At 44.7% G+C, this 142704-nt stretch overlaps 4 protein-coding genes across 4 annotated transcripts; 3 read left to right on the top strand and 1 right to left on the bottom strand.

Annotated features, from left to right (window-relative positions):
* The first annotated feature begins 17338 nt into the window (after window positions 1-17338).
* LOC130252488 (octopamine receptor-like) lies at window positions 17339-24384 on the top strand. Its single transcript, XM_056490067.1, has 3 exons — window positions 17339-17606; window positions 21270-21446; window positions 22624-24384. Exons 1-3 carry the CDS (start codon window positions 17350-17352, stop codon window positions 23294-23296), a joined length of 1107 nt encoding a protein of 368 aa, XP_056346042.1. The 5' UTR covers window positions 17339-17349; the 3' UTR covers window positions 23297-24384.
* Window positions 24385-25712: 1328 nt separating this feature from the next.
* On the bottom strand, window positions 25713-67878 carry EIF2AK3 (eukaryotic translation initiation factor 2 alpha kinase 3). Its single transcript, XM_056490068.1, has 17 exons — window positions 67486-67878; window positions 60794-60923; window positions 46128-46322; window positions 44404-44534; window positions 42491-42725; window positions 42079-42241; window positions 41079-41216; window positions 40415-40537; window positions 39649-39869; window positions 39204-39316; window positions 38094-38216; window positions 36738-36887; window positions 34932-35700; window positions 30846-31013; window positions 30185-30286; window positions 27975-28037; window positions 25713-26922 (listed from the first exon to the last, which is right to left on the bottom strand). The coding sequence occupies exons 1-17, from the start codon at window positions 67746-67748 to the stop codon at window positions 26746-26748; spliced, it is 3264 nt and encodes a 1087-aa protein (XP_056346043.1). The 5' UTR covers window positions 67749-67878; the 3' UTR covers window positions 25713-26745.
* Window positions 67879-74479: 6601 nt separating this feature from the next.
* Window positions 74480-92236, top strand: RPIA (ribose 5-phosphate isomerase A). The gene is made up of 9 exons (XM_056489806.1): window positions 74480-74686; window positions 80245-80305; window positions 82340-82395; window positions 86125-86184; window positions 87021-87085; window positions 87419-87487; window positions 87982-88123; window positions 88585-88684; window positions 91046-92236. The coding sequence occupies exons 1-9, from the start codon at window positions 74504-74506 to the stop codon at window positions 91141-91143; spliced, it is 834 nt and encodes a 277-aa protein (XP_056345781.1). The 5' UTR covers window positions 74480-74503; the 3' UTR covers window positions 91144-92236.
* A 17557-nt stretch (window positions 92237-109793) lies between these two features.
* On the top strand, window positions 109794-124975 carry SUCLG1 (succinate-CoA ligase GDP/ADP-forming subunit alpha). Its single transcript, XM_056490957.1, has 9 exons — window positions 109794-109994; window positions 117365-117468; window positions 118306-118422; window positions 119520-119732; window positions 119821-119878; window positions 122227-122310; window positions 122931-123082; window positions 123584-123772; window positions 124721-124975. The coding sequence occupies exons 1-9, from the start codon at window positions 109868-109870 to the stop codon at window positions 124745-124747; spliced, it is 1071 nt and encodes a 356-aa protein (XP_056346932.1). The 5' UTR covers window positions 109794-109867; the 3' UTR covers window positions 124748-124975.
* Window positions 124976-142704: the final 17729 nt, after the last annotated feature.

Raw genomic sequence — 142704 nt, forward strand, 5'->3', positions numbered from 1 at the left:
TTTACCAACCTCTCAACAGGCTTTTCTTTTCCTTTCTTCCATGATTTTAGGATTTTATTAGGAATAACTTTAGCAAATTTTGGTCCATTTCCCTGCACTTCTTGTCATCCCGTTCACTTTTAGACTTTTCACTCGGTTTCGGAATTTTCCTTGGATTTTATTTTTAGCCATTTCATTTTTTTACCAACCTCTCAACAGGCTTTATTTATTTACTCCTTTATTTATTTATTTATTTATTTATTTATTTATTCATTCATTCATTCATTCATTCCTTTCTTCCATGATTTCAGGATTTTATTAGGAATAACTTTAGCAAGTTTTGGTCCATTTCACTGCACTCCTGGCATCTCAGGCCATTTCATCGTGGTCACCCCATTTCTAAATTCCTGGGGTTTTTTGCATGGCATTGCACTTAATAATATCTCCTTTCCAGAGGGTTTGTTAGACTTTGTCCTCTGATTTCAGGATTTGATTTGGAGTAATTTTAGCAAGTTTTGATCCATTTCCCTGCACTATTTGTCATCCCATTAAGGTTTAGTGTTTCCACTCAGTTTTGGAATTTTCCCGTTATTTGTCTAAGCATTTCATTTTTGTACCAACCTCTCAGCAGGCTCTATGTATTCCTTTTTTTCCATAATTTCAGGATGCTATTTGGTGTAATTTTAGCAAATTTTTGTCCATTTCCCTGCGCTGAAGCCCCCACCCCCCAGGATGTGCTGCCCCTTGTGGACACAACCAGGAACTGCAGCCCCGCCCCGGGCAGTGCTGCCCCTTGTGGACACAACCAGGAACTGCAGCCCCCTTCCAGCAGTGCTGCCCCTTGTGGACACAACCAGGAACTGCAGCCCCGCTTCGGGCAGTGCTGCCCCTTGTGGACACAACCAGGAACTGCAGCCCTGCCCCGGGCAGTGCTGCCCCTTGTGGACACAACCAGGAACTGCAGCCCCCTTCCAGCCGTGCTGCCCCTTGTGGACACAACCAGGAGCTGCAGCCCCCTTCCAGCAGTGCTGCCCCTTGTGGGCAAACACCAGTACTGCAGCCTCTCCCCCCCCACCACAGCACTCTTGAACATCAGATTTTGGCAAAAATTGCTTATTTGAGGAAGAATGGACATACACGGGGATTGCAGAATCTGCTTGGCAACACCTCTTTTCCACAGGGGCTGTGCAAGTGATTATTTAATATTCCAATACTTCCACTTGGAGGCGCACCTGCTGTTTCAAGGAACTTTCATTTGCAGCTGGAAGGCAACTGTCATTTAATTGCTACCTCTTAACCTGGAATTGTTTTTATTTCTGCCCTCTGTACTGCCTTGTCCCTAACCATTTTCCTAGGCAGGATTATAAACTGTACTTGGAAATAGCACACTTGCTCCAACCTGAGGAGCTTCAATCAGCACCTTGGCCTTTACTTTCTGAATTCACATCCCAGTAACATGGCTTTGGACAGTCTAAAGTTTTACAATTTGATTTTCTCCATGCAATTTCTAGGCAACACGTTCTGCACATTTCTTTCCTCCCAGTTTCTTTGTTAACTGCATAAGACAAAGGCAGCTGAGGTAAGTCACAGATTCCAAGTAAAAACCAACAACTACTACAGGAGGACAACGAACTGTGCACAGATTTATTCCATTTACATCTCTACAGTCTGAGCTCTAACCCTGAGCACAACTCAGCCAGAAAGGACCTGGCAGATGGCTGCTCTGCCCTGGTGGGGCTGGGCTGGACCCAAACTGCATCCCTGGGCAGGCCACAAGCCCAGCCCTGCGTGGCTGTAACACACAGCATCTCACTGAGCACTTCTCAGTTCCCTGGCAAACAGAAAGCACAGGAAAACACACCATCATTTATTCCAACTGCAAAACCACTGAGATGCCTTTCAGGACCTGACAGTGTTCAGTCAGTTCTTACTCTGCCCTTCTTGAGGTATTTCAGTGATAAATTCCTTGTCATTGCTAAGAGCTGAGCAGCTCCTAAGTGGGAGGGTTTCCAGTTATATTTTTCTAAGAGTAGCTCAAAGCTTAAGCAGCTTCAGCATCCACCAGCCTGAAGGCAGTGGATTTCAGGCATCTTGCATGGATTTTTTATAACTTAAATGAAAATTCCACCTGCAATCTTAAATACATAAATATCTTCTGCCACTTGGCTCTATGGAAAAGCTTTCTGCTAATATAATACAATATTTCTCTAACAGAGGAAAAACCTTTGTTATTTTATAATTATTTATATTATATTATATTTATATGTATTATATGTTATTATATTTTCTATCAGCACATCCAGTAACAGATCTACGGCTGCTGAAGCCTCTCAGTGCTCTTGGACTCAGAGGGTCACAAATATTGGAGCCTCCCTGGCTTGTACCTGTGGGACATTCTGAGCTACTCCAGGGGGATTTATCCTGTCATGCACCCCAAGTTCTAAAGGGACAACTGGAACTGATGTGGCTTAAATGCTACAGAACTGAAATAGTACCGTGTGTGTACTGCATTTATTCTTTTATAAGGGGATCCACAGCAGCAAGTACAAACTGAGCAAGTCAAAGGCTCGGAAAGCAAACAGCAAACAAAATAAAGAGAAGTCACACTAAGGGTCCAAATTTTCTGAAGACACCACTCTGTGTGTAATCAATATTAATTCTGGAAGCTTTAAGAGCATGTTGGGTTGATGTGGCCAGAAATGTGAATTCTGTCCCCATCTGTTGGAGTCCTGTGGGGCAGTGACCCTGATCTCCTGGCACATATTATCTGCTCATGGGCCATCTTTAAACCAGCTGGGCAATCATCTTTATCTTTCCCACAGCCCATCCTCCCTCCAAGAGATATCTCCTGTTAATGGCCACTGAGTCCCAGGGCATGACTGATAAAATTCCATCATCCCATGGGAGATGCTCCAGCCAGGGGAGGAGCCAAGCCTTTCCTACCCAGATAAAAACTGACATTTGGGACACCAAGGTACCTTCTTTCCACTGGATTCCAGAGGAAAGCCAGACCTTTCCACATCATCCCTGGAGCTTCAGAGGAAACTGCACCTTCTCCAGGAGCACTGCTCCAGCTGAACCACATCTGCCACTGCAGGAGGATGCAGCCACCATTGAATGGGACTGTGCCAACACCCTGACTGACTGACGGGTGTCAGCTTGGATTCTGACTCTGGCAGGGTTTGGGATTGTTCTTTGTAATACTGTATTTCTATTTTAATTTTCTTAGTAAAGAACTGTTATTCCTAATTCCCATATCTTTGCCTGAGTGCCCCTTAATTTCAAAATTATAATAATAATTTGGAGGGAGGGGGTTTACATTCTGCATTTCAAAGAGAAGCTTCTGCCTTTATTGGCAGACACCTGTCCTTCAAGCCAGGACAAAGAGCAACAGGATAAGGAAAGGATTGTAAACCCTCCCAATCCCTTCAGCCTTCCCATCACAGTGTTCTACCTGCACTCTGCATATCCATATATTCTTCTCGTGAGCCAGGCTACAGTTGTACAGATTGCCCTGGACTCTGTGACACCTCATTTTATGTCTGTTTACCTTGACATTTTCTGTTCAATCTCCTGCTTCCCCTCCTCATTTATTCTGTGCAGAATCGACTCCAAAAAGGGAAGATAAAATGAAATGCACTGAGCAACCTAACAAGGAGAAGACAAGAAAGGCACTACCAGCTGTGGGCATTGAGAAAAATTCCATGAACTCTAAGAAGTGAGAATATACATGCATCACTGCTGACCTCTTCCACATCCCCATCCATGAGAAAGAACTTGGCAATCTTCTCAGAGGGGCCCTGCAGCAGCCTGTGCAGCAAGGGAACATCTCCACTCCTCAGCTGCTTCTTTTCTGGCATTTATAAGCAATGTCACAGAACATGGAACCCTCCACAGGGGCTCTGTCTAGCACCTGCAGTACTGAGCCTTTTTTCCTGACACAGATCCCTTACTGACTCAAGTGTAATTACTCATACCTTGCAGGTCCTTAGTATTGTGCCATTTAAAGTGCCTTCTCCTCAGTTGCCTCCCATTCTCTCAGATGCTCCCATTAATAAAGATCAAATCTCCCTTTTCCTGAAAAAGTAATAGTAAACTGCTATGGAAGTAAACTTCTTCCACTGAAGAATGAGTACTTTGAGCTCAGCATATGCAATCCAAAGCTGTCAGCTGAAAGGGCCCACAATACAATTATTCAGCTTTTCCTCTGCAGAGGAGAGATCTCTGAAGGGTCCCTGAGAAGGCCACACCACACACACACAGTGCACAAACAAGACAGAGGCCTGGGATGAATCCTGCTACTCCAAGGGACACATTCCCCACACACAGAATGATTACAGATTAGGTGATCAGGCAGCAGTGGCTGGCTTACCTCCAGACACATGGATAACAAAGTGCAAATTCATGGGAGCTGTTTTCTATCTGTGGGGAAAAAAAAAAAAAAGAAAATCCATTCAGACTCATTCAGATCTTCCCAGCACACTTTCCCCCTGTGTCTTAGCTCAGAGATTTGGATCCAAGTCTGAGACAGAGATCCTGGCTGTAGAAGAGTTAAATAGAATGGATCTGGATGAGACAGAAAGCTGTTCACTGTCCCTGTGCCAGGCCTAACCCCTGCATTCCCATGCTGCCCAAATCAGTAACACTCTGTAACCCCAGATCTTTGCTGCCTGGTTCCCTTGCAGCATCCTTAACTGCTCCACATTATCCACTTATCACATGTAGGTCTGCTGTTTGTGCTGTCACCAGGGCAAACCTGTGACCTACCCTGGTGTCTGACAGCCACGTTCAGAAAACAGCAGAGCATTCAAACTCTTCCTTTGCAATTTATTCCCTACAACTTTACACCCTGCTCTGAAATCCCCTTCTGTATTACTCCTAGAAGTTAAGCTTTCCTTCTGTTAGACTTTGTCCTCTGATATCAGGATTTCATTCCCATTCCTGAAAGCAAGAATTTCTTGCCATTTCATTGAGCATGATTTGGGCAAGCTTGGGTCCATATCCCTGCACTTCATGTCATCCCCTTCACTTTTAGTGTTTTCTCTTGGTTTTGGAATTTTCTCTTTATTTTTCTAACCATTTCATTTTTTTAGTAACCTCTCAACTGGCTTTATTTTTCCCTTTCTTCAGTCATTTCAGGATTTTATTTGGAGTAATTTTAGCAAGGTTTAGTCCATTTCCCTGCACTTCTTGTCATCTGAGGTCATTTAATCGTGATCACACCATTTCCAAATTTCTGGGTTTTTTTTCATCTCATTTTATTTCATCATATCTCCTTTCTAGAGGGTTTGTTAGACTTTGTACTCTGATTTCAGGATTTCATTCCCTTTACTGAAAGGAGAAATGAGACTGGCTCTTGCTGGGACAGCTCCATGCCATGGAATTCGAGGAAGAGCATTTAAGAATCCCTGTGTTTCAAAAATACCCTGGCTGTCTCACCTTGAAAGGATGAGTTTCTCCAGGGTTTCAGAAGTAACTTTGTTTTCTAAGAAAGTTATCTACTTATTAAAGCCTGTCTATTGCAGATCCATCCTGTCTGATGTTCTGAGACTGAGACTTTTATGATCTCATCTTCTGCTCAGCCCAGGGCACTCTGTGGCTCTGTTCTGCCCTGACGGAACCATAAAATGGTTTGGGTTGAAAGGGACCTTAAAGATCAGCCAGTTTCAACCCCCTGCCATGGGCTGGGACACCTTCCACTAAACCAGGTTACTCAGAGCATCATCCTGCCTGGTCTTGAGCACTTCCAGGGTTGGGACAACTTCTGGCACAACCTCTCCAGGGATTCCAGGCACCAGCGTTGCTCCTGCACAGGAGGTGGCCATGGAGAAGTATTCCAGAGAGGGACCTCTTTTATTTTTTTTTTCTTTAAAACAGGAGGCCCAAATGATAAATGGATAACACGTTCCACAGCCCTTTATTTAAAATAAAGTCTCTGTTTCTTCTTTATTCTGGGCTGTACGAATAAACTCAACCTGCAACAGGGATTGCCATTGGAGGCACTGGATTGTTTTTAGTGATTTGTCTCCTGCCATGCTTCCAGCACACAGTAATCCCAGATGTCCAGTGAAATCTTCCTCCCATCTTCTCCCAATTACTCAGCCCAATCCTGGCCAGCCTGTAATCAAGCCAGGCAGCCTTGAGAGGCACTAATGTGTTCTGTGACTGTGGTTTGCTTGCCAGCATTTATGACATTTGCAAAGAGTGGTGAGTCATGCGAGACAAATGGTTAGTGCTGTCTCTTTTTTTATGTATGTATATAATTAGATTTTGCAGCACAAGAGAAAAGAGCCCCTGTCCAGCTTGTCAGGAGAACAATAAAAAGGAAAAAGAAAATTTTCTTTGGCAACTTATTTCAGCCTGACAAGTGGTTTCGATGATAAGTTTCTCTTCTTTTTTTTCTCAGAGTTATACAATAATTTCAGCACTATTGCTAGAAATACACAACAGAGCCAAGAAACAGGATTGTTGGAAACAATTAAAATATGGCAGCTATTCAAATAGATTCTGTGCCCTGACACAGCATGTAGGATATCCTGAGTTTTTTCCTCCAGTGGTTTTTTCTGTGTGTTCAGTGCTCTCCTCTCTCTCAGGACACTGTTTTGTGTATCAATGGTGTCTTTTCTTCCAAGATCAACAAAGGCCTTTGCAACTCCCCTTGGTGGTCTCTGCAGCAGATCTCTGGTGTCTTCTCAGTGGGATTTCTGACTACATTTGTAATTTTCTCCATCCCTCACATCCGACACGGTCTAATAGATAACACACAGAACCAGAGGTTTTGCTTCAGACCAAGACATTGAGTCATTGTGCAGCTTTTGGCAGGCAGTGAAGGCTTAAAAAATGTCCACTCATTTCTGATGACTCAGCTTGAGTGTTTTCATACCTCTTGGGCCTGAATTTTCTGATGTTCTTCGAGAACTCAAAGCACACACCAAGCTCAGTTGTACAACCCTGCTGCAAGCCCAGCCCAATCTGGATGCTTAGGAATGGAGCAGCCCATAATTAGAGAGTACCTTAGGGAATGTTACTCACTGGGTTTCAGTGTAAGTTAAAAACACCAAGGTTCCTTCTGGACAAAGGGTTTCTGTTTGCACAACATGGCAATCCTCAGGTGAAAGTGCCACGGTGTAAACATGGCAAGGAGTGTGACCACAGTGAAACCCTGACCGTCTGATAACTGGGACATGCCCTGTGCAGGAAAAACATTTTGCTTAGAAGTGCCATCAAATTTCTGGGGGGATCTCCCACACAAATACAAGTCATCTTCCCAGCAGCTACAGGGAGATAAACAAGCCACTTCAGAGACGTGAGGAAGCAATTCCATGAGAATATGGAGCAGATGTGTGCACACTCCAGTGCAAGCTCTCCAGACTCCCAGAGAGTCTCCTGATGCCTGACAGCTGTTCCTGCTGTAAAAATCGTTCTTGCTTTCAAGTGAACTCAGGGACAGCTCCCTGCCAGCCTTGGACAGCTCTGTCTGAATTACAGGATGTCTCTCTGTTGGGTTATCAGCCGTGTGAGAGGACAGGGGTCTGGCAGAACCAGACCTGTTATCCCTCTGTGGGATGAGATGTCCAAGGTCTCCCCAGGCAGGAGGAAGGCTCAGCTGGAATTCATCACTCCAGTGTGGAGTGACACCAGACTGTGGCTGAAGGGAAGCTGAAGAACTCAAGAACTCAAACATTTGAGAGCACTCAGGAGCTGTTGCTGTTGCAAGTCACAAGGCAGAGCTGGGCCATTTCTATGCCTGAATGTGCTTCTAGAGCTCAAGAGCCTCAAGCTCTTCTCTAGCTCAAGGGAAAATCCATGACAGGCAAAATTTGGACACAAAACTTCACATCCTAATTAACTCAGTTCAGCATCTACAGCCTGCAGTTAAGGGGCTGTCAGCAGAGTCCTGGGACAGTGACCAGAGGTCCCTCTGGCCAGCACAGAGGCTGGTTTGTACCAATGGGAAACTCATGGAGAATGACAGAAAAGAGATTTTGGAATTCATTTTCATCATCAGGCAGCTTCAAAGGAGTCAGAGGTGTTCCTCAGCAGTGCCCTGGTCTGTCACAGCTGGGCACTGCTCTGTGCCACGGGTCACATCTGCATCCTGAACACCAGGAAAGACTGGGCTGAACCCACACCTGGCTGGGAGATGCCAACAGCATTTTAGGGTTTGGGTTTTGCAGATTTAGATCTTCTTCCTCTCCAAGTGGGATTGACTCAATGACCCACAATTTCCCTTAAGACCAGAACCATTGAGCATATCCATACAAAATTCCTGTTACGTACAAACACCAGCTCTCACGAGCCAGTTTAAATTTTGAGGATTATTTTTCTTTTATTTTTTTATATAATTCTATAACTATATATCAATCTTATATCAATCTTACTGCCTTGAATTATTGACTATGATGATAATAAATGTCTAATAACCTACCTCAGGCTCCAGTAATTCCCATGGATTTCACCAAGAATGTATTGGGTCTCTCTAGTTCCCTTGATGGTGGGGAGGATCCTGATTTTTCAGCAGTGTGACAGAGGCTGCAGTTCAGCTGGGGCACTCCCAGAGACAGGGAGGTATTTGCAGGCTTAAAAGTATATCAGCATAAATATTGCTGGAAGCCAGTGGGAATAGCTGTACTATTTATTTCCAGAATATAAACTGCACACTGTTCAGACAGGAAAAAATTAGGAATGTATACCCCCTACATATCCATTGCAAAGAAGAGAGACCAATTTTGGGGTCTGAGGGGCAAGTGGAAGCAGAACAGAACAGCTGAGCCTGCCACAGGCAATAGGAGCAATCCCTCATTTGAGAAGTGATTATGTCAAAGTAGAAAGATTACAAATACCACCTGAAAAAGAAAATATAAATATATGGGGCCTGATGAAGAAAGATGGACAGAGAAACCATCAGGTAGAATTCATCAAGCACGAGCAGTGCCACAGACACTGCAGCACACAAGATATTGGAAAAGAGGAGCACAGCAGGGATGGTGTGCTCAAGGAGCTGCTCTGCCTGGGCTGTGGCTGCAGCACTTCCACAGGGATCAAGTGCCAGAGCAGCCTGGCACAGAGCTGTGCTGGGTTAATGTGGCCAGAAATGTGAATTCTGTCCCCATCTGCTGCAGCCGGGTGGGGCAGTGACCCTGATCTCCTGGCACACATTATCTGCTCATGGGCCAGCTTTAAACCAGCTGGGCAATCATCTTTATCTTTCCACAGCCCATCCTCCCTCCAGGAGATATCTCCTGTTAATGGCCACTGAGTCCCAGGGCATGACTGATAAAATTCCATCATCCCACTGGGAGATGCTCCAGCCAGGGGAGGAGCCAAGCCTTTCCTACCCAGATCAAAACTGACATTTTGGACATCAAGGTACCTTCTTTCCCACTGGATTCCAGAGGAACACCTGACCTTTCCACATCATCCCTGGAGCTTCAGAGGAAACTGCACCTTCTCCAGGAGCACTGCTCCAGCTGAACCACATCTGCCCCTGCAGGAGGATGCAGCCACCATTGAATGGGACTGTGCCAACACCCTGACTGACTGACGGGTGTCAGCTTGGATTCTGACTCTGGCAGGGTTTGGGATTGTTCTTTGTAATACTGCATTTCTATTTTAATTTTCCTAGTAAAGAACTGTTATTCCTAATTCCCATGTCTTTGCCTGAGTGCCCCTTAATTTCAAAATTATAATAATAATCTGGAGGGAGGGGGTTTACATTCTCCATTTCAAAGAGAAGCTTCTGCCTTTATTTGCAGACACCTGTCCTTCCAACCAGGACAAGAGCACATCTCACACACAGCTGCCTCTGGGCCCTGGGCTGACACAGGAGAGCTCAGCAAGCACCTGCAGAGCTTCTGCTCAGAAAGCTTGTCAGCCAGCAGGCTTAGCAAAGAGTTGTTTAACAGTCCAGACAGCTGTTTGTGCAGTTTCACACCTGGCTAAACCAAGACAGACAGGAAAGCAAGTGCTCCTTTCTTCCTTCTTCTCGTGCTGCTGCCTAAAGGAGGGGCTGGAGAAAAGGCAGAGCTGTCAGGACAGGCTCCCCCTCCAGAGGCAAAGGAAAACACCAAAACTGCCACTCCTGTGGTCCTCCTTGCCCAATGCCATGTGATTTACAGGCCTTTTTCATCCATTATTCTCCGTGCAATTTGTAAATCTCTGTGCATGGTGGGGTTATCTGCCACTGCTGAACCATGAGGTCTAAAACCCACCAAATTTCCTTGTCTCCTTCTCCTTGGCACCACAAAACACATTGGTCTGAGCTCCTCCCCTCCTTCCCAAGGGATTTAACAATGCTTTCCAAGTGACTTCCAGGTGTAAAAGAAGCCTCAAACCATTCCTGAGTATTCCAGCCCCTGCACCACCTTGTTTGCCAGTTTTAGGAGCTGTACCTCAGTGTCTGCACAAACAGCTCTACTGCTTCTCAAGTTTTTTAAGATCAAGCTGCTTGTGATATGCAAAGGACTCTGAAATGAACATTTCCTATTACCCTCCTTGTTGTAAAGATCAGAAAGCTGAATAAACTCCATTTAGCCTCGTTCCCCCCTTTCCAGGTAGCATTGAAAATATAATGTAAAGCCAGAACCCCAGAGATGACATCCCAGGAATCTGTGCTTGACAATGTACTTGAATTTCCAGTATATGTTAAATTTTGTCATGGTTTTTCTTTTTTTTTTTTTTTTTTTTTTGTGGTTTGTGACATGCTGACAGGTGAATTGATCACAGATGGCATTAATTTGAGTGCCTGACACAGCATTTGCAGCACTCTGTCCAGATCACCTCTTCTTACTGTTATCTCCCTCCTTTGTCATTTCTTTTGAGATTGGTGCTTTGGAGGAGCTGCAGGCCTTTGCTATTATCCTCTACTCCATAAAAACTCAATTACTGGAGTCTGACAGCCTGCCTGGAATCCAGGAGGACAAAGAAGGGCCCAGCCAAAGGAAAGCCAGGACCCACCAGGACCCAGCTGTGCAACCCTCTGGTACCACAGACCCTCCCACCCCAGGAATGGGCAATTAACACTAATTAGGGAAAGGGGCAGCTTCCTTTGGGGGTTTTGGACTATTTTTGTAGAGGGAAATAGAGGAGAAGGGGGTTTTGGCAAGGCCAGGTGCTGGTTCTGAATCTGGGTGGATGCAACTCCATCATCAGTCCAGGCTGGGGGATGAACAGAGCAAGAGCAGCCCTGACAAAAAGGTTTTTTGGGGGGGGGGGTTCCCTGTCCATGGCAGGGGGATTGGAATTACCTGACCTTGAAAGATTCATTCTGAGATTCTATGAAAAGTATGCTTCAGGAAGGTTCTAGCAAAAAAAAACCCCACCATAAACTAGATATTATTAAAACCACAAGGTTTTTTTTCTTGTTTCTGCAATTTAATATATTTATTATGCTTTTACTATATTAATATGGTAAAAAATACTATTGATATAAAATGTGTATATAATATATATAATTTAATTCTATTTGTTGATGTTTGCTTGTCAGCAAATGGAAAAATAAAAAAGCTTGGTACAAGCTTTTAAATAAAACTTCTACCCCTTTGCTTATCTTCCCTGGTCAGATGCTCCTGTTTGGCTCAGTGGCATTAATGGATATCAGAAAAAAAGGAGCTCAGAAAGTGGCTTCAAGAGCTCAGCTTGCAAAGAGGCTGGTGAACCTTTTCTTCAGGTTTGAAAATTGTTCTTTTTGATCAGAAACAAAATATTTTGCTCAAATTTCAAGTTTTATCAAAACTTTTTAAAATTAAATGTAAATTAGAAGACAACTTTAAATGCAATAATTTAAAATATTTACAGCAAAGTTGTCAAGGCTGATTTTTTTAGAAGTGCATATGTTGACTAAAGTAATGGAATCAATCTAAATTCACAGAAAACTGAATTCCCATATACCTTATTTTTCCAGCTTTTTTTTTGTCTTCTTAAAGGAAAATACAGGGATGAGGTGGTGTTTGGGTGTGACATAATTCCTTTCTTTCTTTCTTTCTCTCTCCCTTTCTCTCTCTTTTTATATCTTTATTTCTTTTGATCTTTCTTTCTTCACTATCTTTTGGTCTTTCTTTCTCTCTCTCTTTCCTTCTTTTCCTAGAGTGGAAAATCCATAATTTAAAGTAGATTTTATTATGTTTAATAATAAATATTGTTTCTGAAGCAATAAATATGACACAAAACCATCCAAACATGCTCTTCCATCACCGTTTGCTTGTTAATATCAAAATCAAGCCTGAAACCTGAGAGGCCCATTGCCAGCCAGGAGCAGAGCTATTCCAGGGAGAGGACAGTAAATCTGAGTTTCTTTACTTTCCATCAACCCCGACCAAGAGATTTCCTCTCCACACTCATTGAAAAAATTCTCCAGCGTCATTTTTGGCGGTGGGTGAAGCCGGCGGTCAAAACCTTTGTAACAATCTTTGGCAAACAATGGGGAAAGGAGACCAAAGTGGTGATGGCAGCAATTCAGTGTGAAGGGCTGATGCCTTCGGGGGTGATCTGGGGGCTGTTTTAGGCCGAGGGTTACACATGCCCATCTGTGTGTGGCATTCACCCCAGCACTCCAAGAACCAGATTTTTTTCCCCTTTTCTTTCCGCGTTCATTTTCTGCCGGCTGAGCCGCACCCGAGAGGTGCCGGTCACACCCTGAGCCCGGAGCTGCAGCTGGGATTGGGATTTCTGCTTTCCAGGCACCCATTCAGCCAGGCTGTCCCACCCACCCGCCTAAAGAACCCACTGCCCGCTTTCCAAAATCCAGAACCACCACCCCAGCCCTGCCAGCCCGCCCAGACCCGGGGACAGGGCAGGTGACATCGCACCAACCTCCCTGCACTGCTCCTCTTCCAGCCGGGATTTTTCGGTTTAGTTTATGGACAAAACCCCCTGTTCGGCAGCAGGGGAGCCAAGCCCACGGCACGCCTCTTGTTTTTTATTGCTGTTTTCATGCACCAGGTGGCCGTGTGCCTGCAGCTGCCGAGGAGAGTGGGAAGGGCTGGTTTGGAAGCAGGAGGAAAGCGAGCATCGTCTGTACGGGGAGCCCCGCATCCTGGAGGGAAGGGGGGAAGGAAGGAAAGAAGGTTTCCCGGCTGGAGCGAGGCGGAGGAGAGAGGGGGCGGCTCCTCCGCCTGCCTCGGTAAGTGCTGCCGGAGGAATCCTCATCCTCATCCTCATCTTCATCCCCATCCCCGGGCACGGCTCCCACTGCTGCTCCCCGCCCCGGGTGGGATCCCCTCTATCGCAGGCTCCCCTGAACCCTCTGCCCCAAGGACACCCCCTTCAAACCCCGTCTCCCCCTCGGGAGGGGTTTCTCCCCCTCTTTTCCCCCTCTCGGCGGGCAGGACCCCCAGCCCCTCCCCGGGCTGATGCAGATGCGCTCCGCAGCATCCTCGGCGCTTTGCCCGACCTGGGGCTGGGCTTTTGCTGCCCTCGGGGCTCGGCGCTTTTGTCCCCAGAGGTTCGGTGGCTTTGACCGCAGGAAGGGTGGATTTGGCACCCCGGGGCTGTGGATTTGAGCCCCGGGGTAGTGTCTTTGTACTCAAGGGTTTGGTGCGTTTTTGCGCCCCAATGTTTGCGGTTTTTGCGCCCCAGGATTTGGGGGTTTTGCACCCCAGGGTTTGTGGTTTTTTGCACTGCAGGGGTTGGGAGTTTTGCTCCCCGGAGGGTGAGGGTTTTGCCTCCCCAGATTTTGGGTTTTGGCCCCCCGGCTCAGTTCCTAAAGCCAGTGAGCGCTGGCAGCGCGGGTCTAACTTCGCCTCGAGTTTCACGCTGAGATGTCGCTCGGGTCTCTCCTCTCTCCTCGCAGCAGGCAGCGGCTGCCGGACACTTTCTGTGGCTGCCGAGGAGCTGCCGGGGGCTGATCCCAACCCTCTGTGCCGGCGGATTCCGTGTCCTGCTTGGGGGCAGGACCCACCAGCTCCAGGCAGCCAGGCTGGGAGCGTCTCCGAGGGGAGGGATCCGCTCCCCCGGTACCCCCGGTACCCTGCAGCCGGAGAGCAGCAGCTCCGGGCTCGGAACACTGCCGAGCCGCTCCTGCCATCAGCTCCCAAGGTAAGATATTGTGTCTTACCGCGCTCCCAGAGAGGCTGTAGGAGCTGCTCTGTGCTGGTTTGGGGATGGGGAGAAGTCGCGCCCTGGGAAATGCTGTCCTTGCAACGGGAAAGTTGGATAGAGAGAGAAGGGAGGTCAGTGCAAGGCTCACTCTCTGCAGGACTCCTCGGATGCTGTGCTGGTGGAAGCATCCCCGGGCATTCTCCCCCTCCTTCATCACCACAATTCAGCAAACTGCTCACACTGTTCAGCAACCACTGAGCTGCTGCAGTTTCCTCATAGGGAGGAGAAGGGAAAGGTGTGTGAGGTCCTGGGACAGGTGTTGTTCCCTGCTGGTTTGTACCTGATTCAGCAGAGCAGCAGAGCCTGGCAGCAAAATGTATTCCCAGTAATATATTTCCAGTTTTCATCATTCCTCTAAGATTTTAAAGTGCAGTCAGCCTTGAAATTGCAGAGCTTTTTTTTCCCCCTCCCTTGCCATCAAAATATGCCTTTTACTGATGAAATTAACCTTTAGGTTGAGATTAGTCTGCTGAATAAATCAGTTCCAACTTACTGGATATTAAAGGGGAACACAGATGGTGGAGTTGCTTTGCTCAGGTAGCCTAAGAGTAGAATCCAACCCATCAGCTTTTTGAAAGGAATTAGAACTATAATATCCAAAAAAGAACAGTGCAAACCCTAAGGCATCTGAGATCCCCAAGAAATCTGGGAAGATCCCACTTCATGGTACAACTGGGCATTTATCCCTTTGGTTTAAGAGGGCTCTTACAGGAAAGACTGATGTTGTAGAAAGACTCTGGGCTGTCTGAGCAGTGTAACCACATGGGCTGCTGCAGCTCACAGGAGCATTTAGAAGTTCCAACTCCTCCCAGCTCCAGTGAGAAAGAGTTTTCCTTCTTTATTTTTGTTTTCCTAGACAGCTGGAGTCTTCTCTTAATTTTGTTTTTCAATTTTTTAACTTGAATGAAAGGAAACCACTAAATCCAGCAAATAAACAGAAGTCATGGGATGGAGCTGAGGACTTTGAAGGATGAGCAGGTGCATGAATACAGGATTACATCCAAGGACAAGGTCACTGTTACTTTCAGAAAATGCAGCCCAGCTTCACAGTTGTATAGGAATGCTTGGAAGAAATCAGCAGGTGGAAAAGAAACACCTTGGTGCTGTAGGCTGCTTGGAATTCTGAGAGGTTTTCAATATAGTCCCTCATGGAGGGGGCTTTCAAGGAAATGTTATGGTCCTGAGTTAAGAAGGAAGCTCCCTGTGTGAAAAAGTCTGAGAGGTGACATGCAGGAGGGGTAAGGGTGTGGTGAGTTACAGAGAGGTCAGTGATGCTCTTACAGGGATAGGGGTTGGGATTTATGGGATTCCAGAAATCTTCAGCTGGGAAAATGGTGCAACATGAAGCAGTGATATTTACAGGCAGAAGAAAGTTTAACCAGGGCATGGAGGATAATGTCTGACTTAATGAAGTGGAAAGAAGTTTTTATGAGACTCATTGAGCATTACAGTGGAAGAAGGAATTCAACTGTGAAGTGATGGGGTTTCAAAAAGATGGAGAGAACTTAATTTCCTAATTTCATGCTATTTTCCCATCTAAAGCAGTGGACTCTGAGCTCTGGAACAAGACCTTTGGATGGCCACAGCCCAGTGGAAAGCTCAGTGCCACTCAAATCAGCAAATCATGTCAGGGATGGTGGTGAAAGAGGAGCAGGACAGAACAGAGCCCTTAGGAAAATCCACAGAGCATTTACCTCTGGGAATAGTTTGGAGTTTTGGTCCTTCTCAGGGGCTCAGAAGAGCAGGAAGGGTAGGCAGAGGTTGAAGAGCCCAGCAGGGGCACTGAGGGAGTGGATGGGGATGGTTGTGTGATGGCTCTTCCAAGGCAAGGACCAGAGGCACTGAATGAATCTGGCTGGTGACAGGCTCAGAACCAGCGAAAAAAGGGGTTTCACTGCAGGGCACAGAGCTGAGCTGTGGAAGTTGTTGCTGTAGGAGGTCATGAATGTTAAAAGTTTGCTGGGCCAGAGGGGAAGCAGGAAAATTTAATGATTCAGAAATCATTGAAACCATCCTAAGAGGCAATTCTAAATCCAAGGCTGCAGGAAGGACAGAGAGATGTTTGGAACATTTTGCTGCCTTGTTCTTACACTCCTCCTCAGACAAAGTTTGGCCCCTGTGAGATGAGGCAAGTTGGGCTATAGGGACGTTGTCCAGGCCCTCACACTGCACTCAGCAGGATGCCCTGGGGATGTGGGACTGACCTGAGGGTGTTGTGGGAGCAGATCCCAGTCACTGGAGAAGTGATGATATTTAAATAGAACAATTTGTCATTGGGAAATATTTGTATAAGTCTCTTTTCCCCACAAGTTTTGTGTTCCCTCAGCTGCACCAGTGAGCTTTGAACTGCTGGAGTTTTTGCAGGGCATCGTTCCCACCTTCCCACCTGCCTGTGATACCACTGGGTCAAAGTCTGGGCACTGAGCTGTGGACACAAGCATGTGGATTTCCTCAGTGGGAAAATCCCAGTTAAGGTGTTGGGAGCATCACCTCCTATCTGGGCACAGAGGGAACACGAGTCTGGGGCCAGGGCTGCACCTGAGACACCTCAGTTTGGTGATCTTCCAACCCAAATCATTCTGTGATTCCACAGTTCTGCTCCCTGTGTAGCTGCTGGCAGCCCTGCTTGGCCATTCACACTGGAGGCTGGAGCTCTGGTAATAAAAACCTCTGAACTTCATTCAGAAAAAGCACCAGGACACCCCAGAGCCCAGCACGGACTGAACAGAGGGGTTATGGACACAGCCAGCCTGGGCAAGCAGCCCCAGCTGGTCTGGGGGGGGCAGAGCTGATAATGAGAATATAGAACCACAGAACGGTTGAGGTTGGAAAGCACCTTAAAGATCATCTAGTTCCAGCCCCCACATTCTGGGGACTTGGCATGCTGTTCAGTGGGATTTACCCAGCTGCTTTAATTTTTTATTTCATTTGTTTTCTTTTCCTCTCTCTCCTCTCAATACATTTCTATTTTTTTTTATTTCTGGTCCCATGCTTCATCTGATGATGCATTTTCATTCACAGGAGGGCTTTTAATTGCCGTGAAGGACTCCAGTCAATGCTGCACATTTATCCTCACCCTCAGGATTTCAGACACTTCTAATGGCTGCTAACCACGGGACAGTGCTGCACAGGCACAGCAGGGTGTGTGGATTTTTCCTGGAGCAAATGAAGCATAAATATCATTTCCATCCTCCCTTTCACACACCTACAAATCCTCATTACAGTAATTCTGGTTCTCCCCTTTTATCTCATCCAGATTTTAACAGTGGGAAGATGCTGATGGACAGGAACGAAACCTGGCTCTCTAATTTCTCCTCTGCTGCCTCCTCCTTTGCAAGGGGAGGGGCTGGGCTCCAGGAGGTGCTCACTGGGCTGGTCCTCACCCTCATTGACGTGGTCACCCTGCTGGGAAACACGGTGGTGTTCCTGTGCCCCGTGGTGGAGAGGAGGCTGCGCACGGTCACCTACATGTTCATCATGTCCTTGGCCATGGCAGACCTCCTGGTGGCCTGCCTGGTGATGCCCTTCAGGTGAGGAGTGTCCCTGGGCTGGGTTCACCTGCTGGGCTCTCCAAAGGGCTGGGCCATGCTGGTGCTCTGTGTGCTCCCCTGTCCCTGCTCTGTTATGGATCCCCTTATAATGCATGGAGACACATTTCCCCAGGGTGTTTTTCCTGCTGGCCACACAGGGACCCTGGCTGCTGATCTGAGCTTGATTTCCAGCTCTGCACGTGGAGCTGCAGTTATTGAGGCCCCTCTTCCAGGACTAGCCCTGTGTATGGAATGTAAGGAATTTATTCAGTGTAATTAAGCAGAGTAATTTAGGCTTCCCCTAGATTTCATGGAGGAAGATTCACTTCAGAGGGCAGGTGCCCCTGCATGAGGTTTGTATTTATGGGAGCTTCACCACCTGGCTAAAACAGTGAAACAAAACCAGAGAGCAGCTGGCTTGTGATCCTGGCTGTCTTGTCCTTCAAAGCAGCCATAAGTTTGTGTAAATCAGGGAACTGCATCCTATTTTGAGTTCATGGGGCAATATGAAGAAGCTGAACTGTTTTCATGTTCTGTGCTTCATTTCTCATGGAGCTGCCCATTCTTTTGAATTTGGCTCTGCAAAGTATTGTTCCAACAAGCAATTACAAACTGAGTTAAAAGTTCATGGTATCAGGTGGAAAAAAAGCAGTCAATGATGTTCTTTAAAAAAAAAAAAAAATATTACTGCTAATTTAAATTCTGCGCTTGATGAATTTTAAGTTCAGGTTCTGAAATTATCATAGAACCATAGACTGGTTTGGGTTGGCAGGGAGCTTTGGGGGTCATCCAGTCCAAGCACTGCCCTGAGCAGGGACACAGGCAACTGGAGCAGCTTGCTCAGAGCCCCATCCAACCTGGCTTTGAACACTTCCAGGGATGGGGCAGCCACAGCCTCTCTGGGCAACCTCACCATAAAAAAATTCTTCCTCCTGTCTATCTTGAATCTACTTTTAGTGATGCCTTACTTAAACAACAAAAACTACAAAGGGGAGCAGAGATCAGAGTGTGGTTGGTGCTTTGTGCCCTCCTGAGTGTCCTGGTGGGCCAAGTGCTGGGGAATGGACCCTGCTGGCTCCACCAGCCTTGTCCAGCCCTGCCAACAGTGGCTGCTGTTTCACTTTCCCACTGCTTTGGCTTCACATCTATGTTGCTCTTTCAGATTTCGCTTTGCCCCTCAGTTGGCAGGTTATTATGTGCCAAAAGGAAGGAAAATAAATGATCTTAGGAGGCATTTTGGCTCAGGAAAATGTGGCAGAAGGGAAAAACAAATTTGTCACTTGGTGTCTTAATTTCATAAGAGTAAGACTTCTGTTTTATTCCTGGCTTGGCTGGTTTGCAGGAGTGGTTCAGCTGAGCTTAGCTCGTTGTCTGTGCACTCCAGCCAGTCTGTCATTTCCAGGCTGGAAACATTTCCAGCTATTCTTTCCCTCTGCAAGCAAAAGGGCAAGGCAGGGGTGACTTCATTGTGTGTTTTCTTGGCTTGTACTACTCCTTCTTATCCAGCATCCTTTCCAAGCTGCAGAGACACTGTACCTCAGGGAAGAGGGGTCAGGTACCCGCTGCCCCAAGCTGCAGGGAGTGTCTGCAGGTCAGGTGCATCCACCAGATGTGTGCAGGTGAGAACTGGGCACTGCTCACCTGGGATCTGTGTGCAAGGGTGGCCCAAGAGCAGCACGTCCCCTTCTGGGAGGCCAGGGCACACCACAGGCTCTGCAGCATCTCTGGGGATAAGGAGGGCTCTGAGGACTGGCAAAACAGCACCCAAGTCCAGTTCTGAGCCGTGTTCCAATTCCAGTGCCTCATTTCCCTCTGTAAAAGAGCCATGAAACCTTTCCATGTGTGTGTTGTGGGATCCTCCACGCTGCCCATGGTGTAGGGACAGGCTCTGCTGTAATTTGCTTGGATTTTTTCATGGAATCCCAGATAACAAAGAGCTGCAGAGGGCTGGGACCCTTCAGCAGCACTGCACCCACCTACAGCAGTTGCTGTGCTCTGGAACAGCCTTCACAAGTCAATTTAGTGGTGAGGTGTAGATCAGGCATTGTTTTCTGACATCAGGTTGAATCTTTCTCCCTTGCTGGACACCTGCAGCTCAGCAGCCCTGATCTCACTGTATTTAACCAGCAAGCTGGGAAGTTACAGGATAATTAAAGCTCTGCAGGACTAGAGAGTTACTCATCAAATCCACTCACAATGGTGATTTCAGCAGCACCTTGGGAGTTGCAGAAAGCTGAAAAAAGGAGAAGCAAATTGCATCTCACTGAATGCTATAGAAACAGGCATCAGTCTTCCTACAGCTGCCATATGCTCCTTCCTTCACTGCTCACTTCTCACAAGCCCCTCTTGACTTTGTTAGAAATATTTTTGGTACTATATCTGCTTTTTGCTGGTGTATTTACCTTGCTGAGGCATTTATGTGTCACATAATGTACAAGATGCATGGGCTTCCTCCTAGGATATTGTTTTGTATTTTTTTTAATTAAGAGTAGAAATTCTTTCTAGTTTTGAAGCATTCAATTGGATGTGAAGTGAGTTTCTCTTGGAGATGTCAAATGCCATAGGAACTGGGGAGAAATCATAAAAGACTGTGTTGTGTCACTGGGAAAATGCTGTGATAAACAAAGCTGTGCAGATGTAAATTTGGGGAGCTTTGTGGGGCAAAGCACCTCTCTCAAGGCACTTAGGCTGCAAGAAGCATAGGTTTGCTCTTGTTCAGTCATGCTTCAGCTGTGGGGTGCTCCTATCTTGGGCTGTGCTTTGAGGATGAATCCCTGCTGTCTGAGCTGCATGCCCATCTTTAGTGCCTGAAGTGCACTTTTAGTGCTGAAATACAGCATTACCTCAGCACAGTCATAAAGAAATAGTCACAGAATGGTTTGGGTTGGAAGGAGCCTTAGAGATCCTCTTGTTCCAGCCCTGGGCAGGAACACCTTCCACTGGACCAGGCTGCTCAGAGCATCACCTGATAGCTACATCACCTTATTAGTGGCACCACATATCAGTGGCTGGCTTCTTTTTTCTTCTGCCTTCACTCAGAGTCAGGATTGAAACTTGAGGGATGGATTTTCTTGTTTGGACTTGGTTGTTTATTAATTCTTATCAAAAATACAGAGAGTTCTTCAGCACCTCTAGCTAACAAGCTAGAAGAGAGAAAATGGAGCTGTATCTAGTTAGTTACAAGGTCTTTTAAGGCTTAACTATCCAATTAAAAACTAACACCTATATTATTTATACTTTTGACCCAATAACCTGTGACCTCCATTGTGGTACCTTCTAATCAATTAAAGAAGTACCTCCTAAAACAAGAAGAAGAAAGAACAAGAAGGAAGAAGAGCCACTGCCCAAGAACCTCCATCTTGTCCCATTACCTATTACAGTATTCTGAAATCCCAAATTCCAAACCCTTCACCTTGTGAAATTACACACTTCTATTCAAACTACACACTAGTGATTCCAACTCCATCACTCAAATTTGGGAGCCTTCTCCAAGGCCTCAGGTCAAAAGTAGTGCCTTTTGAGTGTCAGTGCCAGAAAGCACAGAAAGCTCAAAACTCCCAGGAACTCTGAAGTTCCAACAGTCACCCAGCCTGGCCTTACACACCTCCAGGGACTGCACAAACAGCCCTTCCAGCTCTGATTGCCACCTGTTTCCTCTCCCAGCATCATCTACGAGGTGACAGGGATGTGGCTCTTTGGGAAGCTGTTCTGCAAGGTGTGGATCTCCTTCGATGTCATGTTCTGCACTGCCTCCATTGTCACGCTGTGCTTCATCAGCCTGGACAGGTACTGCTCCGTGGTCACCCCCTGCCACTACTCCAGAAGGATGTCCCGGGGCAGGTGAGTGCAGCTGCTCCTCATTTTGGGTCCCTCCAGGGTGTCACTTGGCCATGGCCTGTGTTGGTCTGAGGCTGAATGAGCTGTTGGCAGGTGCTGCCCAGAAGCAGAGATGTGGCAAAAGGAACTCTCACCATTTAAAACTGCAGAAAATGCCTAGTGTGGTGCAGGAGAGAACAAGGAGGGTGCAGCTGAGGGGGTTGGATGGTGCTCCTGGGAGAATATTTTTTGAGCTAAGGAAGGGTTGCAAAATGGGTAGAAACCAGTGATATGGGCTGAGTTGGACCTGCAGGTTTTTCCCTGTGCTGTCATTTCAGACATTTCACAGAATCACAATCACAGAAAGGCTTGGGTTGGAAGGGACCTTAAAGATGATCTTGTTCCATCCCCTGCTGTGAGCAGGGACACTTTCCAATAGACCAGGTTGCTCAAGCCTTGGCCTTAAACAATTTCAGAAATAGGGGAGGACTTTGAAGTACTTCTAAGGACTAAGTGAAAGGAGACCCAAAAGGATGCATGTAGCAGTAGTCTTCCCTCTCTTAAACTCACCATCTTTTCTGAAGTGATATTCAGGGAAAACAGGGAGAGTTTCTGAACTCCTCTACAAGTTTCATGTGAAAAGCTGAAATGAGGACTGCAGGTTGGGGAAAGTCATCTGAGGGTGGGCAGAGGGGACACTGCAGCAGTGGGGTGCTTTACAGGGTGGGTTTAGGCTCTTCCAGGCATGTTTTTCCCACTTGTGATTTGTGGATCACAGGCAAAGACTGTGTGGCCCCCCCGCCCTTGCAGATTCTGTCATCTGGTGTCCATCAGCTCTATCCCCATGAGGCCCCAGAGGGTGAGAAAATGGCCAGATACTAAAGCTGAAAGCAAAAAATCTATATGCTGTTTCAAATACTAACAAACATCTTCTGTAAAATCTTTCTCATCATTTCTCAGCTAGCTCTGAGCACTCCTTAAGCTGACCCCAATTGTGCCAACTACAGACCAATTACCCAATTGTTAGAGATATGCACGTCTGGACTTGCTATATTCCAGCTTTTTCCCTTCTCCACGCCCTGCTGGACTGCTCAGCAGCGCTATCCCACACAGGTTACCATGGGGATTGAATGGTACTGGATGTTCTCAGCTCAGAATTACTCAGACCCTCTCTCCCCTCCGCATCTCTTTCCTTCTGCAGATGCATCGTGATGACCTGCACGGTCTGGGTCTATTCCTCCCTCATTTCCTTCCTTCCTGTCATGCAAGGCTGGAATGAGATCCCCGGTGTGGACTTTGATGGGGGCACAGAATGCATCTTTGTCACCAACTGGGTTTTTGCCATCGTGGCTTCTGCCCTGGCGTTCTTCCTGCCCTTCGTGGTCATGTGCAGCATGTACTTCTTCATCTACCGCGCCTCCCGCCTCAAGGCCACGCGCATCATGGCCCAGACGCTGCAGATCCACTACCACCCCAACAGCAAGCGGCAGAAGCACCTGCAGCTGGAGAACAAGGCCACCAGGACCATCAGCATCATCATCTCAGTGTTTGTGCTCTGCTGGCTGCCCTACTTCGTGCTGAACGTCTGGCTGGCGGCCAGAGGCACCGACTCCGCCAGCACGGTGCTGCTCGGCACCTTCAAGATCATCACCTGGCTGGGCTACTGCAACTCCACCATCAACCCCCTGCTCTACGCCTTCCTCAACAGGGACTTCCAGCACGCCCTCAAGAAGCTGCTCCTTTGCAGGCGCAGGTCTCAGGTGGATGTTGGGGAAGACATGGTTTCCATAGCCACGTTTTCCAAGACTGCTCCCGACCTGGAGTACAGCGTGATGGTGCCCAGCGGTGCCCTGAAGGGCAAACCCAAGTCATAGGGATTCAGGATCGGTCACTGGAGGTGGTGATGCAGAAAGTGCTGGAGCACATACCAATGGAACACAAAGGGGAAGGAGGGGCTGGAATGTTACAGCTGGGGACAATACAACAAAGATGCATTTCTTCACCTTCCACAGTTTCAGTGTTGAGGAACTCGGATACTTTAGGGGCAATTTGTTATAGAAACGGAGCTAATTTATTCCTGGATAATTATTTTTCTAATGAGCATTTCCTAAGACAAATTCAACCTTCATGTTGGCTAAAAAAACCAAACCAGTATGGTATAAGGTGACCTTGCATTTGTGCACATCCTGGTGATCTGTGTCAAGTGAGAGTTTCTTGCCAAGCCACTGTAGCTTCTCATCTCGACGTTTCATTACAGATTTGACCAGCTTTAATAACTCCACGTGTGCCAGTCTGTGTATGGGAATTAGAGGAGGGATGTGGCCAAGGAGCAGAGCTCACTTCCTAAAGAGGCACCAATCTGCAGCCTGGGCTGTTGCTTGGGGTTCAGCTCACTGGCTTCTGCAACATCTGGATATTCAGAGCTTTCTGTGAATGATCTGTGGGTTTCCTTGTTAATTCTGGAAGGGGACATTCCATGTGGCAGCCCCAGGAGATGACAAAGACTTGCTGTAACACCAGGAGCACTGTGGTTTCAAAGCTACAAGTGGCTGACACCATCCAAAGATGGGATGTGAATAGGAATTATTACTTTTGTGTACACTGTGGTATCTGCCACAGAGACATAAAAAAATGATACATGGAAATGATTATTTTTTACTACTCCCAAATCTTGTCCAAGTCAGTGCCCCAAGCACTGGCTCCCTGCAGGAAAGCCACAAGTGTCTCAGTGAAGGGTTACTCTGAAAAGGGGACTGTCTTCAGAGGTACAAAATGCAGTAGGACCTGCCTGGAACAGCTGAGCTACTGAAGATGCCAGCACAAGGGTCAGGAGTTTTCTCTCAAGAGCCTGGTAGAAAAAACAGCCTTGACCTGGGCTTCAACAGTGGTTCTCCTGTGAAATGACTCCATGGAGAGGGTGAGGTGTCCCAGACCCTACAACTCCAGCAATGACATGCAAGTGGTAAGTAACTACACCTTATTCTGGGGGAAACGTCCTATGGGCACAAAGGTGCTGCTGCCACCCAGGCCATTTTGATAAAACAGGCCAAGGAATGGGGTTTAATTCCCAAGAGCTATGGGGGAGGAAGGGAGCTGAGGGATAGGCAAGATCCTGTGAAAGAACAGGACAGGACCCCAGTGCTGCACTGCAGAGCAGAACCCCAGGCCAAAGCCCCCTTTGAAGGGCTGTGAGCTCACAGCTACAGTTTGGGTGTTTTTCCACAGAACAGCTGGCAGGAAAGTTTCATCCAGAGGAAAACCTCTCAGAATAGAGAAGAGGCTTTCTCTGTCAAACCCTGGAGCAATGAAGGACAAAGAGAGGGACAACACACTCCAGTGCTTAGAGAAGCAAAGACTGACCAGGCAGTTCAGAGCTGAGCATGGCCAGATGCTTTTGTGGCTGGGCAGGGACCCCACAGGAGAGGACTTGTCCATGCTTTGGAGGGCAAGTGTAACATCCCAGAAGAAGCAGACACACCTGGTGTGAACACATATGCTAGTTCTGGTACTGAAATTCTCCAGAGCCCTTGGAATAGGCAGCACTCACATACAGATATACTGGAAGTAAAAATACCTTATTCCTCATTTCCTGTGCTCCACCTGTAATCTCTGAGCTGGCAGGGAAGGCAGAGGCTCCACATGTGGCCATCTCACTGAGCAGCTGCAGCTGATGCAAACAGGAACATCCAAGGGAAGAGGGCACACTTAACTCTCCTGCTTTAACCCTGCTAAACACAAATTCTGTTCCTGATTAGATATCACTGCAGCATTCTGGTTTCACCTGGACAAGCCAGTATCTAGGAGAGTTATCCAAGAGGACATGGAAGACAATCATTGTAATCTACTTATGCCTTATCATAAAGCTGCAGGGTGTCAGCTGGTTTAATTGCTGGTCACAGTGTCACACCACAGTAATCTCCAGAAGGATTTGAGTCCACTGTCTTTTTAGGAAACTGATCTCAGAGACTTTAACAAATTTAAGTTTGTAAAACAGAAAAATACAATTGCACAAGAACAGTTCTAACAGCATTAGAATTATCCCTTCTCCCCTCTCTGGTGAGTGATTTTCTCCATAATCCAGCCAGTTTAGAGCTCAGCTCCCTTCCTTCTCCAGCTCCTATCTCACTTCCAAGCAGCACATCCAGTTTTGCGTCATCACACACGCTGTGGCCAGTGTGAGACAGGGAAGCAAAGCAAGTTTCAGGAATGCAGAGCCCATCCTGCTCCCACTGCACAGGGCTGCCATCTGCAGCACACACGGATGCAGGCTTCCAACAGAAGCAACTACTATTTTGTCTTATAAATAAAAAAAGTTTATTAAATCATTTAGACTTGAAAGAAGTCACAATAATCAATGCACTCAACAATTACAGCAAGTGCATCCTGTACACCACCAACCCAAATGGATTGATTCTGTATTTTATAAATAAAAATTAACATATTTACAGTGAGAAATAAAAGCATGGCATTAGGCAGTTAAATTAGCAGATTACACAAATGCCTACCAGTTGATTTTTTTTTTTTAAAAAGTACAAATCTACAAGATTACATACGACAAGTATGACTTCATTAGGTTTAAATTTTCAGAGTCACAACAATTTTGTACATAATTTTGACTATGGCTCTTCCAACCACTGCCTGTAAAACCCCCCATTTAATGGCAAAAAGCTCCTTTTCCTTCTCTACAGCTTCATCCGCATAAGATACATTCCCTAAGATCTACTGTAGTGCAGAAATATGAAATGATTTCCTCTAATGGCAAGCATGAACAGTGACAATATGTACAACTGTGGTATTTTTTTTGCTTTAAAAATAGTGCAGATTCCCAATTCACCCACCAGGGAGAAAAACTGAGTCAAAGTTCATTTCAAAATCATCTTCATTTCACCAAAGAGCAAGTGACCCGGATAGACACTCACTAGGCTTAGAGACTGTAATTTGCTCTATAAAAATACAGTATTTTAATTCTATTTACATGTTACAGATCTCTCACTCACCCAGCAAGCTGACATTTACAAGCTTCAAAAAAACCCAAGAAACCCCCCAAAAAAGGATAATGGAGCACAACATTGGCAAGCACAGCAGCTGGACCCGTCCGCTTAGGAGAGCAAAGGTAAAGAAAATGGAATGTGAAAGGTTTTGGTTACTGGGCTTCCTTGGCTGTCAAAGTAAACCAAAATCTGTCCAATGTGTCTTATACCTTAAACATGGCAAAAAAAGCTGAAGTAAACTATTTCCAAGATAAACATTCTGCATCATAGGATCCTTCTGCTGAACAATCCCTGTGAAACCTGCTGAGTGGAAGAAGTGATCCTGAGGATAGTTATTTGCTTGGTTGTCTGGAATGTTTATTTCCTGATAGGCTCATTGTCCGTGACCTCTGCCTGAGCACAGGTTTGGGTGGGAGCTCCAAGTCTTCAAAGACAGGATTTTCTATGATTGCTGCAGCCTCTGGTCGCTCAGTGGGACTTGGAGAGAGCATGTCCTTCACCATGGTGTACTGAAAGAAAACACAACACATATTACATGAACCAATCCATAAACTCTTCCTCATTTCATGTCCTGGCTTCAGCTGTGGCTGTATGAACAAGTGGAAAATACCCTCAGCTGAGGTATTTGGGTGTTAGTGCTTTGGCTCAGTAGTTAGAAGTGTACTAAGTATTTTAAAATGTATCACTGTGCATTTCTTGAAGTGTCTTTACTGTCAAGGATTGACAATGATTCAGCAATCCAAACTGGACTCAAGGTTTAATAGAGTTATAAAAAACTTCATGTTATTTGCAATCAAAATTAAATATATGACACATAATTTGTAAGTATTTTTTAATTCATGTTTACATATTTAGCCACACTGAATCTTTCTCATGGCAAATTAGAATTTTTCCTTTAAATATACAAGTAGTTTGAATATTTGTTTCACATTTCATCAGAATTAGTGTCCTGTTCAGCTGAGCACAGCACAGCCCCTTCTCCCAGGCAGCCTTCAGATGTAAAGCAGGAAAGGCTGGCCTCATTTGGCCCCTGGTCTGAAGCTACCCTGAAAACACCTGAGAGAACCTCAGCTTTTTACTGGGGAGGTTTTGTACATCACCTCCCCTTTACCTGCAACCACATCACTTTACAGACCTGACTAATGAGAACACAGCACAATTTGCTCATGTGATTTCCCTCCTGGGAAGTCCAGTTCTGGAAGGGATTCCATGTAGTCATGATGCTGCCCTCTCCTTTACCTGTCTGAAACTCTGCACTTTCTCTTTGGGAGTATGGGTTTGTTGCAGGAAATCATGACAGGATGTATGTGAAATGAATGACTGCAAGTGACAAAGGGAAGTCGGGTAAAAATGTATTCCTGGAGGAAAACTGTGACAGGAGTGTCATTGTGCCCATTATTGCAATGTTATAGCTTTGAAATGTAGAAAATTACTGGGATAGAGAAATGCATGAAAGCAACCTGGTTTCTCCATTTTTACCTGCAAAGCAATTGGAAAGCAAAGGAAAAAAGCTACAATTATTAATGAAAAAGCTATGATTAATAGCAACAGCTGTACCTACCTCTTGTGCATATTTCTGAGTGAACAATGGTGGAAACTTCAAATTTCTAACATCACTTAAAGTCTGTAAAAACATGAAAAATTATATGTAGATTTTCCAAAATATAATTTTTCAGCAGTATTATTCTGTCCTTCAAAAATATGCAAATTACTCAAACAAATCAGCCTGCTGGAAAAATAACTTTGTTTTGAAGTGTTACTTTAGTGGTTAAGAATCACAACCTAGTTGAACAGGTGAGTTACTGTTTCTCTAGGTATTGAGCCTACAAGAAATATGCTACAAGAATTGTGATCTCTGCAATTTTATACATAACCTTTCTCACTTTAGCTGAACAAAATCAACAAATCTGTGCACCACCCATAACCCCCAAGATGGCCTATACCAGTATTAAAACACATGAAATTATTGTCTCTGCATTACCAATGTAAGCACCAGTCTTTGTTTAACATTTAGGAGGAATGAGAAAATTTATGTGTTTGGAAAGCAGTTGTCTTGGGTATTTGTTTCTTCCACATAAAGGCCACTGGCTCCATCTAGTGACAGTGTTTTTGCCATGTTCAGCCAGAAGCACAATATTTAGCACTTCAGTTTTTTGGAAGGATTTCCTTTTACAAAAGTTTGAGCACAAAATATAAGAATTCTGAAGTTAAATCAAAATTCATTTCACTATTACTCCATTGGAAGTATAAGATGGGCAACAGCCAAGCTCTTATTCAAGAAAACTGAGTTTGATGACATTAAAATGCTTCAGAAAACTTCTTCTTTTGTGTCAGTTCAGTCTGCATTTAGTGATCTGTTTCCCAGCATGTCATTTGGAAATAAATTGCTGTTACTGACTAACTGCTCGCAGCTTGAGACAGAGGCAGCTCTCACGCTCCACCTCTGGGGATTTTTCCAGCCAGCTGCCACAAATTCCTAGAATTTGCTGGGTTACTTGGTCAGGCAGAGCATGTTTTGCTTCAGTAAACAGTGCTAATGCTTGGCTGATGCCAATGAAAACCTCAGTGTAACAACTCAGAAATAACTACTGAAGTAGCCAAACTCCAGAACCTGGCAATGAAAGGGCAGGGTTTTCTTTTTAGCAAAAGGAGTGAAATCACAGTGAAAATCCTGGAAAGTCAGGGCACTCTTTTAACACTGTCTTGAAGTAAAACACTCGAATTAGATAGAATTTAGGTTTCATTACTTGCTTTGTTTCTGTTCTTAGGAGAGAAACTGAAAGGGCAAAGCCTGTAATCAGTACTGCAAGAGATCTGAGAATCCAGGATGGCTCTGTCCCAGGTATTTTGTTTCAGTAAAACTGATTTAGAGAAATTGAAACTGTTTTCACTGCAAGGGGTTCAAATTAACACCAATTCCTCCTTTAGACTATACTGCCAGAGCATTTTACTCAAGACAATGCAACAGATGAAGCACTTGGTCAGGCTGCTATTCAAGTTGTTTCTTACCTCTCAGCTAAACTCACTCCCATCTTCACCTGAGAATGTAACACCCCCCAAGCATATTTAACTGATAAATACAAGTTTTAATGACTCTTTCTTTCCTGCACAGGTCACTGGTTGTCAAAGAGGAGAGACCTTTCTGGCTGTAGCCCCTGTTCTCCACGAACTTGTTACTGAGCAAGATGGATCTCACATTTTAACAGCAAGAGCTGTAATGCACCATCAAACATCCCAAATTCACATCTGGTGCAATGAATGTCATCAGTTATGGGAAGATTGTGCTTGAAGCTGAGCAAGACTCACAGCTAAGATTTACTATAGGAAAAGAAACAGCCATTTTTCACCAAGTGCTCTGGGTGGAAGAGCACGGCAGATGAAAATGAAGGAAGAAATAATCAAAAATGCACAGCATGGTTCCAATTCTTGAATGAAAACAAGGCTGGTAGGCTTAAAGTCAAAAGCTGCTTCAACTGTATTTGTTGCTTGAGTTCTTGGATATTGTAGTTCAATAGTTTCTCTTATTGGCTTGACAACAGAGGAGCTTTGTTAAGAAATTAAAGCCTCAATTCAACTGCACACATTAGGAAGACTGCAGTTTATTTTCAGTGATTCAGGGGGTCTGTACAAGGCTGATAAAGAAGTTGTGCTCCTAGCTGCAAGGCTTTTCTCCAAGGAAAACAGGACAGAAACCTCTTGCCAGTGTTTCACCAAGCAAATAGCTGTTTTAAACAAATGCTCAAACTGAAGATAACCCAACACCACACATACCTTGACTCTCTCCATCTGTGTGCTGAAGGGGTAGAGCAGCTCAAAGAGAATCAGTCCCAGAGAAAAGATATCCACCTTGTGCGAATAGGTGTTGCCACAGATCTGAAAAGGAAAAATCAGGGTCAGGGCAATCAAGCTACTCAATTACCTACAAAGTAAACAACACCCTTGAAAGTCCACCTATGCAAGTCACCAGCCCTGTACACAGCTGAAAGCTGCTGCACAGGAATGTTGGCAAACTTCAGCAGTGAGCACCAGAGAGCAAGGTCCTGATCCTCAGCTCCTCTGTGCTGCAAAGCAAAATGCTTCACCTTACTTAAACCTCATGCACAACAGTGTCCTTCCTCAATTAAGTGGAATATTCTACAATTACCTTCCTATATACAATTACCTTCCTTGCATTAAAAGCAAGAAAAACGATTGCATCCAGTCTAAATAATTAGCCACCATTTTTTCTATAACAAATATATATATATATATACATATATCTGTAAAAAAATTCATTCTGGTATTCAGTTTAGCTCAAAACTCTATTTTGACAAGAAAGAATTTAAGTGACTTGATTACAATGGTTTCTAGGCATGCCTGATCTTAGAGCTCCCAAAAATTCAGGGCTTTTCTGGACACTGACAAATACAGCTTTGGTGAAGAAAGTACAAACCTGTTCTGGGCTCATGTAGAGTTTGGTCCCTACTTGTCCTGTGTGCCTGGCATAGGCTGGCATTGGGGTCAGAACTGATTCCTCCTCCTCATCTTGGTCCATAGCAGTCACCAGTCCAAAATCCCCAACCTTTACTATGTCATCCATTGTGAAAAATATATTGGAAGGCTGAGAAAACAAAAAAAAAAGAAAAAGTAAGTAACAAACAAGTGTCTCTGTTCCAGTGGTTACAACACTTGGTTCTAACTCAGAAGCTGTCAGGGTTAAAAACAGTCACTGAACTGCTGAAGGAAAGCAGTTAAGAATTTTAACTATTCAGGAAAAAGGAATTACTCCTCCTTTAACCACTGTCTCTTCCTAAAACTCAGACTACTCATTTCTCATCACTCAGCAGAGGTTTACCACAGCACACAGGTCTGCTGAGGAACATACACAGAGCCAACACTGCTGGGAACAGCACAGGGAAGTTATCCAGCATCCATCACATGACACTTTCACACCACATGCTGCAGTTCCATCTCCTGGCCTTTTGTATTTTAATCCCTAAGTGCTAAAGTCGTTTACTGCATTATTAACCAGTACACAGCACATCATCTTAGTATTAAATTATAGATACAATGGGAACAGGGTCTGCTTTTCAATGTAAGTGTGCAGGTTAAGGTGGGAACAGCTGTTTGCATAACAGAATTAAAAGTTCATTTTTGATAGAAGCTTAAGAACTTTGCTATTCATAAAGGCAGCAACAGTGATGATCTAGCTTAATTCTCCTTTAGCTTGTTTGCCACACACCACCATCCTTGGCTTAGCCTACTGATGAAAGAGATTGGAACAGAGATGTCCCTTGGCCAGCAGTGCACATCCCAGACAGGTTTTCCAGAAATTTGCTTCCAACTGATAGAACAGCACCCACCAAAAGAATCATTATTCCCTGAAATACAACCACTCCAGCTGGGTTACAAAAACAGACACAGAGTTTTGGGGGAAGAACAGACTGATCCTGCAAGGGGAAGGAAGCAGCAGGATGTACAGGGCCAAGCTGTGAAGAGGCAGGTGGTGCTGGGCAAGCTCCTCTCAGAGCTCCTGGACCCTCGAGGCTGGGAGAACATGGTCTTTGCTGACATAAACCCTGCAACAGGAGCAGGCAGGCAGATAGAAGGCAGGATTTTCCCACAAGATAAAGGACTACAAAGCTGACCTATTTCAAAGTCCATCTGACTTCCTCAGTTAAAGACAAACCCACTGTATGCATGAGAAACAAGACAGAGAAAAGGTTTTTTTTTTTTTATTTCTTTTTTTTTTAAGCAATGGCCAGCTCTGAAGGAAGCACTAGAGAAACAGTTCCACAGTGCCCACATCCTGCCTATGAAACTGCCTTCTGAGCTAGGTGTTATCTCCCACTGAATTTCCCTGTCATGAACATCCAGCTCTTTGGCATGAATCCACTGCCCTGTAAACCCACAGCATCTCCAGGCTCTGGCTGAACCATTTGCAGAGCACCCACTCCTCAGTGCACATCCACATGGTCAAAAGTCTTGATATCAGAATTTTAATGCTCTAGGAACAAACATCTCAATTAGGAGTTTGTATCCCATTGCCTTGATCTCCATTCTCTTCCAACAAGCATACAAGTCAAGATTTCTCTTGCTTCCTGGGGAAAAACTTGTCATAACAGAAAGTTTGTTTCAGTACTTCTCTGGCTGGACATAGACTGTCTCTGAACAGCCTGGCACATAGTTTCTACAAATAAGAGGAATGGACTCTGCTATTGCAATATACCAGCAAAAATAAACCATCAAGATCACATTTTGGAGAAGAAAAAGCCTTAGGCAGAAGCACACAGTTTTGATTTAAATCTTCAGAAGAGTACAATCAAATATAACCATCCTCTGTTTAGTTATCGTGCCACCTGCACAAAGAAATTTCTCTCCATATTTTTCTGTCAGAATTCTCATTTTTTCACAGACATGAATAAGCTTCTCACACATCTGGAATACTCTGTTTAATTCAATTAATGGTGCAAAACATATCCAAGACTGTTCTTGCAGTTCTGTGAAACTGATAATTTCTTTTGAGCTGCCAAGCATGACCAGCAGTTTATCCTAGGAATAACAGTAAACTCACTTGACAGACAGACTTTTGTTTCTGCCCTTCATTTTCTTCACAAGAATTTGAACTCTGACCTTTTTGCTTACCCACATAAATTCCTGCCATCTTGTCATTACAGTATCTGTGATTAGCAGGAGTCTAATTAGTGCATTTTTAATATGCACTGTTAATTTAAATATTTAGATTACTTCTTGGATCTTTTAATATACCCACATAGGAATTTATTTTCACACAGCTCTACCAGCTTTTGTTGGTGTCAATGTGAGCAAGAACTGGCCTCTGCTATCACTGAGCTCTGCTTGTAGCCAAGCCAGAGCAACTCTGCAGGTTATTCACTTGTTAGTGTTGGCACCAACTCAGGGCTGCATGACCAATCTCTTGGACAAATTACAAAATTAGATGAGATCCCTTCCTAGGAGCTTCTGAAAAGTATAGAAAATTATTAAATAAACTGGCTGTTGTTTTGACCAAATTAACACATAACAGACAAATAAACTTTGGGATCCAAGAACAACAGCTATACAAGCATAGAAAGTTTCCTGAAGGAGGAAGTTGTCCAGTGAGACTGTTTCCAAGTTGGTTATACCAAGTAAACAAAATTAAATCTCTTGTTCAAACTGCTGCCAGCACTGAACTTTTAAGATGTTCCAACAAAACACTCCACACCTGCTAATTAAGACTAATACAGTTTAAAGTGAAGATCTGTATAAGGTTTACTGAACGGTGAGCTCAGTGAAGACTGCAGAGGGCTACAACTGACAGCATTGTTAAGAAAGGTTATTAATTAACATGTCTAGCAACATATTAGTACAGGGATTTAATTACTTTCATGGTCAGTTTCTCAAGCACTAAAGATTTGTCAGATAACTGGTTCAAGGTAATTGCCTAATGCTGATGGGAAAAGAAAATACTTGGGAGGGCTCACGAGTCTAACTCTGACATACCCTTTGAGGATTATTGAATCTGAACCTGCTTTTACTAACACATCTGAGAGGGCATTTTTTAGCTTTTGCTTCTGCTGACACCAAATTACCATCTGAGAAGCCACAATTTCAGTAATTACTCCACTGAAGTAGGGTATTAATGTCTCCTCAAACAAGCAAAGAGAAATAGAACTGTCCACATTTGGCAAAAGGGATCCACTTCTCAGAGCTTGGCCTAATAAAACCAACTACAGCTGAGCTGTTCAATTAAATTTCTTTACTTGGTAACACATACTAACACTTCCAGTGCTTTAAGTTGCAGCAAAATTAGGTGCTAGCATAGGAAGCTGCTCATGAATAAAATGAAAGAAGAGGTACAAGTTACTCCTGACTTCAGTTACAGTGAACACCAGAAGTGCAAAACACCTTTCTCAGCCCTCCTTCTCTGGATGCTGGAGACATTAAAAATACTGTGAATCCTTCAGAAAGCTTCATTGTGATTGCTGGCATTGGCTCATAGTTCTGCTCTAGGACAGTTTGTTTCAATCCCAGAGCAGTAATACCTAATTTTTACTTTCTCTAATCAAGAGTAACACTGCTCCTTTTAGGCTGTATTGCTATAGAAAGAAGGAAAATACCAGAATTAGAATAACAGAATTATTTAGGTTGGAAAAGACTTTTAAGATCAAGTCCAACTGCAAGCTCCACACTGCCAATTATCTGCTTCACTTCAAATAGTAAAACAGAATCCAAAATAGCTTTGTCACACAGCTCAGCACTAAATAACCCTACAAAGAACATGAATTAAAAATACCATAGGACAAATGCCACTGATCTGTGCCAGGTACAAGAAGTCTTGCTGTAAGAAAGGCTTTAATTGCAGTGACAAGTGATGAATGTTTATTTCCTGGAGCACTGCACCTCCAGATTATTGTACAGACATTAATTCAGCTTTTTTAACACCCATGCTGAGGTCACTGAGAGGAGTCAGCTATTTTGGCAGGCTTTGTCTCCAGTGCCACATTCCTCCCACATACAGCAACCTATGGATACGAACCTTGAGATCCCTGTGCATTAATCCTTTGCTATGCAGAAAGTCAACAGCTTCAGCAATCTGCAGAAAGATCTGCAGACACTCTGTCCTTTCCCTCTCCTCTATGGTGCATCTTCTGCTCATCCAGTCTTTAAGGTTCTCTTTCCTGCAGAGCTGCATCTGGATGTACAGATACACCTTTGGAGAGGTGGGTTTGACTTTTTCTGCAGTGTTTTTAGAAAGGTCCAGGCTTAAACTTGTTGGCCTTGGAGGAGAAACAGAGAGGGGACTTCCTGAAGCAGATTTCTTGTTATCAGATTCCTTTGTACTCTTCCCTTTATCCTCAGGAGGACTCCCATTATGTGAAACATCAACTTTATCTTCCTTACTAGAGGCGTTTCCACAGCCAGAATCCTCAAACACAATAGAGGAGGAGGTCCCTTCCTTCAGATGTACAACAGGAACAGCTGAAGAACAGATTTCCAAGGAGTGTCCCAGCTCATTACTGTTGATAGTACTGTCTTCTACATCACAGCCTGTAAGAACACTGTCCTGAAGGTTTAACAGCGGATCTTCTGAGTGCTGCAAGTCCCTGTTGTCTGTGTCAGAAAATTCCAGAGGGGAAAACTGGCTTCCAGATGAATCTGACTGACCACAGGGTATCCCCACGGACCTCACCCTCTCTGCTGAAGTTGCAGTAATTTCAATGTGTTCCTTTGCTGAAAATGGCTCTGTTGTGATCTTAAATGATGGGACATCCATTGGGCTGGGAGAACTGAGTGGCCAATCAGTGCTGGAAGACAAAGGTGAGAGATCAATACTTGAGAAATTGTAGTAGATTTCTATCATCCCACTAGAAATGTGCTTCCAAAAGCCCAGATTTTAACAACTGCTATCCCTGACACCTGGGTCATAGTGCAACAAGGAATGACTACCAAGTGTAGGAATCACAAATAACCAGGATTTAGCATCTGTGTCTTAGCAAGGATAATATTTTCTCATTGAGGCAAAAGTGTTGATAAAGGAACATTTAACAAGCTCTACTGCCTGGATTCCTAATGTGCAATCAGGCTTATCTTCAGTTTGAAAAAATCCAGCCCTTTGGAACACACGCTGCAAGGACTATTTAAAGTGCCTTGGAAGAATTACAGCTGTGAAATGTAAATTTCATGCCTGAAATATAAAGGTTGCTATATTCTAAAAATTGTGAGGCATGTTAAGATGTCATTATCAAACCACCCAGTAGTCTTGTATTAGGCCTCATTCTATAAATGTCAACATACACCCACTTTTTCCTCTCTCTTCACATTCTCTAACTCCTTTATCTAATTTTCCATTTTTAACTTACTTCTACCAAGCTTCACAAATTGTCAGTCTGATTATCCCTCATGAATTTCTGCTGAAATAAATTCACTGAATTCTTGGAGTACTGTATCAGGTCCATCTAACTCAAGACAGTGAAGAGGAAGAAAGCAGTAGAAAGGAACAAAGAAGGTACAGATGCCAAACTGAATGATGAAACTGAATCACAGAGGCAATGCTCCAACCTTCCAATCACCACAAGATTCAGTTACACAAGTTCAGTTAAGAACCATGTGATATTTCCTAAGCTGAAAGAAGGACCTTAATACAAGAGAGGACCCATAAATCAAGAATTTTATGCAAAAGGGTGATATATTATTACCTGTTCCATTGAAAAGTCTGCAGGCTAAGTTAACAACCATCTCTCTCCTAGATAGTCTCTCCATCTTCCTGGATCCTCTACCAGTTCTCTAGCTCTCTTGACATACAATCTCCAATTCAATAGTTAAAAAGAGCCCCATGAGTTACCTTTCATCTTTTAACCACTGCTCATCCATCTTTTCCTGCCATCTCTCAGGGGGGGCTTCCAGCCAGGCGTTGAAATAGCGAACAATCCCTGGGTGCTCGAGCTTAGCCAAAGCTTTGACTTCCCTCATCACCTTCTCACGAGCCAGCTCCCTAAGGTTTGGGGTGAGCAGAAAAAGAGAAACACTCACAAAAAGCAACAGCACAGCACAAAAACTTGTGCAAAGGAATTTAATCAAAGCTGCCCCAGTATACACCAGGCCAGTAGCATTGCCTTTCACATCAAAACAAAAATACAGCTTAAATTCCCCAGAGTAACTCCTTTAGCTTAGTAGAATGTACTCATAATGGCTCAATATTTAGTCTTCACTTTTCACATAATTACAGACAGCAAAAACAAGAAGAAAAAAAGTTCATCTTCCTCTCAACTGTTCTCAAGGATAGAAAAAAAATATTTTGAACAGCAATATTCTACTGGGATATAGAAGACACTGACACAAAAGACATACAGCAATACCTTAGTATTAGTTTTTTAATTGGCAATAGGTAAGGTGGTTGCATAAGGACTATTTCTGTTCTGTGGACAGGAAAGAAGGCAACCTCCTGTCTTACTGAAGAAATTTATTTCTCTTCATGAGACTGTAACTGGATCAAATAAAATCTGATGGTTTTATTTAATAGCTTTGAATATGCTTGGAAAAGAAAAATTTAGGCTACCTTCAATCTCTGAACAAAACCTTTAATCTTAAACAGTCATGCTTATTTACCACATTAAAAAAAAAAAAGTAATTCTAGATTTCATAGCTTTACCCCCTCCCTCTTGCTGTTCTAACTTGAGATTTCCAGAAGCAGTGTCTCCCATCTCCCACTAAAAGGAAGTGCTGCAAGCTCTGGGTAGGATTATTCAGCAGCATGGCTTGACCACCTATGACTGAGAGAAAAGGTGGGGGTTGTGGGACCAGAAAATGAAACAAATGGGCAAATGGTGTCAAAAATTAGGTGAGGGAGAGAGAAATGAAAGAGGAGGTGGAGTAGGAAAGGTAAGGAGAGGAAGGAGAAAAGCACATTAACAGCACTACAATAACTGGTCCTGTTAGCAAAGGCTCCATTCATCAAGGAAATCCCCATGGAGCAGCAGCATCCTCACAAAGGGATCTGCTATGCAAGTGTTTTAGCCAAGCAGGTCACCTCTGCTGGGATTGCATATGCCAATTCTCTGTGCCAAAACTAAGACAGCCCCCGTTAAAAAGCATGTCATTCATCTTAATCTGGGAAATCAGTTCAGGAGCAGATGGTTCTGTGTAGGATGGGATCCCACCATTCATTCATTATTCTGTGTCCCACCAAACCATTCACTACCTGTTGGGCAATCGGATCCTCTTGATGGCATAGTTGCAGTCATCTACTTTATTTCTGGCTTCAAAAACCACTCCAAAACCTCCACGACCCAGACACTGAATTGGTTCAAAATCTGTCAGATATCTGGGAACAGAGGGGTGTGAGGAAGGGAGGGAGGATAGAGGATAAAAATGCATTAGTACAGATAGAAAAATTAAGTCATTTATGACCATGACTGAAGTAGTTCTGTATAGGCAAAACATGCTGAAAGACTTGCAGAATTTCTTATTTTTCCCTGCTCACCCACTGTGAACAATTCTCTATCTATGAAATGGACAGTTGCTAAGTATGTGTTTATGCAGCAGGATCCATTCTGCAAGCAATGGACAAAATGAAGAGGTTTTTCAGAATACAAGTTTGCATGCCTACTGGATCCTGAGTATATAGCCCACATTTCTATAGCAGACTATTTCCTAAACCATTACTTGCCTTTAACCCTACTCCAAACAATTGTTTCTGCAACTAGTCCTTCTAAACACTGCATCCAAAACATCACTGTTCTTATATATCATTACTTTTCTTATTCTTCCTCATTTTAAACACTCCAGGTTTTTATTTTGAGTTACAAATGCACAGGAAATGGTCACTTTTACCCTGGAGCATAATGACATGGCCCTATTCAGCCTTTTATCTTAACCAACTCCTTTGTAAAACCAATAAAGGTTTTATTTCAAGTATAGACTGCTTATTCTGCAGAGTATATAACATGTCATCTGCAACTGCCTTTCTCTGCCTTATACCATAAACACAGGAACAGATGGAGTAAACACTGATTAAGACCTACAAGGATCAATCTCCCATTTTGCATATCAGCCCAGAAGTAAGAGAGCAATACTTCTGATCATATGTAACCTGTTGACTCTCTGGAATTTCTGAGACTAATCATAACTGCAATGTCTTATGAGTAATGGGGTCACAGACTGCTTTGCTCCAGTTGCTGATTATGCTGCAAAGTCAGACCTGGGAGTTCCTAGGTAAGAACAGGTGAACACCTACTCTTTCTATCTCCAGATCATATTAGCAGCCACACTGATTAAACACCTTGTTTATGTTGTGTTGAACAGACCTCACCTTGACACATATCCGGAGTTCTTGGCATCACTCCAGCTGTTGTCTTTAATGTCTCCACAAGTGGGCTCATACTTACAATCAGTCTGACACTGTGTTTCAGACTCCTTCCGCAGCTAACAAGGATTTCCAAAACAAGAACAAAACAAACAAACAAACAAAATCAACTCCTTGAGTGCCTGAGACTGGTTTGCACCCTAGATATGGCATTAAATAAATATCTCCAGACACGTCAGCAGCAGTCTAATCTGCTTGCTGAAGCAGTTAAGCAAATTGTATGTGGCAGCTGGCAGCCTTCACACACAGATTAAACAATAAATTTAGGCTTTTCATTTTGTTATCTCATTAGTTATTAACTTATTAATATTACTCATTGCAAGTACAAACTGAGAGAAACAGCTAAAATAATTCCTTCTGTACTTGGGATTCAGAAAAAAAAAATACTTACTCTGCTGTAAGGGTGGGGATGGAAGAGCTTGCGCACAATAAAGGTTGTGGCCACAATACAAAACACAATGGTGCCAACAATTTCCTTCCACCAGTGAAGCAGGAGAACAGGATCCTTTTTGCGAATGTTCTTGTAATTTGTGTCATCAAAAAATCTAACCGTGATCTGGTTGCTACGTTTATTTCTCTCCCTCTTGTAGTAGGGTAAGTAATAACCATTATCTGTGTATAAAACACACAAGGAGAACACAGATATACTTGCAGGTGTAGCTCCAAAACAACTCTGGCTTCTCAACAGGTCTTGTTAATAGACATGGGGTGGTTTTATTTCCATGCCCCATGATTTTAAATGGCACATAAGCAAATTCAGTCAATTAAGGTTGTGGACAGCAACTAGGTCTCCCTATCTTTAAACCAGAATTTCTTCCATATGGAAAACCTGTGACAATCATCCTGAGTCTCCAGCACTGTTAATGAATTCTGAAAAAAGTAATTCCCAAGATTTTTCTACTCCAATCAACTCTCAGTGGCAACAGCAGCACACACAACAGCTCTTCAGTAGCAACTCCTGGCATTTTGTTGTGCTTTATGTGGCTCTGATTGTATCTACATCACAATCTGGAAATCCTAGTTTGGGCAATAATATCCTAGTTCATTAAATATTTTTTAAAATACACATATTTAAGGTGAAACAAATGGTCATTTATTGAAATTGACAGACAATAAATCCTAATTTGAAACACTTCAAAGTCTGGAACTTCACCTACCATATGGGTACTGCAGAACTGACAGTGCTCCATTGCTGTATTCCTCATGAGAATACTTGTCATTGCTGAGACACTTATCAAACTCATCAGAGCCCACCAACACTGGAGTCCTGGAAGGAGAATCTAAGCATAGAAAAGACAAGATTTACTGAGCTTTATTTCAAGTACAGACTGCTTATTCTGCAGAGTATATAAAATGTCAGTTGTTTGCAAAACTCAGTTCTCACATTAATTTAAGGAGAACTTCAATTGCATAATCTTACAAAATGCCTCTTGAATCAGGCCACCAGAATTAAATTTCATCAAAGGAAACATTAAGAAAGGTACTTTAAGGTAACAGTTACTTAATAATTCTCCCTTTTGACAAGTCAATTCACTCATATTCACACCACTGCAAAAAACTTCTTCCTCTTTTTGTTGAACAATTTGATTAAGAAGATCCAACATTTCATTGCTAACAAAGACCCTGTCAAATCCATAGTATAAGAAAACAGACCTTAAACATCTTATTGGAAAAAAATAAACACTTAATAAAGCACAGAGATATTCCTGAAGTATTTTACAGCTGGAATCATCAGACTAGTTTGAGACATACTGGAAATCAGAAAGATGTCCTGTCCTTCCTGAGCTAAGGTAATAACTGAAACTCTGAATTGTTACTTACGGATTAAAGGTTTCCATTTGATTTTGGGAAGAGGAATAATTGCATTATCATTCCTGGATTCCAGAGCCTTTGGGCTGCTTGGGAATTTCTTAGAAATTCTGACTGATGATTGAAGATACAACTGGCCCCTGAACATACCTAAGGAAGCAAGGAAGCATATTAGTCTTTAGATTTGGTTCTCTTCACTTCTGAAATAAAACTGCCTAGTCAAAATACATGGTTAAAAACATTTCTGAAAAGATTCCTTCATATTCTGAGAACCTGAGATACTGCCTCTGATTGCTAGGCTGGAAAAAAATCAAGTAATATCTTCCCTTTGTTCTAGGAAAGCAAGGGTTCAGGACACCTCATTTTTACTGTTGGAAAGCTGGTGCTGCAGGAAAGGGCCAGCAATTTTTAAGAGCTATAAAGGAATTTGGGATTTGCAGAAGTAAGACCTCAATCAAACTTCCTACCCTTGTTAATGCTGCACAATACAGCCATTACCAGGAAGGCTGGAACAATCTGGCTTCTTCCTAGTGTTATTTTTATCTGTTATTCAAACCACTAACTGAAAAGATACAAGGTGCAAAGACAGAGAAAAAGGCTAAGGCAAACCAAGTCTTAGAAAACTAAAGCACATTTACCTCCCAGAGACACACAGCTGAGGACTTCTATTTCAAATTGTCACAAACCACATCCAATGAATTCTGACAGCTGGATGACAACTAAGCCATGTAAAATTTTATCTGAATTTTTCTTCATAGTAAGTTACTGCAATCAGTGTACAAATTAATGGGCAATAAGGCTGCTTTGTTAGCTGTCAACCTGCCTTCTAAAGTTTCAAGACTTTTAGTCATCTCCAATGTACTGAAACTACAAAGCAATGAACATTTCAGAATCAAAATGGAAAAGATTCATGGGCTTCAAATCTACCAGTACAAAAAGATTTGCTTTAATACAACCTCAACAGAGAAATTAATAATGTTCACTACAGAAAATGCTGCAGCTGGTGTCTCACCCAAATAGACACTGGATTCTGTGGCCCCTCTGGCAGCTTCCACAAGATCTTCTTCATCTTCCAGTACCTCATTATTTGCTGTGTAACTCGTGTCATCAAACAGACTGATTGGAATTACTTTGCCATCCTTAAGCAGCCATGCAGAAGCAATTGGAGTGCAAAACTGAAGGAGAGAGAGATAATTGGAAAATTAATGTTGTATTAATGAGTTATTAAATAAGAATAATAAAAAAAGAAGTGTTTAAATTTCTTGTTTAAATTGTTAAACAGATGCAGCAGCTCAAAGTCAGAACTTCAGTTAAAAAATTACAAGCAGATGTGTGCTCCTTTACAAAGACAATGCCTGAAACCAAAGATGAAAGATATCTTCAAAACATCTACTTTTGTGATATTTAATATTCCTTCCCCCTACCTGGTATTCCCATTCCAGATGTCCTCCTCGTCTGTTAAAAGCCATCACCTTCCAGTCAGCCACAGAGACCTTTATCACTGTGTCTTTCATCATAGCTTCCTGCTCATCCACATCTGAAATAAGTTTTGTTTCTTCTTTGTTCATAGATGACTTAAAATTGCTCTCAATGTATCCTGCTCTGGTTTCAATATCTGGGACATAGCGCAGCTCAAAGTGACCAACACTGAAATTCCACCTCAAAGAAAAAGAGAAAACCTTTGTAGAAACAGCTTTTATATTCCAAGGAAGTCCCAAGTCCTCTTGGGAGAAGATTTCTAAACTGAATTACCTATACTTGGCCCATATTTTCACAGCAAACTCTCAGACTGTCAAATGAACAAAACTGTACCAGGAGGGGAGTGCTAATCCAGAACACAAATCAGACAAGCTGAGAAATGCTGTCCAACATGACGAGTGAACAGAGAAAAAAGCTGGTAAAGTAGGGCCAATGGCATTAAAGGTTTAGTGCATGAAATGGGAAAAAAAATACTACATCAAATACTACAGCTGGGTCTGCTTAGTAAGAAAACATCCTGTAGCTGATGAAAGCAGAAAGTACAAAGCTCTTAGGAAGCAGCACTCTACAAGCCGTTTTTCTCTTCACTGATTTAGTGGATTTAACTGGAGACATAAGATTTTTCAAACTGAGAAAGGGACAATGCTTTTTTGTTTAACCCCATATACCATCTAAACCAGACCCCTTGACAGGTACTTCATGAAACCAGGATTGCTCATGTGCCATAGGTTAACATCAAAAAAATAGACAAATGTGCAAGGAAATGTGTAAGGAGCACAGTTTTCTTGCACAGCAAAAAACTCTTCAATTCTTGTAAACCTACAAAGATACAGATGGGGAAAACATGGCATGTTTAGACAGCATGAAGGGGTAAATATTTCTTGAACGGGATATTTGGATACCTAAAGCTTCTTACTAGTCTGGAAACCACCAGGAGCCCAAACTGGCTCTTTAAAGAATTTGCATCCTTATAGTAAAAGTTTGGCATATTTTATACACCTGGTTGATTTATTAAAGATGTTTCTTTCTCTGAGTTAAAACCCCAGATGCTTCTTCCCATTCCCTGTCACCAGGAAAGCACTTCTGCTTCTCACCACAAAGACAGGAGGACTCTGGGACACAAGACTAAATACTATGGTTTTGACACACCTCTCCTGGCTAGTATGTGTCTCTAAGAAACACAAAAACCAAGATTTATCCTCTCAGACATCTGATCTGTTAATCTACTGAGCTCTCATTAGCCTCTCTCTGACAGGCTATAAATTCACATCCTGTCACATCCTGCTGCCAACAGAAGAGGGAGCAGGGGAACAGGGAATGACTGATTCTCCACTGTGTTGCTGGGCAGTTACTTGTATCTATGTACAGAAACCAGCTTTTGAAGTCTGTGTTTATGAAGTGGGTTTGGGTTTCTTTTTTTCCCAGAAAATACATGTCTATAATTTTACAGAAATCTTGATGAATTAAAACTTCAATGTGACAGTGTTAGAAAAAATCACAGATTAAGCCAGTTTCTACAGCTTAGAAAGAACAGACCACCTACATTACAGGATGAACAACATAAATCAAAGAATTATATAAACTACCAACTTAAGACATCATGTATAAACCCCTCCCCAGTGACAATTACCATTAGTAGGTGAAGAAATGAGTAGATTATAAGAACACTTTTAAACTGTCTCCTCTTGCACAAAAGCAACAGTTAGAACAAACATCATAGTGACATTTGCCTTGTGCAGCAGAGCAGTGACAAACTCTTCCGAGCTGAGCAAGGACAAGGGAAGTAGCTGTGATCTGATTCCTGTCTTTTCTGTCTCACCATCTCTATGGGAGTGCTCTGAACAGTTCTCAGACTCACTTTTCATTGCCACTGCGTGGCCCCACAGCCCGGACGGTTTTCTGGGTGCGGTGCAGCAGCAGCGTCTCCTCCTGCTCCGTCTCCTCGTCGTCCCAGCGGCGGCAGCCCACGGCTGAGCAGATGTACTTCACCTGAGGGACAAGGCAGGCTCACATGTGTGACTTCAAAATAAACACCATCAACAGCAGCATTCGAAGCTAACAATCCTTACAGCCTGTTCTTGGCTGGAATTCCATGACTTTAGATGTTTGACTGGGGGGATGTTGAAAAGCCTGGTTTAAGAGATAATGGCTTTTCAGAAATAAACTTTCAAAGGGTTCTAGAAAGTTTGCAGTCTGTGGTATTTTGACTACCATTTGACTATATTTTGCATGTACTTCTAACACAAAGAAATCTGAGCTCTCTCTTTTCCCACTATTTCTGTGGACATCAAAAGAACATTCTTGCAAGACCCACAGCATAATTCTGCTTTCATGTCATATTTGTTTCGGCATAACTCTATTGGCTTCAAATGAAGTACTACTGACTTATATAAAATACCACAAAGCCTCCTCCCTTTGCCTTGTCAGCTATTAAAAGGAAAAGAAACCCTTAATGAACTCTCACAGTCACACAGTTTCCAACAGTTCCAATCTCAAATAGAATTTGCATTATATGGGCAATGTCCAAACTCTTAGGAAGGAAGAGTCAGGAATTATTTCCCCTAAGAGGCAGCCTTGCTACTGTCAACATAAGCCAGGAATCAAAACAGAAATGGAAACTCTTCCTCTGAAGAGGAAGAGCGAGGAGGAGCCTGTTGGTGCACAGAGCCCTCTGCTATCAGTGAGGAAATCAAAAGGAATTAATGAACTCTGGTTTGGGTCTGTGCTCTTTATCATTAGTGATAATTCCACACCACACCATAAAAGTGTTCCACATTAAAATGTATCATGAAAATGAGAAAAAAACCCAAACAACCCACCCTGATTTTGTTGAAAACAAACACCAGGAGCTCTAAAATTTTTTAACTGAATCTATTTTTCATCTTGTTTTAAAATGCAATGTTTCTGAAACACCAAATGTCTGTTCTTCACTACACAAAGTAACTACAAGCACTTCAATGACATCTGACATTTAACTTAACTTTTAAATATGACTTTAAAATATAAGGAGAATTTCTTCTGATAGTAAACACACTGACAACAACTGAAAGTCCTCAAGTTTTATATATGCTGAATTTTTTCTCTTCTTATGAATTTTGAAAAATCTGAAATTAGCTGAAAAAAGGTGTCACCGAAAGCATTAATTGATACACAGTGAGCTGAAATGCGAAGTCTGTTTCACGAAGAGCAAGATGATAAAGCTGAACTCCTCCCACAGAAAAGGGTCATCCCTCTTATCCTCTCACTATGCTCTGGTAACAAACCTGCTGTCCCTTCCCTTGTGCTGGCTCTGGCACTCCCTGATACCCTGCTACAGCTAAGCCAGCACAAAACTAATCCAGTAAAAAGTGAACAGTGCTCTGCTGGGTTAGCAAATGGTGAGACAAGGGTTAAAGCCAGCACAGGAGGCAGAGCAGGCACTCCCAGGAAGGAGATTGCAGTGCCAGGCCACCTTTTGCAGCCCACAAAGCTCAGGTTCTGCCCTTTCGTGCCCTGAGCTGCACCACAGTTTAAACCTCAGGAGTTACCTGTTTGCAAGGCAGAGCTCAGACACACACACAAAACACCTTTTCAGGCTCTTACCTTCCCTGAATAGGAGCTCAGCCCATAGGTGGTCAAAGACTTTCCCCCAACTAAGACAACGTCCTCGCCAAATTTGTAGGACGACTCCAGAAGAGACTCGACGGTGAAAGGAACGGCTTCCATGCTCTCTCGATCCCGGTCCCACTGGAAGAGGTCCCCGTCCAAGGAAGGGATAATCATCTTGTTTCCAAACACCTAGAATAATTGAATTCAAGGTTAGCTATGGTTTAACCATCATTTTATTAAAACACACAGACCACAAATGCAACAGAAATGCTGTATAAGCAATGTATTAAAAAGCAGTGCATTATGCTCCAGTGTCCTAATGGTTTTGAATCTCAGAGTCCTATTTTTCAAAATTATACTGAAGATAGAAAACTTTCAGGCATTCAAATCAAATCCATATTTCACTATTCTTAGCTAAAAAACAGTTCAGTGTGTGACACTTCTTCAAAACATTTGAGAGCTCTATGAGTTGACAGGTTTCATCCAAAACTGCAGAAAATATGATGTGGGTTGAAGCATTCCCCAAGAGACAGGCACTGGTTAAAGTGCAAAGTTTTGCAGATTATTTGTGATCACTTCAAGATAGAGTAATTTTAAAAGTACAACTGAGGCTTTTCACGATTAATGCCTATTCCAGAATATCCAACCTTCTGTAAAGCAGAGAGAGAAATTATCACTGAGATCAGAGCTCACATTTCACCTTTGCCTCTCCAGACAGTTAAATCTGACTTCTCAAAATTTCTTATCTATAAGATACTGTTCCTTTAAAAATTGCCTGGCTTTTCCCTAAACACAGAAGTAAGAGGAGAAATCTTCACTGGGATACAATATTTCATCCATTACACAGAGATTTTCAAGGAGATCCTAGCTAGGAAGTATGAGTCATTGTCAGTGAGTACTAAGGGACTTATTAAGAAACTCATTATCAGCATGATGGACCATAACTAATGCTGTGGAGCCAGAGTGGCTGTGCCCACCAAGAACAGTGAGAACTGTAATCCACATAATCTTAGTTTCTGAGGATGTGGATTAACATGGGAGGTTTTAGTGCTTTTTCAGAACCTCTGTCCATTTGGGCAGTATCCTACAATATAATTGCATTAAATTCAGTTTCTTAACACATTAGAAATTGAAGACTGTTTCTGGTACATGTGTATTAGTCACTTGGAAAAAAATATTCCTGCTCAGACTCCAAGGCACAGATGTATATTACAAAGTGGTACAAAAGATGCAGAAGGTTCCTTGTTATCATTTCTGGAGCCACTGTGAGCATCTGAAACCACATCTTCTGCATGATTCTAACTTCATATAACATGGAACTTTGTATTCCTCTAACAACTGGGTCACAGTCGAGCAAACAGCATTAAGCAAAGCTGGGATTCACCTGAACAGGGAGGAAAGACAGATGTTGTAGATGTGTGCATGTCATGACTAATATCTCCTCTGCTCACTGTTCAACACACCTCATTTAAAGAGAAAATTCAGATGAGTTACCCCACACTGCTGGTATTTAAGATCCCCAAAGGATCCAACACTGATGCTTTCCAGCTTTGAAAAACCTCATGATGACAGACAACTAAAATAAAAACTCCTCTCAGGAGCACAATGTGTAATTGAAGAGATGATAAAAATAAACCCCTGAGATTAGCTGTGAAGCTCTTTACAAAGCAAAACTAGGTGTGTTTTTACCTCTCAGATATTTACATTATGGCAATAAAGGCCAAAGACACTGGAAAAAACATGGTATGTGATACACTAATGTTCCATTATGATCTACTATTGGGGAGGAAAGATAAACACACACAGCCCTACACACACACAGAGAAATAAACCAACAAAAAAGCAAATATTCTTGTGGGGAGTGGGGGGGTATCATTTGTAGAGATCACCAAAGCAAACAAATAAAGTTTACATAAACATTCATATTCAAGAGCACCCTTGTGGTCTTGAGAAATAAAAGACTGGAAAGATTTGGAAAACACCTTTTTAAAACCAAAATGCCAGTGCCAAAATTGCAGCTGTAAGCATGGTGGAAGTTAAAACATTCAACACAGAGGAGTAATACCACAAAATGTTTCAGTAATATATTCTTTCAGAAGCCCATAATAATTTTGATGACAACTTTTAGCCTTGCAGCTGTTACTTTGCATTAACAAATCCTCTGAATGGATCTGCACATGATCCATATGCACGCAAGCTGTCTGAAGGCCCTTGCCAGTATGAGATACTCTGCTCCAAGGGCTGGAGACTATTCCATGGCTTTTGAAGAATGGAGACAGTGGGGTAAAGTGCCCAGGAATTGCTGCTGAGCAAGGAAGAATCTCTGTGGGTAACTGCAAGCTCTGGGGACAGTGTGACACACATCACCTTAAGTGCCTCCCCTGTCCCAAAGTTCTTGCTCCAGGGCCCGAGCAGGAAATTTTCCACCAGCAAACAACACACACACACATTGGCCATTTCTAGGAACCACACCCGAATTTCCAAGATGCATGGAGCTGTCTCAGCAACACACATCTCCCAGTATAAGGATCAAAGCAGGTCATGGCTTTGAAGGTTCCGTGGCAGTGGCTCTCTGCCTGCCCTGTTAGAGCCTCGGTCCCCATAAACTGCAGAGGACAGGTGACACTGTTGGTCAGCTCTGCTGATCACCTGTCCGTGCTGCCAGCCTTGAGGGCATCCACAGGAGCAGCACAACCTGGGTGATATTGGGAGGGAAAAGCTGAGAAAAGACACAGCTACTGTCAATGAACACATCAGGAAAGGGAGCACAGGCAGCAGGAAGAGCTGCTGCAGTGAAGGACAATGCCAGAGTAGGAGTGGATAAGGTTAAACTGACCCTAAGTGCAAGTGAGACATTTGGGTTACTAACCATCACAAATGAGCTATTTCACTACAGAAACAGAGCAGGGTTAAAAAATCACCTTCTTTTGAGATAACTCTATCTATAAATGGATTACGAGACACAGTGCTGACAGCATCTGATTACCACGAAGGTCTTCTTTTAACAGAAAAGCTTTATTTGAAGAATGGGGCAGGTATGCAAATGTGCCACTTGCAGGTGCCAACATACATGTGTAACAAAAGGCATTTGTGGCCACTTGTGGTGAGATCTGTTTTCAAAAGGGCAGTTCAGCCAGAGGTTTCAGAAGGACATTAATAACAATATCTGAATTATGCAGCTCATTTTCTAGTACAACAGAAGCAGAAAAGGGACTTTCCTTGAAAGTACTAGTAACTAGCATTGGCATGCAGCTCAGGTAAAGGAATGACATCACCCTGTATCTCAAAAGCATTACCTCATCTCCTAATCCAAGGAGTGAGTCACCCAGGCAGTCAGCTGCAAATCTCTTGGCACAGAAAATGTAGGTTACCACGATGCACTTACACATTCCTCTGATCTGTCAATGTAAATAGCTATTTGTTCAGCTTCACTGGTCAGCAATATGGCACATAATTGTTAAGTGGCTTGTCTTTCAGAAGGAACACTTAAAAAAAGCCCCCACATTAAGTGTGGAGCCCCGAACGAGCCGCTGCTCTTTTGCTCATTAAGAGTTTGCAGCCCAAGTTCTCCATTGGCTCTGCGCGGGGCTCTGCAGCCCTATCAGCGGCGCGGGCTGCGCAATCTCCAGGCCGACGGGTGAGGTAATGCAGTTTCTAAAAAGCTTCCACAAAAAAGCAAAAAGGCATAACGATCTGGAATGGCACATGCTTCCAGGGAATTTGCTGTCTAGACTCTTTACTGGAAAGGAGGGCACCGTACGCCAGGTGCCACGGCAGGTTGATCGGCGCGGGAAGGCGCTGATTTATAGCGGTGGAGAGAAGAGAAACAGAAAGAAAAGGGAAAATTGTGTAAACAGAGATCAAAACAAGCTTCCAGGAGCTGTTTAACAGCAGGCGTGACATTCTACCCCCTTCTTAAGGCTCTTTATCGTCTGAAACAAAAATCAAGCCTGCTCACGTGCAGACACATCTGAGCCAAGTCTGCTGCCAAAACAGTCAATATTATTGTTTACAGATGGGCTGGACTATCTACTAACTCCAAGGAAATAACCACGCACAAGTGAAATATTTTCCTTAAAATAGGATTTTATGTCTTCATGTTTTTCTAACACTTCTGCTTGTAGTTTTCAAATCTTGCTGTTACTATAAGCTGCAAGAGCTTCATTCCAGTTACTAATTAACTAAGACCAACCTACATGATCTTAAATGATAAGGGTACCAGTTTTTTTCCCCCTCTATGATTATCCCTACAATAGGATCACTGTAACAAACAGGATCAAAGTCAACATCAAGCACACTCTTAAGAAAACTACTTCTCACTGAGAACTATGTCTTTTAAACCTCTTTAAAATTAATCTAGGCAACATATTAAAAGTCACATATGGCAGCTTTATACTGAAGGGTAGAAACAAGAGTCTGCACAAAGAAATCTGGGAAAGTGAAAGCAAGCTGGTATGCTCCACATTAAAAAAAACAAACAAACAAATTAAAACCACAAATCCATAGACAGGCAGTAACATAGGTATCCCTACTGTATATGATTACAGATTTTTCAGGTAATACAGATATATATACTTCACACACACACACACACAATTTTTGAGATGTCCCTAGTTTGGGATGGTCTGGAACTGATTTATTGTCTGCTTTTTTTTTGTCATGCATGCAGGAAGGTTATCTGCACAGAGTCATGGGTTTATGACTTCCTTCCAATAAGGGAGGTTAGAAGAGGTTATTTCTCCTCTTCACCTTAGATTTCAGGATGCTGATTCATCTGTTTTGCCTCCAGCGACCTGCAGAAATCCTGAAGCACAGGGCACTACAAGGATGACAGTGTACTGTTAGTAACAGGCAAACCCTAATCAAGCATCACACTGGGATGAAGGGGCCAAACAGAGCCTTCTCCAAGGCCCACAGCATCCCCACTTCCTTAAGAGAACAAAGACCCAGACACAAGCACAATCTTTTGAAAAACAGAGAGCAAAGTATTCTTAAAAACATACAGGGCTGTTCAATCCAACCAGCCAGTAAAAAGAAAATTGAGTGTGAAGGGAAGTCCACGACTTACATCAGTAAAACAACCTGAGACTTGTTCAAGGGCAATGAGGAAGCTGAGGCAGGAAATACTGACAGACAGGTTGTTGTTTGTCTAGAAAACGTCTCCTTCTTGTGAGTGCCATGACTTCTGATCTCAGCACTACACTTGTTTACAAAGTGCATACCTGTCCTGACCACCTCCTGTGCCTGTTAAGCACCGAACATTGCCCAAACCCTCCTTGAGACCAGGACCGTGAGAAAGGCTGCACCTGGACATCAGCTAATCAGTATTTTATTGAGCTGTTTACAGAGGTGGGATTAGGTGGCCTTCCTGCTCTGCAGAGGCCACTGCCAGGGCGGCACATCAGAGAAATAGGTTTCACCTCAGCTGGGGTGTGACAGCCTGAAAGAGCACACCAGGTCTGCACAGCAACAGTGAGCGGGGATGTTTCTCCAAGCCCAGGCTGATTTGTACCATCAGGCTGTACAGCTCACCCAGCAACAGTTCACAGCATCTATTGAGTGACCAAACCTGGCCCCTGACTCCTACATACATTAAGTACCTTATGACACAGTTTATATCTATTACAGTCTTTCTTCTCCTTCCATCATCCCTCATACTCCATAAGCTGGTAGTTTCTCTTTCATTTTTCATGGAAAAGAGTAATAAATTCAACTTTTGCGGGCCTGTATTTTCTGTAGGATGAGTGTGTAAAGTGATACTGTAACCCTGTGCCTGGATGAGTACTACAGAACTCATTTCAAAACTCCTTTCTTCTCTCTCTTCAAAGCAACACCTGCAACATCCTCCTGAGAACTTTAATAAAAGACTAGAGCTGATATCTGTCATGATTCTGCACTTCAGATCTTAAAATCTGATCAGGTGTAAGCACCAGGGTCCTGACAAAACTGTCTTTTACACAAACAGTGCAAAAAGCAACGGATGACAGCAGCGCAGCAGCTTGAGACTTTCACTCTCCTTTCCAGCATCAGGGGCATAGCACCTTGTTCAGCTTGAGTTTGCCCTTAAAGGAATTATTCCTGCTCTGCCCTCCCCTGAAGGGCTGCACAGGAAATCTGAGGAACTGCAATGTGCTTACTAGACCACCCCAGCTTCAAAAGAGATCAGGAACCCAATACTGTTTGCTGTGCAATCACACAGACCCTTCCTCTGAAGACAAGCAAACTGAAATACCACCGTTACTTTAATCATAATCAAACAAGACTTGAGGTTTTGAGATACAGAGATGCCAGCCTGCTCTGCTGCCATGGTAACAGACTTTTAAAAACTGTTCTCCTTAATAATAATAAAAAAACCCAACTACACGGTGCTTTAAGACTTTATTTTGACATTATTCCATCCCCCTCTTTTACATGGCAAGTTTTATTAATAAGACTGCAAGTCTTCTGAAACTTAAGAGCACTGCTTTCTGAGACAAACCAGTGCTGCTGCTACTGAGCCCAACACTGAGCTCCTTGAAACTAACAGCACATAAGGGAGTGGATTAATGGAAAAAAAAAAAAAATTACCCAAAGCCTTGCCTTTCCAGAATCAGGCCCTTCACAGAAGTTCATCAGCCACCACAGCAAACTGGTACTTGCATTTTGGTTTGCATGGCAAGGCTTTGGTATTGGGGGGCTACAGGGGTGGGAAGAACCCTACACTGGAGCAGAGGAAAAGTGTGAGGAGCCCTCCCCTGAGGAGGAAGAAGTGGCAGAGCCAACGTGTGATGAACTTACTGCAGTGCCACACCCATGCCCCTACGCCACTCTGGGGTGGAGGGAGAGAAAATTGGGGTGAAATTAACCCTGGGAAGAAGGGAGGGATGGGGGAAGGTCTTCTTCAGATTTGGTTTTATTTCTCCTTATCCTTTCTGTTTTTATTATTTATTTATTTTATCCCAGTTTTATTGCTAATAAAAATGGTTTCCCTGAGGTGAGTTTGCTTTGCCCGTGACAGTGCCTGGTGAATGATTTCTCCTTGCTCTCATCTTGACCCACAAGCCTTTTCATCAGATTTTTCTCTCCCCTGTCCAGCTGTGGAGGGATGTGACAGAGTGGCTTTGGTGGGAATCTGGCATGCATGCAGGTGCAATAGCAGAAGCTCATGGCACTTCAGGAGACCAGGATTCAAAGTGATCTGTGCTGGACCCTGTGTGTTTCTTCCCTTGGCCCTGTGTGGACAGGATGGTTTTGCAGATAAGGACACAGTCCATGTGAAAAACTAAGTCACAAAGCAACTCCTATAGGAAGAGCCTGATACACGAGGAGAACAGAATGGCAAATCACAGTCTCCTCTTTCCAGGATGCAAAGAAAGAGTGCATGAAACATGCAGTGAGTCTGACAAAGATTAATAGTTACCTCCTTTTGGAGCACAAAGTCCAGAAGAAATTTGGAAATGAGATGTCAGTGCTGTGCTGCTGGAGGAAAGATTTGCTAAACTGCCTAAATGCTTAACCCTTGGAATGGGCCCTTCTTTATATAGATAAAGATATAGCCTGAAAGTTTAAAAAGGCTCTGAATAATGTTATAAATGTTAATAAATGTTTTGTGTATTGGGTGGCTGTATTCCAAATAAGTTATTGATTACCTGAAACTGGTATTTGTCTAGGTACTAGAGTTGATCCATTTTAGTATCTGTAAACACCAGAACTGCTAAACAGCCAATACAAAATGTGCAGTGGGCCATACACAATTAAATTACAAGCTCTCTTCCTGCCCTTACCTCAACCCAGGAGGTAAAGGGTCCAGACCACAAGACTTGCAAGAAATGGCTGAGGGGGCTGCAGTTAGTTAGCCTGGAGAAAAAGGAGGCTCAGGGAAGATCTTATTGCTCTCTACAACTACCCAATTGGAAGTTTTAGCCAGGTGAGAGGATTCAATCCCTTTTCCCAAGAAACAAGCAATAGGACAAGAAGGAATGGGTTCAAGTTCCATCAGGGAAGGTTTGGATTGACTGTAAGGAAAATTTTCTTCACTGAAAAGATGGTCAAGCATTGGAACAGGCTGCCTAGAGCAGCAGTGAAGTCACCATGCCTGGGGAGATGTAAAAGCCTTGTGGATGTGCCACTTGATGTAGTTTAGTGGTGGCCTTGGCAGTGCAGGGTTAACACTTGGACTCTGTAATCTTAGAGGTCCATCCCAACCTAAACCATTCTATATGGTTTAATACACATAAATAAAAACACAAAGATAATGGGGATGGCAAAAAGCCTTTCCAATATTTGGAGCATTTTGACTACGGCTGTGAGCATGAGATGAAAGCTGGTTGTGCACAGAGTGACTCTGAGAAACTTTCCTGGCTTTGTTCAAGGCAGAGCATCACCTGAGGACTGGTCTCAAAAGCTCAGGTATGGCACAAGCCACAACATCCTGTTCTGCAGCTGCTCACGTGTCCCCTGCAGGAAGCTGTCATGCTCCAAATCGTCCTTAAAGCACTGCAAGGACACGTGTCAGCACTTCCTCTGGGCTTTATTGCTGCTAACTATGAGTGTCAGCAAGGCAGCCACAGAGCTGCAGCTACAGGAAGTTCTTGGGTTTTTTAATTGAACAGGACACCAAACTAAGAGCACTGAAGATATGCAGTTTCAATAAATACATAACACCACTTTGCCTAAGCAACAGCCCTGCTTGTGATGATGGTATGATGGTGCTGCATCACACTAACCCCCAACTCAGCTCAGGCAGCTCTCAGTAATTCCCCTTTTCCTTGGGTTTACCATTTCTCACTAAAAAAGTTGGTTGTGTTTCCTATAAAAACACAGCTTCCAGCTGCCAGGGTACTTTAAAATAATTAATCTTTTCCTGATGACTTTTTGTTCATTAAACACCACTAGAAGTTTATTTTCAGAATTGTAAATTATGTTTTAAGCAACAAGAAATAAAGCAACAAACAGCTGTACTCAGAAATCCACAGGTCTCTCTAGTTAAGTTTCCCAAGCCTGTCACCTCTGCATGCACATGTGTATTTCCAGCAACAGAACTGTAAAGAACCACTTGTGCCATTGGCATCGGGAGTGCCAACACATCCATGAAGTTAAAGAGCAGTCACATCCATTCTCTTCCTGCAAAACACAGGCTCCACTCCTTTTGACAGCCCTAATATGCCTTCTCTGCCTCAATTGCAATTAGAATTTATCTTCCTTTGAAGTACAATTCTGGACACTCACTTCTTATTCATTATGAGCTTTTCCAGGACCATTTAAGACAGTAATCTGTCTCTCTCTCTACCCGCAGGCAACACAGAATCACATTTCCTTCCCCTGCAGTGGAATGGAGATGGCAGCTGATAACCTGTCAAGGGATATCTTAGTACACAGCTTTCTTGGTTTTAAACTGGTCATCTCCAACCTTCAACAACAAAACCACTGTTACCAATCCTCATCTTGTATTTCATTTAGCACGGTTTAATTTCATGTCTATTATAGAAAACCTGTACAACTGAGAACCAGCTGATGTACCAGTCTTTCTCTACAGGAATGACACCTCCAACTGTCTGAGCTTCTTGTAGTTCTACAATCTCAGCAGTACACAAAAATAAAGGTCACTACAGGACACTAGAATACTCTTTCAGACAGCTAAAATTATACCGGTTTACCTACCAAGGAAACATATTTTCCCCAGTTTAGTCACCTCAATAACTAGACCAGAGATTTACATTCTGCCTGCTTGAAAAGAGTGGCAATTCAGTGCTTTACAACTGCTCAGAACATATTACAGCCAGAAAGTAATTTTACAGCATGAATAGATATTTTAAAAATTTTATTCTTTGTTGAGTAAAACTGTCCTTTAAAAACCTTTTGTACACACTCGAACACTTCAGAGAACCAGCTTGCTATTCTCTGTATATGAAAGTCTGAACCTCCTGTGAGCTGCCTGGATGGTGCACAGAGACTCTTCCAAGAGCTAAACAGGAAAGATTGTTTCTGTTGCTGGCCTGGCCCATTCCAGATGTTTTAAAATGCACCCAAGATTAAGAGTTAAAATTACTAACAGTGAACTAGACAGAGGCTTTCATTTTTAAGCAGAATTCACAACAAAGATATTTTCTCAGAATGTCTGTGTAGTTTGGAAAGAATCTCCTTTTTGTTTGGCCAGTGAATTGTTAGAAAAATTTTAAGCAGGATTAATATAAATTCCTAATATTCATCACTGCATTTAACAGCTGCTATAATAACCTTTTCAGTGTTTTCACTGAAAGTGTCTGACAGTCTTAAGTGTTCCCCACCCATATCCAAGACAAACACTATCAGCTTTCCCTTGGATGATATTTACAGACAGTGACTCAACCAAAAAATAACTATAATAGAAGGCCAGGAACCAAACAAACATGTAAGTTTTATTCAAACTAATAAAATATTGCTGCAGCAGTGCTGTAAGTGGTGGGTGAGACTTTGCTAATTCTTTCAAAGACACTGTTAAATTATTTACCCTCCCTGAACCTATGGGAGGGCACATAACAGAATTCACAATTCAAGCCCCTCAAAGGGCATTTTGACCTCTTGCTTTGCCCTGACCCATTTCAATGTGGATTTTGCATTTTCTTTATTCCAGAGTGTAAGAGGTCAAAGGATGGGGATTCCTGAATTTCCTCCTGTGTTCCCAAAGCAACCCAAGACAGATTTGGGCTCTTCTCTGGCTTGTCTGGGCACAGAGATTGCCTTATCTCAAGTGCACAAAGTGCAGGCAAGTCACTACCTTAAAGTGAGTCCCAGCAGAATTCTGTATTTCTTTCTGGGAAACCAAAGCACTGAAAATTTGGAAGGGTTTATGATGCAGATAAAGGGAAGGAAAAAGGAAGAAGATACACTCATACTGTACATTAAACCCAGTCACTAGTGGAGTTTTTTGAGATTTCAGAATCCTTTTTCAAATCACTGCTCTAAGCAAAAAAGGAACAATCTGCTCAAAGTCTCTATGGGTTCACTTCACCAACACGTGAGTTTTCAGATGAGGTCAGTATAAAATTTCTTCACCTCTCCATATTTCTCTGGAGAAAAAAATGTAATATTAGGCTATTCCTAATATGCCACTTCTATGTCCAGAAAAAATGACACAGATGTCTAACTTTGTAGAAAAGTTTATTTTATGTGGCTATCGCAATAAGAAGATATATTTATGTTTATATATATATATATATATGTATGTATATACACACACACACAGTGCAATAACAAGGGTCATGAGAGTCTTTATTGGAGTAAGAATGTTGACAGATTTGGTGACATGGCATAATCAAATGATTCCATTTTTCCAGGATACAGTGGTATGTTTACTCTGACTGCTATAAATGTCAGCCTTGTGAGCTGATACTGATTTTGTCCCATGATCTTCAATGTCTCAAATAAGGAAATAAGATGCTTACTTAGAGATTAGTCTGTAAGACCCAAGCCTACCAGGTACTTTTATCAAGTCCATCCCAGTGTAGCCTCTGCCCAGAGCACTGAAACAACTCTGACTGGTGGCCATTAAGTAATTTAGTATAAAGCTTGCAGGTAAAAGAATGAATAATTCTCATCAGCAAACGATGTGCTATGAACCTTTCCCACTGCTTCTGAAGCAGTTCTCCACTTTCATTGTAATTAAGAATCATTATTCCAACATGCTGTTCTCCCAAAAGTATTCTTTTCTAAGTATGGACAGTGTATTAATTACAATCCCAAATTTTAAAGAGTGAAGTGTTTTTATTAAAATTAAGCTCTCTTTTAGAAAAGCTGTGATTCAGTAACTTTACTGTGAACTTCATCAGGCAATCTTTACATGCAGGTAAAAGGAAAACTTGGGAGTTGTAACCAGACTTTTATAGAGAAAGGTTTTTCCACTTTAAAACACTTGATAGGGAAACAGTTTTTAAATTCTCAAGCACAAGCCTGAACTGCAGAGTCAACTTTTCAGCATTGGCAGCCCAACCACAATTTGTTTATGTTGGAGCTCAGGGCCAAGGAAAGAATTTTAGCATTTTAGTTACCCAGACAAACAATTAATACTTCAGCAGCCTCTCCTTTCTAATTGATCTGTTCACATGACAAATGATGAACATCTCACTTGTCAGTGTGTTAAGCAGTAGTTTCAAGATCTGAAGCGTTTGACAGAGCTGCTGGAACATTTGAAATTTCACTGCCTCACTTTCCTAATTAACACACGAGCTCCAGACAGCCAGGTTGACATTTCACAGTTAGGCAAAGGAAGTTAACTACAATTCTCTTAAACATTGGAAGTTTGAAGATCTAATGTCTATTCTTAAAAGGCACTTGGAAATTAAATTCATGCTTTTGCACCAGGACTTGAAACTACAGTTCATTATACTCATACTTGAGGTAGTTTAAAAAAACCCTCATCAAAACAATTAAGATCCAGCAGCACACACTTGCCTTGCACTGAAACAACACAAATCTTTGTCACTGCAAGTGTAACACAGTTTCTCATCTGCCTTTTCTTGCAAGAAGATGTAATTTAACAGCTTACATAATGTTACTGCTTTATGATGAATATTGTGGTTGCTAGCACAGAAACCTTTGTTGTTTCAAAAATGCTGGAAGAGGAAGGAAAAGCCTCAAGTCAGTTTGAGACAATAAAACTCAACAGGTCACATGCCAATATCAGTATTTTGACCCAAACCAGAATTCTCCCAGCAATTTTAATGAGGTAAAGTACTTACTTAAGTACCTAGATTCACTGCATGCAGTCTTCCAGCTGATTACTGACAGAAGATTAAACATTTAAATATTTAAATGCAGTTTATTCAGAGTATTCATCACTTTTCATCATGTTTGTTAAATTCTGTCTTAACAGCCTTTGTTTACATGACAGTAAGAAGTCTAAAAAGGCCCATATTCATAACGTTTAACAGTTTCTAAAAGGCCAAAATGACCTTTTCCTTCCAAAATTAGTTATCTCATAGTCTCTGCCAAAATCCCTCAGTGTCTTTGGCCACAGCTGCAGAAATGAAACAATTTGAAAACCCATCTGAACTTCCAACTTCCTCTACGCATTACAAATGCTCTTCAAAAATGTATTTTTATGACTGCCACAACCTACTGACGTGTAATCACAGAAGGGAATTAAATATCACATGGACAAACTACAATTGTTGTTGTCTAAACCCCAATCTTTGGTTTCTACAGTCATACTACATTGGAAAAATATCAAAACTCTGGACAGACAGTTTAGTGACAAAATCTGTATTTGCAAAAACACTTCTATCGTTGGAAATGCTTACACTCCCAAAATCTTTAAAAACTTGTGACTTAACTTGTAATGAAAAAATAAAGTTCATATTTGCACAGATTTCAAATGCATGCTTTTCATAACCACTGGTTCTATTTTCATGTGGTCATCAGAAACTATTTGCAGCAGCAGGTAACAGACCAGTATTTTATTTATCTACTATTGAGAACATTTATAAAGGATCACACTATCACTGACACCTTCCACCTCACAGAGCTCTTAACTATTCTGTCTACAGTTCTCTCTTCTGTATTCTTTTCTATTCTGCTCTTAAACATATTTGGGGGAAAAAGTTCTTTCCTACAATATTTTTGCTAAACCACAAAAACGCATCTGAACAAATCTCACAAAGCTGCATCCATAAATAAAATTCTCACTCAGAAACAAACATTCACATTACTGCTGCAACCTGAGATACTCATTAGCAGCTCTCATACTACTACAACAACATCACATCTTTGCTTTGACTTCTTTACAATGAAACAGAGGTCATGTCCACAGATAGCAACAAAGAACTACAAGCAAGAAAGTAATGCAGTCTGGATAATCCTGAACTCAGCTTTCATTCTCTGATGCTCGTTGTGCAATTATAAAAATGATACAGGACTGGTCATCAAATCCAACCTTCCCTGACAGGGAAGAACTGTGTACTTCTGTGGTGTGTTATCATCACAAATTACCTCTTTGTTGGTATTTTCATTCCTCATAATTCTAGGAGAGAATGAATCAAAGATCTCCCCCGTACAGGAAAGGAAAAAAAGGAAAAAAACCTTCCTTCTAATTTTTAGCCTAGTTTATTGAAACTGATGGTGGCCAAAAGCACCAAACAAGAAACTGAACTTGAGATTTTCTTCTTACAGTTCATCAGCAAGAAGTGATGCAACCCTTTACCACTCAGTACTTCAGGGTGACCTTCAGCACTCTGTTTAATTGCTAACACATTCTATTTCACAGGCAGCCTGCTTATCTAGTATAAAACACCCAAAACAATCCTTTGTTCATTTATTAAGTCACAAGGACTTTTGCTTTTCTTGAGGGAAAAAAAAAGCCAGTACTTGCCAAGACATAGTCAAGTAATACAAAGCAGATGATCCTTTCATTTGCTTGAAATTACAAGTAACTTGTTTTCAATCAACAATTACATACAATTCCCCAACTCAGTTACATCATCTAGTTTGATAGTTATCAAATACATCAATCCCAAGGCTGAAATGCTGACACACTCCAGTTTGAAACGGCAACATGATGTAAGCACTTAAAAAAAAAAAGTTTCAGAATAGTATTGACAAAGTTTCGTAGGTGTTTGCTCCATTATTTAACATCTACCAAAGCTACATTCCTTTAATTACAGATCTCCATTTTTAAAGATTTAGTCAGGAAAGAAATGAAGCCTTACCTCTGGCTTACTGAGGCTGGATGACACAAGAGAACCTGATCCCACATCCAGATCCCACTGTTTTCTCCCACTGTTTTCTGGATCCAGTGCAGCAATTCGTCCATCCAAAGTGCTGATAATTACAAGAGATCTGCAAGTTGGAAACATTCACAGTCAAAGCTACAGCAAGATGGACTTCACCTATCAGCTGCCTTTTATGCTCAGTAAAATCCAACTCCAGCCCTTAAGTTAAGTCTCTATATTCTGCAGAAAAGCAATTCAAGTGGGTAGCTCTACCCAGACCAACAACAGAGTAGAAGAGCTGAAGTCTCTGGCTGGATGTCATAAACTAATTTCCATGTTGTAAGGCACTTTCAGAGTTCAGACTCAGAGGAAGGCAGTTGACTTTTTGCTCTTGCATGCAGATGCTCCCACAACAATACTGAATGAGATCATCTTTTTGGAGATATTTATACAAACAGTATGGATCCCACTTCTCCCAGGCCCTTCCAAACTGATCTTTAACACATCCTTTCAAAACAGTCTAAACCCAAAACTATTAACCCAGCCAAGCAGAATATAAGAAATATTAAGTTGCAACTAAGTTTTCAATGATTTTCGGATGAAACACTGAACTTCTGGGATATTTTGAAGGTCTCAGAATAAAACAAACCCCTCCAAAGGCACACACAGGGCACTACAAACAAGCTCCAACACCTGCAGACCACAAAGCAACCAAACTGGGTTTTGCAGCTTAGGCTTTAAGTAGTCTGATGTCTGGGGATACAGGGCCATGGCAAGCTGGCTGCCCATTTCTACAGAGCTGTACAATTAGAATAAGCATTTCTGGTTGGGCTAGAGCTCCAGTATTAAAATAAACAAACAAACAAAATAAACAACACATCAGAGACAAAGCACTGACAAGGCATTTCTGAAGGGCCTTTTTTTTTTCTTGAAGATTGTTTCTCTCTGATCTGAAAAAGGTGGGATTGTGTTGTCAGTTTGGCTTGCAGCAGCTCACCAATCTTCAAAGGCAGAGGGAGTAGAACTTGATCACTTTACAGGCTGCTTGCACTGAGGGGGGCTGGATCTAGTGACCCAGAAGGACCTTTATAGTTGCTGGTTTCAATGAGAATAAGGAACTGTGCAAATAAACTGATGGGGAGATTAAGCCAGTTTCAGGTGAGGGTGAAAGGCCAGGGGGCTGATAGTGCACACACAGACATATATTAATTTTTAAACAATAAGGGACAATAAATTATTGTGTAAAGCTCTGGCCAAATATATTCACTTGTCCAAAGTTAATGGTGTAGTAACATGGAATTTAGGGAGGAAATTATGGGGGTTATTAGTTTGCTCTTAGGAGGGAAAAACTGAAATCATGATCTAAAAACATGTTCAGGGAGCGTGGCTCATTACATCACCTCTAACAAAAACATGTAAAACATGGCCATTTTACATGTTAAAGTAACCCACACGATTAATAAAGAGAAAAATAAAGTTATCTTTAACCTGTTCCAAAAATGCCATAGCAGCTCCTACTTCTGAAGGTGGCCAAGTATCACATTCCTCCAAAAGCTAAGTTTAAGAAACTGTTAGAAAAATACCAATTGTGCAAATATTTGCACAGTAGAAGACATAAGTTTTTATAAGCTGATTACAAACAGTTTTTCCAACTGTACAGAAATGAAGACTGGGTTAATAATAAACCAGATTGCAGGAGACTGACTATTTTCAAGTACTGTAAACAAGTGCTCACACACTAAAGGCCTTGGACACATATTTAACACAATCTGCTTTATGGTAAAGCAATTTATCTGAAACCCTCTAGCATTGCAAAAAAAAAAAAAAATTATTCCAAGTGGGTCTAGTTAAATTTTGTGTTGATTCTCCTGACAACTAGGTTATAAAAAGAGGTAGAAATGCAGCTAGAATGAAGGGAATTTTGGCAGCCATACTGCAGAGAAGACAAATCCTAAAATCACGCTGTGAAATGTTTTTTCCCCGTGTACACCCATTGTTTTTCTTTATCTAATTCTTCCTGTTAGACTTCTCTCTCAAGTAACAAATGTTTCATGCCTTTGTGTCTTACATTTCTGTATTATCTTTCCCCACCAGATGCAAACCTCAACCTTCCCTAGGCGTTACCTCGCTATTTAAGCCTCTCTACCGCCACTCGAGACGGCGGTTTTGGAATCTGTACCTGCACCCTGACCTTCAGCCACCCAAATTGTGCTGTAACCACACTTCAGTTTTAAGTTTAGCTGATAAGGAAAGAGGTGGGGAGTGTGGGAAACCTTTGTGCCAGCAGCACACACTCAGAGGAACTGGTTTAACCAACCACTTTTGCTCACTGTAAAATCCTGGCTTTTCTTTGGTGCAGTGGCACTCGGGGTTTGTCCCCTTGGTTTGTCCCCAGCTGTAGAATGGACTTTGCTTCACCCACTGAGCAAACACTTCCATGAGACACAGGAACACAATCAGGCCAGCTATATCTGAATCTTAGGTGTGGCTGTCTTTTGAACTAGAAACAGGTGTAAGAAAACATCCACTTCTCTCTGCTTTTTAATAAGTGATTAATTTTCAACTAAATAGCCACATTTCTGCTTCCAGCTTCATCTTGCTCTTCAGCAATACTACATACCAGGAAAAAGAGCTAAAACTCCTTATCTTCTAATAAAATTCTTATGCATACTCTACTTGTCTATGAGTTAAAATCTTAATACCTGTTCTCCTCTTCTTCTCCAGCAAGTTAAAACCCTTTCACTTGAACTCTAATTGGTGTAAGATCTAAAATTTGAGCCCAACTCTTTCTAGTGTTACACTTTCTCACTGTCAGATTTTCCCTTTCTCTGTGAGATTCCAGTGCTTGCAGCTTTGTGTATCAGGAGTGTGAAGTGGTGACAAGAGATTTTTCTGTTGCTCAGGTAGTCTAATCAAGCACTAAATTAACACATTATGATAAAAGCAATTTAGGGAACTACTTCACGAAAATATTTCAGAGCTTAAAAATAAAGAGGCAGGTGTCTTGCTTTTTGTCATCTCACAATGCCACTGTGGGTTTACTGAAGTGTATTATGCCAATTCTAACATCAAATTCTTAGAAACACAAGCAGAATACAGCCACAGCTCCAGAATAAAGAGAGTCCTTTCAGCCACCTGTTTGCCAGCCTTTGCTGGCTCAAGATGTCAGGGCTGCAACTCCCGTAATTCCATTGCATTAAACTGAAAAAGCAATATTTTTTATACATCTTTAGGCCAACTGATTGACAAACTGAAAGTAAGAGGAATTCCTGACTCAGTTTCTATTTTGGTTAGGCCTGATAAACTCTTTTATTTTCTGAAAAACAACACTTTATCGCTGGTTTAACCAACATCACTTCCTGACTGGGGTCAAGCTGAAAGACTGCCTTGACCAAAGAAGCCAGCTTCCAGGAACATTCAGGTCTTCTGACAACACTACCAAACCAGATTCCCTTCTGAGAAGGGAAAACACAAAATATTACCCAGCTTAAGGTCAAAAGTCACAATCCTAACACCAAGGAAGTGAAGAGGACAGAGACAAACAGCATCAAGGCTGTGTCAGTACTTGTTGACAGTAAATCGCAGACTATTCACCAGAGAGTGAATCACATCACAGGGATACAAAATAAGGAAAAAAAAACCAAACCCAAATTCAATACCAACACCACAAAATCATAATTCAGTAGTCTTCAAAAGCATGGACCAGAACAAAAAAGACACTAAAAGAAATTATTCAAAATAAGGCTGTTACTTAAATCCCAGGATCAATCACCTGAAAAATAAACATCAGTAAAATGAAGACCTGCATTTCTCCTTGCCTTAAGATGCTGGTCCAGAATATATTGTGAACCAAGGGATGGAGAAGACCAAAATCCCTTCTGGGCCCTTACAGATAGCCAACAGCAGGACTAAAGCAAGGGGCCAGTTCATAGAGCATAAAGAGTTATCAGTAATTGGAGCAGCTGGCAGAGAACAAGCTAATGATGTAGAGTTGGATTTTATTTGCACTTTGTCACTATGAAAGCACATCTGGACACTTCCCTGACCCCAACCATCTAAAAACAGCCTCTATGGCTGAACGAAAATGTTTTCTTACCAGTTCCCTTCCTCTTTTGCCCATAGACAAGAATTTGTTATTCCAGGGCAATGCTAATGTTTCCCCTTGAAATTATGCAAAATATCTACTGCAAACTTCCATATTCATTGATAAAAGGCCAGTCCTGGGCCTTAAAACCTTTGTTAGTATCCCATAATGAATAGAGCCCACTTTCTGAGATCAAGAGGCCTGAGCACAGTGCTGTTCTACCTTACAGAAGTGAAGGTATGATTTACCTGCAAGCAAAAGGGCAAAGATACCAAGGGAAGCTGCAAACAGGACAGAGAAGAACCACTTCTTTAGTTCACATACACCCTTTCACTGCACCAAACTTTGCATTTATTCATGTAAGTTGCTTATGTCAGAAAAACAAAGCAGAACTTATCTTGGTACATTTACCACCGTTCCTGTTTCAGTTTAAAAGGATCATCAAACCTAAAACCCTCAATTCTCAAAAGTCCATTGGGACATTGCAAATATGGCTGTTTGTAAAACTTCAACTCTAAGCAGCTATTCCAACAGCAAACCCTGCATGCTTGTATGTAAAGAGCACAGTAAATCACCAACCCTCCTATTTTCTTATAGAAAAACAAAATAAATCTTCAAATCAAGATGATTATATTCATTTGCCTACAGCAAAGACAACTGGGTTTTGGTTTTGTTATTTTTTTTTTTTCAGATTGTATTGACCTCTGTATTGCCTGGATATTGCTGAAGAACAATTAGCTGAGATGAGTGGAGATCTCAGAAACAGATTAAAAAATAAAGAAATGCAAGCAAACACTATGGCCAGGCAGCCATTCTATTTTTATTTGATGACAGCAAATCTGTTCCTACATACTAATCAATTACAGAGCAGCTACATTTAATCTCAGGCTTAATTTACTACATTGAACAGCTTTAGTGTATTCTACTTAGCTCTAGAAGGCAAACATAAAATGTATTTTTAAAATTTTTCCAGGCTAAATAAACGAGGATCCTATCAAAAATGGAATACAGTAGAATTGCAATAAACCAGGTGGTATTTTGATCACCTGATATACAAAAGAATGATCCTGTTGCTAACTGGTGAGACTGTCCTCCAAGACGGTGCCAAGTCATCAGGCAGTTTGTTGTTTTAAGTGAATGCTTGGGCATACTAAGAACAAGCTCTGGGCTATTCACTTTCATGTTTTCAAATACAGCAGGCATTTAGTCATGCTGTTCTTCCTTTAAACTCCGGCTGTGGCTTATCACCTCATCGTTCTCAGCCAATTCAGAAACAGACTGGAATCAGCTCAGTAACATTTCAGCACTTGAGTCATTCATCTAAGTCTTCCTTCTGCTGGAGCTTCTTGCCACACGCAGTTATTAAGTATTTTATTCCCTCTTGTTATATTCTGAAACTTGTTCATCAATTTGCCTTGCATGTTTGGCTTCCCCTCAGGCACACTCCAGTGTCTGTGCTGAACAGACAATTAAGTACGCCGGGGAACTGCATTTTCTTTAAAACAAAACAGTGACAGAAAGAGACAGCGTGCTCTGAACACCTGAGCTGCGGGTATCGGGAAGAGTTTACACTGGAGCTGCTTTAGGGTGTCCTACTGCAGGCACAGAAGGGCCACCTGGGACCAAGGCACGGCAGGGATCGAGACGTGGTATTGCCAGGGTAAGCAGACGGGCCAGATGTCACATAGCGTGACATCGGGCAGCTTGTTTGTTGAAGAACTAAGACGCCCTTTCTCCTTGCTAACAACCGCGTAAAGAACAAGCATCTCAGCGCTGGTGAGGTCCCCAGGTCCCTTTTCCTCATTGTCCCTGCCTCCCCCTCGGTCCAGCCCGTCCATGCCTGCAGCGCTACTCCAGCCCCATCACGGGACTCGCCTCTTCCAGCCCTTCTTCCCGCATCTCTCCTTCAGCCCTGGGACACTTCCCTGCGTGTCCCACAGCCCAGCCCCACGCACTAGCCTGCGCCACTCTTATTTCATCGCTTTCCCAAGCACCATTCCATCTGCGATAACCCCACAGCGCAACTCTCCCTCCGCCCCCCTGCACTCTTCCCACTCCAGCGCTCCCGACCCATCCCAGCGCTATTCCCACTCTTGCACGGTCCCTTCCCCACACGTGTCGCCCGGGACGCGGCAGCCCTTTCCCCACGCACTGCCCTCTCCCCAACACCCCCAGCTGCTGATTCCCAGCCTAGACTCAGCCGTGTCCCCCGCAGCACCCGCAGACAGCGACCCTGGGCACTGCCCCCTTGTCCCCCGAGGCAGTGACCCCCAAGCACCCCCACACCGGACACGAGTTCCCTCTCCAGCAGCTCCACGCTGAGACCACTGACCCCCAGCCCAGCCACAGACACCCTTCAACAGTCCCAGACACTGACCCCCAGCCCAATCACTGATACTGCCCCTAACCAGACCCAGACACTGACTCCTGACATCCCTCAGCCTCCCCAGGCACTGACCCACCTCATCCGCCCCACACCGACCCCCCACCCAGTCACTGACCCCCCTCAGGATCCCCAGTCCCGACAGCCATCCCAGGCACCGACACTCTCCCCTACCAGCCCCAGGCATGACCCTCACCCCGGTCACCGCCTTTCCCCGCTCACCTGCTGCCGGTCCGGGCCTCTCCGCTGCCCTCAGCCTCCTGCTCTCCGGGCGCCGCGGGGGCCACGCCGCCCTCATCGTCCTCCACTGTCACGTCCGCGGAACCAGCGGGCAGAGCGGCGGGAGCGGCGGCCGCCCCCAGCCCGAACGCGGCCTCCACAGCCGCGGCATCGACCGGCGGCGGCTCCGGGCCGCCCGCCGCCACCCCCAGCAGCACCAGCAACGCGAAGGCGGCCAGAGCGCTGCGGCCCCGCGGCCCCCGCATGGAGGGGCCCGGCTCGCCCGCCGCCACCACCCGTTAGGACATGAACGCCGCTGTCACTGTCGCCGCTGTCGCCGCCACAGAATGGGCGCCCGCCGCGCGCGCAGCCCTGCCCACCGCGCCACGCCCGCCCGCCACGTACCGGCACCCCGCGCGCACCCGCCCCTGCGAGGCGGACACGCGCCCCATTGGCCCGCCGCCACGCCGCTCAGCCCGCCGCTTCCTTCTGATTGGCGCGCCCGACGGCGGGGGGCGGGCAGGAGCTGGGTGTTTGTCAACAGAGCCCGCCGGGCCAATCGGAGCCACGCCGCTCTCTCCCCCTCCTCTACCGCCGCGCCGGCCAATCGCCGGGCGCATGATTCACCGGCTCGCTCGCCGATTGGCTGCCGCCTGGCGCGCGGGCGGCGCGGCCCCGCCCCTTCCTCGGCCGGGCTGGAGACGTGGCTGTTCCTCGGCGCCGGCAGGGCGGGGCCAGCGGCGCGCACCACCCGGCGCGGGGGGGCGGGCGCGGAAAGCGCCTCCCCCCAGCCCGGAGCGGAATGGACTCGCCGGGCGGGAACCGGGCCGTGAGGGAGCGACCGCCCGGGGACACCGGGGGAAGCGTGGCCATGGCACTGAGCGCCAGAGCGTGTGCGGACAGAGCTGGGACTCGGTCAGCTCAGAGGGCTCGTCCAGCACAATTGCTTCTGTCACTCGGTGTGCCCCCCCGGGCTGCTCTGTTCTACCCCGATACCGAATCGGCCTGTGCTGACCCCAGGTGACCCCACCCTTCTGAGGCCTTTCTGTGCCCACCCAGCCCAGCACACACAGGCCAATGAGCAGCAGACCCAGCAAAGCCCCTGTGGTACCTTAAACTCGTGTTCCTTCCATCCCGGGAAATGGTGAGTGCCCCGTTCCTGGAAGCGTTCCAGGCCAGGTGGATGGGGCTCTGGGATCGTGGTCTAGTGGAAGGTGTACCTGCCATGGCAAGGGGTAGAACGAGCTGGTCTTTGAGGTCCCTTCCAACCCGAGTCATTCTGTGAGTCTCTTGTTTATGGTATACTTGATATAAATGATATATATAATTGCCCCCTTCAGAGTTAGCTTTCCCCCAGTTTTTTCCAGACCCAGTTTACCATATTTTGAGGAACAGTCCTTGTTGTCCTAATGGTACCACTGATGGTATGACTGATGAAGATGTCATCTGCAAATTGGATTAGGGCTGATTTTGTATTTACTTCCAAATGACTAATGAAAATATTGATTATGTATGTGTGTAGCACAGCACATGTGATCCTGAAGGGTCCTTTTAGAAGCAGCCTTATTCAATAGTGATTTATAACCACTTATGAAAAAATAATCTCTGTGGTCAATTTTTAATATATTCTTCACTGATACTTTATTACCCTGTTTAATTAAATTGTTGTGCAGTTCTTAAAAAATGCTTTTAAAAGTTTATTACACCTTTCAGAGGGAAATTGAATTTTTTGTTGCCTTTTAGAAGCATGAAATGAGATTTCTATTAGACCTGTGATTGACATTACTAATTCTTTAATGAGTGACATAGCAACCTTTTTTGGTATTTATCCAGAACATTATCCATAGATCTGATGTTATTAAATCTACATTTACTCCGTATCATGCAGCCTCCTTTCCTGAAGACAGGCACCAACCTGGCACTATTTTAGCCTCCTAGAATTGCCCTGGTCTATCAAGGTTCACTAAAGAAGAACATCAACACACAAGGGATCTCTGCAGTCAGCTGTTTCCAGCCTCCTGGGCCACAGTTATCCCTGGAAGACAAGAGCTTCACTGGCCACTAATGCACTGAAATTAATCACATCACTGTCAAGTGACCCCCCACACAGGTATCTTCCTGCTTCTTTACAAACATAGATCATAAATGTTCAATGAACACTTCTGCATTGTTATTGACATTTTAATCATGTCCATCTAGTAATGGGCCTGTACTATTCACTCCTAGGGTTTTCTGGGATTTAGCCTTGCCAGCTATGGATTTCCTTTGATGTGCTTCACTTCCAATAACTACTCTGCTTCTCACAGCTTCTCATTTTCTTATTTCCTGCTTTCTCCATGTTGGCTATTTCTTTTTTTCTTTTACTCACTCTATCCAGTCCATTAATAAAACAAAAGAGTTGTCAATGTTTTTTCCTCTCTTGATTTTGAAGTTGTGGCTTTTTGATCACCCAGTGAATTCTTTAAAAAGAGCTCATATTTGTCATCTTTAGACTTTTACCTATTTTTTTTCTTCCTGCTTGCACTCTTATTTTCTGATGATTTGGAAATACAGTTGTTTTAGAGCACCAGGTGTGTGCAAGCTCAGGTCACAAACACTGCTCACCAGCCAGCAACTGAATTCCAATCCAGGGATCTTTGTGTTTTTTTACTTCCTCCATTATAACAAAATCCAAAAGAATTCACCTTGTGCCACATGCCAAATAGTACATGTTATTTTTAGTAATTTAAATGACATTTCATTACTGTACCCATATGGTCTTGTGCTACTATTTTCTTAATTTAGATAACTCCTCTCTCTTGAGTGTCTACCCTTTCATATGTTTATAAAGAGCAATCAAATTCCTTGTTTCTCTAGACAAGCCAAACCAAAGGCTTTTATTCTTCCCTTACACATTTGGCTCTCTGCTCTAACTTGCCCTCCCCTGCACCTGTCTCCATTTAAACTCATTTTTCTTGCATGGTGATGTTTTGAAGAGTAAATTTAGTTAAATTTTAAACTCCATTATATTTCCAGACAAGGAAGAAAATCTAATTCCTTGCCATGCTTTTTACAGTAACTTATCTCTTGTCCCACCCATTATTTGGGGGACTCAGAGACATAACCACAGACCCCAGAAAGTTCCAGAATATCAGGATATGTCACGACTAGACTTGCACTTCTACCTTTGTGCTGGGTCATGATGTTTTTATTATACCCAAGGCAAAACAACAGTCACCCCGTGCAAGTGTTCCTCTCACACCCATAAGCATGACCTCATTTTCTTGTGTTCCCTCCCACTCCCCGCCCCAGATCAGCAGCGTTCCAATTGCAGCCTTTCATTTTGGGGAGGATCTGGCAGTTTTTCACCAGAGTACACGTTTTCTTCTAGACCCCGCCTAAATTCCGTGGCACCGAGGAATAATGAATAATAATCAGAATGCAAAAGCTCTTATTTTTCTTGTTTTGGAAACATTTCTCCAAGGGATGGACAACGTTATTCTCGAATCCTTATGACAAGCATGGCAATACAGCCCTATAATTTTCTCTCTGTATTAAAAATTTGTGCCAACAAAACCAAACTTCCTGCTTTTTGCAAAGCATGACTCACATCCTCCATTCTGACTGACTGACATAAGAGATCTATTTCAGTCATATGACAATAACTTTGAATCTGACTAGCCACTTATGTGGAAATCAAAGCCTGTTCTTGCAGGATGGATGGATGGATGGATGGATGTTAGCAGGAATGGTGTTTTACATAACTCCACTGAAGATCTGCCTGCTTTTCTCGAATAACTTGCTCCTGGGAGAGCAAGGGCAGCAGGGAAAGCCCAGTGTGCCACCTCGTGGCTGCCCTGTGCCCAGGGCCATTCCTGGTGCCTCCCTTTTCCAGGAGAATCCAGACTTCCCAAAAGCTGCATACAATGTAATTAGCACACTGGCACCCCTGCTGATGCCTTCTCACAAGCAGAATAAAACAGAGTAATTCTTCACCCGACAGATCAAAACAGAGACAAGTTATTCAGAAGAAATGTCACCAAACTGGAGTGTGCAGGATAAAATATTAGGTTGCAGGAATGTGAATTGCAGGGATGTAGTAGGCTTGGAGTGCTGCTGCCAGCCAGAAAGAGAGTTTGGAAAATTCTCAATCTTCCTCTTGGTTTCACCAGAGTGTTGGTGAAGTTTTACTTTCATGGGTCTTGGATTTTAGTTGTTTCATGCCTAATGAATGACAGAGGAGTACAGTTAATTGGATTGACACATCTGCTACCCAGAGAGGCTGTGCCTTTGCCAGGATTTCACTCAGATTGGAATGCACTTTTCCAGCTGGTTTAGGCTGGGTTAAGCCTGCCATGGAAGATGGTCCCACAGCCTTCCCTCTCCCAACTGGTAGATCTTGCTGCCTTCCTCAGGAAAGGTCAAGGAAAACTGACCTTATTTTTTTTGGTTGTTTTACCTTTCAGAAAGAACAGCTGTCTGCCAACATATGGAAGGAGTAGCAGGAAAACTTGGCAAGCTTTGGACCATGAGGTGGGAATGCTTCTTTGTTTTCTTTATTTTTTTCTGTCTTAGACCAGGGCTGCTTAAGCCAGTTAGAAAACTCCCTTTCAGAGAGATATATTAAGCTTGGCTGACCCATCCTCACTCACCTGGCAAGAAGAAACTGCCTTTCCTTGTCTGCATGGCAAGGTGAATCAGCACAGGGTCATGAGAATGGCAGCACCAGCATAAACTGTCCCAGGCTGCATGTGGATGGTGGCTGAAGGGAGTGAAGAGCAGGCTCTTCCCCTTTTGTCAACAGCAAGCTGTTATCTCAGCTACCATGTAATTTTCCTACCGTGTAATTTCAGCTCAGATGCAGAATTCAGCACCCCGAGTCAGGCAGTCGCCCTGATGGCCTGAAAGGGCTGAGCTGCTCCGTTCCTCAGCCTGGTTTTTGTTGGAGTTAACACCTCGAGATTGCCACAGTTTGACAGGTAGGATGTCTGTGCAAAGCAGGTTCAAACTCCTCCTCAGATTGAAGCACAGAGGGTGGGAGTTGGCTCCTGGAGAAGCTTTGGCATGGGACAAAACCAGGCTTGTACAAAAAGGACTTTGGGCTGTTTGCAAGCAGAGCTGGTTGTTGCTGAAATTCACAGAAGATCCATTTCTAAAATGTCCAATACCAATGTTTTTGTGCACAGGCAAGGCTCAGCACAGCATAAATGAAAGATTTTCTGCTTTCACTGGAGCTGTAACTGTCCAACAGATTCAGATAAATTGCTAACAGAAAGGTCATTATCTAAAAGTGGAAATGTTTGTGTTTCCCCAGACACTGCAAGATGTGTTTCAAGCCAAAGCTATCAGCCATTGCTGTGAGGGTACAACAGGTTTATCACCCCACACTTCTGCATTAACATTCCCCACAACAGTGGGACTTCAGAGAAGCCCAGGATGGGCTTCCTGAGTCAGCATAAAACCCTAGTGACTGTTCTTCATTCCAGTCAAGTACTTAGGATACTGAACAGAATAATCATAGAATCATACAGTGGCCTGGCTTGGAAGAGACCTTAAAAATCATCTCGTTTCAACCCCCTGCTGTGGGCAGAGACACCTTCCACTAGACTAGGCTGCCCAGAGCTCCTTCCAAGCTGGCTTTAAACAATGGGGTAGCCACAGCTTCTCTGGGCAGCCTGTTCCAGTGCTTCACCACCCTCACCGTAATTTTTTTTTTTTTTCCCCTAATATTTATTCTAAACCTATGCTCAGTTTGAAGCCATTCTCACTTGTTCTGTCACTACATGCTCTTGTAATGTCTCCCAAAATACAGTCAGCTGCTCCTTCAGTTTTACACTTCTAGTGCTTGGGTCTGATTCCCTCTGAATACATATCCCACTAGATATGTGTCACTTTAAAATGGGTAACTTGCAGGAAAAATCGTTGCCAGCTGGCAGGAAACACTGAACCACTGCACAGAACCACGTGCTGCCCTTCACAGCAGTCACCTGCTCTGTACAGAAAGGTAAGGCCTCACCGAGCTGAGATAAACTGGGCAATGATAATAGGGTCTTTGTTGAAATCCCACCCCATTGTTCAAGGACTGATGTGCCGGCCCTGGGAGAACAAAAGGAAATGTTTCTAGTCCTTGAAAATCACAGCAGAATCGCAGAGGTTGGCAGCAAAGCAAGCCAGTCATACACAGAATTAAAAAAGAGAAGTCAGTGGCAGCTTTTCTGTGGAGCAAATAAAAAGATTATTCTCTACGAATTGTGGCCTGACCTTGGAGTGAGTAATAAGGGGTAAATACCTAGAATTCTCATCCACCTTTGTGTGATTGCACCTGGAGAGAAACTGAGCTGCCTGTGAATGCCTGTGAATGGTGGCTCACAGGAGTGAAAATGTGTAGAGGGACTTCAAGGTTGCTCTGCCTCTCTAAAATGTTTCAGAAACAACTTCATCACAGGTCAACCCAGGGTGGAGGGAAAACTATGGCAAATAAAAAAAGGCTCTGTGTGCTTCAGGACCGGAGATCTCCATGGGGTTTTGTCCTGACCCTGCAGCAGGGCAGGGGTAAGGACGAAGTGCTGGTTGGTACCATGTGCTCAGAGGACCGCTGGCATTTTTCACGTCCATGTTGCTACTTTCGAGGGAGATCGTGCTCCGAAATTTGAGTCAAAGTCCAGGAGAGGCCGTTCCTCAAAACCTGTGGAAGCTCGGCAACAGTTCCTCCCCGAGCCGAGCGCATTGCCTGGCCTCCTGCAAGGGCTCCCCCCGCCACCTTCCCTCCTTCCCCAGCACTTCTCAGTGGGACCCCCTGAACCCTTCCAGCCCCTGGAAACCCGGTCTCGGTACTTAGACACGTACGTACATCGATGCAACAAGTTGCTCCGGGGACTGTCGGGCATTGTGGGAGCTGTAGTTCGCCGCTCGCAGCACTACAAGTCCCAGCCTCCCGGCGGAGAGATAGGAGGAGGAGGAGGAGGCGGAGGAGGAGAGGAGCCGGCACGGCCCAGGCCTGCAGCCCGTGAGGAAGAGCCCCCCGGGGGCGGGCCGCGCCGGCATGCGGCTCCCCGGCCGGCTCGCCCTGCTCCGGAGCACGCCCCTGGCTGCCCGGCCGCCAGGGAGGGTCCGAACGGGGCGGGCGGCGGCGCGGCGCGGCTTCTCCCGCGGCCGGCTCGGCGGCACCATGGCAGAGGAGGCCAAGAAACGGGCCGCCTTCGCTGCCGTGGACAAGCACGTCCAGGTGAGGCAGCCCGGGCTGCTGCGGGGCGCGGGGGGCTCGGAGCCCCGAGCGCGGAGCGGCCGCGGGGAGCGCGGAGCCTCCGGGAGCGGACGGACCCGGAGTGCGCGGAGGAACTCAGGGCTGCAGGGATCTCCCAAAGCACAGAGGAACTCCGGGGTGCAGGGAGCTCCCAAAGCACAGAGAAACTCCGGGTTTCAGGGACTCCCCAAACACAGAGGAACTCCGGGCTTCAGGGACCTCCCAAAGCACAGAGGAACTCCGGGGTGCAGGCAGCTCCCAAAGCACAGAGAAACTCCGGGGTGCAGGGAGCTCCCAAAGCACAGAGGAACTGCGGGGTGCAGGGAGCTCCCAAAGCACAGAGAAACTCCGGGGTGCAGGGAGCTCCCAAAGCACAGAGGAACTCCGGGGTGCAGGGAGCTCCCAAAGCACAGAGGAACTCCGGGGTGCAGGGAGCTCCCAAAGCACAGAGAAACTCCGGGGTGCAGGGAGCTCCCAAAGCACAGAGGAACTCCGGGGTGCAGGGAGCTCCCAAAGCACAGAGGATCTCCGGGGTGCGGAACCGACCTCCCAAAGCACAGATGCTGGGGTGGGCATGGAGTGTGCACGGAACATCGAAGTGCACGGTGCGGCTCCGAGGTGACAGGACACCCCAGTACACGGAGCAGCTCTGGTCTGCCGGGACAGCCCAGTGCACGGAGCTTCCCGGCGCATGGAGCGGCTCGGGAGCACGGAGCCCCCAGCACACAGGGAGATCTCGGAGTGGAGGGACAGGCTGTGGCGTGCCGGGACACCCCAATGCACGAGGGGCCGCGGGGTGCGTGGAGTCGCCCGGTGCACGGACGGAGCTCGGGGTGCACGGAGCAGCTCCGGGGTGCAGAGACCCCCTAATGCAGGAGCGGCTGAATGGTGCACGGGCGGGTCCCGGGTGCGGGGAGCGGCTCCGGGCGCAGGGACGGGCTCTGGGGTGCCGGGGCTCTGAGTGCACCAAGTGGCCCTGAGTTACACTCCCGGGTGTCGGGTCTCCACAAAGCACGGGGCGGCCGCGGGGTGCGCGGATCTTTGCAGTGCACGGAGCGGCTCTGGCTGCCGGGACTCCCCAGTACGTGCAGTGGCAGTGAAGTGCACGGAGCTTCCCGATGCATGGGCAGGCTCCGGGATGCACGGATCCCCCAGCGCACAGAGTGGCTCTGGGGTGCCGGGGCTCCCCAAAACACGGAGCAGCCCCGGACTCTCCCGGAGCACGGAGGGACCGTGCGGTTCATGGAGCGGCTCCGGGTGCAGAGACTGGCTTTGGAATGCTGGGACCCCACAGTGCACAGAGGGGCACACAGTGTCTGCATGGATGGCCCCTGGGGTGCAGAGCAACTCTGGGTGCCGGGACCCCACAAGCATAGGGGTGCATGGACAGAGCCAGGGCTGGGTGAGGCAGCTGCAGCTGCAGGGACAGGCTATGGAGTGCTGGGACTCCCCAGTGCATAGAATGGCCATGGAATGCACTGAACTTCCAGGGCATGAATGGGCTTGGGGTGGCACGGAGTCCTGCAGTGCACAGGGCAGCCCCGAGGTCCGTGGATGCAGTGGGGGGCACTGGGAATACATCCCCACTCGGAGCATGAACAGTCCTGGTGCAAAGAGGGACCCTGGGGTGCACGGATGGGTCCTGCTGAGCCTCTTTCTCCTTCGCTTTGGACTCCACTCCCTTTAGCTGAGGTGAAGGGAGAAAACTGCTTTTCCTTCCCCAGTGCGTGCCTCCCTGGCAGCAGCTTCATGGCTGATCCAGCTCAGCACTGTGTATGCCGAATTTGGGGTAATGTCTCCCACCTGCAAACTTTCACTGTGCACCCTGGGCTGTGGTGGCAGTTCAGGCTAATGCCACGTCCTGCTCCTTTCTCCAAGTCCAGGATGCGCTGCTGCTGCACCCCATTTCTGAGCACTCAAGCAAGGAACAGCAGTCCCTGGCCAGGAGCTTCTGTCTTGTCCTCTGCAGGAAGGGAAATGCAGCCAGGGGCTTGAATCAGCCCCTTGAATGTCAGATAGGGCTGGAGCTGCCTGAAGTTTGGCACAGGCTGGTTTGGAAGATCAACGGTTACAGTCACACAGGGGTTTATCAGTTTCTGTGCCAGCGCTTTCGCAAGAGCAGTGGTGAAATGGGGGTGAGGAGTTGCTGCTAAGATATTAGCAGTTAGGGGAGAAAAAAAAATCCCTTTTCCTTCCTGCTCTCCCCTCGCTGGGTTCAGTTGCTGATGGCTTCCCTCCTGTCCCATGAAAGTTTGGCTTGTTCTGCAGCCCCCTGCCTTGGAGCAGTCTGTAGCTGCCTGAGAGCACAGCCACATGCTGTGTGAGACCCAGCCCCTGCCAGGCCAGCACCACCTAAAGTGATCAGTCTGTCAGATGGGCAAGTCTGGGGGCTCTAGCAATTGCAAAAAAATCCCCTTTCTTACCTGAGGAAAGCCCAAAATTGTGCATTGAGGAGTTCTGGGAGGAAGGTGTGGAGGGGTTGTCTCACAAGGTGTGGAGCCAAGACACTGCTGTTGCTGTGAGTTATCATAAATGGGGGCTCCTTTGATTTGGGGTAAAATTAGTGCTTTTGGACTTTTACAGTGAAATAGCTGGCCTTTGTGCTGTTTTATGGCCAGGCAAACTTAGGATAATGTTTCTGGCTGTGTCCCAGCTGAACGTTAAAGTCCAATGTCCAGCTTGTGATGCTGGTTAAGTAAACTAGGCAGTGTCTGGCCCCAGTGCTTGTGCAAGCTGGCTTCAAGGAATGGAGAAGGAGCTCAGTCACTGCCCAGGAGCTGGATGGTCTCAGCTGTCAGTTTGCACTGTCAGAGAGCAGCTGCTGTTTGTAATGGATATGTTTGTATTTGCTTATTAGAGCTCTCAGGAGGGAGCAACATTATCTCTGAAAGCAAAGCTACAGCTTCCCTTGCCCAGCAGGGATATGTGGGAGACACCAGGGTTTGATTCTGCTGGGCAAATCTCTCTTGGTTAACTGTGCCATAAATCTGTGCCACTGGGGGCTTGGGACTGGAGGCTCCTGCCTTGGCATCCACCTTCACACCCATCCCTGCCTTGCCAGGACAGCAGCTCCTTGTGTGGCAGATGTAAACCTGGGTGTGGGAGGGGGGATTAGGAGAGGAAAACTTGTTTCTGCTGGGGTTTTTTTCCCCTTTTTTTTAAATTAAAGCTAGATTGGTGTATTTACAGCACTTGTCCCCTGGCAGCTGCTGGAGCAGAGTTCCCCAGTTCTGGAGGGGACACTGGGATGACCAACCTCAGGGGCCGTGGACTGTGGGGCTGTGACAGCTTGGGGGAGCAGGGCTGGCACAGGGCTTGGGGCTTTAGAGCTGTAAGCTGCTTGGGGAGAGCTGGCTTTGCATTTACACAACACCTCTGAAGGCAGGTCTCTGCTGGAAATGAAAGTACAGGTACTGCCCTATGTCCTGCTGTCCAGAGAGCACTGAGCAAGCTCTGGGCTTTGCTCTGTATTTAGAGCTGGAGCTTTTTTTTCTCTGACCTTGGAATTGTAGGTTGGACTGGCCAGTGCCCGTGTGCTGCTGGTACTGCTCCATGTGTGTTGCTTTGTTGGCTTCTGTAATGCTGGGCAGTGTCTTTAGGCCCTTGGGTTGGCTGAGAAAATGCTGTGGTCATTGCCCACTTCACCCATCCGTGGGTCCTCAGCTGTGCTGTGGCTCAGTACCTTGGTTTTGTTTTGGTGGGCTTTTGGTAAACAACTTGAAATGTAAATTTTTTTGCATGAGGTGCTGCTCCTCAGTGTTCTGCTTCTCACCAATGTTTGTCCTGCCTCTGTTTTTAAAAGTGGGTGTTTTGTGGTTGGTTTTGCCCCTGGTCTGGCTGGGATTGGAGCTGAAGAGGGAGAGGTGGGAGTCATGGTAAGGCTGTGACAGCACCAGTTTAGACTGATTGAAGGTGCTGCTTCACCTCTAATCACTGATAAATGGATGGGCTGGGACCCTTGTGAGCTGTTCCTGCTTCCTTACAGTGGAGTCACCAATGCTGAGGCTTTCCCCATCCCTTTAGGGTACCCAGCTGCTCCGAGAAGCTGTCCCTACAGAAATGAGGGCAAAGAGAAGAAACTGCCTCTCCCCAGGTCAAAACAAGTCTTTTGGGAGCACTGGTACTGCCCATGTCTGCCAGCCTCTGCACAGCTTTGCTTGCCCCTTCCTTGGCTGGCCTTGCTTGGCTCTGCCTGCTGGGTGGGTGACACTGGGAGCCTCAGGAGCTGCTGTGTTTCTGCTGGTCACGTTGCAGGTGTGCAGCAGTGACCTGTTGCTCTGCCCAGCTTTTGCAGAGTCACAGTGGTTAGTGAGGGCTGGGATGGAAACTGAGCCTCTGGTTTTGGAGAACTTCTGTGTTCTTTAAGCTTTTAAGTTGCAGAAGCAAGAGAAATGACTAATCCTAGGGGAGTCTGACCTGTCTTGAACTCCACCTTTCCAGGTAAACTTTCGTGACAGCAAGATTTTAGCTGGTTGAAGTGCTGCAGGTGTGGCTTTTTCCACAGCTGCCAAACTCTGGATTTGCTGCACATGAGGCAAGAGCTCCAGATCTGTCTAATGTCCAAGAGAAAATGCACAACAGCTCTGTGCCTGCATCTCTGGTTGTCTTCACATCTTCCTCATCTGAAGTCTCTGTGGTGATACTGGGCCTCTTTAAGTCAATTTAAGCTTTGGATCCCATCCAAAGAAAACAAAGTACACTGAAAACGGGAAGTGCAGAAGGCTGCAGGTCACTTACAGGGAGTGGGAAACAGTTGATAATAAACAGGGACTGCCATGGCAGAGAGCATGTCTTGCAGAAGTAACAGAAGTGCACCCACCCACCCTCATCCTGCAGCACCTTTTAGGAGTGTATCTGTGTTATGGATCTCAGGGCAGTGATCCTTCTTAAATCAGGCAATACACAGAGAAAGGCCAGGATGGAGCTGTGGTTAAAATTTCATCCTCTTCACCACATGCTGCCAGGCTCACCCACTTTCCAAGTTTTGCTGGACTCTCCTATAGGCAGCTTTACATTCTGTTTTGGAAAACATTTTTTATTATTCACAGGAACAGCTGCTGTGCTTTCTGCTTTGGCTGCTGGTGCATCTGTGCTGTTTACTAATGATATGGTTGGCAGCAAACCCAGCCTTTTACTGTGTGGCTTCCTTGGGAGATTTTATCTTGAGGTTGTTTCCCCTTCTTCCTCTGTGGTATTGTGTGAAATTCACAGCTTTCCGACAGGAGAGCTTTCATGGAATGCCAGCAACCACCAGTGAGTGTGCATTGAGCACCCTGAGATGGGACTGTGCTGGTAATTAGCAAGCACATGTCCTTTAATGAGAGGGAGAGTTGATTAAAATCCCTTGGCCGCAGACCATGGCCGTGCCCTCGCTGGCACAGTGTGTTCCCTCCCTCGCCTGCAGAGTGCTGAGATGCTGCGTCCACGTGCATCCCTGGACAGGGCTCATCTTGCATGTGTTTACAATGCCAGTTGTACTGGGGAAGGTGGACAATCTGGAGCCTCCAGTAACAGCATTCCTGTCTCTCTTTGACTTGCAGAACAATCAAGTTCTTGGGATCGGGAGCGGATCTACGATTGTGCATGCGGTGCAGAGATTAGGTAGGATGCTGCCCTTCCTGCCCCTCCCACCACAAAAAATACACTTTCCATCTGCCCCAACTACTTGAAAAACGCTCTAAATCCCCTGTGTGCTGACTTAGAGCTGATACCTTTGGTCTGTTCACTGCTGCTGTGTCCTGCATGAAGCTGAAGGTTAAAACTGGGCACTGGGCTCCAAATTCACATTGCCTGGGAGTCCTGAGGAGGTAATGATTTGCCACCTGTTCTCCCCAAACAGCCAGGAAAAGCTTTCCACTGGCACCCACTACAAACTGGAGCTGAACTCCTTGGTCTGGTTCCAGCTTTGCCCAGCTCTGCCCAGTGCTGACTTGCTGTGTGGCTCGGGGCCATGCAGCTGCTCTGCTTCCTTTAACTCGTTTGCCTGTGGCTCATTTTGCTCCCCACATCCACACAATTCACACTGAGGGCCCTGCTGAGGTGTAATGAAAATGAGGAATGTGAAATCCTGCTTCATTTATTTTATTTATGTACCCTGCAGCCAGGTTTACCTGTTTGCTCCAGGTGCAGGGGTTTGCTCAGGGCGTGATTCAGAAAATTTCAGCAAAATATTCAAGTGAGGGAAATGCCGTTTTGTAAATTGAGTGTGAAGGTAATTATTGTCACAGCTCATTACAGAGGGTGCAGGGGTTTAAAGTTCCTTTGCAGAGCACTCTCAGCCCTAGATCTCCTTGTGGAGGGGCTGAACTTTGGATGTCCTTGGATGCAGAGCAGAGCAGCTGTGGGGGCCATGGTGGGCTGTTGAGTGCAGGATCAGCCCTGTTGTTCTTGGGGGTCTTGCTTGGATACAGAGGGGAAACCATAGAATCATTGAGGTTGGAAAACACTTCCAAGATCCTCAAATCCAGCACAGCACCACTGTGTTCACCACCAAACCATACTCCCAAGTGTTGGATCCACACTCCAGGTGTGAAGATTCCACAACTCCATGGGCAGCACAGTTCAGTGTGTCCCACCTGGGTGGCTCTGCCTGTCGGGAGTCCCCTGGTGACCTCCAGCTCCCTTGGGCAGGGCTGTCCTGCAGGCCAGAGCAGAGTTCTGAGCACAGCCCAGCCCTTCACTGTGCAGGGACACAGCCCCTCCCCACCCCTTTCCCCACTCTGTGTGTGTGATGCACTTCATTGTCTGGGAGCTGCTGTTCAGCCTTCTGGGCTTGGCTCAGAACTGCAACCACTCCCTCCTTGAGCACAGAATCAGTCTCTAAATAAATGGCTATTGTATTTGAAGAGGAGTGGCTGTTCCAGGCTGCAAATTCTGGCTTTTCATGTCTCTTGATTGCTTTAGAACTGGGATGTGGCTTGTAACAACATCCAGCCTCAAGTATTGCATGTTCAGTCCTTCCAGCAGCAGCATTACCTTACAGCATGTAGCCTGTGTGCTTGCTCTGGTGCATGAGCTCTTGCTGACTCTTGGGCTGTTGGCTTGTGCCTGGGTATTGTAATTACTAAAATAATATTTTGTCCATAATGATATCTTAGTAATAGATTTTAGTCATTTGAGGTTAGCCTGGGGAGGAAATATTTCCTTCCATTTAATGGAATACTGTACTTTATTAGTTCTTTCCCTGCTATATATTTAAATGTTCTATAATAAATTAATGTGATGTCCCCAGGGCAACAAGCCAGCAAACCTTTCAGACAGCTGCTGGAGCTCTGTGTTTACATGGAGAGCAGCAAAAACCTGTCTAATGGAGTGAGAGAGGGGATGGGGCCGATTTCTCAGGTGAGGATTTGCTGATGGGGCTCCTCTGCTGCTGGAGACATAAAGGTTAATGGCTCATGGTGCCTTGGGCTGGGCCAGAGTGGGTGTTTCAACATTTCTGATTGTTGAAACTGAGCCTCAGCCTATGGAGGGGGGCACCTGTTTGTGTTTTGAGGTGACTGAGTTATTTGCAAGCCAAGCAAGTAATTGCAGTGAATCAGAGGGGCTGCTCTGAACTGAGGTTTCTTAAAGTGAAAGTTGCTGGTTTTTGCCTTGTGCAATGAACAAACCAAGGCTTCTGCTTTTTTCCTGCAGCTGAGCGAGTTAAGGAGGAGAACCTGACAATTGTCTGCATCCCTACGTCCTTCCAGGTGAGTGCTTTCCTCCTTTGCTTCCTGCAGTGTAAATGCTCCTGCAGGGCATCTCCCCTGGGCTGGGGGAGGCCACCTTGCCTCTCTCTGGTTCACAGTGGTGTGAATGAACCAAAAGTGGAAGCAGTCGTGGTGCAGCCTACAGAAAGACTTTAGAAAGAAGGTGCTGTGTTACCCTGACCTGAGCTCAGGGCTGGGAGCTGTGCTTGGAGCCAGTGTGGTAAGGCTCATTCTGTCAGGGTTGGTGTGTGGCTTCCTCTGGATCCCATCTGCAGGAAAATGCTCTTAGTGGTGAACCAGACTTGTAGTGCAAAGCTCACTGAAGACACTTTGTCTCCTTTGAGTCTGTATCAGCCCTGACAGCTGTAAAGAATAATAGCAAGCTCTTGTGTTTTCAGCAGGAACTTCAAATGCATCAGCTGGATTTGATAAGAAATTGCAGAAGAGAAATTGGCTTAACCTCTTGTTTGCTGTGCAGCCTTTGAAGGAATTGGTTTATACCAAGCCAGATGTTGAGAGGGCTGGAGGGAGAGGGAGAACCTGGCTAGGTGGTGGAATACAGATCTGCTGGGGAAGCTTGTGAGCATCTCCCATGCCTTTGGCAGCTGGGTTTGGTCTCTTTGCCTGTGTCTCCCTTTTGGGCAGGCAGAGGTGACATGGTGGGGACCACATGAGGGGTCTTCAAGGCTGGGTGGCAATACCCCAGTCAAGGAATTGGGCATGTGTCCTTCTCATGGTCCTGCTGTGGGCCTGGGGACTGCCCTGCTGTCACAGTCTTGTCACTGTGAGGGCAGTCAGACAGTGTGTCCTGTGAGGTTTTCAGCGACTGGGTGGGTTCAGTGAACTGGGAGCTGACCCTGCTTTGACCTGGAGGTTGGATACAGACCAATCTGAATTATCCTAAAATCTCAGGAAAACCTAACATCCTCTTACCCTGCAGTTGTTTAGGTGTGGGGGTGACAGAGTTCTCTCTTCCCAGCTGTTGCAAACAAGTGAGGTATAATGCAAGGTGCTGCAAAGGCCAGAAAGTGAAAAAAAAACAAACAAACCTGTATCAGTACTGCTGTTGCTTATGTAGACTGTGTGAAAGTCTTTGATCTGTCTCAAATGACTCCTACCCTGAAATGCCATGTCCCCTTTGAATCTAGGAGAAGTGCTCTGAGTTGTCATTAGTTTTTACAGAATATATTGATGAAGCTCTTGTAGTGAGCATGGGCTGGAGCCTGTCCTGCATTGAAATGTTGTTATAGTTCATCTAACACCACAGAGTTTCTTACCAGTAAAACAAAACAAGTTTCTGTTAAAGGGAAGAGAGTTTGTACACCTGCTGGAGCCAAAATTCCCACCATGAGGCTGCCTTGTGTCCCTTGCAGTCCCTTAGACCTCAGCCAGTTCAGAGAGGAGCATTCCCAGGTCAGCAAAACAGCATTTTATTTTCACCATGTACAGGTGTAGATGGCTGCCTGAGGTCACTGGCAAGGAAGAGTTGGTTTCAGTGAGCTTTTCTATCCTCCCTTCCCTGTTGTCAGGTCATTAATGCACCAGCATCAGTAGAGCTAGAGCAGGGTAAGTACCTGTGCCCTGGGTTTGCCTTGTCTCTTCTCACTGGGATGTGTGAGAGCACAGGGACTGCTCCTGTCAGTGCTCTGCAGTTACTCCACTCTGCCCTCAGTTATGGGAGCTCTGCTTCTGATTCCACTGCTCCCATTGCCTGGCAAGCAGAGCCTGGAGACAGCCAAGCCACCTTGCTGCCACACTGCTGATTCTGAGCCTGTTCAGGGTCTGGCCTGCATGTGCAGCACAGTGTTTTTCAATGCTTCCAATTCCCCAGATCCCTGAAGTCTCCTTTTGTGGGCACTTTGTGATGAATGCCAACCCACTGATTTTTATTCCTTTCATTTTGTGACTCCTTAGGAACCCACAGCCCATGGGTGTTAAAACTGCATGCTATGAAGTGCCATGATCAACTATTCAAATCATATCTCATTGCCAGGAGTGCCACCTGCTAATTCTAATGTTTCTGGGATGCCAGTACCTGTGACTGATGCACTTTGCTAGTGTTAGTGGGTAGAATTCAGGGGAATCAGCTGATCCAGGCTATTGCACTGGGGTTTCTTGGTCTAGCTGCAGCATGGTAGCAAGTTTGGACTTGAGCAGAGTCTGTGCAAGGAGGGCATTTCACTCAAATGATGATTTGTAACATACAAAATTCAACCAGTTGGAAATTCTGCAGATGACACCAAGTTGGGTGGGAGTGTTGATGTGCTGGAGGGCTCTGCAGGGATCTGAACAGGCTGGAGGGATGGATGGGTGGATGGGTGGATGGATGGATGAACCAAGGCCAGGTGCTGGTCTGCACTTTGGCCACAACAGCCTCCTGCAGAACTCCAGGCTGTGAGCAGAGTGGGTGGGAAGTGGCTCAGCAGAAAAGGCCCTGGGGGTGCTGGTGGCAGTGAGTGAACAGGATCCAAGATGTGCCCAGGTGGCCAAGCAGGGGCACCTGGCCTGGGTCAGCACTGGTGTGGCAGCAGGACCAGGACAGGGATTGTCCCTCTGTGCTGGGCACTGCTGAGGCCACACCTCAAATCCTGTGTTGAGTTTGTGTCTCGTGACAAAAAGGCACTGAGGGGCTGGAACGTGGCCAGAGAAGGGAGTGGAACTGGGGAAGGGTCTGGAGCACAGGTGAGATGAGGAGCAGCTGAGGGGGCTGGGGGCTCAGCCTGCAGAAAAGGAATCTCATGGGGGCTCTTGTCACTCTCCACAACTCCCAGACAGGAGGGGCAGCCACATCAGGGTTGGTCTCTTCTCCCAAGTAACAAATGCCAGGACAAGAGGAAATGGCCCCAAGTTGTGCCAGGAGAGGTTTAGATTGGATATGAGGGAAAAGTCCTTCCCTGGGAAGGAGGTCAAGCACTTAACAGGCTGCCCAGGGCAGTGGTGGAGTCACCATCCCTGGAGGGATGTAAAAGCCATGTACATGTGGCACTTGGGGACATGGTTTATTGGTGGCCTGGGCAGTGCTGGGTTAAGGGCTGGACTGGATGTCAGTACTGGCAGAGCAATGCTGTGATTCCCTGTTTAAGCTGAGGGACTGAGCCAAGGGCAGCTCTGAGTGCTGTTGTGCTGCCACTAGAGGGAAACAGCCTCTGCAGGAAGTGTAGATCAGAGCCACCAAGCAGCTGTTTCAGCAGCTTCCCACACTTTGCCCACGAGTTGTGCATTTGTTGTTTATTTTTTAGCTTATGTCCAATATGAAAAATATTTTCTCTTGTTAGTTCCACATTGCTGTGGTGTAAATATTTTATTTTCTTGGTCTCATTTTTTTAGCCAAAGGAGATAAGGAGGGCTGGATGGATGTGAGGAAGAATGATGTCCAAGCTGAAACAAGATAGGATTTAAAAGTTCCATATCTGCTTTAGTGCTTAGATACAAGTGATCCCCACCAAGCTAGTGAGGCCTCCTGCTATTTAGTATGGAGTCCTGTTGCACCACTGAGCATTTTAGTTCAAATCAGCAGCAGGATTTTCTTTTGATTAAACTTCTCTGGTCTGGAAACATAATTTTCTCCTTGCTGTGCGTTCCTGCTGCAGCCTTTCCATGAGCTCAGAGTGGAGCAGTGGAGCTCTCCCAGGGAGGCTCCATCCTTGCTGCAGCCAGGGAATGGCACCAAGAGTCTGTTTCCCTTTCCTGCCACTGGTGAATGATGTTTGTTGTCTTCTTGGTGCACAGGCTCGTCAGCTGATCCTGCAGAATGGCTTAACACTGAGTGACTTGGACAGAAATCCAGAGGTAAGTGGGACCATGAAGGTGAGACCTCACCTGGCTTCCTCTCACCTGGTCCTTCAGAAAGCATCCAGGCTCCTTAGTCCTCACCTGAGGTGGAGTTTGGGCAGCCACCTGCAGAACATGAGTGAGAACTCAGGTTGGGACAACAGGAATTGGCCTCAAGTTGTGCCACAGGAGGTTCAGATTGGATATTAGGAAAAATTTCTTCACTGAAAGGTTGGTTAAGCACTGGAACAGGCTGTCCAGGACAGTGGTGCAATCAGCATCCATGGAAGTGTTCAAAAAACATGTAGATTTGATGCTTAGGGACATGGTTTAGTGGGGACCTGGCAGGGTTTGTTGAATGGTTGGACTCAATGCTCTTAGAGTCTTTCCTAACCTTAATGTTTGCATGATTTTAACAGTTTAGTTTATTTTTCCCCCAGGTTCTATTTTAGTTCTTGTCCCTTTGGATGGCAGGAAGGTTGCTGGGTTGTGTTGCCTTCCAAGAGGAGGCTTGAGACAGGGATATTGCTGAACTGTCAAAGACTTTTCCTGGGAAAACCTTACACACTGGTCCTTAACACCAGAGGCTAAAGAGATGTGCCCTGCAGGCCAGCTCTTGGCTTGGGTTTCTTTTCCTCTCACATGCCTGGGGTTGTTAGAGGGCTTGGGTGGTCTCAGGGTATCCATGGGTGGCCCATCAGACACTTGGCTGTGGTCAGGCTGGCACCAGGGTGGGCCCAGCTCTGGTGACATTGGTGACATTTGGGATGCTCCACCCCTGGAGCTGCAGCAGGAGCAGGGCCTGGATGCTGCACAGGAGGGGTTTCCACATCAATTCTCTCCTCTTCCCACAGCTTGATGTTGCCATTGATGGAGCAGATGAGGTGGACTGTAACCTCAACCTTATCAAAGGTGGCGGGTGAGCCTTGCTGTCCATCTGTCTGTCTGTCTGTCCCAGTGCTGGTGGAGGGCTCTGAGCATCCCTGTGTGCCTGAGGGTGTCTCTGGTGGGGCTGGAGAGGATCCTGTGCAGGGCTGTGCGTGCACCCACAGTGGGAGATGGCTCCTGGCCAAGGCTGCCAGGGACAAGGGGCACAAAGTGAGGGGTGGGGAAAGGAGGATGAACTGTGGGGCAAAGCCACACCAAAACCAGCAAGAATGTATTGGAGGGGACTGGGCTTCAAGGCCATTAGGCACAGTGAGAAGCAGTCTGATGTTTTCTGGTTGTTTTTGTTTTTTTTTCCCCCTTGCAGTGGCTGCTTGACACAGGAGAAGATAGTTGCAGGATTTGCAAAGTGCTTCATTGTTATTGCTGATTACAGGTGAAGATATTACTGTTCATAATACCTTTCTCCTCCATGGGAGGTTTCAGATGGTGCTGTGTTAGGCCATTATTATCATTCCAATGGTTACAGGAGAGCAGGAATGGGTGGAAATGAGCCTGGCTCCCAGTATTTCAGCAATTCAATTTATCTTTTTTTCTTAATTTTCAACTCAGCAGGCCTGCTAGGGAGTCAGCAGAGCTTGTGGGGAAGTGGCAGTTCTGTTGTCTGAGCTCAGTGATTGTCAGCATGGGATAAATTTTCCAGCCACGAGGCTGTGGAAAAAACAACTCCTGTTCTGCTTGTCCAAAATATTTCAAAACAGGGTAGAGCATCGTGCATGAACCTGGCTCTTGCTGCACCAGGGCACACATGGCCGACCCTGTGTCCCCCTGAGCCTTGTGCCTGAGGGGTTTGCAAAGGGCCTGGGGTGATGTTAATGGTGTCAGCAGTGTAATGTCCAACACTAATCCCACCTCAAACTGTGCCCTCAGGAAAAAATCTGACAGGCTTGGGGAGCAGTGGAAGAAGGGAGTTCCAATTGAGGTCATCCCCATGGCTTATGTCCCTGTCACCAGAGCCCTGACCAGAAAATTCGGCGGAGTGGTGGAGCTGCGGATGGCTGTCAACAAAGCAGTGAGTGTCCTGTCACCCTGCTCGCCCTGGGGAACCACCTCAGCATGGGCAAGGGAGGAGCAGAGGTCTGGCCCTTCATCTAGTGAAATCTGGGCTTTCAGTCCCACAGGTGACATCTTGTGTAATTGCTCCTCATTATACTTTGGTGACTGAAGTGTGTGTTTAGGTGTTGAGGCTGCTCGTGTAAAGGCTCTGTGGCTGTGACTCCTAAAGCAGCATCCCAGAGCAGGGAGCAGAGGGATTGCAGCCTGGGCCTGGCCTGCTGCTCTGGGGGTGCTGGGGGATGCAGGGCAGTCTGAGCTGCCAGACAGGGTCTCAAGTTGGGGTGATGGTTTCACTGACAGGTTTATTGTGGGGACAGCCCCAGTTTGCTCGAATGATGACTTGAAACCACTGCAGTGGGGACAGCTGGTCCCAGTGTGACAGAGGGCTCATGCCATGACAACTGGGTTTGCTTCCAGGGCCCTGTGGTGACAGACAATGGGAACTTCATCCTGGACTGGAAATTTGACAAGATTCATGAGTGGCGTGAAGTGAACAGCGCTATAAAAATGATACCAGGTGATGTCTGTGATTTTTTTTAAAAACCACAAAAGCTGGCTGAGGCTTGGTGTGTGATAAGTAACCTGGACTGTGGCAGCTCTCTCCTGGATATGAGGAAATGTGTGTATGTATTTGCTGCCCTCCTGTAGGTCCCTGCATTTGTTTCTACTCAAGAGAGCAGTCAGCTCAATTAGTACAATTGTGCCCATGTGGCTTTGCCATGAAAACCTGGAGTGATGCTGGTTGGTGCTGACACTGTCTCCCATTAGGCACAACAGTCCTGTCCTCTTCCTTACTCTCCTGGTGCCCATTTAGAGAGGGACTTTTAGTGGAAACACCAGTGCCCTCTGGAGGAGGGTTGCACTGTGCTATGCTGTTTTCCAGGAGCTGCTTACAGCTCTGCATCCCATTCCCATTGGGAAGCCCTCCCTGCTGGCCTTGCTGTGAGGATTGTGTACCCAAGCTCTTGCTGGGCTCGAGCACCAGTGGCTGAGTGCTCTGTTTGCAAACAAAACAGCCTCTTTGCAAGGACTTCTGCCTTGCATGAGACCTGCTGCCCGGGCAGGAGCTGCCTCTGGACCATCCAGGTCTGCCCAGGGGCACTGGCACTCTGAACCTCAGGGAAGCAGCATCTGGATGTTTTTCTGGTTATCCTGGCAAAGCCTGTCCCTGAAGTCCTGCCTTCACTGACTGCTCATGTGTTGCCAGAACATGCAGGAACACGTTGGGATCTGTTGCACAAATGCCAGCATCCCCACAGAGCAGCCATACATTGTCCTGGCTCCAGAACTAAACAGCACACCAGGCAGAGGCTGTGGGTGTAGGCTGGGTGAAGAGTGGCCAGTAACTTCTAATTGTTTCTGGTCAGTGGTTTTGCTTCCCTCAGTAGTGCTTGTCACAGAATTGTTGGGTTGGAAGGGATCTCTGGTGATCACTGCTGGTCTGGGCTGCCCCTGCTGCAGTGCTTCACCATATCCTGATCCCATTGCTGCCCATGGCTGTGCAAATCTGTATCATTAGAGCTGTGTCTGTGCAAGAGGCACACAGAGCCTGGTTGCTGTGCACAGCAGGAACTTCTTCCCTGCATTTCTTCTTGGTTGAGAAAGGAGTAGTAAATAATGGGACCTGTTCCATCCTGTGGGTGTGGTCTCAGCACTGTTTTCTGCTCAGAAATGGACCTGCTAAGGGAAGAAGAGCTTCTTCCCTACCCAGAGGTGGATGAGCCTAAACATGTGGCTGTTAAAGCCTAAATGCAGTGCTGGTAGAAGTGTTTTGGCCACCTTATGCTTGTGGTAGCCCTTATCCCCATTTCTATCCACCTTCCTGGCCTCTGGCTGTGTCTCAGTGATCATTGTGAAGTTAGGAGCACCCCATAATTAAATGCAATCAAAAGTACAATTGCAAATGGGCTACAAATTGCAGAGTAGCACTGGACCTGCCAAGTCTTAATGTGAACAAGTGTTAGCCAGGTGATCTTTTACAGGATAGTCTCTCAGGTGAGTTTAAAGGCAAAGGGGTGATCCCCAGTCCTGTGGATGTGTGTAGCTTCCTCTTGCTCCCACGGGTCATCAGATGGCAGAAAATGCTTTTCTTGTGACTGTGTTGCTGCAGCAGTGGTGGCTGGGGCAGTGTGAATGTCAGGGAAGCTTTGGGAGTTGTTTCTCAGCCTCTGGAGAGTGTTTGCTGGGAGTGGCCACATGGAAAAGACTTCCCAGAAGCTCCCTGTGTGGCTGATAGAAGTTGGACACTTCTCCAAACCTCTGATGGAGGCACTGGTGCTTTTTAACAAGCAAAACCACAGGCAGGGCAGAGGACACGAGTGACACAACAGCCAGAGCTGCACTCACTTTGCCACTGTGCCTGGAGTGGTCACACCCCAGGAGCAATGACCTGACGTGTGGCCAGAGCAATTTCTCTACAGCCCTTCTGCTGTCAGATTGCACTCTGAGGAGGCAAGGAGGAGGGGGAGGTCTTTGCATAGGATTAAGAGGATTTATTACTCTGGGGAATTTGGGGGCAAAAGACAAAAACACAAGGGAGGTATGGGGGAGGTTCAGGGGGAGGGTGCAGATCATCAGCAAATTGGAGATATTCTGGGGAGAGGTAAAGGCAATGTTCACAAAAGTATCATCCAGTGAGGGAGGTGTGGGGGTCACATGGACTGCTGAGACATGGAGTTTTTAGGGCATTTCCAAAGGGGAGTTCCATGCATGGGGTTGGCACAAAATAGGATTGACAGCTAATTCAGGGTAGATTGACAAGGTGGGTGGGAGGGTACAATTTGGACTAAGCCATTAACTTGGGCAGAACATGCCATTAACCAGACTCTCAGTGCAAGACACGAGCACGGGTGGTGACCAGCGACCTCTCGTCCCGCAGGCGTGGTGGAGACGGGGCTGTTCATCGACATGGCCGAGGTGGTGTATTTTGGGATGGAGGACGGCTCTGTCAGCGTCAGGGAGAAGCAGCCCTGCTGACAGGGACACGCCCAGCTGCTGGGACAGTGCCAACCACGACGTTTTGCCTTAAGGAGCAGCGGCTGTCGCAGGAGACCCGCGGGAAAGCCCAGCAGAATCTGCTGACGTGATACTGAATGTCTTTTTTAAGAAAAAAAAAAAAAACCAACAAATGAACAAACAAATAAGAAAATAGATTCTATTTATATATATATATATTTTTACTTTACAGGAATGTTGTCTTTTTTTAATGAGTCGTTTCAATGAATTGCTTTAACATTTTTATTTTCTTTTCTAAGAAATACTTACCAAAAACATTGCTCCCTGGTTTTGTGTTTGAAGGTTGTATTTTTTTTTTTTTTCAAAGAGAACTTGAACCCTTCTGGTTGCTCATAGTGCTTAATGATGGAGGTCAGAAATACAATCTTAATGCATCATTCCTAACTATCCTGGCTGGGAGGGTGACATTTAACAGGAGCACATCCAGTTGGGACCTGCTGATGCCTTATTTGGAACCTTTTTGGTTCAGTATTTTATGCCTTTTATTTTTCTATACCACTGTTTTTTAATAGGTAAGGATGTCTGGTTGTCCTCTGTGCACATGACAATTCTCTGAGCCAAGGGTGGTCTCTACATCCCTCTCTCTGGGACACTAATAAGGGCCTTTCCTTGGCTTCTGTATGGAGGAGACATTCATCCTTTGAGCCAAACTCTGCTCTCATTTAAATTCAGTACCTCTGATTAAGGTCTGTCCTGTAGCTGGAGATGTTTGGGACTTTGTCCTTGTAGACCAAGAGCAGAACTGGGTGCTTGATGAAGTTTACAGGAGCATATTTTAGCAGCTTAGGGCAGTATGAAATAGTGTTCAGTGGCAAATGATTTGGTTTGGAATGAAGGTTGATGATCACCCCTCACAGCTGGTTGACTTGTGGAGGGATAAAGCAGAACGCACAGGAAAACAGAGTCTTCCTGCCTGAATTTTCTATGTGTAGCAGGAGAGAGACACTCATTCAATCTCATTTTTGGTGTATAGGTGCTTTGCATGGTTCTGATGTCAAAATGCAAGCCCTCTCTTTGTGTTTTAGACACTGAAATAAAGAGCTGTTATACCAGACTTGGTGATGATTTTGTTCTCAAAGTAATTTATTTGTGGATAATGGGGCAGATCATGATCAGACCAACTTCTGCTAACTTTCCCCTTGCAAGAATCCCTCACCCTGGCCAAATCCACCCTTCTGCATTTGATTTCTTTTTGCTTAAGGTAAATGAATTATTTAAAATGAACCAAATTACCTGGTCAACACTTCTTATCTGCAGTACTTTCCTCAACAGACACTCTTCAATTTGCACATCTAAAACCTGTGAATCTAAATCCAGCTCTTGTACTGAGCAAACTGCCAGCAGCTTGCTGGAAACACTGGGGTTTCTTTTCCCACAAGCCTGGTGCTGCAGAAGCCATTTGCAAAGCCCTAGCTGTGGCTAGGGGCTGTTTTCAGATGCTCTTGGGCTCCTAATGTAATCCTGGATAAACAGAGCAATCGAGCACAGCTTTGTGCCCAAGTGCCTTCTCACTCAGCAGTGCTGCTGGAAATGAGATTAGCAGGAGTGAATGCTGCTGTTGACTCTCCTCTGTCTGAAATCAAACAGCTCCTTCTCAAAAAGCCAATAAACCCATTACTGCACCATTACTTTCTGGCCCTGGACCAGCTGTGATCTCATTCAGCTCTGTGCTCAGAGGGGCTCCTTAGCCTGAAGATGGGCAGGTCTGATTCCTGAGCTGGGGGAGATCCTGTGGGGGCTTTTGCACAGATTGCCCTGCTCAGGTGGGGCTTTGGGTCTTGGGCTGTGGGTTATGGGCATGGTGTACACTGTACCACACAGCTGGAATTAAAATGTCTGTGTGGGCTTAAAATCTCTAGAGAAAATTTAGTGTCTGAATCCTTGTGCAAGCTCCCCCAGCTCACATTTACAGAGTCAGTAGATGGGGTTTGACTTAAGGAATGGTCATGTCCTTTCCCTTGGAGGCTGCCAGGCTCTCTCATCTGTCATGACCATCCTCATCTTCATCTGCCAGCACGTTCAGGTGTGGTGCAGGGAGTCCATCCCCTCCTGGGGTGGCTTTGTGCCCAGGCTCTGCCCTGTCACAGCACAGCCTGCTTACACTGATTGCTCAGCTGCCTTGCCACAAGCATGGTTGAACAGAGGCAGCAGAGGTATTTCCACTCCCTGGTCCTTGCTTTTCTAGGCTGTCACCATTATTACAGATGTTTTTGGAGAGGTAACAGTTTATAGATGAGCATGCTGTGGTAGATCTCCAGCTGAGGGCAGGCACTGCAGCTCCCTGTCACTTCCTTGGGTAGAAGCAATGCAGCTGCTCCTGAACCTGAGTTTGTTGAATTTGATTTTACCACCTTGGCTGGTTTCACTGTGGCATTTGCTCTGTGCTTTGATTTTTCAAGGTGCTTTTCAATAGAGCCTTCAGAAGCCTTTAGAAATGGGTTGCCACTTCTGTCCCACCCTGCTCCCTTGAACCCTGGGAAGAAAAGCAGGGATATATTTTTAGAAGAGGGCATTGGGAAAAAAATGCTTTCAAAAGCAGGTGGAAGGAGGTGTCTGTTTTCACCCAAGGCAGGCTGGTTGTGGCTATTTGGGGTGCATTCCTGCAGTGGGTTCTGTTGCCTGATGTGATCCAGCCCTGCCCCCTGTTGCCTTTTGGGCTGTGTGTGGTGGGTAATGCACAGAGATTTACCATTAGCACTGAATTATGGATTAACTCGGCCCTGGAGGAAACAAACGTTTCAAGAAAGAGCAACAGCAGCACTAAAATTAATGAGCAACAGAGGTAATGAAATACTAGTCCCATTCAGGAGAAAAAAAAAAAGAATATAAGTATAGTAAGAGAGTGCATCATATTCAAGTTAATTAACCTGTGGTTAATAGGTTAAATAATTGAGATAAATTAATTAAACTAACTAGAAAGAAATTATGTGTTTTGTTAAAACAACTCACCTTGTTCCATATTATATAGAAAGTATTACTATTTGTCAAGTTATTATAGTCAGGGTTTATGATCTGACATAATTACTGATCTGAGAAATGTGACATAAAAAGATGTGAAAATAATTAAGCAGCCAACATAGAGGATGTGTGCTCTGGGTATTAAACCAAACAATTACAGCTAAAGTGATGAGGAGAAAATCAGCATAGCATAACCAGTGATAAAAATGAGCTGTGAGGAATATTAGTAAGCTGTAATATGTATTAATACCTTTCAAACATAAAGTCAGATCCATTTTTTAACTGTGTGGATGTAGCAAAAAATTGTGTAATGACACTGTGGTCCAGCTGCACCAGGAAAGGAGGAGGAAAAGGAAAGATGTCCTCATTTTCAAAGTGATTTTTCAAACTTATCAAGCCATTTGAATCCTCAAAAATGTCTTTGCAGTTTTATTTCACTCAGTACATAAGCAGAAAGGTGATGCATTTCAGATTAAAAATGAACTTAAAGATCTAAAACTACTAGATTTTTATACTGAAAACTTGTCAAGTTTATTCATTTCCCCTTCCAGTAACTTTAATGGCAGTTTTATCATCCCTGTAACTCCATAACCTTGGCAGCAGGGACCAGGAGTTTTTTTTCAGAGCATGAGACTTTTCTGTGTGTATTTTTACACCTACCAACACAAACACTTCTTACAGTTCCATAATGACACTTCTAGCCTTGTGAAAATCATGTCAGACTATCAACATTAAATGTAGTGAGCAAAACAGTAAAGGATCAGTCACTTGGTTTGACTACAGGAAATTATATAAACCATTTTTTTACTGAAAACTTTGTGTCTGAGTGAAAGATAAAACTATCAATCATGTTGGAAAGCAAAATGCTTTTGATGATTTATGTTGTATCTGGAAGTCAGTAACAGAAAGATGAAATTCAGCAGAAGAAAAAAAGTGACTATTAAGTCAAATACCTCAGATCTGTAAACCTCCCAACACTTCAATATCCAAATTCACTTGGGGATGTTGAGTTAGAAATATTAACACTAAATTCAAGTTCATCTCATGTCATATTGTTAAAAATACGTGCACATGAATTTGATCATGCAAAAAACAAACAAAAAAAAGCCCACAGAAGCTGAAGTACCTGCTAACTGGAATGGTCTTTTTTAATGTGCACCAAACTCTAAATTCCCTTGTGGTGGCCTTCCAGTGCAGGATTAATTAAAGAAAATACTACATCAAGTATCTTTTCTACTTATAAATGTCTACACAGGTTTGTGTAATCTCCTAGTGAAGCTATTACTAGAATGCCTTATAGATCAAAATCTCTAATTAAACATTAATTCCCTTAAAACATTTTCAAAGCCTTAATTTCAGTAACTTGCTAGTTTTATTTGCCTGCCACAGCACGCTGTCTTCTTGTAATCAGTATTTAATAACCTGTACAGTTTAATCCCAACGTAATGTATTTGGCAATGACAAATAAAATTGAAAAATCCTGCTGTAAATCTAGATGGTACACTGGGATGCTCTTCTTACTAACTTAATTTATTGCTGGAAAAAAAAAAAAGACAGTCCTACCTTCCTCTAACCCTTAAATGAATATTATTTTTTGAAGAGGATATTGTAATTCTTTCCTTTACTTTTATATATAACTTAGTGAGGGCAGGACCAGATCAGTAAGGAGTCAAATCCAACAGCTCATAAGTAATTACCAAAATCTTGTCTAATTGAAGAGCAAACAGATAATTTCACTTTCCACTGGGTGGGTTTTCAGGGTACGATCCACTGCAAATGAGCACCTTGGGAAAACTCAGCCTCTTTGCCACAGATCAGCACATTTTGGACAGGGTACTTACAGGACAGGTCAGCTGTGGGCTGTGGTTTATCACTTATGAAATGTTTCTTTCATCCTTATTTGAGAGCTCAACCCTGGCTGCACTGAGTGTTTTTGCTCAGGCTCTGGTATTTTTTTCCTGTGGATTTGCTGCCCTGGCTACCAACAGCCTTTTCCAGCCTCCTTCCAGAGGCTCCCCAGCAGCCCAAGGCCATTATTGCTCCCCCATCTGACCCTTGGAAGCTGCTCAAGGAGTTGTTTTGCTGTAATTCATACCCACAAATGCCCAATGGGCTTCATTTCCAGTTCCTGGGGTGCTCTGCCTCACCAACACCATTGCCTTAGCACCAGAGTCTGGCCAAGAGCTTTTTGTCACTTTTAAACAAGTCAGCAAGAATCTTTTCAGCAGATTGAAACATCCTCAGCTGTAGAATCATTAGAAAAATCTTCTCTACTCACTGGATTGTACAGCTGGAGGTTTTGCCACATGTGACAGCCACAATCACATCAAAACTTTACACAGAGGTTCAGTATCATTCAATCCATCCTGCCTGGGCAATTTCTTGGCTTTTCTGTTTTTTAAGTAAATCAGTTTTGGGTAATGTATAAAAGATAAAAAGGTAGGATTTTTTTTTTCTGAAAATCAGATGGACATGTTTTTAAGCTCCCAGGCAGGCACAGTTCCATGCTCCCTTTCCACAGATGAGCTTGGTCTGTGTTGAGTTGTGAAGAGGAAAACCCATCTGGTTACTTAGCTGGGATTTTTATCCCTGGAGTAAATCTAATACCTGAACCTTAAAAATCATTGATGTTCTAGAGACAGTGAACTGAAAGTAAAGTTGAGTACATCTCCCATATGCCAGGTCAGCAGGGAATATTTCATCCAAGTTCCTTTATCTCAAAGTGACATTTCTTCACCTCAAGTGCCCAGAATCCTGGACACCAGTCAGAAGATATTGTTCACTTGTGTTCACTCACTATGCTATTGTCCAGCCAGGACAAGGCATATTGGAGTTATTCTTTAAGGACACTGCCAACCCAACTACTCTTGTCCTTGTGGGGCAATTCCACTGGGAAAAGACAGGTCCAGGAGCTTCCCAAGACACCTGGGTGACAACTTCTTGCCAGAGGGCCTTGGGGAGCTAATGTGGAGAGGTGCCCAATGAGCTTTGCTGCTTGTTCCCAGAGAGGCTCTCGAGGGTGAGGTGGTGACTGGTGGCTGTCTTGGCCACAATGACCATGGAACCACTGATTTTCAAATCTCTGCTGCTGCTGGAACCCATCTGTGTCCCAAGGTGGCTCACTGAGCACTGCAGGAAAGGCGTTGTGCAGTAACGAAGGACAATGACGATTCTCCAGAGCTCCTTGGAAATATAAAAACATTTATTGACAACTGACCTGCCTGAGGAGCTGATTTGCACTATCCTGGCAGCGGGTGCTAATCATCCAGCTGCACCTCCACGCAGGAGCACCAGAGCAGGGTGCGGAGCGCCCGCAGGGCCCGCCCGGGGCTGGAGGGCGGCCTGGGGCCGGGCCTGGGGCCGCCGAGGGCCGGGGCTGCCAGCCGGCTCCGGGACGAGCAGGACGAGCAGCAGGGGCTGTCTGGGCCAGGGCTCCGTGCCCCTGCTGCTGGCAGCTCCTCGTCTGAGGCACAGGGAGTCACTGCCAGCACCTGCTCCTGCAGGGGATCCCGCAGGAGCTGCGGGTACTCGGGGTTCACCCAGACCGTCCGGACTGTGATGTGTCTCCAGTTCTCAGGCAGCGGTGTTCCGGCGCTGGTGCTTTGCTCTTGGGTCAGCTTCAGGATTGTGTTGAGTTTCCTTTGGGAAAGCTCTTGTTGTGTGTGGTTTTCCCCAGGGCATGGCTCGAGGGGATGGCACACTTCCCCTGCTCTCTCCTTGCCGGCCCAGGCCCTGACTGGTGCCAGCGCTGCCCGCTGCCTGCTGAGGGTCTGGGCTGTCCCCTGGGCACATGAGGGGCCTGGGGCACAGCAGGGGCTCTGCAGGGCTGGGACGTGGCTCTGTGCCCCTGCTGAGGCCACCTGCTGGCCCAGCTGCTCGTCCTGTGGCTGCCTGAGATCCACCAGCGGCTGCTTCAAGTCCATCTGTGGGACAGAGGAGGCCAGGGGTGGAGGTGCTGCCTTGGCACGGCCTTGTCCCATCACCAGCCTCTCTTCGCTGCCCCATCGCTCATCCTTCGCCTCTTCAGGCTCAGCAGCCCCTGGCAGGGCAAGGATTTGGGATTCACCTTCTCCCCCTTGGGTGTCTCTGTCGTGCTTTCCTGCAGAGGTTCTCAGGCAGCTGCTGCCTCCTGAGAAAGGTTCTCCTGGGCAGTGGCGCCCCGGCCTCTGTGCCTCAAAAACCCCTGAGGTCACAGAGGCCTCTGGGCACAGCATGGCCCCCGTGTCACAACGAGCCTCTGTCACAAAGGGACACCCCAGCACCTGCAGCAACCACAGAACCACCTGGAACTGGCTGTGCCCAGCACAGCCCCTGCTGTCCCCTCTGAGCCTTGGGGTATGAGCCCACCCCTTCCACGCAGCCCCACTGAGACCCAACCCTGGACTTCTTGATCCCTCTGCATCCCTCTGCACCCTCTGCATCCCTCTGCATCCCTCTGCATCCCTCTGCACCCCTCTGCATCCCTCTGCACCCTCTGCATCCCTCTGCATCCCTCTGCACCCTCTGCATCCCTCTGCATCCCTCTGCACCTCTCTGCATCCCTCTGCACCCTCTGCATCCCTCTGCATCCCTCTGCATCCCTCTGCATCCCTCTGCATCCCTCTGCACCCTCTGCATCCCTCTGCATCCCTCTGCACCTCTCTGCATCCCTCTGCACCCTCTGCATCCCTCTGCATCCCTCTGCATCCCTCTGCATCCCTCTGCACCCCTCTGCATCCCTCTGCATCCCCTGCATCCCTCTGCATCCCTCTGCATCAGGTCTGCCTTAGCCTTGGGCCTTTACTCCTCTCCAAGCCTTGATGGGGACATCTCACATGGGGCAGATTATTTTAAAAACGGTGTTCTGGGTTTGATCTCAGCTCTTACACTCAGCTGCCTAAAAGTGGTGCAGTCACTAAGTGCTTAATGTGAGCTCTTGAAGCTGGTTTCAGTTATCCAGTTTGGAAATATCTTGGTTATAAAGAGGAAAATAAGCTTTGTTTGGTCAGTGCTTAGAAACTCAGTGCATTGAGTTGAAACTCTTGAAACTCAAATTTCAAGAATGCTTGGAAAACTCAAGCATTTCTAAATTAAATAATACTCAGAATTCCAAACTGAATATTCAGTAAATGAAGCAGAAAAAAAAAACCCCTGATGCCTTTTTAGTCTTCATTTGAATAATTTAAGAGAAATAGATAAAATCAATGTGAGACAGAGAATCCACGTGTTGCTGTTACTCTGTAGTGCATGGCTGCCTTCCCCAAGAAAAATTCAGTGGAGAAATTCACACCCTAAGGCCTGTATTTATTGCTTGAGGAGTAAGTGAGATATTTCAGGGTGATCATTATTTACTGGATCAATATTGCTGTTTAGCCAGATGGCTGGCCAAGCATAGATAAATATTGTCTGCTATAATTCATTTATTTGTCTATTGATCCATCTCTGCAGCCATTTTGCTAATCAAACAGATGGATAGAACAGGACCAGGAACAACTTACTCTTAGTTTTCCCACATCAGTAGTAGGATTTATTTCACATAACTTCTCATTGAAAAGCTACATGAGCTTGGACGAACCTGGAGCCCTATGGAAAGAGTCAAATGGATTCACCCCATCTATTTTAGGCAGGACCCCTCACCTCCTGGGAGTGCCCATCCCAGACAAAGACAGCCCACATCCCTTCCTGCCAACGAGTCTCTCAACATCAGAGAACTATAATAACACATCAGGAAAGTGTTGCATTGCTTAGAGCAGAAAATGTGATTCTAGGAGGGATGTGTAGAAGAGGGAAGGATGGCTAGCAGATTTTCCTGAATTCAGAATATTCAATGGAGGATGTAGAAAGATTTTTTCAGATCTACTCAAGTATACAGAGTACCTCATTTGGCCCAAGCTGTTGCTCACTTGCTAGGAAAATGTGATCTAGTAAAAGGCTTCCACTGATCAGAGGGTGACAGCCCACAGTGAGGGCTCCTCACCTCCACAGCAAGCAGGAACAGCTCCAGTGAAGTGGGGGGAGCTGAAGAACCAGAAATCACTGTCAGCTGCAGATGGATTCACAGATGGAGAGGAAAGATGTTTTGAAAGACTGAGTGAAATGCAGTTTTAAAAATCAAGGTGTTTCACAGAAAGATGCCTGATGTCACACATTCACTGGCTTGTTCTATGCAGAGGTGTGATTGGGGGAGGATATGGAGAGTCATGTGCTGAAAAATTCCATGGAACCCGTGTGGGAGTAGGGGATGCTTTCTGGGAACCAGCCAGGTCACTGCAGAAACACAACAGGTGATTTTTGGAGAGTGAGACAAAGCCAACACACTCAATTTTGTGTTGTTTACTTCCCCATTACAGGGATGGTGACAGTGGCTGTGCTGGGGTTGGGGCTGCTTGCCAGGCAGCCAGTCACCCCCTAAATCCAGTATCAGCCCTATCACTGCCTTCATCACCCACAAAGGTCTGATTAAATGCCCTCAGGTGCCATCAGCCAGGCTGATAAAGAGAATTTCTGGGTTGTGACCAAACCTGACCAGCCATGGGGCTGCTTGTTTTGCAATGCAGTTCCAAGAAGACAAAAGAGATGAGAGCTCTCAGTTTTCACCTGGCAATAGGAGTTGTCAGCCCTGCTGATAAACAGATGGTTTAAAACCATCCTGTTTTTGTGGAAACAGGCAAGGCTTCTCCAGACAAACATATGCAATGCTTGGGGAGGTCAATCCAAACAATCAAGGCAAAATGCACAAGGAACTGTTGGTGTCTTGAGGATGATCACCTGGGGCATCTCTGATACAGATCCAAGCCCTGAGGATGGGCTGGTCCAATTGGCACAGCTTGGGAAGTTCACCAAAGGAAGGAAGCCTCCCTGGGTCTCACAGGGTGCTTCCCAGGCTGATGTGGGGCAGAGGACAGGCTATATTCATAGCTAAAATTAATGTTTTCATCTAGGATTGGTTAGATTGATTTAGAAAAACTGGGCTACATATTGAGAATGGGAGGTGGTGGGAGGGTGAAAATATTTATCTTCTCCCTTTTCTTCCCTTTTTTCTTCCTGGGCAAATTATGGGCCAAGTTTCTTTTCCCTCCAGTCATGAAGGGAGTTGGCATCAGGCTTGGGTGAGCTGTGATTTTGGTGTTATCTCAAAAGAAAGCACCACAGAGTCCAACAGAGATGCTCATTTAGCAAAGCCTGTCAGCTTGAACAGACTCATTGGCCTCAGTTGGTTTTAGGCTGCATCTGAAGTTAGACAGACAAAGCAGGGCTTTAAAGTGAGGAAGAGGAATTTAACTAAAGCCACTGTAATAAATAATCATGTGATGGGCAACTCATGCAAATTAGGTGAATGCAAACAGGCTGGGAACCCTCTGCCCAAGCCTGAGGCAGTTCAGACACCTTTGTGCCAGTCTGGGTTCCTGTCACAGTGGAGAGATGTGAGTGCTAACCCATGGTCACCTCCTCCTCTGCAGTCCACCCTAATGTGGAGGAAGCACAGCCAGAATCAGCCATTTATAACCTCACCTTTCAAGTATTTCTTGTCCTGCACAAGTAAATCCAATCAAAATTGTACTTTAGCTGCCTGGACTTTCCCATTTCACGTCCATTTTAGGGATGAAGTTAAACCAAGCTCTTCACAGAATCCCAGAATAAGCTGAGTTGGAAGGGACCCACAAGGACCATCCAGTGCAGCTCCTGGCCCTGCCCAGCCCCATCCCCAGAGTCCCACCCTGTGCCCAGAGCATTGTCCAAACCCTCCTGGAGCTCTGTCAGCCTGTGCTGTGCCCACTGCCCTGGGGAGCCTGGGCAGTGCCAAACACCCTCTGGGGGAAGAACCTTTTCCTGATATCCAACCTAAACCTGCCTGGCACAGCTCCAGGCCATTCCCTTGGCTCCTGTCCCCAGGAACAAGCAGAGATCAGTGTCTGCCCTTTCTCTTTCCTTCACAAAGAAGTTGTTCCACAACTCAGCACAGTGAGAACACCCCCACCAAGATGTACACTGCTTCTTGTAAGGTGCTGACAATCACCTTTGCTTTCTTTTTCTTTGTACTTTTTTATTGTTTTTAAGTTTGGGTTTTTTTGTTTGATTTTTTTTCACCTTCAGGGAATGCTTTAACAGCAATTTCACAGGAATTCAGTTTTGGTTTTGTTTGCAATAATTGTTGTCACTGGAGTGAAAAAGGAATCCACAGGAGCAATTACTGGTCATGAGAGAGTGAATAAATGAATTAATTATCTTCAGTTTTGCTATTATTTTCATGCACATAATGAAGGCACAGGCTGGTGCACTGACTACATTGTGTTTAGGGGAGGGAGAAAAACTCTCTAAAAGCCTGTGGGAGATAATTAGTTTGAGCCTCCCTCCAAAAAACAGTGTTTTTTTCTTTTATGGCAGCCTCAGTGCCAGGTCCTGAGGATGAGCAGGTTCCTATGGATGACACCAGCAGAGACAGAAATCAGATTGCCTTGGGAACAGAGGAAGAATATTCTTCCCTGACCTTCACATGGGCTGAAGCAACTGTGCTCACTCCTTCACCTTCCAATCATTTGCCTCTCTGCCACGAGCTGCTAAAATAGGGCAGAGATACAGCCAGCCTGTGTGGCAGTTTGGCATCTAAAATTAGCTCCTGCAACAGAAAACACCTCGAGTTTGGCCTAATTAAGTTCAGTTGATGCTATTGCTATTTCTTCACTATTTCAGTAGGAGGAGGTGGGTGGGTGCCTGTGTGTTCCAGGACCATCAAGCATCAACAACCACAGTGACAACACAAATGCCATATGCTACTACTAGCAAAGTGCAGGAAAGTCACTTCCAGCAGTGAAATTTTCAGAATAAAAGCAAAAATAATATCCTGTGGTCACTTTGCTTTCCTGCATCCAGCACAGTTGTTTGTGTCCCACACCAAACTTCTTCCCACCAGTTTTTTGTTGTAGTTTCAAAGGGTCAGAGTGGTCCTGCACATGAATTTCCTTCATATTGAACAAATTTCAGAGCCTTTTTGTGCCCAAAACCAAAGGATTTGGAAACACATGATTTCTTTTTCCCATGAAAGGTGTGTCCTAAAGCACCCTGCACTTCCTGAGGATAAAACCTTGGTTTTGCTTAGTTGTTTTGCTCCTCAGTTAAACCTGCAAAAGTTGTCCTTCAGGCAAGGCTGTTAAGGAGTGAGCAGGCAAACAGTGAAACCATTGTGACATCTAGTGGTGTTTGTGGCTGTTACAATGCACGGGAAAATCGGGTTTGGGATGGAAGGGACCTTAAAAACCACCTTGTTCTAACCCTGCCATGGGCAGCAACACCTTCTGCTAGACCAGGTTGGTCAGAGCCTCGTCCTTGAACAATTCCAGGGATGGGGCAGCCACAGCTTCTCTGGCCACCGAAAAATATAAACTAAATAATACTAAAAATGAAAAATAGGTATACTTAGTGAAAGGTGATTTTATACTTTTAAGGATAAATAGCCAGAGGGATCTCACAGATGTCACCAGGTCTCAAGTGCTGCCATTGCTGTGCCTTGACTGCTGCTGCTGCAACTTTAACTGCAAGGATGTGAAATGAGGATTAGCCCCTGTGGATTTAGTTTAGACATTTGTATACATTTTGTAGACATTCAAGGACTAGCCCTGAAGCAAATGATTTCAGTAGAACATTAACTTGGTCCTGCAGAACTTTGCACACTGACATTGCTGTGTCTGTAAGATTTCTGCAAAATTAAAAACCTCAAATAAAACTCTTCACTTTAGAAAGAATCTGGGTATTTTTAATGTTGTCAGTTACTTTTGCAAGGACAAAGCTGGTTTCAGTGTAACAATAAATTTGAGCAAAATTCTTTTTTTCTTTAGATGCAAGACTGCCATGGAATAAACCTATATTCATATTTTATTCTGGGGCTGTTAAACCTCCAGAGAATTTCTACTCTTCATCAATCCCACAGTGCCTAAAATGAAAATCAATTTTAGTGCAAAAATTTCTAACAGAATTGTGTTTGTGAAGCTGCTGTGGCCAGCTCTGGGATTTCCAGACTGTAGGTGACCTGTCTGACCACTGAAAATGTGCTGATGGCATCCAATAAAAGGGAGTAAAAATGTGTAATTTGTCAGCTCAGCACTTCTTAAGGCATTGACATATATTGAGATTGGGCAGGGCTCTGAGCAGCTTGGTCTAGTGCAAGGTGTCTCTGCTCATGACAGGGAAGTTGTCTAGAGGACTTTTAAATGTTCCTTCCAACCCAAAGAATTCCATGAGGAGTGAGAATTCTATGAGGCAGAATTAAATAAGAATTGCAACAGAGCTTCTCTTTGTGCTTTTGTGCGTGTGCCTCCAGGAGAGGAGGGTGAACATCACTGGAACTAAGGCAATAGCCCCAGGAGACTGCTGGAGGGAGAGGTTTGTCACCTGGGGCTAAGAAAAGCCCCCAGTTCCTGCTCCAGGATCACAGAGCCCTGCCTTGCCCAGCCCAGGTGTCCTGCAGGGCCAAACCAATCTATGAAATAGCTGATGACAGTGATGGGGAACAGGACAAAAGGGAAGTAGCTGGATTTACTGCTCTCCATGGTCAAGGTGAACACATTGTCCCATGTTTGTGACTTCTGGGAACACCAGACCAGACCTGATCTGTTGTAGGCTGTGCTACATGTAGCCAGGTTGAGACCTTCCTCCTGGATGTGAGTTTTGGGTGCTCCCAGTCCTCACCACTCTCTTATTTTCTGATGCTGAATTTCAGAATGATGGCTTTCTTAAACCTCACAGGGATAAAAAAATAAATCATTGCTCCACGACTGATTCTGCAGAGACACATGAACCACAGCATTTCAGGGATGCTGAGGTCAAAAGGAATCTGTCTATTTCCATACTGCAGTTTTGGCCCTTAGATGTCAGGGTTTTATCAGCTTTCAACTTAACTCCTGCTGAGATGCACCCCACAATCCTGAAACCTTAAAAACGAACGTGGCCTTCAAGGAAGAAGACTTGAGTTTATTTATCACACAGGGATTCACTGGTTTCAGTGGAGTCTTTTTCAGGGCAAAGAATTAGCATTGGAATGAAATGATTTTAAGGTCCCTTCCAACTCAAACCATTCCATGATTCTGATGCCTAGAGAGACTACCTGGAACAGAGGCTAGACAGTGTTAAAGGAATAAAGTAGGTATTTATTAAAAGGCCTTCAGAGGATTCACCTTGGGCAGTACAAGAGCCCAGCCATGGCTACACCCAAGATGGACCCTGGGTCACGAGTTTTCACACTTTTATAAGTTTTGGTCCATTTACATATTGGGGTTAATTGTCCAATTACAGCTTCAGGTTAGGAAGGAAGTCCCATCCTCCAAGTTTGCTCTCCTCAGTTTGCTGCTGCTTGCACTTTTTGGGCCTGAAGCTGCAGCAGTGTCCTTGGTTCTCAGGCTGGAAAAGGATGGTTTTGTGTGACTGAGCTGGGAGGAGAACTTGCTAATACTTTATATGAAGTTCAGAGTCACACACTAAGACAGTACAGAATCTGAAAAATATAGAAGATAAAATTTAAGACATCAATTCTATGAAAAAATCAACAGCCAAACTCAGTTCATGACAGCCAGAGGACAGGCCATGGCCAAAGGCTTTTCTGGCATATGCATTTCAAGGAACTTACATCCCATTTTGCTTCTGCTTCTTCCTGGGTGGCAGAGGCTTTGCAGGATGCTGTATCCTGCTCCAACACCAGGAAAACCCCATGCAGGGTCTCTGAGAACAGAATTTGTCCCAGTCTGCTGTCTTCCCTTTGTGAACTCCTCCCACCTTCAGGTCTGCTCCACTCCTCATGACCAGCAGTGCAACCTGATGATCTGGAAGAGCAGGTCTGCAGGACGTGACCTTTCCCAGCTCCGTGGGGCAGCCCCAGGTCTGACACCTGTGTTTTTAATAAACCAGATCGCTGTGCTTGGCTGCCCTGTCTCCAGGAGGGAGAAAGCAGTGGGAGGTGTATGGCTGCAGCCCAGTGAACTACTACAAAAACCCATCAAATGTCAAGCTTTTCTCTAAGACCTGGAGCTGCTGGAGCATTTCTGGCAAGATTTACTGAATAAAATGAGTAAGCTCTGATAAGCCCGATATGTGACAAAGCCAGACTTGCTTCAAATCACAGGGCAAAGGGAAAAAACACTTTTTAGATGAAGATCACCACAGGTCTTTGGCAGCATCTTCCTTCCAGGAGAAATCCAAGCCATGATGGACCTGAAAGGATTGTTTTGGGGCTGGCAGGCTGCAGGTGTCCAACCTTGGGACTTCCCACTGAAGCGCTTCCGATGTTGATGTTGTGACCACAGTTGGTGCCAAGCTGAAATCTGATCTCCTGTTTGTGAAGCACCCTAGAAATGTCAACCTGCTTAGAAATACCAAGCCACAGTACGGCTTAGGGATGAGGGGTAGTGTTTGTGTGCTCCTTTATTTTCATTTGGCAGTAATAATACTGAAACCACCCCCTCAAATAACTATACTAGTAGCACTACCACAAAAGTTTGCAGGATTTTTCAGAAGCAAAATATAGAATTTATTTGCTGAAAGAATAATGGGGACTGCACAGAAAAAGAGTGAGCTGGATCATCCTTTTCTTGCTCCACCTACACCCTCCCTGCCATAACTCTCCACTGGTCCTTATCTCTGCTCTCGGGAGTTACAGAAGTCCCAGCAAGTCAATTTCTAACTAATTCCTTAGAAGATGCTCTCAGCCATAGCTCTGTTACTGAAAACCACAGGCTGCAGGTTAAAAATAAAGCAGGTTAAAGCACAAGTGTGGCTAATCCTTCCAGAGGGAATCCTCAGCTCTGCATTTCTCTGTGCTCTTTTCAAAGGAAAGGAGAGCAGTGGTCCAGCTCCCCCAGTCACCTCCCAGAGCTGCTGGGATCATTTTTACTTACAACCTCTAAATTAAAGTATAGAAACCCACAAACTTGTCTGTTTTAGAAGGGTCAGCTCCCCTTAGCTGCTGGAAGCTGGATAGACGTGAGGCCAAGGTTTACTGCATTCTTGTGTTCCTGCCTTGATTCCAGGGAGATGGTGGGGAATGACCAATTTGTTTGCACATCCTTAAGTTCCAGTGATAGGAGGTGATGATGCTACTACAGCTAACAAGATTCATGAGGATTTCAAGCTGCTGGGTTGTTTTATTCAGAGCAAGATTGAGAAACAGCGATCAGACATCAGCTGATGCCAGAAATGTAGGTCCAGAGTCACCACTGAGGTAAGGGCTAAACCAGCTCAATATCTTGTCTCTGGTTTAGCAATTCCCTAAATACAGGCTTTCCCTCCAAGGATGGCCTTCCTGCTAAACCCTCCCTATTGGAACCTGCATTTGTCAATGGCAAGTCTTTTAGCTCTGGTCAGCACCAGGACAAAAATCAGATTCTGAATGGGAAATCAGGGGTATATTTGATACTGTTAAATACCTGCCCACAAAGTCCATTTTGTGGCTGTACCCACTGTGCAGTTTGTACAGATGCCAGGCTGAACACAACCTTAAGCTTTTTAATATGTCTGAGTTTATTGTATGGATCAAGTATGTGATTCCTGCCACAGAATTACAGAATGGTTTGGGTTGGAAGGGACATTAAAAACCATCTAGGTACAAGCCCCTGCCATAGGCAGGGACACCTCCCTCTAGACCAGGCTACTCAGAGCCCCATCAAGCCTGGTCTCACACACTTGCAGGGATGGGGAATTCACAGCTTTTCTGGGCAACAAGATAATCCCAAAGGATTTCTGTCTGGTGGGAAGCTCACCACAATGTTTGTGGCATAAGGGGCTGCAGTCCTGGGACAGTGAGCAGTCCTTTGGCCACCCCACTAGAACTGGGACTGGTCTGAGCTTTGTGAGGCAGCCCCTGCCACTGCTTCCTGAGTGTTGTAATTGCTGCATTGTTTCTCCCTGGGCTGAATGGTTTCTTTCTAGGCAGTTGAATAAATCAGCAAAATTAATGTTGGTGGGACAGAGTGTTCTCTGACAGGAACCAAACTACTGCATTAAAACAATTGAAAATAAGTTTTCTTTTCCTCAATTCCATTTATGTCTGGTCAATCAGATACTGTACAGCTTGTTTCCATACTTTGAAACTTCAACAATTAGAGTGATGACACCTTGCATTGATCTTAATTTCAGAAAGAAAATACTCTATACAAAGTAAGGTTTTGAATGGAAAGGACTGAAGAGATGTTTCTGCTACTGAGGTTTAAAAAACCCCAAACCATCAAATCAACAATCCCTACCCTCATCTTACATGATCCGATTAAAAGCACTAAAAAAGCAAAATGTTTCTATATACAGAATGACGATGCATTAGCATCTAACTCAAATTCTATAATTTCCACAAGAGTCTTAGTGAAAGCTTAAGGAAAAATTGATTTGGAAATGGATCCAGGTATAAATCTTTTAGTAATGTGGGGGTTCCTTATAAAATCAGTGTGTGTGTGTGTGTGTGTGTCTTCCTAAGGGGATCATATATACCTCATAAGAAGTTTAATATTTGGGTGCTTCATTCATTACAGTCTCCTTCTGGCATCAGTTTTAGGGACACAATTAATAAATAAATTGAGAAGAAATCAGAGTATGACTTTGCTTGTTTATTTTTGTTCCGAAGCAATACTTTGTCTCTTTTCAACCCACTCCCACAGCGCTCCCTACCCCATCTATGCCCACAGATACACAATTATTTGTACTGGTTATATCTACAGGACACGTTTCTGGAGGCAGCTGATGGCAGGGGTTGAACCAGGTAAGGCACTGTAATTCTTCCCAACCTGACCCATCCTGTGATTCTGTGAGGTGATGGAGTCACAGAATAAGCTGAATTAGAAGTGACCCACAAGGACCATCCAGTGCAGCTCCTGGCCCTGCCCAGCCCCATCCCCAGAGTCCCACCCTGTGCCCAGAGCATTGTCCAAACCCTCCTGGAGCTCTGTCAGCCTGTGCTGTGCCCACTGCCCTGGGGAGCCTGGGCAGTGCCAAACACCCTCTGGGGGAAGAACCTTTTCCTGATATCCAACCTAAACCTGCCTGGCACAGCTCCAGGCCATTCCCTCAGCCTGTCCCTGTCACCACAGAGCAGAGATCAGTGTCTGTCCCTCCTCTTCCCCTCTCAGGAATTTGTGCCTGCACTGAGCTCTCCCCTCAGTCTCCTCCAGGCTGAACAGGCCCAGTGCCCTCAGCCTCTCCTCACACAGCTTCTCCTCAAGGCCCTTCCCCATCTCTGTTGCCCTCCTTTGGACACTCTCTAACTGTTTAATGTCATTTTTGTGCTGTGGTGTCCAAAGCTGCCCCAGCACTGAGGTGAGGCCGCCCCAGCCCAGAGCAGAGCGGGACAATCCCTCCCTTGCCCGGCTGTGCTGCTGTGCCTGATGTCCCCAGCACAGGGATGTCCCTCCTGGCTGCCAGGGCTCTGCTGGCTCATGTTCACTTGTCCCTGACAGCACCCCCAGGTCCCTTTCCATGGCCCTGCTCTCAGCCCCTCATTCCCAGTCTGTCCATCCAGGGCTGCCCCATCCCAGCTGCAGAATCCGGCACTTTCCGGCACTTTGAACCTCACACGGTCGGAGATTGCCCAGCCCTCCCATTTTGGGGTCTCTCTGCAGGGCCTCCCTGCCATTGAGGGAGCCAAGTGCTCCTGGCAGTCCCCGTGCCTGGCGGTGTTTAAGGACAGCCTGACGTGTCCGTATTCTGCCAGCTCGCGGCTCGCACTCGCTGATCCCGGAGCCTTCCCGCCCTCAGGGCCCCCGTGCCTACAACACCCAGAATGCCCCGCGGAGCCGCTTCCGCCGCCGGGGCGGGCCGAGCTCGGGCCGCCGCCGCCGTCATTGCGGACGGGACGATGTCTCGCTGCAGCCCCGCCGCCGCCCGCCTGCTCGGCCGCTTCCTCCGCCGTGAGTAGCGGGCCGGGCTCTGCCGGCCCCGCCGCGGGGGCCGCGGGCAGCGCCGGTGCCGGGCCGGGCAGGACAGAGCAGGGCAGGGGCCGGGCAAGGTCACGGCGGAGCGCAGCCGGGCGCGCTCGGCCCGCGGGCAGCGGGCGGGACTCGGGCGGCCCGGGGATCCCGCCTGCTGCCGGCCCTGCTGGGCGTTCGGAGCGGGGAGGGCAGCCTGGCTGCCAGCGAGCGCTGTGTAAATGCAGTGGGAAGTTTTCCCGTGGAGGGCGGCGGCCGCAGGGTGGGGGCACGGAGAGGCTCTCGGTGTTGGAGCCCCGGAAAGGCTCCAGAGGGCAAGGGCCGGAGGGAGCCCGTGGATGGGGCTGGTCACTGCGGGGGCTGGAGGCCTCTGCAGGGCCTTGAACTCCCTGTGGTTTTAGCACAGCGTGTAAAGTTCTTTTTATTGCCGAGAATAAGGTTGTAGGCTTCCCTTTGTGGAGAACACGAGCAGTGTTCTAGTGTGAGACTAGTACTTCAGCTCGAAACATTTAATGTGTGTTCTAAACATCACAATGAAAAATTATGTGCTTTCTTTCCAATGTGCTTTTTTTTTTTTTTTTTTTTTTTTTGGCTGCATCCTCTTGAAGAGGAGACTTGAAGTGAGAGAGCAAGGGTGGTGGCTTCAAAGTGAAAGAGAGTAGGTTTAGAATGGATATGAGGAGGAAATTCTTTACAGTGAGGAAACTGGAATGAATTTCCCAGAGAAGCTGTGGCTGCCCCATCCCTGGACACATTAAAGGCCAGATTGGATTGAGCTCTGAGCAAGCAAACCAAACTGAGCATTCCAGCCCAAACCATTCTGTGAGATCAGTGTGGGTATGCCCAGGCACAAGAGCAGTTACTAGGACTCTAAACAGAGGAATTTGTGCATTAATGTGGTTCTTGTAGCTGAAAATGAATTAACAAACTTAAACCTACCTCATTTGACTGCATACAAAGTGTTTTTATCTCGGTGGGATGGTGACTTGCAGGTCAGGTAATGTGATCTCACAACCACAGGCTGGTCTGAGTAGTTCCTCTAGCACCACTGTCCAGGTGGGTGTCCATTCCTGCCTCTTGTTCTCCACAAGCAGTATCAGAAAATTATTTATGCTGTTAATTTCTGCCACTTCAGCTTTTTGAATTGGCTCCCCTGGGCCCAGTAAGAATTGGTTCTGATGGAGGGGAACAGATGGGAATGTAGCACCTTCCAATTTAGTTTAATTTATACTCCCAGCAAAGCTACTCTTGGGTGCAGTTTTATGTGTTTAAACCCCACATTGTTCCCTTTACAAATAGCAGTAAGAGATTCAGGGAATAGTTATTAAAATTATTTTGAGGGGTAGAAAGGAGGAAGAAATCTAAGTAGCCCAAGAAGTGTCTTTTTGCAGCTGTTCATGAAGTCTCTTAGAGAAACTCCTGCAAAATGAAATAGTCCTTCATTGGAAATCTTTGGTTTGATACTCTTTATCCCTTAAGGACTGCTGAAACCTTAAATTTGTACATATGTTTTCACCAGCAGTTAGCATCTGCTTCTCTTAGTGATTTGTAATGAGTATCCAGTGTGTTTTGTTGCAAAAGAGATGCAAACCTTGTACATTGCTGAAGGAAACATGCAGGGTGTGTATCCTTAAGGTTGAGATCAGGAAGTTGTGGAAATGGAGTATAAAATATGTCAATGAATGGTGAGTGCTGCTCAAAGGTCAGCTCAGAGCACTGCTGGTGTATGAACAGGGTCAGGAGAGACCATGCTTGTCCATTTACCCTTGAAGAGTTTTTGTGGGCATCTGAACTGACTGGAGAGTCAGGATTAGGGGTTCCATGTCCTGGATGTGTTTGAAGGCTTTGGAGAGCTCTTAGATTAAAAGATTACAGTAATTATGTGAGTAACCCTGGCAAAGGATTGCTGCAATCCAGTGAAGAATTCCTTAATTGTTTTTATATCAATAGTGTGGAGGGAGGAAAGCTCACAAACCTTTCCCTGCTCACATTCTTGGTGGAGGATACCTGGAGAAAAGCAGCTTGTTGGCTAACAAAAACAGGGGATTTGTACTGAGGAGAGACTTTGATTAGGAAAGAGAGATGTGTTCAAAGAACTGAAAATTTTCTGAATGTCATTTCGCACTAGTCCTAGATTTGTTTTAATGTGATGGGTGTAGTGTAGGCATTGCATCTGCCCTTCACAGCCTGATTAATTTACTTAATTCCTCAACTCCTATTTCATGGTCACAGATCTTGGTTTCCATAATTAACAAGAATTTGGCAAGGGAAGGGTGAGAGAACCTGAGGATTGATAAACAGGAATCCTTAGAGTGTATAATCCTCTTAAACAAAGGAGTAAGATATTTTGGACAATTCCTCAATAGCATGAAGAATTCTTTGTTCATCAAGGAGCATCCTCTGCTAATGTAACTGATAACCTGAGTTCTGGGGATGGGTTTATGCTCCTCTGCACTGTCAGGAGCTCCCCAGAACTGTTCTTGTGTCTTCCTCAGGCCTTGCATTTGTTGGCAGAGGAAGGAGAAAGGAGATGGTCATAAAAATGTAAAGTAAACATGTAGAAAATATTGAGAGGAATTCTGAGGAGCAAGCTGAAGGCCCATAACTGATGGGAGATAAAGGGGTTGGGATGTGTGTGTAGGGAGAAAAGACACAGCATTTTAAGTAGCACTCCTCATCCCTCAGTCCTTCCCTGAGTGTCCCTTGCATTGGCCTCCACTTTCCCACTTACATTGGAGCTCCTATGATTTCTAAGACTTTCTTCTCTCCTTGCATAGGTTATAGAAAAGAAAAGGAGTATCTTCCATCATCTTCAGGTTCTGTGGCTATTTCAAGGAGCAATAGAGAAAGAATTTCAGTCTTCTGGCAATGTAGGTGCCAGCTCAGGTTGTTGTGGAGAGGAATCTGCTGTTTCACCTTGCTTTTATACTGGCCTTGTTTTATGAGCAGCCTCAGATGCTACCTCAGCTTCCAAATTCACTTATTCTTTTGGTTTGGGGTAAATATGGGTGAGAAGGAGATACTTGCATTGGATTTGAGTCCATAGGAAATCTTCCAAGAAGCCCTGAAAATAGTGTTTTGAGCTTTGTATAGTTTGGATGAAGGAGAGATTCAGACTTTAGTATCTGTGCTGTCACCTGGTTTGCACAACCCAAATAGGGAAGGGCTTGGACCAATGACCTCTAAAGGTCCCTTCCAACCCAAACCATTCTGTGGTTCCATGAAATGTAGCTTGAGTTGCATTGTTTTAAATGAGATTTGTACCTGAGAGGTGTTGCTGCTCAAGGAGAGCCTGAAAGCTCAGTGTAAATGGTATTTAAATATCCTGTGTGCTTTAACATACCTTGTAAATGGATCAGTTTTCTTTTTAACATGTAAATTCCTGCTTGGACTCCATGATAAATAATAGGGTATTTTTCTAGAAAGGCTTGTAATCTGTAATACACAAGTGAGCTTTAAGTCCTGCTTGAGCCTAGGGATTGTGAGTTTTTTTTTTCCTAAGAGGTAAATGAGGTGGATTTTCCAGGTATTTGTACTGCAGTGAGTTCTACTCTTGGCTGGGGCCTTGTTGCCTGGAAATGCCAGAGTAACCAGCAGCAGTGTGTGGTGTTGGAGCAGCTCTGTCCCTTAGTTTCTAACAAGGTTTCTTGACTGTAGAACAGCTTGTGTTCCATATACAGGCTAATGTCCCTTGCTAAATTTAGATACAGCTTTTCAAATCTCCCCTGAGACAGCAGGGGTTGGGTACTTGAGCAGTTTTCATAACTGCTTGGTTTTCCTGTACAATGGACCAAAGTAGGCTCTTGCCACAGTACAACTCACTTTTTAGCTATGTACAAATTAAAGTACTGAAAAGCCAAAACAAATGCATCTTGTTATTTGTATAACTTTATTTTAAACCACAAACTGGACAGGGGTGGAGCAGAAATGAATATTGTGCCTGGGAAAGATTGTCCAGTCTCTTATTTTTTTTAATACACTTTTTGCTAAAAGTCTATTACAGGCCTTTGCTAGAGATGGTAATGTTAACTTAGAACTGTGACTTAACAAAATACAACATTTCCCCTGTGCTTTTGGGAATTTGATAAGACTTGTTCTTATTCTCTTCAACTTCATCTAGAGCCTTCACATTTTAAACTTGGCCTGTGATTTAGATGTGAGCATTAAAATAGCATCACCAATGGGTTTGGCCTTGCTGGTTCATAGCTTAAGAGCATTTTTTTTTCTAATTTTTTTTCCCTCCAGTCTTCATGAAACAGCATGCATTTACACCTAAGCACCCAGAATTTTTTTTTTTTTTTTGGTAGTAAAATCAATTGTCTGGATAGGTTTGGAAGTTGTGGAGCAGGTCCTGGGTGGAAGTTGAGACTTGGCTTCTATTTCTACTCATACCTGCTTCCATTTCCACTTTCCACCTGTTTCCTTCTCATCTTGTAACTGTCTTAACTATTGAAATTGCCAGCTGCTTGCACCCAGGACTTGCTGTTTGTGCCAGGTGGAGCAGGACCTCATCCTGACCCATGGCCTCTGCTGATAACGTTGATAAGCAAACGTTGCTGCTGCAGGTGGAGCCAGGAACACAAGTACAGAACTATATCAAACCAGATTAAAAACCCCTGAAACTCAGACTCATCCAGCCCAGAGATTGCAAGGTGATTTTTAGGTGTTTTTTCCATAAATCGCTTCAAAAATATATTGCTCTCCAGACATATGCCCATGCTAAACTGCCTGGAGACAGCAAATGGCTCTAATCTACAGCCAGGATTTTGGAACCAGCTGTATTTTCTCTGAAGGAAGGCCATACAATAATGTAAGAAGCACATATGGTTTTCAAGGGTAAATCCATCCAAAGCTTCAATTCTAAGCTGCGGTTTAGATATCAGTGCCTAAGTTTTTTGGGTTTTTTATAGTTTAGAAAATGCTCAGAAGCTTTTTATCCTTGAAAAATACATTTATACAGTCTTCTGAAAATGGAGGATTGACAAACTTAAGCTTTCAAAAACATTTTTCTGCAATGTTATAAATATCTGAAAATAGATCTGGAATGAGCAGTTGAACTGGGAGTGTAGTATTGCTGTAAGGTGCACAGAATTGTGAATATTTGTCAGTTTGTCAACAGCAAAGAGACTCCACACTCTCCCTCACTGGAGATATTCAGGAACCATCTGGACACAATCCTTTGCAATGTGCTGTAGGATGACCCTGCTTGAGCAGAGAGGTTGGAGTAGCTGACCCACTGTAATCCCTTGTCCTGTCATTACATGCCCTTGTCAATAGTCTTCCTGCCTCTTTCCTATAAGTTTGTTCAGGTACTGAAGGGAATTGAGTCACCCCATAGGTTTCTTTTTTTTAGGCTGAGCAATCCCAGTTCTCTCAGCCTTTCTGCATAGCATCCTCATAGCTCCATTCCTCTCATCAGCTTCCTGCCCTCCTCTGGACTCTCTCCACCTCCACGTCCTTCCTGTGCTGGGTCCCAGATCTGGCCACAGCTCTGCAGGTGGGGTCTCACCTGAGCAGGGCAGAGGGACAGAATTCCCTTTCTTGACCTGCCCACCCTGCTTTGGATGCAGCCCAGGATACAGTTGGCATTTTATGGCTTTTCTTAAGGATTTCACATGGATTTTGTCCGTTACTGTCTTGTATTTTCTGGCATAACAAGTTCTGCAACAGTGTTTTTTGTGATTTGGGTTAAATCTCTGCAGGTCATTAAACTGAAGTGCACTTTGCCACTTCCCTTACAAGTTTACTGCATCCTAGTCTGTGCCTTTCTGTATGGAGTTTTACTCTGTATCTGTGTGGAGCTGAGGATTTGCTGCAGCCTCTAGAGAACAGCAGGAGGTGGCTGGAGTTAGACCCTGGGTTTTGCCAGCACTTTGTAAGAACAGAGTAAAGACTTTAGGTTTAGCAGTAGCACTGGTGTGTGTAGGCTGCTTCTGGCATGGTTTGGTTTTTCTCTTCACTCCTTTGAATACAACTGAAGCATGAAAGCAGTGTAGCACTAAACTTTAGTTGGCAAGAGAGAACCGTGTAGCTCTGTGATGGAAATGTGTATGTGGATCTTAAAAAGTTTCTGCATATTTACTAACCCATAGAAATTCTGTTATTATAATAATTTAATAATGTATCTTAAGAAAATCTGTGCATTATCATAAGAATACTTTTTTACTTCTTTCTCCTTAAAAGAGAATCCTTTTACTCCCTTCCTAAAAAGAAAAAAAATATTCCCTTGTTCAGATGTTCCTGAGTATGTATATAGAACAGTTTAGGGACCATGATTCAGGATCTGTTACTTTGATTTCAGTTTCACTATTTGCTTCCTTAAGTCTTAGTTGCTAAAGTTTTAAAAGACCTAAAGGGGTAAATAATAACATGTTGGTGTTTGTACTGGAGATCATGGATGAGGATTGTCCCTTCCCAGAATCACTTTGTGTATAAATTAAGGTTTTTATGTCAAACACTTGCAGGGAGTAAATTGGTTCTGATCCCCTCAAAACTCTGGTGTTTGAAAAAGCATATGGTAATAAACTTAGATGTGCATTCTATTATGCCAGAAGCCTTCTCCCTTCTCATCTCAGGCTTTCTTCTGTGGTAACATTCTGTGCATTTGCTGTCATCATTCCTTTCCCTTCAGCACAGATGCAGTCATCTTTGGCTTTTTGTTGCCAACACACATTATGCTCTTTTTCTACAACTGTATTGTGTTGTTTTCTTCTCTCAGCAGCAGAGTTGTGAGAGCAAATTGAAAATCACTCTAGTGGAGTATTGGGAGAGCTGTGTTTCCTCACGAGCCCAGATGTGTGTCCAGCAGTGATGCCATGGCTAGGAATCTCTTGGAAAAAGATCTCCTGCTGTCTGTCTTACTTGGCATCAGGTTTTTCCTGGGCTGAGGGACCCTTGAGGGCTCAGTGTCTCTTATTGTCTGTGCTCGGTTCACAGGAGGTGTTGCATAGTATCAGTGTTGTAACAGTCTCTGGATATGGGGATTTTAGTTCTGCTCTGTCACTTTGCAGAATATCTGAGAAGATAAAAACGTGACAAAAGCAGTGCTTAAAACGTTTCTGTGTGTCAGGAGGAATCCTTGTAACGAGTACTTAATCTGAGAAACCTCTCCTAATTTCTAGTAAATTGAGCAATCAACAAAATAGGGTGAACTATTGTAATACAGGTGTTTAATGTCTTAGAATGACAAGCACTGAATGAGGGTTCAGAGCTGCTTTTGAAAACATGAGCTGCTCGTGATTTTTTGACAAAAGCATTGATTGATATGCACTTACTTGGTAGGACATTTTTTGACTCAGAGTCTACCAAAGGAGTGGATTAATGGTTTGTGCTGTCTTCTCTTTTCTCTCCAGTTCAACAGAATGGAGTCCGACACTGCTCCTACACAGCATCCAGAAAAAACCTGTATGTTAACAAAAACACAAAGGTTATCTGTCAGGGTTTTACAGGCAAACAGGTGTGTTTATTAATCATTTCTTCTATCAGCCTTTCAGTCAGAAAGTTAGTTGCTCAGAAAACATAATTATATATGAAGTGGATTATATACTGCCTTTGTCTGTGTTGATAGGAAGCTGGACTTCCTTCACCATCAGGAAGATCCCTTCAGCACTGTAGTTTACATTCTTTGGCCCAAATACTTGTGCACAAGCTTGAAAGTTGGTTTTGAGTCATCTCTATTATAGTGCTTTTCATTTTTGTTTTTCATATTGTATACAGCTGAAAGGGTTTCTTTGTAAAAGGCTCTTTTAAAAAAAGTGCAAAAACCCTCCCATTTTCAAAGTGCTTCTTTCACAAATGCATTTCAATATCAATGCCTATGAATTAAATTTCTGTTTTTATTTCAGGATATTTAATAATTTTCTGAGATGCACTTTTAGACATTTGCAGACAGAGAAGGCTGCTTTTGTAAAACTATCAGCATGGATGAGCATGCTAATTTCTTCTATTTCACTGTAGTGTTTGTCATCTGCCACACTTGTGGAAAAGAAACTGTGGCTGCTGTGTCTGCAGGTGTGTTAGCAGCACTCAACAGAATACCCTTTAGCATGAAACTACAGTGCTCTGATTGAAAAAATAAAAAAGAGCATATTAGCATATTCCAAATGCATTTAAAACATGTAGATGCACTCTCCAAAATCCCTGATTTTATATATATGTGTAGTGGAAACTTCCCTTCTTATTGCAAATTTTAGTGATGTAAATTGCCTTCAGAATTATAGATAACATCAAACTTTTTGGTTAACTTTATTTGCTATTATGTGCCTTCTAACTTCACTTATTTTCTCTCTCACAGGGCACCTTTCACAGCCAGCAGGCATTGGACTATGGCACCAATCTAGTTGGAGGAATTTCTCCAGGGAAAGGGGGAAAAACTCATCTAGGTCTGCCTGTGTTTAATTCTGTGAAGGAGGTAATTTTTAGGAGTGACTGGAGGGCACAGAGTTTAATGGTGCTGAAGGGCTCCTTATTTCATTGCTCACACTGGAGACAGAAATATTTGAGCCATGGATGTCACTGGGCAAAGAGTGAAAAAGAAGTCTTGTAAAAAAGGGAGCATTCAGGGTGGTCAGGCACAAGTTTGGCATCCACTGTGAAATTCACAGAGTCTGGGTACACTTGCTTTATGAATGCAGCTAGTTTCTGATTGATTCTGCTATGCATGATAGCAAATTGTTATGTAAGAGTATTTATGATGGTGATCATGGGGCAGATCCTTTCCAGACAGTGGTCAGTTCTCAGTTCCCTGCTTGTGTCCCATCTTTAGAGAATTTAACACTTACTTGGTGTAACAGTGGGAATTTTTCACCACTTAATTAGTGGTTTGTCTGGAGTTTCTTCTGCCTTCGCTCAGAGCCAGGACTAAAAAATACACAAAGGAAATGTATTTTCTCGTTTTCGGGCTTGGTTGTTTATTAAATCTTATCAAAAGTAACAGAAAGTTCAGCAGCACTTCTAGCCACCAGCTAGAAATGAGCAAAATGGAGCCAGATCCAGCTACTACAAGGTCTCTTAAAGCTAAACAGTCCAATAGAGAAATAACACCTATATTATTTATCCTTTTAATCCAATAACTAACTTCCCATGACCTTCAATGTGGCCCTAATTGTCCAAACAGAAAATACAGCCTGAAATCATGAAGAAGGAAGATGAACACTGAAAGAGACACCACCCAAAATCCTCCATCTTGTCCCATACCTGTTACTATATTATAAAAATCTCAAATTCCAAACCCCTCACCATGTGAAATCACACACTTCTATTTAACTGCACACCCATGATTTTAACTCCATCACTCAAATTTGGGAGCCTTCTCCAAGGCCTCAGGTCAAAAGCAGGGGGTACAGTGCCAGAAAGCACGGAAAGCTCAAAACACCCAGGTTTTTGGGATCCAGCAGCTTAGATTACAATGAATGGACCCATATCCTTAATTCATGCCTGAGAATGGATGTATTTAAATGAATTGTTGTCACTGAACACGTGATGTGCTTTTTTCTGTGTCCCTTGCAGGCCAGAGAAAAAACAGGAGCTTCAGCCACTGTCATCTACGTCCCTCCCCCGTTTGCTGCTGCTGCCATCACCGAGGCCATCGATGCAGAGATGCCCCTGGTGGTTTGCATCACCGAGGGCATCCCCCAGCAGGACATGGTGCGCGTCAAGCACCGGCTGCTGCGGCAGAGCAAGACCCGCCTGGTGGGCCCCAACTGCCCCGGCGTCATCAATGTAAGTCACCTCTGCCTTTGCTCCCAGGCTGAACTGCTCCCAGTGGTGCTTTGAATGTTCCATCTGACTTCTCCCACTCTTTCCTTAGCCTGGAGAATGTAAAATTGGTATCATGCCTGGTCACATTCACAAGAAAGGAAGAATTGGTGAGTTTTTGAATATTTATGCGTCGTCTAAAACACAAGTTTGGTGCTCTAGTGTTCTCCCTGGTGAGGCAAGGCACATGCTTGATAACACTATGGGACAGCTTGTCTGTTCTCAGTTTGTATGTGAATTTTAGCATTATCAATACTGAAGGCCCAGATTGGGAATTCTTCCATGGTATACTCTGGGTGCTGATGGTAGAGGCAAAGCAATTGGGAATTCCTGCAGGAAATGTGATTGTCTTGGTATCCTCAAAGGAGAGTCTTGAGGAAACTTGCATTTTTCTTGGGATTTGAGAGCATTAAGCTCTCCAACACTATTCTTTTCAACAACTTGGCTGCTTGAGATTGGGATTCTACTCTTCTAGTGATCTCAGAACTACAGCAAAGAGAAGAGACTACGAATAAGTTTATAACATAATTTAGGCAAACTACGAATCCATCACAAGTGGAAGTGACAGATATACCAGATTTTCAGGCAGTGTGGTAAAGGGCAGGAGGGCAGTGACTTGTTCACAATCAGTGTTGGTCACACCCCTGTGTGTAATGAGTTACCCACCCTGTTACATGCAAGTCTCTTCTTCTGACTTCTGTCGGCTCCTTGTTGTAAACTATAGAAATAGCAACTTGATTTTTTTTTTTTTTTTTTTTTTTTCCAAATAATGCAGTTCAGGAGCTGTAGAGAAAATTCTTCTGAAATGTACTTTTTTACTTGGGTAGAGCTTCAAAATATGGTTGTAAACAGCACATGCTGCTGTTGCCTGTCAGCAGGGAAACCAGTTTCACTAGGTTACGGCAGTGCCCTTTACAACATTTCCATTTTGATAGAAAGTGTGTTTATTGTGGGGAAGCCTGTTCAATCCTGTTGTACTACAGGGACTCAGTGCAGTTTTTCTAGCATGAGGAGCTATCTCTGCTGCAAAACCTCTTCTGACTTGAGAATAGACTGCACATGGGGAGTGCTGGAAGATGTGTTAACACTCATCTCTGTTCCAAGATGTGTTCCACTTCCAGCTTTCACAAGTACCCATATAAACCTGGAATGAAAAATTAAATGGCTGCAGTTAATGCCCTCTATAAAAACCACTGAGACGTTGCTCTGTGACTGTAAAAAGTAACATCAACCAAGGTTGCCTTGAGCTCTCTTCTGAATGAAAGTTCTGTTCAGATTTTCTAAATATATACAAGAAATGTGTTGTAGTCACAAGTTATCAGAATCTGAATGCAAGGCACATCAAGTACAAAAGAATATTTAAAATTTTGAGTCCAGTAGCTCTGCCATTCCTGGAATCTGTTCAATGGTGATCCAAGAATCAAGGAATAAAAATGTGGATTTGCCACCCTGCTGGTTTCATCTGACGTGTGACCTTTGGTGATGTGCTCTCCAGCTTTCTGTTACTGTGAGGCATCCAGTAATCATCTGAATATACTGTGATGCAAGGTATAAAAATAGCCACAGTCTTTGGACTTTCATCTGTAACTTCTCTGAGGCAATCTGATCTTAGTGGTAAACAGGGAGGCCTTTTCAAACATATCAAGAGAAAAACCCTGTGATAGAACACGTCTGAGCTGGCCAGCAGTATAAATAGTTGATAAAACTAAGATTCTTAGTCTAGAGGTGTATTTTCTCCTCTGTTCATGCAATGTATGTGTTGTTATATTCCTTGTTATATGACTTGAAGCTGATGGAAGATGGTGTCTGTTTTTTCTGAAAATCTTTCCTTTTGTAGTGTTAACAGAAGTTTTGACTTGAAAAAAATGAACCAAAAACCATGCAAATATTTTGCCCCTGCTCTAAGCTCTGTGCTACCTCCCATCCTGAATTTAAAACTGGGGTTGTGGTCTCTTGTGATATTGTAATGTAAATGCCAGATGTATTTTGTAGAGCAGCAACAAATACCTATAGTGATAAACTTGCACTTGTGCAGCATTTTTTCTGTTCTGGAAGATTTCTTGTGTGCCTGGCCATGCTGGGGATGTGATTAATACAGAATCCTTTTGTTAACTGTTGAGCTGCAACTCTGTTTCAAGTCCAGTGCATCAGCTACTCACATGCAAGATAAGAAGTATGTTCTTTTATTTGCTTTTCAGTTTTCTTTCCTGGTAAGGCTTTAGTGTGATAAAAATATTACTGACTTTCTGGGCAGCTTTAGTCCATTGACAGTTAAATGTCAAAAGGTGAAAACCAAGAAATAGTTCAGAAAGAATCTGTAATTACAGAGTGTTTTGGCAAGGACATCTGGAAAACTTGGAATCTCATGTTGTTTATTGAGGTGATTTTCCTTACTATAAGAACAGCTGCCTCTATGTGCTGTGTTAGTGGTAAGTTTATCTTCTTTTCTCTCCTCCAGGTATTGTGTCAAGATCTGGAACCCTGACATATGAAGCTGTTCATCAGACAACACAAGTTGGGTTGGGGCAGTCTATTTGTGTAGGTAGGTTCCCCCAGAATCAGGTTGTTGGACCTAGACTAATCTGCTTTTTCTTCACAAGCCAAATCCAAAATAATTCCTCTTTGCAAGTAGAGTTTGCTGAATGACAGTTGTGTTGAGAGGTGGGATCCCTTTGTGCTGTGAAGAGCATACAGCCCTTCTCTGTTATCATTTGCACATCAAGTTAATAAAAGCCTTAAAACCAGCTTTGAGCAGAGAACTGCCAGCAAATTTGTCAATTTGGGAAGAGACTGTCCCAAGAACTTATAAAGGATAAGGGCATTCTTTGGCATTTAGTTGGGTGTGTTAAGTAAATTCAGTTTCCTTATACCAAAATTGTGGAGCTGGGGTCTTGGTCCTGGTGTGTTCATAGCATTTTGTTTATGTATTGAAAAGTGAACATTCAGAGATGAAAGCTTTCTATAAATTGTGGAGGAGATATTTGAATTTGACACACTCTGAATTGGGTAGAGCCTTCAGAGCTGCCTGTCATATGAGCCTTTGGGAATACCCCTCATGCTGAAATTTACTTTTTAACTTCTATTGTAAGTGCAGTATCTTTATCTTGAGTTACTCTTTTTTTTTTTTTTTTTTTTTTTTTTTTTTTTTTTTTTTTTTTTTAGGTATTGGAGGTGATCCCTTCAATGGAACTAATTTTATTGACTGCCTTGATGTCTTCCTGAAGGATCCTAATACTGAGGGGATCATATTGATTGGGGAGATTGGAGGAAATGCTGAAGAAGATGCAGCAGCATTTTTAAAGGAAAATAATTCTGTAAGTCTTAAAACACCTTGCTTCCAGACACTTTGATAGTTAGCCAGCTTCTTTTGCACATCAAGGAGAACTCAGTTCAATCTCTCTTCTCTAGTTACAAAAAAACCAGTCATGGTTTTTTTAAGAAAAAGAGTTGAAATTAAGGGTGTTGTCGAGGTTGGACTCAATGAACTTAGAGGTCTTTCCAGCCATATTCTGGAGATCAGTTTCAACTTTAGAATTTTATTCCTGTAATTGGTAGTGTTTTTTTTTTTGTTTTGGTTTTTTTTTTGTTTTTTTTTTTGTAGTATGCATGGGTCTGTAGAAAGATTTAAAGTTTGTTTCTGGTTTATGATGATCATCAGAAGAGAAAGTGCTCCACACTCCTTTGTGTTGCATGAACTGTTTAATAACTTTGCCTGGCAAGTTGATATTTAAATAAAAACCCCAAAATGAACAATTTGCCACCTGGAGCTGCTTTTCCTCTCAGCCTCCTGCAGGTGCCACCTCTCTGTGTTGCAGGGCCCCAACGCCAAGCCCGTGGTGTCCTTCATCGCCGGGCTGACGGCTCCTCCGGGCCGGCGCATGGGCCACGCTGGAGCCATCATCGCTGGGGGCAAGGGGGGGGCCAAGGAGAAGATTGCAGCCCTCCAGAGTGCAGGGGTTGTGGTCAGCATGTCCCCTGCTCAGCTGGGCAGCACCATCTACAAGGTTGGTTCCTCAGGCATTGCCTCATCCAGAGCGAGAGGCCACTTGGGAGGGAATATGAGCTGGGAGTGCATCTCTTACCCAGATACTCTGTTGCTCTGAACTTGCTCAAACATAAGAATTCTATTGTCTGGACAAGCTGAAATTACGACATAAAAGATATGTGCACACAGTTTTATTTAATGTTGTTTTATAGAAAAGTAAACGTAGTTAAATAGAGAAGAGATTACATTCTACTTTCAAGCGTAGCTAGTTGTTGAAATTGTTTTCTGGATGCAAAGAGCCTGAATTAATGTAAAGTATGAGAACATTATTTCTAAGTAGGTTATTTGAGGAAGGAGAGCCTTGGCATATAATTCAGAGTTATAGTTGAATATATGCAGCTGAAAAACTAAGGTGTGGAATGGGATTATTTGCATTTTATTTAATTCATATCCAAAAAAGGGATTGCTTCACAGCTAGAGGAGATGCATAATTTAGCACTGTCAGGTATTTTTTTGTTTCCTGTGGTGACTGTATAGTACAGCATCTCCACAGGCTGCTATGGGATTCTTCCCTTCTTCTGTTGTGCTTTTACTTTTCATAGTGAAATGAAAATTGTGATTTTATTGCTTCCCTGGATTGAGTCCTTTACTGTAAGGATTCTACTGCAGTTCTAATGCAGAATTGGTGTTTTTCAAGCCTGTTATGCTGTGTCTGGAAGCAAATGGTTCCTTGACAGCATTGCAGTCTGGCTTTCCAGAGCTGGCTTGTTAATGTGAGGTGGGAGAATGCTCAGTTTCCTTTTCCCCTAACTTGCACACTTTATGCTTTTTATATTTTAATTTTTAATACAAATTTTTAATTCTTAACATCAGATTTCCTATGATACATACAAAGTAATTTGGAATAGAAGAATAATAGAAACATTTTCATTTTTCCCTGCTGGTAACATCTGTATGCTCTTTGCAGGAGTTTGAGAAAAGGAAATTGCTGTGAGAGAAGACACTTTGGAATACTTTCTCCAAAACACCAGTGCAGCACCAGGCCTCCGCTTATTTTTTGTCTGCTAATCTTCAGTTGCCCCAATGACTTGCCATTGGTCAATGAATTGGACTTGGAAGCCATAAACCTCCTGGCTAAACCTGTTTAGGTGTCTCCTTGTTTCCAGACATTGTCACCCTGTTGTAAATCACAGCAAATTAATAAATCTACTACTAAATCTGATCCATCTTTTGAATTCCTGAAGCAGAGCCATTTCTTCGGTCATCATAAACAAAATCTTTTGTAACTTAAGCACTGCCCCTTTTTAAGGTAAAGTTGCTTGTAGAGCTGCTTTTAAGGATCAAGGCACTGACTCATGCACATACCACACTTTGCTTTGTTTTTAAGAAGTGCAGTGCTGCTCGTTCCCTGCTGGCCAGTACCTTTGAACAACAGGCCAAAGCTTCCGTCCATTCAACCAAAGCTGCTGGATCTGAAGGGATTGTGTTGATCCACATAGCTGGATATGCCTGAGATCCAGACTTCCTCTTCAAGGCTGATTAGCCATGTACAGTGCAGTCCTCTACTGGCAAGGAATTCTGTTTGTTGTGTATAGAGATGGAATGGTTATTGATAAAAACTAATATAATTTCACATGCAGAATATATGTTCAAAATTGTCTGTAAGTATGAAGATTATTTGGTCTTTAGCTGATGTTACCCTAATTTCCACTTTATCTTAAGTAGCATTGCACTGCTTGTGTTCTGAAATCCAGGTAACAGTGGGACATAGTAGAGGAGAATTATTATTATTCTCCAGAAAAGAACATAAGGTAACCTTCTTGTTAACCACTCCCAGCACTGCAATGGAAACCCCTTTTTTTTACTGTGGATATAGCCCAAGTATTGTGCCTCTAATGTTGCAAGTTTCATCAGGATGGATTAAGCCCCAGATTACTTTAGAGGACTGAAAGTTCATGTAACCTGGCACTTGTTTAAAGCTAACCTTGTATTCCATAAAGGTGCTGTTACGAAAACTTGTGTTGTTATTTATTTACAACTGTTCTTATTTTTCTACTCAAATGGATCCCTGTGGAAGTTCTCTCTGTGAAGCAAGCAGGTGTGTCAGTAGTGACAGTTGCACTCCTAGAGCTAAGCCCTGATGAGGTGCAGAAGGGACAGGTCCTGTCTCTGCACTCTGAGGGTGTATTCATGCACTTGATGTATGATCTGGCATCAGAGGGACACAGGTGCTGCATTGTTCACCTGGGCATGGTTACTGAAATGGACCTGACACCCTGTCACTGGACAGCTGAAAGCAGCATTTAGCTTCATTTGATAAAGCCTCTGACAACAGATAAGGTTTTTTTATTAGATCTGCTCAGTTTTCTGGTAGTGCCTGTTTTTTTCTGGAGTAGAAAGACCAACGGGTGCCCTTTAGAAAAACAGCAGAGCTAAATTGTCTCAGTCTGTGCAAGAGTGCAATTCCTCACAATGAGTGTCAGGGAATTGCAGCCAGTCTTCTTATGAGCCTGATAATCAGAGTAACTCATGTAGTGCTGTGCTGGTGCCCTTTGGGGGTTCAGTGCTCCATGATGAACTGCCTGAATTTCATCCCTGTGACAGATGCTCTTCCAGGATAACTGAGGAGGAGGGAGGTTCCTGCTAGGGATTGCTCCTTGGAAGCCCTTTCAGAGGCACCAGCTATTTTAGAAGACAGCTATAAGAGTCCAATGATTGCTGCACCCTGGGAAAGTGTTTCCTTCTCTCTTGAGACCTGAGGATGGGTTTAGCAATTCAGCCCTGGTTCTGAGGTTTGCAGCAGTGTCTGGTGCTGTGCCTCAGCAGCTGCCTGGGTGCTCCAGCCTGGGCAGCAGTTTGTGCTCACCTGGAACTGGTGTCACCTCAGGATGGAGAAGGAGCCTTGTCTGATAGAAAGGTTTGGTCTGCACAGTTTTTTTCTTGCTGTCTAAAACATGCACTTGACAAATATCAGCTAATTAATGACAAAATCTCTTTGGAAAACATTCACATCTGTTTAGTACCATATGTTCTTGCAGATAAATATTTTGAGTAATCTGATCTAGAAAATTGTTTGGTTTTTTTAAGGCAAAATTTAAGTTAGTGTCGAGCCTTAAAGCTGTTGCTACTCTATAACCTAGTAGTTAATCTATATAACTATAACCTGGTATAACCTGGGAGTTTTTATGTGCAAAAGAAATGCTGCTAATATTGGTGTTCCCATAAGATTTAATGAAATATCCCTTTTTGTGTTTCTTGATCTACACTTGACAATGGTGTCCATCTGTAAATCACTTTCTCTTTTGTGAGATGAATTCTGGAAGTTTATTTTGGTCAGGGAAATTTTTTGCCATGCTGATTTTTTTTTTTTTTGTTTCTGTTTTTTTTTTTTTTTTTTTGTGTTGGGGTTTTTTTGGTGGTTCCAGGTCCCCCCCAGTATTTGTTGACCTGCTGACCATCTGTGGCTCACTCACAGGACTCAGACCCAGGCAATTCTCTGCTCCTCAGAGTATCCAAAGACTCATTAAATCTGATTTTATTTCTGCAGCAGGTACATGATCTCAAAAGAAAAGGCAAGAGATGCCTCTCTTGTTTACAGAAACCACATAAATTTCTAGGACTGGGAGTAAACTCGTGTTTCTGTGCTGTAATGAGTAAGCACACAGAGCAGTGCTGGTGCTGGGAGTAGGAGCAATATCCTGTAACAGTGTCTGTGCTGTGCAGATACATAATTGAGGGTCTTTTAAAACCTGTTGCTGTAAAAGACAGCAGAGCAAATTTATTCCAGCACATCTGTAGCATTACGAGGTAGTTGCTTTGAAAAAAGCCCTCCAGCCTCCAAGCCTGTTCCTGTCCATTTGCTGTTTTGCTCTCTAGGTGGCAGGTTTTGACTCTAAAATGTGGGTTTGCTTCCTGCTCTGAACTCAAAGTGTGCTGGAGAAATAAAAGATGGAAGCAAACCACTGCTACTTTATTCTTTCTGTGTGTTCAATTGATTTATGATCATATCCTTTTATATGAGTTGGAGAGAGGTGTTAAAGAACCTCCCTGGTTTTCTCATGGTGTTCTTACTGCTCTCCTGATGCTGAAATGTCTCCTTGTTTTTCTTGCTCTGTGTTGTCTGAACTGTGTGGGTTTGGCAGTCAAATGGGACCTGCTTTAGAGAAATTACCTGTCTTTATTTTGAAACAGGCAAGAAATGGCTCAGACTGTTTCTTCAATAGCTTAGCATTCTGACTTCACTTTTTTTTTTCTTTTGCTCATTGTTTTCTCCTTGGAAGAGAAGCACCCTCCTGCTGCTGTGACCACCAGGCTCTGTGAGCTCCAGGGCAGTGGCTCAGCTGTGCCCCTGGGGCTGGACCAGTCCTGCCCCTCTCAGTGCCAGCTGGGCACAGCACCAGGTTCAGTGGAACCAACCCAGTCTTGTGAGAAATGTCCCTGCCCATGGCAGGGGGTTTGGAGCTGGATGATCTGAGGTCCCTCCCAACCCAAACCATTCTGTGGTCCCACAGTTCCAGGTCTGAAGTGCCAGCCCGTGCATGGGAGAGGCTGCCAGGGCTCTGGGCCAGGAGCTGGCTCTGGGAGCAGCTGCTGGGTGTGGGGAGCCAGATGTGTGCATGTAAAAGTGGCTCTGAAGGATTTGTGCCCTGAGGGGCAGCTCAAGGTCACCCTCTCTCTGTTCTGCTCTCAAACTGAAGTCTAATTATTGACTGGAGCCCTAGCTACGAGGAGGAGAAGCAATGGGCAGGAGATTTAGCCTCCAATCATTTCACTCTTTTAACTGAGTGTATTTTATTTATCTTGCTGTAGGCAACTGTTATGTTTCCTCAAGACAGGCACTAAATTTTTTTCTCCTCCAGAGCATAGATGACTTGGATGTAAATCAAACCAAAGCTCACAGATGCTAGCCTAGACAGGGACCCAGCCCTGTCCTGAAACACGGAGTTTGAGGCAAGATCCATATCCATATCCCAAAGTTTAGACATGTGGTGGAATCCAGTGCTTGGGGAACACAAGAAACAAGGCAAAGACAGCAGAACCTCTGGCATGGGCACGTTTCAGGGATGCTTGATCACTGACCCTCCTGGTTAGAGCAGAAACTTGGACACCCTCACCTGGGGTGGCAGCTCCACCTGCAGCACAGCCTGGCTGGCTCTGCAGGGAGCTGCAATCTCCCTCCCCCTGGCCAAGTGACTTACCCAAAATCATGCTGGAAGCCAAGTACTCATCCCCACACTTCAAAGTCACCTGAGCTTTCCCTCCAATTTTAAATTAGCTCCATTTTACTCAATATGCACCATGTCATCCTCATTTCTGATGCATTGAAACACAGCAGCAGATCTGTATTTTTCAATTTGTCCTATTTATGGTACAGCCCATTTCTGTTGCAAAAACACAGTTAATAATTTATTTAATGTGTCTTTTATAAAGCACTTGAGAACACTGAGATCTGATTTTGTACAGGGAATGAAATCATACAGCATTAATCCACTTTTTCATGCAATGATGGAAAACAATATAATTAGAAGCCATTCTTTCAGCCTGGAAATTGTAATTGGATTGTCAGTTTTATAGCATCAGCCTTCAAAGAATAAACAAGAATTAGTCAACTAAAGAAAATATGCTCAGCTTGTTTCCAGCAGGGGCTGTCTTCTGTGGTTAACTTTAGGTGTTATTGCTTGTTCATTTTTTTATTTGCTGCTGGCAAATAAGGTGTCCTTGGAGGCTTCAAACATGGATTTTTTTTCCTGGAAAGTCCTGCTGTGGTGTTAGTCACTGAGCCTGAAGCACCTGCCTCCTGTCCTCTGTATTTTCCACCTTGAAGTTTGCTTGGAGCACCTCTGGGGGTATCAGTGATCCTGTGGATCAGATGTTGAGATTTGGTGGAGAAACCAGTGCACCCCAAATAGGGGTGATATAGCAATGGCAAAAATGAAAGAAAATACCTCAAACCCCAAAAATGGGAGTGTTGGAGGCTGACAGAGGCAGAAGAGAGCAGGCAGCAGGGGAATGGTGGAGGGGAAGGGGCTTGTGTGTATTAACTGCTCAACTATTTAACCTGCAATGGAGCTCAGAAAAGAAATGGCTTGTCAAGGTATTTATTAGCTCTGCTTATGATTAATGGTAGAAATTGTCTCATGTGAAGCACTTAATTGGGACTAGGTAGAAAAAGGCTTTTCCTCCAGTGAGAATCACAGAATCATTAAGGTTGGAAAAGGCCTCCAAGATCATCAATTCCAGCTGTTAACCCAGCCCTGCCAGTCCCCACCAAACCATGTCCCTAAGCATCACATCTACGTGGCTTTTGAGCACTTCCAGGGATGCTGATTCCACCACTGCCCTGACCACCCTTTCTGGGAAGAAATTTTTCCTAATTTCCAATCTATTTGGTGCTTCTTTCTAGCCCTGCCAGCCCAGGAGTGAGGGTGGTGGCTGGAGCTGCAGAGCTGTGGAGGTACCTCAGGGCATCTCCTGCACGATGTTGTGTGTCCCAGCAGCCTGTGGCCGTGGCTGTTCTTGCTTGGGGAGCTCAACCCTCCTCATGTCTCCTTACCCTTGTCTCTGGTTTCCCAGCTGGAGAGCTGCTTCCAGCTCCTTCCAGACCAAACACCACATTGTGAGCTCACACAGCAAGGGCCCATTTGAATTTTTTGTCAGGCAGGGAAAAGTGAGGTTTTGGCAAGCACTGCATATTCTAAAGGAGACGTTGTTACCTTTGGTTTATGGTTAAATAAACCCAGTAACAACACAGTCTCTTGAAAATGCTCTTATCCATAAATTTGAGATGCTGCATTCTCCCCCCAGCTCATGAGGCTTTGCAATGTCCTCACTACATCACTGTCCCACAGACAGGGCTGGGGACCCTCCCGTGGCAGCTTTATGGCTGATGCCTGAAGAACAAGCTCTTACTCCCTGCAAATTATTTTCTAGATTGCCACCAAAGTATGCATCATTGTGTCATGGGATGGCAACTATATTAAATCTGGTTAGATAGTTAGGGTGGGCTGCTGTCATAAATCAGCCCCTGCCTGCCTGCCTTGTTGGGGTGGAAATACAATCAATAGTTGTTGCAGCAGTTTACAGAGTTAAAAACATCTCTTTTTGCAAAACAAATTTTTAATACTTTTCCAATTCATTAACATCCTGTCTATTTACTGCTTTGAAAAAACCCCAAACACATCCTCTTGGAGTCTGCAGTGTCACTTCAATAATGCATCCGTAGGAATGTTTGCAAGTCGTTAAAAAGGGGAATTATTTCATCATGATAAAAAAAAGAAGGATGAGAACAGCTCAGCTGAAAAGATTGCGTTGTCAGTTCTGATTTAATGTGTGAATAATGCTTGCAGGATGGGGAGAACATCTTCTGCTGGATAGATTGTTTTTATGTTGTTAGAGTCTGAGTGCTGGGATTTACAGCTTCAAACTATGTTTCTTTTTGTCAGAGGATGTTGTAATGAGCTGGGGTTTCTTTCATTTCATTTCTTTCCTTCTCTGGAAACAGAACAGCCATAAAGGACTTTGGAAGAGTGTCCTTTGCAATAGGAGACAATTCTTTAGAAGGTTCAAGAGCTGGAGTGTTGAGGACCCTTCCTACCTTGCAGCAGGTTCCCATCTTTGAAGCAGTTTGACCACTTAAGCAATTCCTAAAAGTCTCTATATTTCTATTGTTATTGCATCTTTCCCCAGTTGTTTTCACAGAATATTTTCTAGGAGGAAATTGGCAATTAATTACAATACCAATGATGGTGATTATTAGCTGTAATAAGAACAGTGATAGAACAGAGCTTACCACCCACATAAAATGCCACCAAACCTAGATGAATGAAATCACTGCAGGAAATATATGAGTATTAAATTCATAAAATAATTTCCTTCAGTGTTGCTATCACATCTTCTGGTGTAATCTGAGAAAAATAGATGTTCACGTGGCAGCTGTAAATATTCCTCTGCACAAGGAGATTTTGGTCCCTTGTCTCCTGCTATTGGTTTTTCCATTGCCAGGAATTTTGTTGTTTTATTCCCCTCAAAGCTGAGCGTGAGAAGGCACCAGGTGCACAACAGCAAAGTTAGAGATGGCTGAAATTAAATTCACTTCCCTGGAACCCTGATGAACGTTTCTTATCTCCAGAGCCACTCCTGCAGAGAAATGTTTTTATAATCTATTTGGCCATGATGAGGAATAAAAAGGGCTCGTGGGCCTGTTTCATCCTGGAGTGAAGGATGTGGACATGCAGTGCCCTGCACAAGCTGCCCCAGATCCTGCAGCCTGGCTCAGCTCCTGACTTAATGCAAACAGCATTATGCTCCCCAAAGGAGTTTTATAGTTAGAAAGAGTTATATGGTAATAAGAGTTATATAGATGCAATACACCTGGGGTGTATAAAAATGCTCAAATTGCAACCCTTTCAAAGAAGTTATCATCCTTGGAAGTGGCTATAAACATGTGTGAGCAGGAGCTGAGGGCTGAAAGGGGAAAAAAAAGTCAGCTGAAGTTTTCTATTCCCACTTCCCCTGCCTCTTCCTGGGAAATTCAAAGTTATATCAAACCTATTGAAATAATTCAGAGCCCTGTATGATGGAGCAGTACCATCTTATGGAGAGCCATAATCCTGGTAAGAACCATAACCATACAAATAACCCCCCTCACTCTCAAAATAAATGACCATAACAAAAAAAATTAAAAAAAAAAATCTATAAATGCAGCTCTGCACACAACAATATTTCATTTTTCTTTCAAGAAACATGCTGGGAACCCTACTGATGTTGCTTTAATTCATTTTATTATATATCTATTTATTTTCTAACCCTCTAAGGAAAATAAAGTAAAAGAACATGTACCTGTACTTTTATGTTAAAAAAGTTGGTTTCCATTCCACTTCTGCTTTCACTCTGCAATCTGTTCTTTTGAAAAGCAAAGTAGATTAAAATATTTGCTTTATTTGAAATTTTCCTGCTGGAAAATGATTTTAAGGTGACAGCCAAAAAAGATTTCATTGTAGAATGTAAATTCCTTTTGACAGAAACCTGTTTTCCAGCAGAAACAAACCAATGCATAATCCAGTCACCCTCACTTCACACTGCAGTGGAGCCATGTAATCTTTCATATGCAGTTAGTTTCAGAGAGGAATTTTCTCAGCCATTCTGGAAAAATCAACATGGCAAGATCTTCACAAAATCCCCAAGCAAGATTTTAATGGAAACCATCAGATAAGAGTAAACCCTTTCCTCTTTTAACATCCAGGTGCATGCAAACCTCAGTGATGTGCACAAGCAAGCTGGAAAATCTCCATCCCAAAAACCACAGTGATGGCAGTTGTGAAAAGACAGTTATTTTTTTTTCAGTGTAACTCAAATGAGTTATTTCAACTTAGGTTTGAGTAAAAGAAAAAAAAAAAAAAAAAAAGAAATTAAAATAATTTATCATAATGATCTCTCTTTGAGGTGGGTTTTACATCATAATCAAAACACATTCAAGGCACATGATGTTGATGAGCTCAAGTGGTGTCTGACTTTCTGCTTTTCCTCATGTCTCTTCACCCAGTGACACAAATTACAGATGATTTCTAAATTCATAGGGACCTCTGGGGGGTATTTTTACCAAGGAACAAGAGGCAGGGCAGCTGTAGATATAAAGTGCTTTTTGAAGTGTAGATATAAAATGCTATAAAATTGGTTACATGTATATTAATGCTAATTATCATGAATGAATTTTGTATAAACAGTAATAAAAGGTTAAAAAATGAAGTGAGTGCTGTTTTTTTTTTAAGAAGCAAGTCAGCTCCACTTCCTTCATGAAGCTAAAGACAAGTTTGCCAAGCTGATAGCTTTGAAACACACAACATCATTTCAGGGGAGCTGTGCTTACACAGCAACCAAACAAGCAAAATTCCAGCTACCTATTTTTATTGCTGAAATCAAAGTCTCTTTCAGCAGACTCAGAGCCTGGCAGGCTGGATGGAGGTTGAATGACAGCTGTGGGGGAACTGCTCCAGGGTGTTGTTCTTAAAAACCCTTTTACCTCTAAACCAGGCAGAGCAATATCCATGAATTAACTGCTGTGACTCGACAGTAAATTCAGGCTACCATATTCCAGGGATTTAGCATAACTACAGCCACATTGATGGCAGGAAAATGTTGAGTTACAACATCATTTTAACCTTGCTCATTGATTTCTAACTGTGTCAAGTTGAAAGTGGTTGTCTTGTGAACAAACTAAGAATTGTAGATGTCAAAGAGTTCCTGAGATAAAAACTTATTCCCAGCTCGAGCAATGAATAGATCTCAAGGCTCTTTGCCCTACTGCCTTTTCAAGAGGAGCCCAAATAACATTTGTTGAAGGTGAGTCCGTCCATCCTGATCACCTGAGCTCCTTCTCACGTAACTCCTAAAATTCCTCAAAGGAAAGCCCTTCCAGGCAGGAACTCACCAATCTTTAGATGCATTTTAATACATCAGTGTTGTTGGGGTCTGCCTTTGGAGGGAGAAGGAGGGCACAGGGCAGGAGAAATGTGGGTGCAGTGTGTGACTCAGGCTGGAGCAGTGCTGGAGCTGCAGGACCTCTGAGAGCAGCGTGGGGCTGGAAATGCTGCTCAGACTGTGCACCCTCAGCATGCAGTGGGAGAGCTTCAGTGGCACTCACCTGGGCCAAAACTATTGGATTTCTGTAAGATCAAGGTGGGATTATCCCAGGAAAGGTCCTTGGTATTCCCAAAATTTACCCAGCTGTGCTTTCTGAGCCTAGATGGATCACAGCCACAGTATTTCAGACAGATGTAGGTTTGGTCTATTTACATATCAGGGGTTAATTGTCCAATTACAGCTTCAGGTAATAAAGTCACAATCCCTCAGTTTGCCCTCCCAATTCCCTTTTGTTTATATTTTCTGGGCCTGAGGCTGAGATGATGATCTTGGCTCCCATCTGGGAAAGGTTTGTTTTGTCTGACCAAACTGTGATGAGAACTTACTACGCTCCATATGAAGTTCAGACTTAAATACTAATGCAGGATCTGAAATATATAAAAGCTGAAACTCAGCAGGAATGAGGTACCTGGGAAGAAGGAGGACACATCTCTGGATAGGAAAGTTTCCAAGGGGGAAGTTGAACTTCTTTCCCCCTCTCCTCTGCCCATAGAGCTGGTAGAGCTCTGAGGAGGACCCACCTTGCAATAAATTCATCACAGCAAAGAGGCAAAAGGTCCCAGCCTCCCATTTCTCTAATGCAGGGCAAACATAAAAAAAGATGGGCAGGGAGATGTGAAGGGAAAATTCCTTGTTTTTATCTCTTGTATGCAAGTTTCTTTTTCCTCTTCTAAACTGCACCTGATATATTTTTATTGGACCAAGATGTAAAACCTGGATTCGATTGCAACCACGATTTCTGACCCACTGTTACTGAGAATTATCTCTTGAGGCAGAGTAACTATTTAATACTGCACATCCCTTGTGCTCAGTCATGAAAGCTGCCTACAGGGTCTAACATTTCTAAATTGAGTGATTATCTATTGGTAATTGCACTCTCTAGACAGACCTGGGGAACAGACATATGGTTAGAAGAATGGCTCCATTTTTTCTCCTTCCTTTTCTTTGGCTGCTTTCTGCTAAAGACAGCACTTCAGCTGTTTCCAGCCTCTGAAAAATGTTGTAAAATCTGAAGGAGTCAGGAAAAAAATTCACAAACAGCATCTTCCCTTGGCAGAAATGTTGTTACCCCTGTCACTTCAAGGTGCTTTTATGTCACACAGCCAAGCTGAGCAGAGGATTCCACACACCAAGGTCTAAAATCAAACTCAGTTTTTTTCTTCACTGGCTCTACTAGATCAGTGCTCTGTTATCTGAACAATCCTCATTTCCAGTACAAATCTGTTCAGGAAGAAATGGGTATGACTTGACCTTTGCACCTCAACTCTGTTTGCTGAGTGTTGCCTCTTCATCTTGCAAACAGGAGTTAGAAACATCCTTCACACCCTGAGAAGTCCCATTGTGATTATAATAACTGATTCCAGCATGATGGAAATATGACAGGGTGTGAGCTAGGGCAGTGTGGCTCCTGTGGGAGCTGCAGAGCACACCGAGGAGTGGTGGCAAAAGCTGCTGTATGAAAGGGCAAATCTTTGCTAATATATCTTCTAAGTTTATGTGGAAAATTCCAGACAGCTCCCATAGACTTACCCAAGACTTCAGCTACAACAGAATTTGGAAATTCCCTGCTATTTATCAATGCTCAAGTACTTTTCAGTGGTTGTGGTGATTCCACTTTGAGATCTAAATACTTTAATGGCCTGACTGAATGCACAGAAAATCTGGAACTAATATGAATATGGGTCTAGGAAGGCAGTGTCTAAAGCTGTGATAACCTCCCAGCTGCTGCTTGAGCAAGAATTTGGAGGCATCACCAGCCCTGTTCCCTTCAAGTTCAAGTCACCTTCTGAAGTTGTCACTGCAGTGATGCAGAGAGGGATGAAGGAACACCAGGAGGTCAGTTGTTGTGGATGAGGATGTTGCAGTCAGTTCTGAGCAAGGGATTTCTCCCAAATGCAGTTTGGCTGGAGGCACACAAAGCATCAGGACCTGAACTAAGATCTGTGAACTGCTGGCTGTCCTTGGAAAGCTGCTGCTGCTGTCAGGGGCAGGCACAGGGCTTTGTGCTCTAGAGGGGTCTTCACAGAGTGTAAACATTCACCCTGTGGAACTCTCAAACTCTCACTCAGTGGCCTTTCCCTGCCACCAGATCTTGCAGCTCACCTGCTTCTCCCTCCATGACAAACAACCTTTATTTATTTCTCCAAGGTGACCTTTGAGACTGGGAGCTGCTTGCACAGGACCAGTGAAGAGTGCTGCTGTTCTGAATTTCAGCATGACAGTGTTTGGCATGCAGGTACAAATTAAAGGATGAGAACCAGGTGTTTGGATTGGGAAAAGGCAGTAATTATGAAGAATATTCTTGCTGACTGTTGGTTCTGTGGTTAAATGGGTCTGTCATCATGCTCCTGAGCTCTGTAAATAAACAACATCCAAACATTTAATATTAATTAGAAATGTTACATAGGCATATGCTAATACTGAAGCACCATGACATGTTCACAGATTGCACAGCTGGAAATAATGGTGAATTTTTAAGAAATACCATCCCAGCTAGAATTCTCTGTGGGGGAGAAAAAAAAAAAACAACAAAACATCATCACTCCCAAAATCCCAAAACCAAACAAAAACCCTGAGGTGTCAAATTTCCATGGATAGAAACTGATCTGCAGGAGTTGGTCAGACTTTCAAACACTTTCTTGGCCTGATGAGAGTGTGTGCCCCACAAGTGAGCTCTGTGTCCTAGAGGAGATGTCTCAGGAGTTGCTGTTTCTGTCTCTGCACCCCATCCCTGGCAAGGGAACAGGAGCCTGGGCAGTGCCAAACACCCTCTGGGGGAAGAACCTTTTCCTGATATCCAACCTAAACCTGCCTGACACACTCCAGGCCACTCCTGTCACTGTCACCACAGACATTCTGTACTATGGTGTGGAGGAAATCATCATCTATGTTTTGAGATCTGTGAGGATTCAAAACCTCTGCTGGAAGGGAGGGGGAAATGAGTGGACATAAATCTCTAGAATTAATCCTCCAGCTGAAATTTAGTCATTAGTCAAAAACCCAAAAATATTCTGGGAGCTGAAGTTAGAATCATTAGTAAATGACTAAAGGTTTATTTGTTAATCACTCTAACATGTACTTTGTTCCAAAGAGCTTTGCTGGAGTGGCTGAAGCCTGCACAGATGGATGAGGAGCAGAATCAGCCAGCAGAGGGTCTCAGCCCACCCAGGGGGAGAAGCAGCAGCCCCTGAACTGTAGGGACTTACAGAAAGACTTGAATAAGCACACACTGGGCTGAGCTCAAGGGTTTCACAGGGAGTGGGAAGGGCTGTCAACCCTCCAGGACTCTCACCAGGGAAAATGGCTGCAACAGCCTGAGTTTTTCCTTGAGCAGGAGGTTATTAGAAGGGCAATTACTATGGCAGGCTGGTTCCTTGGCCCTTTGCAGGGTGCTCTGCTGAGAGCTGGCATCCTGTTTTCCCCTTTACAGACAGATTTTCGAGCACATGAACCTGAGGCTCAGATGGCCAAGGGTGGCAGAGCTGGCAGAGCTAAATCTGAATTTCTTCTGAGCAGTGCCACCACAAGGCACAGCCCATACAGCATCAACAGCCTGGTTTGTGCTGTGACTTGTCCCTGGGTTAGGTGGGCTGATGGTTTTCTTTATAGTGTCATCTTCAACTGCTGTGATCTGGCAGCATGGACCTGATTCAGCCTCTCTGCCTCTAAAACAAACACTTTTATGCAGTCTGAGACTCCTTCCAATTCCTCCCCACACCAATCATTCTCCTCCTTGGCAGCCTTGTAGGAGCTGAGGACTGAGAGGAAGCAGAGCCCTATCTAGCAAAGACAGATAAATGAACAATGCACATGAAAGCAGCTTGCCTTGAAACTTAAATTGGTTGCTAACTTTCTTCTGGTTGTGGCAGGGAAACAGATTATTTCCAGTGCCCCAGCCTTAGGAGCTTGGCTGCTTTTCAGTATCTGACTAGGGCTTCAATGTTGGGAATTTAATTGTCTTCAGCACCTGCAAAGGAAAAGCTAATAAGTTACTGAAGTTTCAAGGGAGAGTTTCATGCTGTTTGGTTTGTTAATTGAATATTTAGCCTGACTTCCTAAGGAGACAAGGCTTGCTGACTGTTTGCAAATGTCTTGCCATTAAATTTTAAACCAAAAGTTGGTAGGAATGATACCCAAAAGGCATAAGAAATGTCCAGTTAAACATGAGAATTCATTCCTGGTCTCCAGAATAGGAGAAAAAAAGGCAGTGTGAGGGCTTTGAGTATTCCTGGGTAAATCCACAGAGAATTGCATTGCCAGAGAGCCCAATCCACAAGAGAGCCTGGCCTTGCCCCATGTCCTGTTGCAATTTAAGACTTTTCATGAGCTATTTCAGTGCAGGCTGAATGCTTTTGATCCTTGTCATGGCAAATATCTCATGTGAGGGCTGAGGGATCAGACCATCTTCCTGTTCACTCCATTAAAAGCAATATTTTCCCCTGATTTTTTTGCATGCATTAGGCAATGGTATCTTGTGAAATAAAGAGATAGTTATGTACAAGAATGGCACTAGAACCAATGACACACCTACCTGCAATTTTTCCTACCTCTTGCAACAAAAAAAATCCTCCTAAAATGGTCAATATTGAGCTAAGAAGAAATCAATTCCCAAAAGTAATAAATACCAGACTCTCAGTTGTTTCTATTCCCATTGTTATAAGGCTGCTCTGCAGGAATCAGGATGAAGGAGTTGGAAGGAATGAAAGTTGATTATACCAAATTCAATTCTCCAATTAGAAGGAAAATCCTCACAAGTTCTTCTGAGCAGTGTAGTGGGTTCAGTTGGTTTTATTCTTGTGAACATGGTCCTGAATCAACAAAGAATTATGATTGCACCTGGCTTAGCAAGCAGAATGAATTCCCACTGCCTGTGCATTTAAAGCTCTTTAGCCTTCAAGGGGACTCTGCCCAAGCATTGAGTTAATCACTTGTCACTGAAATCTTCAGAAATGGGTCTAAGGGTGGCTGCAACACCCTTAGTGAGGTGTGCTGAAAGTCCCCCTGCTTCAACTCCTTCTTCTGCAGAATCTGAGCTTCTAGGAAACTTCTGAGCATCATTAGGGGAGGAGAGGTGTGTGTATCTCTCCTTCTGGCGTGGCTGCTCAGCCCATCCAGAGTCATCTTTCTCCTTCCAGTAAAGAGATGCCAGTAAAATGCTTCATTGGGAATCGATTCTGGATCAGTGGTAGGAGGCAACACAACAAGAAAGTCATTGAGGTTCAGTGAGTCTGAAAACCAGAAACACCTTCTGAAGGGTTGCTCAGGGTACTGAACCAAGCAAGTTGCCTTGGTGCCTGTGTATGAATATTTGCCAGAATATTTGGGAGCAGTGACTGCACTCAGCAGCCAAAAGATCTTGATACACTGATTTCATGCTCTGTATTGTTAGGTAGACTAGGCTCAGCCTTGGGGTTTATTTTCACTCCTCCCATCCCTGTCAGAAGCCTGTGGGTGACTCTTGAGAGGCAGGAGAGTTTGGTTTTGCAGCAAAAATGGAGAAGCAATTCCTGCAGCAACTTCCACAGAAACACCCATTGACAGCAGCTGCTCTGACTGGGTGGTTTTCAAGTGAGAGGGGCTGTGGTGGGATGCTCTGCAGGTCCTCACACAGCTCTCCTTCCTCCCTGAGAAGCAGCAGTGATCCCACATTTCCCTTTCCTTTGGCTCACCCCCATGGGAGGGTGCAGGCAGCAGAGCTTCCAACCTGTGCCAGGCACACAGGAAGAAGGGACTTGGGATAAATGGGTCTGTGTGCCTCTCTGTGGACATTTTACATCAAATAAATATATGAGGGTGTGACCCAAAACTGCCAATCACCAGCTGTCCTTAAATTATCCTCACTTTATTATTTTCTGAGAGAAAGCTGTTTTTTGGTAGTTGATGTGATGAGCTTCATGTCCTGTGCTGAATCAGAAAGGACTGGACTGACAGATAATCCACTTTGGAAACACATTTTGCACGAACTGATGTTTGTGGCTCCATGAACCTCCCAGTACAATCTGCTGCAGAAAGTCTTTGCCCTTAATTTCTGCACAGAACAAATTCTGGTTCAGTGTAGATTTAAGGAAAAATACCTGAAGCTTCAGCTAGAATCCAGATATGCCTTCTAAATAAATCCAGTTATAATGAGCAGACAAGCCACCACTTCCTTTTGATTGCAGCAATTAACAACTCACAGCCTTTGTGAGTTTAGGAGTAATGTCAGGATTACCACCTAGCACCAGCTCTGCCCTACAGAGCACAGGAATTTGGATGCTGCAGTGCAATTAGCAGTGTGAGCAGCAGAGGGTAGTGTACTACACAGAAAAACTTCCATCTGGACACCAGAGGCTGTTTTGGAGTGTTTTTCAGAAAAGCAGATTGCTGGGAAGCATTTAAAGTGAGAGCAGGACAGCCCCTCTGTGCTGCAGTCCTGTGAGGAAGGGCTCTGTGTGCCAGCCTTGGCTGCTGCACTGTTTAAAGATGATTTAACAGTGATATTTATTTTGGTGCAGGAGGTTTGTCTGTGGTTAAATGCTTCAAACTTCTGCGCTGCACCAAGGTCTGATGCTGGATTTGAAGTTTGATTTCCAGGTGTCCTGGCAGAGGTTTTGTAGTATTGCATCTCAACTGTGTCCCCTTGACCCTGGGGATGCTGTCCTGGTTTGAAGGACAGGTGTCTGCCAATAAAGGCAGAAGCTTCTCCTTGAAATGGAGAATGTAAACCCCCTCCCTCCAAATTATTATTAGAATTTTGAAATTAAGGGGCTCTCAGGCAAAGATATGGGAATTAGGAATAACAGTTCTTTACTAGGAAAATTAAAATAGAAATGCAGTATTACACAGAACAATCCCAAACCCTGCCAGAGTCAGAATCCAAGCTGACACCCGTCAGTCAGTCAGGGTGTTGGCACAGTCCCATTCAATGGTGGCTGCATCCTCCTGCAGTGGCAGATGTGGTTCAGCTGGAGCAGTGCTCCTGGAGAAGGTGCAGTTTCCTCTGAAGGTGCAGGGATGATGTGGAAAGGTCTGGCTTTCCTCTGGAATGCAGTGGAAAGAAGGTACCTTGGTGTCCCAAATGTCAGTTTTTATCTGGGTAGGAAAGGCTTGGCTCCTCCCCTGGCTGGAGCATCTCCCAGTGGGATGATGGAATTTTATCAGTCATGCCCTGGGACTCAGTGGCCATTAACAGGAGATATCTCCTGGAGGGAGGATGGGCTGTGGAAAGATAAAGATGATTGCCCCAGCTGGTTTAAAGCTGGCCCATGAGCAGATAATGTGTGCCAGGAGATCAGGGTCACTGCCCCACCCAGGTGGGGACAGAATTCACATTTCTGGCCACATCCTGTATTGCAGCCCAAGACACCTGCCTGTGCTCCTCTCACACAATTTACCTTCAGGGGTGCCACAGCCCCCTCCAAAGTCACCAAGGTCACTCAGCCTGGACCACCAGGGCTGTAGAGCTCACACAGAATCACAGGATCATCAAAGCTGGAAAAAACCTCTAATACTGAGCCCAACCATTAAGCCAGCCCCTCAGTGTTCACTATTAAGCCATGTCCCCAAGTGCCATAGCTAAATATCTTTGAACCCTTCCAGGGATGGTGATTCCAGCCACTGCCCTGGGCAGCCTGTTCCAGTGCCTGACAGCCCTTTCAGTGAAGGAATTTTTCTTCCATCCAATCCAAACCCCCTCTGGAGCAATTTGGGACCATTTCCTCTCATCCTGTCCCTTGTTCCCTGGGAAAACAAACTGACCTGGCTGCAGCCTCCTGTCAGGGAGTTGCAGAGAGCAATGTGAGTCCCCTTGAACCTCTTTTCCTCCAGGCTAAACACCCCCAGCTTCTTCAGCTGCTGCTCATCAGATTGTGCTTCCTTCACAATCTCTCTTCTCTTCTCTGGACATGAAAAAATCCAGTGTAAAAGCAGCTTTAAAGAGTCCTGCCCTATGGGGGTTCAGAAGACATCTGCCTGGGTTAAATGCTGTGAGGAATATCCATGTGCCCCCCTCTTCCCTCCTTCCATCTGCACTGCCATGACTTGCTCTGGCTCTGGAGAGCAAATCTGTGCCTCCCTAAGCTGCTCCTGCTTTTCCAAGAGCACTTGAAGGATTAAAGTGGTGTACAAGCCTCGTTGAGTTGCTGTTTCACCTCTACACCTCTCAAGGATCAGGATAAATTGCAGCAGTGCCAGTGAAGAACATCTCACCTTGTCATCTCAATGCCTCTGGAAAGGAGAGCTCCAGACAGGGTCAGGGACTGCAAAATTTCTCTGCCTTTCTTGTGACTTAAGAGAAGGAAATTCGGTAACTGGTGCTGAGGGAAGCTGCTAGAG

This window comes from Oenanthe melanoleuca, chromosome 4 (assembly GCF_029582105.1).
Source record: "Oenanthe melanoleuca isolate GR-GAL-2019-014 chromosome 4, OMel1.0, whole genome shotgun sequence".
NCBI lineage: Eukaryota > Metazoa > Chordata > Aves > Passeriformes > Muscicapidae > Oenanthe > Oenanthe melanoleuca.

Coding starts and splice junctions, on each gene's coding strand:
- EIF2AK3 (XM_056490068.1), bottom strand. CDS start 67,748: ATGCGGGGGCCGCGGGGCCGCAGCGCTCTGGCCGCCTTCGCGTTGCTG. Junction 44,535..46,127: donor TGAGCTCCTATTCAGGGAAG/GTAAGAGCCTGA, acceptor CTTGTCCCTCAG/GTGAAGTACATCTGCTCAGC. Junction 31,014..34,931: donor TAATGCACAGGGATCTCAAG/GTTCGTATCCAT, acceptor TTGTTTTCTCAG/CCTTCCAATATATTTTTCAC.
- SUCLG1 (XM_056490957.1), top strand. CDS start 109,868: ATGCCCCGCGGAGCCGCTTCCGCCGCCGGGGCGGGCCGAGCTCGGGCC. Junction 109,995..117,364: donor GCTCGGCCGCTTCCTCCGCC/GTGAGTAGCGGG, acceptor TTTTCTCTCCAG/TTCAACAGAATGGAGTCCGA. Junction 117,469..118,305: donor AGGGTTTTACAGGCAAACAG/GTGTGTTTATTA, acceptor TCTCTCTCACAG/GGCACCTTTCACAGCCAGCA.
- LOC130252488 (XM_056490067.1), top strand. CDS start 17,350: ATGCTGATGGACAGGAACGAAACCTGGCTCTCTAATTTCTCCTCTGCT. Junction 17,607..21,269: donor TGCCTGGTGATGCCCTTCAG/GTGAGGAGTGTC, acceptor TTCCTCTCCCAG/CATCATCTACGAGGTGACAG. Junction 21,447..22,623: donor AGAAGGATGTCCCGGGGCAG/GTGAGTGCAGCT, acceptor TTCCTTCTGCAG/ATGCATCGTGATGACCTGCA.
- RPIA (XM_056489806.1), top strand. CDS start 74,504: ATGCGGCTCCCCGGCCGGCTCGCCCTGCTCCGGAGCACGCCCCTGGCT. Junction 86,185..87,020: donor ACTTGGACAGAAATCCAGAG/GTAAGTGGGACC, acceptor CTCTTCCCACAG/CTTGATGTTGCCATTGATGG. Junction 88,124..88,584: donor GGATGGCTGTCAACAAAGCA/GTGAGTGTCCTG, acceptor GTTTGCTTCCAG/GGCCCTGTGGTGACAGACAA.